We start from the raw sequence: 140,887 nt of genomic DNA on the forward strand, positions 1-140,887 counted from the left end.
GCGAGACGAATCTAATGAGGCTTTTGACCGCACGATTAGAGGTTGGTTGCTATAGCATCCTTATGGCCAATCATCGATTAATTACCATTATTAGATTCGTCGCGAAAAATTACACCCATCCGTAAAAAGATTTTACAAATAAACTTCGTTTAGTACTTCATGCACATAAAATTTCTTTTTGCGCTACTCATGCTAGTGTCATCCAAACGGGCCAGGTGGCAGAGGAGAGGTAGTAACAATTGGTGGCTACAATTTTCATTTAAAAAAAATCGGTGCTTCCTATTGTGGATGTGCATGCATGTTGCATGCATGCCCTTTGATTGGAGCCTCGATCAAATCATCTGTAATGAGTTAATGACAGAGCAATCATGGGCATTAACAGCTAGCTCAGGCCTCAGCAGGGAACAAACAGCACGGCTACAAAAGAAATCTTGCATGTATGCAGTAATAAATGAAGTCTATTTGTAAAAAATTTTCACAGATGAGTGCAATTTTACATGACGAATCTAATGATGGTAACTAATCTGTGATTGACTACAGTAATGCTTCAGTAACCATCTGGCCAAGACCTCATTAAATTCGTCTCACAAAATAGTGCAAGGGTTGCGAAGTTAGTTTTGCAAACTGTCTTCATTTAATAGAACTAATTATTAGTCAAAGTTTGCTACAGTAGTTTTCGCTACAAACCCAAACAGGCCCACAGGCAGCTGGTCGGATAATGCCTGGGCAAGAACGGGCACGGATGGATGGATGTTAGTTAGGAGTGGCGGCCGCTAGCGTTTGTTGGCAGTTACCCGCCGGTTTAGAGAGAGAGATCCCCAACCAGGCAACCACCGCTGGTCGTACGGGTAAAGCAGGCCCAGCTAGCCGTATGCATCTCCTTCGGTTGCCACCTGCTACTGGTTGGTGTAGTGATACTACGTGATGATGATGATTCCATTTCCAAGCACTGCATGCACGGTGAGGCATTTTTTTAGCCGTTCCAATGACCTTCTTCTTCAGTGGCGCCTATGAGCTTCAATTCTTTGATCATTCATTAATTTAATAATGGCAGTTGGCAGGTATTAAGTGTACTCCTGGTCCTGGAAGATTACAATTAGACACAATTTGGACAGTCCACATGCATGTATATGTATGCTTATTGGTTTGGCTAGTTTTCTATTCAAACAAATACAAAAGTGGTTTCCTAGCTAGCATTCAAATTCGGGAGCTGTGTGCACAGTATGGTTTCCTAGCTAATCGCGGCGGGGGTGGGGGTGCAATCACTTGCTCACCTTTTGTTAAATTCAAGGGGAAAGCTCAGTTTGCTTTTGACTTGGAATGGATAATACTCTGAGAAAACTAATTAACTTGCTCATCAGTCCAGGTTTCATGATACATATGGCATGCATGATGCATTAATATAATTTGAAATAATGTTAGCGTCCAGCAAGACATGTTCCTTCCTTTGTTTCTAATGTGTTTAATTCATATTCAGTAAATTAGCTGAAAATTTCTGATCTTTTCAAGCCGAACTGGATATAACTCAAACTGCAGTGGTAATGCATGATCTGTCAGATGGAAAATGTAATGGTCCAAGAAACTGAAATCTTACCCGCCCCAGGTTTTCAGGGTATCTAGCTGAAACAAACGGCGGCACGTTGATTTTATCCTTTGCTTCCCTCCCCCCTTCAATTTACTCGATGAATTGACAAAGTCAATCTCAAACCTAGCTGGTATCACTGCTACCCGTGACCTCCTAATTAATTTACGAGAGCTAGCTTATCAGTAATCCAAGGCATAGTGTTAATTAGCTAGTAGTATTGAGTATTGACAGACACTGTGTGTGTAGCTGTAGCTAGCTAGTGACTGTGAGTGTTAGAGAGAGAGAGAGAGAGAGAGAGAGAGAGAGAGAGAGAGAGAGAGAGAGAGAGAGAGAGAGAGAGAGAGAGAGAGAGATTGATTTTCTGACTCGTGAGTGATCCCCAACCACCGCTGGTAAAGCAGGCCCAGCTAGCCGCCACATCTCCTTCGATTGCTAAATGCTACCTGCCTGCCTACTGGTTGGTATAGACGTATAGTGATAGATGGTGATGATTTCCATGCACTGCACGGTGATGCATTCTTAGCCGTTCCAGTGATCTTCTTCTTCATCAGTGGCTCCTATATACACGCATAGATTTGAACATGCATGCCACATGACAGGCATAAATAAAGTGTACCACTCCTGGTAGATTAATGACTACACAATGATATCCATTCAAGGCAACACCGTCCGATCCAGAATGTCACTGTCCCATGATTGGACGGAGTACATGATGCTAATCAGGGGGTCTGATGCATGGCATTGCCATAGTGCCCTTTGTTAAATTCAAGGGGAAAGCTCGAGTTTGCTTTTGACTTGGAATATATGGATAATATGATATGACAAAACTAAAAACCTGCTGTGTTTAGTTCACCTTCGTGATACACATATGGCACGCATAATGCACTAAGGCTGTGTTTAGTTCGCGAAATTTTTTGGATTTTGATACTATAGCACTTTCGTTGTTATTTGGCAATTAATATATAATCTTAAATTAATTAGGCTTAAAAGATTCATCTTGTCATTTACAGTTAAACTATATAATTAGTTATTTTTCAATTACATTTAATGCCCCATGCATGTGTCCAAAGATTCGATGTGATTGACACTATGGAAAATTTTTGGAAACTAAACAGAGCCTTATATTTGAAATAGTTCTAGTGATAGAGCCAGCAGGACACAGGCCAGGGGAACTTGCATTATTGAAACCCCATTCTTTTTAAAAAGATCTACATACATGCATGAGCTCTCCCCCTCGATCTGTTTCTCCCTTGCTTTCAAATGTGTTTATTTCATATATTCAGTAAATTAGCTGAAAATTTCTTACCATCTTTTGACAAATAAAGCTGAACTAGATACTATATAAATCATCTGGAACCCCCCCCCCCCGGTTTTCACGATATCCAGTTGAAAAACAAAGAGCAGTACCTAGCTCGATTTTTTATGTTTTACTACATCCTTTCTTACTGTCAATATCTCCCTTACTCCAGTCATTAACTCGAACCCGTGATCGACCTCCTAATTACGAGAGCTAGATTATCAGTAATCCATGGCAAGAGTGCACTGTAGCTGTAGCTAGTGACTGTGTGAGAGGCAGCTAGCTAGCTAGCTTATCAGCAACGGACGGCCACGCATGCACGCGCCGGTGCACCGACACCGTCCGCTGCGTTGGGTGCGCGCGGTGGTTGCCCCGTCCCTGTCGCGCTAACACTTGGCCTCCCATGCCATCCACCTGCAGATGATCGAAGGCGCGTAGCTATCACCAGTAGTCACCCGTCATGCGTTCGTACGTGCGCGGCGCGGCCGGTCGTCGTCGCGTCGTCCGGCCACCGTCGCCGTCGCGGCGCATGTGTCGTGCTCGCGCGGCGGCGACCGGCCGGGCCATCCTCTCTCCCTAGGTCACGCATCATCATCAAGTGTGTGCACTGTGCTCATGATCCTTTAGTTTTTTTTTCCAACATTTTAATGTTTAATCAGTTCGTTCTGTGCGTGAGTGCGTGACGCGTGCGGCAAGCTAAGCGACTGCAGAGTTTGACGTCTTGTGCCGTTGTGCGTCGAACTCCGAGCCGCCGCCGGTGGTGGATCGGCTGGTGTGCACACGTACGTACGCAAGCCAGATCATCATACACTACAGCGCTCACCGGAGAGGATGACGAGGTCCTTGACATCGAGGCCCTTGGCGGCGAAGTTGGCCTCGAGGGCGGTGAAGTTGCCCGACGGCGAGGGGATGCTCGCCCTCGCCTCCGACGCCCGCGACACCACGCCGTCGCGCCGCCCCAGCTGCACGTCCCACAGGTCCCGCCCGAACTGCACGCCACGCCACGAGGGTGAGCTCCATCGCGCTCGCGCGCGGTCATCGATCACACATGGCGGCCGGCCGGCGGCGACAGCCGACAGGGGCGCCAGCGAGCGGGCGAGATGATGTATATATGGTTTACTTGGAAGGAGACGGCGTCCCGGGCGGCGAGCGCGACGATGTCGGCGCAGGAGACGGTGCCGGGGCACACGGCCTCCAGCACGGCCTTGGCGGTGTCGATCACGTCGAACCCGCCCAGCGACGCGTTCGGCGCCGCGTCCTTCTCCGCCGCCGCGCTGCCGCTGCCCGGCGTCGAGTCGATCAGCACCGACGCGTCGCACCCCTGCGGCGGCCCGGATTGGATTTTAGATGGATGCTCTGCATGCAATGCATCATGATTCAGATGGCCGGCGAACGCAGCTCGTCCGCCGGAGACCTCTTACTCTGACGAAGCAGTCGTGGAAGAAGAGGCGGAGCAGCTTGGCGGGCAGCGCGGCGGGGTCGGCGGCGACGCTGGCCAGCACGATGTCGCGCACCACCGCCTCCGCCGCCGGGCAGCTGCGCCGGTAGAAGTGCGCCTTCAGCGGCGCGCCGTGCACGTGGCAGCCGCCCGCCAGCAGCAGCAGCAGCGTCGCCGCCACGAGCAGCGCCGGCGGCACCGACGACGACGTCGGACTCGTCATGCCGCTGCAGCACCGAGCCATATCGATCGACGGCGACCCGTGAGCCGTGACGTGAGTGAGAGAGCGATCGAGTGGATGTGTCGATCGAGTGATGGAATGGAATGGAAGCCTAGTAGGTTATATAATTGCGTGGAGGGCGATTTGTGTTAGCGCCAAATCAGCCAGTCCACGTAGGACATATTATAATCAACATGTTGAACCATCAAACTGTTTTCATAAGAAACTATGGCTTATTTTTTCAGTGAAGCTATACATATGAATTGAAGCCATCAAACCAATTTCAGCGCCGAATGATAATTCGCAGAATGTTGAACCATCAAACCAATTTTAAAAGAGAAGTTTGTTTTTTCACTCAATAAAGCTACAATGTGCTCCTATTCAACGCAAGCATTAAGAGCCATCCACATTATTAAGAAACAAGAAGCATAAAAATGAATTATACCATCCCTTTCGGCCAAAAAGATGTATCTGACAGAGCCTGTTTAGTTAGCAAAAAAATTTGGACAAATTTTTTTGGCAACGTTTGCAACACTAATTAGAAGTATTAAACATAGATTAATTATAAAACTAATTACACGAATGGACAGGAAATTGCGAGACGATTCTATTAAGCCTAATTAATCCATCATTAGAGATTGTTTACTATAGCACAATATTATCTAATCATTGCATAATTAGGTTTATTAGATTCGTCTCGCGATTTTCACCCAGGGATTATGGAATGCATTTTATCAGTTATCCACATTTAATACTCCTAATTAGTGACCAAACGTTCGAAGTTACTGTAGCACATGAAAAATTGAGAAGGGCCAGGAACAACGAAGAGGGGACAAAAGAAAAAAAGAAATCAGGATCAACATTACTTATCATGCTGCTATTTCGTCACTGTGCTTACGTGTTGAGGTTAGTTATAACTAGTATATGAATTTTTTAACGTGAAATGCTTAACAGCAAATCGATCTATATATAAATGTATGGTTTGTTTTAAAAGTAGTAATAAAATAAAAGCTTATATATCCATGCGTTTAATTTATTTTCAAGGGGTTTTCCACGCTCCACCAAAATTGGTGCCTTCTACCAGACTCATACAAGACCATTAACCTAGGTAGGTGCGTACTGTTTGGTGCACACAAATGTGCAGCCAAATTAGCCATCCTGGCTCTGGCTCTGGCTCCTTCCAATATAATGGACAACATGGCAAGCGAACAAGAGAGGGTACGGTTGGCACAACAGCTTCGACACACAAAAATTTGTCAAGTGCATGCCAAATTAAAAGACGCCGAGGAGCCGTAGCTTTCCCCCTTTCCTGAATGCGAGCTGAAAAGATTGGCCACCAGCTAAGGGGGTGTTTTGGAATAGAGACTTAAAAAAGTCCCAGGGACTTTTTAGTATTTAGAAGTATTAAATAAATATTAATTATAAAACTAACTGTAGAACCCTGGGGCTAAACTGCGAGATGAATCTAATGAGGTATCTTAATCCATGATTAGCGAATGGTTATTGTAGCATCACTGTAGCAAATTATGAATTAATTAGGCTCATTAGATTCGTCTCGCGAAAAAGCACTCAGCTGTCAAAAAACATTTATAAACAGATTTTATTTAATACTATAAAATAGTAAGATTCTTTTTGATGTGATAGGGACTTCTGAAAAAAGTTGGGATCCAAACAGGGCCTAATTAAGGTCATCTAAGTTTGGTACTATATGTAAATTTACATTGACTGTTGTGTACCTGTTGATGATATATCAATATACCATCAAAGCCAAGATGCTTAAAGTTGTATAGTTCTGCTGCCTTTTTCTACCACAAAGTAATAGAAGTAATGAAAACTACCAACTTAGAAAATACTTTTATGGAAAGAATTTAGTATAAGCGTAACTAATTGCGTAAGACCAGCACAATAGTCCAATAGTTATTACTCCTGAAAGGCTGAAACCATTTTAATGTAACACCACCAGGAATCTACGGAAGGAGAGGAATCAGAGGATTTTCGAGCAGCAAAGGGTGCAGCCACATCAGGTTGATCAAGGAGGAACTTAACCTGAGGGTGGTGGCTTGCGGCACGCCTATCGTCTGCTAGTTTCTATTTTTTATGTAATCTAATCTGGATTAATTGTTAAACTCTGCTTGCTTCCCTTCTTAATCGGCAGAGCTCCTGCCTAGTTTTTTTTTGTTCTAGTACTGCTAGAGTGCTGGAGCTGAAGCTGGCAGAGCCCGGCCAAACATGAAGCTGAAGCCGTCCCCGGTGAAGCCACGCCAAAGAGAGCTTTGACTGCACAGCGCACACTACCTTCTAGACCGATGGCGCGGGTCTGTCCAGGAACGGAGGCATCAAGCATCGGTTGATCCATCATCCATCCATGCATCAATGATTAAGGTGATTCCTCGACCTCGAGATCGATCGGCGTCGTAGAGGGACAACAGGCCCAAAACATCCATCAGTGATCAGTGCTGCTTCCTGTTACATCAGTATACATGCAGCGAATGGAATGGTGGTTTCGTGCTTTGTCCCGGAGTACAGTACAGGTACCGTGATCGAGAGCAAACTTCAGTCCTTATGGCAGAACATACGCCTAGTACAAACTAAACCCTGCTACTATGTACGTTGCAACAAAATTACAACACTAGTTTAGGGACTAATTAAGGAGAAAAGATCAAAGGAGCAGAGTGGGGATTGGGGAAGAGGAGGATCTGTGATGGAGCGAGCGAGCTCGGTCCATGGCTGCGGCGGCAAGCACCGTACCCGCTCCGCTCATCACAGCCGCTCCAGCTGCTCGTTGTACACGTCGCGCGGCTGCGGCAGCGGCTTGCTGGCGCCGCCCTCCGCCGCCGCCTGCTCGGCCTCCCGCTTCGCCGTGCTCCGGCTGGCGCCGTCCCCTCCGCCCTCCACGCGCTCGCTCGCCTCCGCTGCCCCCGGCGGGTCCTTGCCGCTCGCGGTCGCCGGTGCCTTGGCCTGCGCCTCCATGGCTACTAGTTTGCGTGATGGACGCCGTGCCAAAGCCAAACTTCTGCCGGCTTTTGTATCCCCTGGCACGCCACGTCTGCGTCCACGTGGCAGCGAGGGTCGAGAGGCAATTGCATGAGTGCCACGTGACGTGCCTGCGTGTACCAAGTTGAGGGTACACGTGTCACCGAAGACTCGGTCCATCCGTCCGCTCCGGCCGATAGAGCAAGAGACCGGTCGTAAAAAACAGCAGCTCTTATACGGGAATAATAATCCATGAACTAAATAAAAAGGTTCTTTAAAAATAGAGTAAACGTTGGGAAAGAGCAGCTCAATGATTTTTCAATCTAATCTTCAATTAGGAGTCGTCTAAGACTAAGGACCTTCGGTCTGGATTAGTTTAAAATCATGTTCACAACTCACAGGTGCATGATCATGTTCCTGTAATCCTGTTACGATTGTAGCACTGAGGGTACGCGTCTGGTAGTGCAATGGATGAACATATACATAGTGGTTACAACTTACAACAGATTTGTAACTTTCCTTTATTTTTAATATATTCTTTCCTGTAGGGGCTTGCCCCTACAGTTCCCTCAAAAAAAAAAAAGAACTTACAACAGATGTGCATGAGTTGGATAAATTTGTGGTATAATAAAAAAACATATTATACAGTCTGAATAATATTTAATAATTAATAATTAATGGCATGCATCAGGTTCCCAACACCAGTACCCAAGACTTTAGTTTGGAACCTCTTTTTTTTTGCGGGTAGTTTGGAAGGAAACATTCCAATATTACTGAAATCCAAACTCAGTAAGGTTCCAGCTTGCCATCAACAAAATTTTAACTGGCAGCTTTATTCCTATTCATGGTCATACAACACCATTACACGCCTCACGTACATTGCATTGCCTGACACTACACAGAGGCAAATCTGGGACAATGCTGATCTGCCTAGCACAAGAAATCACATCAAACACGCATCGCTACGAATGCGCAGCAGAACAGATCTCAAGAGGCTAAAAGCCAAGTATAATGTTACAACACCATCCCGCTGTCACTTCTTTTGCTTCTTCCCTGGCTTCAGCTTGATGACCTCGTCGATGTACAGTACGCCCTTCCCCTTGTACACCTCTGGGGGTTTGCAGCTCCGGACGGCACCAGCAAACTGGTGAACCCTGTGCTTGTCAATGCCGGTGCAGCAGATTATGTTGGGCTTGAAGCAGAAGACACGGACGGCGGGCGGGGCAGTGAACTGCACCTCGTGGCTGTAGCCCAGTTTCAGGAACAGCTCACGGCCTTGGCTCTCTGACCTCGCTTTGAAACCGACCCCCACGTGCTTCAGAAACCGGAAGAACTTGGCTTCCATTGTTCGACAGTAGAGTGTTTAGTGCTGAGTCACCTTTAACAAAGAAAAAAAGGGAGAGTAGAGGGTTCTCATCAGAACAGTAAAAAATTGAAGAACACATAAAGATGATGGAATTGGAGGGTTCTCATCAGAACAGTAAAAAATTGAAGAACACTTAAAGATGATGGAATGTGAATGGTATAATGATTTGTATTTGAATGAAATGCCTACAGAACACTGCAACATACTGAGCGTTAAATAACCTGGAACATCACATAGTATTTTTCTTGTTTGTGGAGAGCAGAAAAAGATCCTCAATTGTCACTCAAACACTGAAGAGGTTGCAATGTTTCACAAGGCCTGTGAGTGTGTGCCGATGAATGATAGCTGTAAAACACTACAGATTACACAACCTTCTCTAACTATCCAAAGCACAAATTGAAGGCAAGTTGTAAACCAGACGAAGTTGTAACTACAGCAAATAGGGGTAACAATACCAACAAACTGTAAGCTAGCTAGCCAAGTAACAATCTAGCAACAGTATAGTAGCTTTGTAAAGGTTCTAGTTGGAACTAAGGATGTGTTTGGTTGGGAGTCAACGTGGGATGGGATAGGATCATCCTTCTTTTCAAGGATCAAATGATCCTATCTCATGTTTGGTTGGAGGGTTGGGTTCATCGCTGTTTTTTGTTTGGTTGGAGGGATAAGAAGGGATAGGATGATCCCATCTCATGTTTGGTTGCAAGGATTAGGATGGATAGCTATATATGGTTAAACCTGGTAAGCTTACCCGTGCTAAATTCTATAGCAACGTTCTTAATCCATCCAAACCACAACCGAATTCTGTGACAGATATTTTAATCATGCTAAATTATTTATGTTGCTTGGGACATTTTCTCTACCACAAATCCAGATAAAAAAAGTAACACAACCATTTGATCGGATCAAGCTGCACTCAATAATATGCTTCAAAAAAAGAACTACGAAAGGTCACACAGAACTATAGATAAGAGATCGGCAACCAAAAAAAAAACTGAATGCTAACATAGGCAGGCAACAAATCTTTGATCAGATCATAAACATCAATGGCACTACTGTAGACATCATTTTTATATAACAAACTGAATACACTGAAACTGTAAACAGCAATGGCACTCAAACTGAAGGTCAACTAGGAATGTCATAATATCTCCATTTTATATATGTAGGACTGAAACCTGTGAACAGCAGCAATGGTAGCACCTCCAGAAAAGTAGCATACGTCTAAGTTTCAGTAATACTGTTCTTCAACAATCCATAATGCCATATTAATATTTTTAAATGCAGCTATGCATAGACAAAATGGCTAGCTGCTCACTAGTTGAATGCTTATAAAGGCAGGCAACAGATAATGGCTAGCTGCTGAAGAAAACTTGTGCTTTAATTAGATCAAAATGCACCGTTATGTGCCTGCAAATATAGCATCATCTGTTCATCAATCAAAGAACACACAGGAACTACTATAACTTAACATGTCATAGCAATATAGAAACTATTCATCAATCAAAGAACACACAGGAACTATTATAACTTACCATGTCATAGCAATATAGAAACTATTCATCAATCAAAGCACACGCAGTTTTATGTTACACAGATACAGATACACGTATCAGTATCGAGGCCGATACGGCAGTTTCCCAAAAAAAACTCCGATACGTGGATACGTTTCAGAATTTTTAAAAAATAAATAAAAATAAATAATGAACAATGCATATCAAAGTTCACAGCAATAAGAAATCAAAGTTCAACATAGGCAAATAGCAATCAGTACATAACAAATATAGTTAAATCTAGGAAACTACTAGTGCCCCTTTCCTGACTTGTGCAGCAAGTGAGCCTCAACTCTAGTGTAGCTAGTAAACTTCTCCAATGAGCAAAACTTGCATTTGCAGAGAACATTTCCGCCTCCTGTTTTAGGCTTATCTATAATCTTAACATGAGTCCACAGTGGAGCCTTTTATACCAATCGTGGATGCAGTCATGCAGATCCTACACTACCACTAGCACATGCGCTAGCTAGCACCTCCAGCAGTAGCACTAGCATTGCTAGATGTAGCCATCTACAGAAGAAAGCAAGAGCCAAGGACAGGTCTGAGATCTCCAGATCGGGCCATGGGGGATGGGGAGGAGGAAATAAGAGAGGACGGCGAGAACGGGAAAGGGGAAACTCACCAGAGATTGCAGACGGCGCCCCTCCTTGCCGGCGGGCTGCAGCTCGTCGCCGGCGACGGCGAACGGCGGCGCCTGCGTGCGGCCGTGGAGTGCGAGAGAGCTGTGCGTGGCCGTGGGGGGCTGGGACAAGGAGGCTGAGCTGCTTCGTGGGCTGGGCCGTGTCCCAAAATCGTGCAGATGCGTGTCCGGCCCATGTAGCGATTTTTTCGTGATTTTCTTTTTCCCCGATACTCCACGGGTGCGTATGCGTATCCACGCCGTATCGCCGCCGTATCCGTGTCTGATACGTACGTGATACGTGGGGTCCCAGCCGTGTCCGGGTAACAGAGGGCGTAAAATAAGAGACTCTACTGACTAAACTGTAATGATCTTTGCAAATACAATTGCGCCAGGGGAGAAGAGGGAAATGGTTAGGGCTGCTAAGGCCTCTCCCTCCGTCATGGGCTCGGTGGGGGTCCAAATGTGCGGCCCGACACTGGCTCGGCCCGTGGTGCAAAATGTGCGTCGCGCGATTGGGGTTGGCGGCCTGTCGAGGCCCAACCCACGTGCCTTCCGAAGCCACAGTCCATTCGGTACCATTTCGTGCCGGGCTGGGCCGAGCCGAGCCAGAATCGGTCCGATGGCAGTGTACTTGGAGCCCTTCATCCCGGTCCAAATGTTGAAGAGAAAAGCAAACAAGTTTTGTGGACAAAAAAATTGCACTTTCCTGCCTCGATTTGTTTTCTTACTTTCCCAACGTTTGTGCTTCGCCAAAAAACAAAGTGCCGCTGAACATGGTGAATGACATCACTGAAGTGTGATGCCGTTTTCTTTTTCGAATCGGTTAAACATATCTCGGGGTGGGCAAAATAAACCAAGAACAAGGACCAAATCGAATTTACCGAGAACCGGAACCGAAGAAGTTCTGTTCTTATTCCGTTCCATGATCGGTCTCTCCGGTTCTTAGTCTCGGTTCCCCCGAAGAACCGAAATTTGGCCCACTTAGACAATGAGGCCCAATGTCACAGGCCAAGTAGGAACCCTAGGTTTAACTCCAATCCCCATCCCGATTTAGCGCTCTGCACTCCACCCAATCCCGACGCTCGCCAGTCTCGCCGAACCCCGACGCCGGGCGCACCGCACGGCCGCGCCCACCCTTGCTGCGACACCTGAGCCGTCGCGCCGCCGCCCTCCCCACGTCGCTGCTCGCCAGACGCCGGCTCGCCACTCGGGCGTCAGTCCCAGCCATTGGCCGCGCCCAGCGTCCGGCGTCCCAGGTCTCAGATCCCGCCAGCCGCCGCATCCCTCGGCACCAACCTCCTGCGAGCCTCTGGCCGCCGCCCCGACCTCGTCCGCCTCCATCCCCGTCACCCGCCCCCGCAACCAGCATCGCTCGTGCGCTCGCCGACCCTGCCAGGCGAGGAGGCGAGCCGTGGCGGCGGCGCATCCACGGGCGACAACAAGTGGCCCTAAATCGACGGCGCGGTGGCGCATCCACGGGCTACGCGTGCCTGCAAGTGCGGATCGACGGCGCCGCGGCGCATCCATGGACGGGGCGACAGCGGATGGTCCTTTCTCCACGGCAGTTCGGTTAGTACCGGTATCGAACCGAACTAATCGAAACCGAACTTTCTCGGTTCTTGCTGGTAAAAAGAACCAATCTGTTTCTAGAAAATGAACCGAAATTTAGTAGGAACCGAGGTCCCGAATGGCCAGCCCGAACCATATCTATACTATATTCATCGAAAATAATTGAAAACGTTTCAGATCTAAATCGGGCCCACTGTACCCCTCAAACCGGACCCGCCTATCAGCGCCCACCCTGTCAAGATCGAGTCCAGGTCAACCACGCGTCCTCTTTTTCCTCCCTTCGCCGCCGCACTCCTCCCCTCCCCTTATTTGTCCGCGCCGCCCTACCCTACCCCGCTCCCATCCCCTCCACTGAAGCAAACGCGAGGCAGCCCCTTCCCGGTTGGAGGAGAAGCGGTGGCGGCGATGTGTATTGGCGGCGCTGGTAGCGGCAAATCGCGGAATCCCCGCATCTGGCTGTAGTAGGACGGATCGAGTTCTGCATCTCGGCAGCGAGCAGCGATGTGCAGCCTTCTGGTGGCCTGTTGCGGTGTTCGTCGGAGTTGGTTTTGGTTGTGTTCGTGCTAGAGGAATTTGGCATAGCTACAGCTGCCAGTTAGATGATGTGCGGCAAAGCCATGAGCAACAAGGAGACTGCGGTGTGACTATATCTTGTCTATCAGTTCAATAGACGAGCAAACGATTCTGGTCAATTTCCTAAATCAAACATGTATGTTCTACATTATATCATTTTTTTTCATGTAGCCACTTTTCTTCCCTTGCTTTGGAAGTTCAACAATTATTCAACCATCGCATGGAAATAAGAACAGCAGCTCGCGATTAGTATAGCAAAATCTGGAATAGAAAAACTAAAATAAGAGTAGCAACGAGCTATTCAGATTAGTAATCTACTTATCTTATGTACTGTATTCATTTTATTGCTGCTACCTGTTTGGCTTTGAGCATTTCAGGTTTGGTGCACATACTTGGCTTTGAGTATATGATTACTGTGAAATCGACACGATATACTTTGAAAATAATGATGTATTTATTCTTTAAGGAATTTTAATTACTATGTTAATATGTATGAGCGTGTCGTACATGACCCACCTGTCAGGTGGAGAGGAGGTAGGAGGGGATGTAGACCCATAAAAATCACGAGTGTTTCTACCAAAATGTAATTGTTTTTTAACTAAAAAAATGTAATTGTTTTTTCTCACCACCCGCCGGGAATGCCACCGTCATACCCACCTCCACCCGGAGAGGTCTATGCTGCACGTGAATCTTTGCTAGTCTTTTAAATATGAATAACGGTACAGCACTGTCGTCGTCGCTTTTATTCTGCTGGGTCTCTGCGGCGTAAAAGGCCTCCGTTAGTTGCATTTTGCGCCTCGCCCCCTCCCTGTTCGAAAGTATTTGCACTTCAGCCTGCTCGTCCTCTCTTACCCCCCCCCCTCATTAATGCTCCTCCTCGCTGACGGCGCTCAGGCTCAGCAGCTGCTGCTGCCTTCAAGGAGCAGAGTAGAGAGAGAGAGAGAGGAGCCATTGCTTTTGCTTGGGTTCTCTCGGAAAACTCCTCCCGCGACGCACACAACTAGTACACAAGGAAAGAGGCAGCTCCGATCTGTGTGTCGGCGGCGAGATTTTGGGGGCGTCCGGGGAGAGGGAGGGAACGTGGGGGCGAGGTCCATGCCCGCCGCCTCTGTTGCGGCGTGAGGCGGCCGGAGGAGGGGGGGAAGTGAGGGGGGGGGGGGGGGGGGGGGATGACGGGTGTGGTGGTGGTCTCCAGCGCGGGGTGCAAGGGCGGCGTGGGGAAGCGGAGCTCCGGCGGCGGGGGTGGGGAGGAGAAGCGGCGGCGGCGGGCTGCGGTGCTGGAGCTGCTGCTCGCGGCCGTGCGGCGCTCCGTGGTGGCGTGCCGGGTGGAGCGCGTGGCCGCCGGGGGCGGAGCAGGGTGGGCGGCGGAGGAGGGCGTACTGGAGGACGCGGCGGCGGCGGCGGAGCTGCGGGAGATGGAGATCGGCTGGCCCACGGACGTCCGCCACGTCGCGCACGTCACCTTCGACCGCTTCCACGGCTTCCTCGGCCTACCCGTCGAGTTCGAGGACGAGATGCCGTGCCGCGTGCCCAGCGCCAGGTGAGCAACCGCCGCCGCCGCTGCCACCTCCTCTTCCCCATTCCTCCACCCGTCGCTAAGGGATTTCAAAATCAAAGCTTCCGGGTAGGGTACCTTGGTGAAAGTTTTGAAATTTCTTTTCAAAGGGTGGTTACTGAGTCCAAGTGTTCCCCCCAATCTGAAGCGGCTCTTGTCCGAGGGTGCAGTTTCTTCAGATTTCAGATAACTGAAGCGGCTCTTGTCTGAGGGTGCAGTTTCTTCAGAGTTCAGATAACTAGAGCAACTTCAGTCGCTGCACCTAGGTGCCCTGGATCCACACAGTTTTTGAACTTTCATAAGCTTAATGTGAACGTTTCACCGAGCTCCGTTGATTTATGTCATTCCTGTTTCGCGTGCGCTGGTTTGTAGAATTATAAGATTGTGGTTAGCTATATGATAACTCGTACAAGTACTTTTTGTGCAATTACATCAGCATAAACTCACACCCAATGGAATTCTAGTTCCTGAACCATTCATCCCAATCAGCTACACACTGTAACAAGTTTGAATTTTGTTTTGCTATATGATTTTCCCCAAGATTCAACATTTGGACTGATCAACTCGTGACTTATGATCTAGAAAACTTGTTTACATTTGTTTTCTGCAGCGCCAGTGTTTTCGGTGTCTCAGCTGAATCAATGCAATGCACCTATGATGCCAAGGGCAATTCGGTTCCCACTATATTGCTGCTCATGCAAGAGAGGCTGTATGCCCGGGGGGGCCTGAAGGTGATCATCCATGATAAATATGCATTCTGACTGTTTGTTATGTGTCATGAATGGATGAACCTCGACTTGCTCGTACTAACATTCCATTTTCAGGCCGAGGGGATATTTCGCATTAATCCAGAGAATGACCAAGAGGAGCACGTGAGGGACCAGCTAAACAAAGGAGTTGTGCCACAGGACATTGATGTTCACTGTTTGGCCAGCCTGATTAAGGTATGACATCTGTCAGCCTGAAACAACTACCAAACTTTGTTTCAGCTACAATGTAAATCACCTACTGTGGTTGATGGATGAAGGGGAAGAGGACTGAAACTTGTGTACATGTAAATTGTACAGGCATGGTTCAGGGAACTTCTGGAAGGTGTGCTCGACGGCCTCTCCCCTGAGCAAGTGCTGCAGTGCAATTCTGAAGGGGAGTTCCTTGACCTTGTGACGCTATTGCGCCCCACTCCGGCAGCACTCCTCAATTGGGCTATTGAGCTCATGTCTGATGTTGTCGAAGAGGAAGAGCTCAACAAGATGAATGCTAGGAACATAGCCATGGTATTTGCGCCCAACATGACACAGGTAATTTCCGCACTATTCTTGCAGGATAGGAGGTGATCTTTATGCACATTTACTTCCCATACAACAAAAACGCGAGCAATCTGTAAATTGTCATGACTTCAGCAGCTAAATTGCCTTTCTGTTCTATTGCTAGATGTCAGATCCATTGACGGCCCTGATGCATGCTGTCCAAGTCATGAACTTTCTCAAGACATTGATCCTGAGGACACTCCGGGAGCGCGATGATGCAGCCACCGGAGGGGAGTGCTCTCCATACTCCTCTCCAGGGTCATCCAGCCGGCATGACGTAGCTGAATGCTCCTACAACAGTGAGCAGGACATGCATAGGAGCTGTGAGCTGAGTGACATGCATAGCCAGATCAGCAAGTCCGGGAGACATGCCGATTACCTCATGAGGTACAACACCTGTTTTGACATTGAGCAAGAAATCGATGATCATCTGAGCGAGGTTGAAGAAGGGTCCCCTCGTAGGCTGGAGCACGATATTGAAGTGGACAGACCAGAGGAAAGTGCAAGACAACAACGTGAAATGAACTCGCAGGTGATGGCCATGGAGGATGTTGAGCTGAAAGCTGAGGACCAAGCAGTGGACAAGGGCCTACAGAAGGAAGAAGGAATGGAATCCATGGCATGATGGGAATTGTGTATTTGCAGCTGGTTAATCTTGTGAATTGCTGACCAATGGATCCATTTTTCAACACCTGGTTGAATGTGTAACTGTTGTAATTCTAAACGTTTAATTCATGATGGAAACTTGCCTGACCCTGAATATGGGTAGATATGTACCATCATGTGATCTTGGGACAATATTTCGAAATGACCATCATGTGCAGGTTAATGATACCACGAGCCTGTGACTATATCTAATCCTCATGCGATCTTGGCGTGTTTTTCCTTTTTGTTTAACATGCCACTGAATAATATAAAGCTGTCAAGTAACTGTAGAACAAACACTGTTCACAGGTTCAGGTTTCATATGGACTCTGCAGGAATTTGATACGATAACATTATTTCTAGCAAGAACAAGGAAAAATTCCCACATTCCGAACAGGGATCCAAACATACTGCAAAATACTGAACACTGTAAGCCTGATAATAGCTCTCGTTTTGCTCGCCACATTCATCGATAATTCATGTAATCATGGCAAATATCCAAGCACAATAACATCAAACTAACTGCATACAAATGCATCAGAAGGTAAAAATAGCATTACACTATGATCCCAGTTATTCTCTGTATTGTAAGAGTATTAGAGTATTAGGCAAGACTTTTTGAGTACAGAAACCAGCTCTTGGCTTCTTACGAGCAACAATTTCCTGGAATGAATCCAGGAGCTGGCCGACCAAACTGCTGGGATCATCAAGGAGGGTGTGGATGGAGGGGATTACAACTATACGCCCATGCTGTTGATCTCAAGCTGAACCAGGTTAGGAATTTCATCCTGAAACCCTTTTCTATGTGTCCAGAACATTCCAACCACGGTATAACCTTCAGTGTGGGCCTGACGTGACTGAATGGTCAAAATTAAACGCTGAATTACCTGTCGGAACTCACTAAATTAACTAAGTACTCCAAGAGTAGTACTGTCAATAGAGCTAGAGCAGATCCCGGTGTTGTTTGCAGCAAGCTTAACCCCTTACCAAATATTAGATTCCAAGTATTCCAAGTTGTCAAACGTCCTGCTAGCATAGCCAAAGTTTTGGTAGCAATCTACAAATCCTTGGCCTAAATAAAATTGGTTTGGGCATTCCGAATAAGCCCATGGAGCGAAACATGGGCTTAAATTGGTGCTAAGGCCGTCGAACTTCAAGGCTTCATTAGGCCCGAATACATTTTTATGCATCAGTCTGTGCCCCAAGATCATTGATGGAAAGCTATACAGCTGAAAATCATCTGACAGATACGTTAGCAGTTCTGATTAGATTATGCTAACTTGGCCAACAAATTTGACGCGTCGAATACCTCTGTGAGTCTGTGACACCACACGGAGAATGGTAGTTGCAGCACTTCAAGTTGACTATTTTATTTCCATGTCGATGTGCTTTCCTTCGTGGCTAAGTACGAAGATTTCCAACGTTGGAAATTTCCATTTACCCAGCTGCTTTTAACTGCATGTGCTAAAATGGACTGTTTGATTAGGAGAGGGAAGTTCTGCAATTATTCATCGCCCACCTCTTGTTTGAGCAATGATGTTATTGGGCCCGTATAATGTTAATTTCTTCCACGTCTCGTCTTGGAAATTGGAATGCTACTCCCCCCGTTCAAATTACAAGGCTAGTTAGGTGTGGCACAATAACTAAAAAGAATATTAAACCAAGAGAGGAAAAATGGCAAGCTAACAAAACATGAGAGAGAGTAGAGGCCTGTTTGGCAGGGCTCTGGCTACACCAAAAACAGTTTCGGCTCCGGCTCCTTTGGTGGAGCGGCTTCTCTGGTGGAGCTGAAGCCGTTTTGAAAAACGTTTGTCAAAACAGCTTCACCTGTTTGATTGAGGTTGTAAAATATCTAAATTACCCTTTTTCTTTTTTTTTTCTTTTTTTCTTCTCTTATTTTATTTTTCTTTCCCTTTTATTTTTTTCTCCTCTCCTCTTATCCTTTCGCCCCCATCCCCTTCACTGCCAGACCCGCCGCCGCCTCCTCCTGTCCATCGCCAGGCCCCCCCGCCTCCTCCTCCAATGGGCCATGGCCGCCGCCGCCTCCTCCTTTCCGTGCGGCCCGGGCCTCCTCTCCTCCTCCAAGTGGCCCGCGCCTCCTCCTCTTCCTCCCTGCGCAGCCTGGGCGCCGCCACGTCCTCCGCCTCCTTGTCCCGCTCCGGCGGCGGCGGGGATCTCCGCGGCCGCACCCGCGCTTCGGCTCGGGCTGCCGGGGCCGGCCACCTCCTCCCCGCAGACCGCGCCGCCGCCGACCACCGCCGACCCGCGACCACCACCGGCATGCGTCAAGGGGCGGAGCTCGGCCACCACGAGGTGCTGCGTGCAAGGGGCAAAAGGGGCAGCGGCTCCACGGAGCCGGACGAAGCCACGGTTTTGGGGCTTCTCGTCTCCAGTGTAAGCCGCGAGGGGCTCCAACCGCGGCTCAAGACTTGGAGCCAGTGCCAAAACCACCGTTTGGCAGGGCTCCGGCCGGAGCCGCTCGTGGAGCTGCCCGTGGAGCCCTGCCAAACAGGGCCTAGTTATAGTCCATGTAGTTGAGAGATGAGCTAATGAATTTATACTATTCTATCTATACTATAAAACTGAAACAATTAAAACCCTTTCTAACCAAGATTAGAACCACTGTACTCCTCATAGGGGCGGTGACCCATTTTTTTGATAAAAGAAAAATGATTCCACCGAAACGCTAATACTTTTTACACCAGCAATTTCCTATACCCACCTCTTGTACCCGTGTATTACTTTTCTTTGCCACACACTTTACTTTTCTTTGCACATGCATTCATCCATAAGTCGCGTGAATATTTGTTTTGGAAAGATAATAATTGACATGATAATTTTATGGAAGCAAAAGAAAGACATATTATTTTTAGAAGGAAAATATTTGTTTGATGGAAGGAAAATTAAGTATGTGCTTGTGGCACGGACATCTCCATTAGTTATTAGAACACAAAGGACGAAACATCAATACTTAACATTTTAAAAAAAAGTTGGACAAAACTAATGTGGTTTCATTTTGATGAAGAAGCCGGTCTTGTCCTAAGCTCACGAGATCGAATATATGGCTTGCACCCTTGAAAAAGTGGCTTACAATATGAGTTATATTGGATTGGAAACTATAAAACTAGCAATTTTTTTTCAGTTATATTAAGAATTCCACTTAGAATGAGATCTATGGATAGAGTCATCACAAAATGTTAGTACTCATCAGCAACCCCCTCTACCAACTAAGTGAGTGTAAAACCTCTGGAAAGGGACCAATCCCACTGGCGCGTGCGCATCTGCGGATAAATTCCTATCGTAAATAAAATTTATCCAAAAACAGGTGGTAATGTGCAGGAAAATCCATCTATAGGTTGTTAGACCCATCACTCTCAACATATACCCACACACAAAAAAAAGAGCCTCTAGAAAGTCTTCCACGCGACCGCGGCCAAATTCTTGCTTCGCAGTCAATAAACATCCTCTCACGCGCCTCTCCTGTTCCTCGCCTCCCTCCCTTCCCAGGAGCCTTCCTGCCTTCCTTCCTTCTCCACCCATGAATCCACGGCCGAACCCTCTGTTCCCTGCCCCGTCCCGCCCGCCCGCAGGGAGCATGCGCCTGCAAAGAGTTTCACGGTTTCCCGACGCTCCTGGGATAATCATTAGTTACCAGAATACGAAAGTAAGGATTTTCTGTGATAATCAATCTTCTATCCGTTTGGCGGAAAAACCAGTATTCCACGCAAGGACCAAGCACATAGAAGTTCAATATCACTACATAAGAGTAAAAGTACTTGTGGGAGATATTAAGATGGTGCCTATAAAGACAGAAGAACAAATTGCTGATATCCTCACCAAGAGCCTTCACGGTTTCCCGACATGGTCTGCAAGCAATCCTAGAGAGAAGTTTGCCTTGAGCAGGAGTGCTGAAAAGAACAAGACAATCTTCTAGACTATTCTTCACCATGCAAGAAAGAGATAGTTTTCATGGAGCACTCTAGAATTAGTAATAAGTAAAATTAGAAGATGTTAAAATACTCCCGCCATTCTCTTTTGATAGTCCTATTTCCAAAACTCAAATATTCACAAATGATAGTCCTATTTGCTATTAATAAGGACCATAACAATAAATAGCACCAATAACGAGGAGTTTCTAGCAAATACATTGGAGGACTAGCAAAATGCCTTGTGTTACATTAATTTGATGATAATCAAGGTTGCTTTTCCTTGGCCATTGTGTCAAGGTGAAATAGGACTATCAATAGCGATGGAGGGAGTATTTAGGAATTTTCTAGAAAGGAGACACTTGTCTTAATATCATGGTCCCCCTTGGGCTATAAATAGAGACCCCTCCCTTGCTATGGCATCCATCCATCCATGAGAATGCTAGATGAGAGAAGGTAGTGCTAGATAGGAATGAGAGCAAGAGGGAAGGGTGAGTGCTGAGCTAGCCGCTAAAGAAAAGAGTGTTGTATGCTCTTGTGTAGTATTGTAGTGTTGCAATAAAATCTTGATCTTTCAAGTGTTAGACTCCCAATTACGCAATATAGTTACTTAGTGTATAAGTTGTGATCCATCGAATGTTGGATCTATCACCCGGGATAAAAAAGGATCTAGTCTTTATCAAAGGTTAGCTCTGTCACCCGGAAGCTAACTTCTTCTATTGGTAGGTTCTGCCACCCGGAAGTAAAAAGATGGTTCTGTCGTAAAAAAAGACCCAATACACTAAGTAAATAGAAATTAAAGAGGCTGATCGATTAGAGTGAGTCGATATGTCATAAGTGTAGGTACTCACAAAACACATTCTTCTCATCAAGTTGGAACTCACAAAATAATTGTGGATTATTGGTTTTGCACTCTCTAAAGAAGGCCAACAGCTTTGGTATATCATCCATTCGTTCTTCTCTAACATTCAAAGCTTGCCTACAACAATTTGTGTTATTTTAGTGCCAATAACACTTATTTTTGTACAATATTTAGCGTGTCAAAGAAATAAACCTAGCAACCAATTTTTTTTTGCGATCACCTGTTATGGATGTCCCTCTTAGTCAAATGCAGATTTTTAGCTCCACCCGCAATGCTTCATAGGACACGCATAGCGTTGGGGTGGGGGACATGACTAGCGTGCATTGTGTCAACCAAGTTCATCACTGCTGGATCTTCAACCTTGTGTGCTCTTATACGCTTTGTATCTTCAACCTTTTGTGCTCTTATACGCTTTGTCATGCTCGGTGAATGAACAAATTTGTGGTTATGCTAAAAAACAATGCGTGTAAAAAAGGTACGCCCTCCATCTCCCGCTGTTCTTGCATACACCATCCCTTTGCAGCCATCACGTTTCGAAGTCTTTGCTGTCTTATGGTCATCCCCGACCTTTGTTTTATGCTTTCCCTCAAACGAGCAGCAGAACTCTTGACCTGTTATACACCCCGCTGCATTCTTCCTAACCCTATTCTTCTTGACTGGAAATCCGGCTTTCTCAACATACGACCTGTAGAACTCATATGCACAATACAATGATTCAAAGCTCATCTCTAAATTAGGAACAAACTTGCGATCCAGACTTTTGTCCTTCCATGACAATAATTAAGTAATTCAGTAAATGCAGCAGCGGGATTTACACAGATGTTTTTTTAAAACACTCACATGACAATAATTCAGTAATTCAGTAAAATGCAGCAAGGGGGATTACACATATTATTTAAAAACACTCACATGCGTGTAAGTTTTGTTGACACCAGGTGTTGTCATTTCTGTAGGTGCAACACATGGCGGTGGCGTCATAACAGCCAGATACCTTATTTCATGCCTCAGCCAAGGTGGGCTACAACTCAACGGTTGTGCATTTATCACAACTGGTGTCCTTACCAAATTGCCATTGAGAGCGCCTCCCGCAGTTACTAAATCCGGTGAAGGCTGCGGAGCTGTTCCTGTTAGAGGTGCAGAAACTGGGGTTGCATCACGCGCCTACTGACAAAGCTGATGGCTGGGCTCGAGTGATTCATTGCAATATCAACCCCCTCCATATCAAAAGCAAAGTGCTACAAACAAAAGGAAAATACAATTCAGTCGTTTTGGTCAACAACTATAATACTAACATGAATACTGAAACTACTAGGAATACTGAACATGAATAATTCAGCATTTGTATCACGAAATAGAAGCATATTACTTGAATACTGAACTAAGTCCAGTAATATAAGAGGCTAATCAGCAATGTTCTTTTTTGGTTTAGTAACAAAAAGAAATCAGAACAATATAAAAAACCACTAGCTTTGGTACATCAATAATTTTAGTATCCAATAATTCAAGAAATTAAGTATTCAATGGGATCATATTTCAGCGGTTCCAGTAGTAAAGTGCACACCCATTGAATATGCTGAATCTCAAATACTAGGGTCTATTGAATACTGAATTATTTTGAATCAAATACTAGCAATACTAGTTTCTTGATGGGAAAGCCGGTAATCTCAGCAATACTATGTTAGTAATTTTTCTTATCATCATATCAACTAATTCAAAAATTCACACCCATCTACCATACATGCTCAGCAATTACTTGGATCCAGTATTTTTTTCAGCAAAGCAAGCACCAAACAACCATATGTACATCAACTATGCGCAGATCTCAAGTAATTTAGTAATTCAAACACATATAGCCATACATGCCAATTCAAACATAGCAACTCTGATAGCAATGAATCAAGTTGCTGGATCTTAGAGAATAGTTCATTTTACTGAACCATTTTAGACCAAAGCTAATTACTGACCTTGATAGCTAAGAATAAAACTAAAAACCATGCTGTCAATTACTGAATTTAATCACAACCAAACATATGGAGAGGAGATAGAATCATAGAACAGGAGTAGTAGCTCAATTACTAAGTGAAGAAGCCCTAAAAAAAATTACTAAGTGAAGAAGCCCTAAAAAAATTACTAAGTGAAGAAGTAATTTCCACGTCGGAGATGGTAGTTGTAGTATGAAGATTTCCGACGTTGGAAATTTCCATCTACCCAGCTGCTTTAATTGCATGTGCTAATAAATGGACTCTTTGGTTAAGACGGGAAAGTTCTGCAATTATTCATCGCCCTCCTCTTGTCTGAGCAATGATGTTATTGAGCTCTTATAATTATCTTCCACGACACCTCATCTTTGAAATGCTACTCCCCCTGCAAAGGCTTGTAAATTTTGTGTGGCACAATAACTAAAAAAGCATGAAACCACTAACAAAACATTAGAGAGAGAGAGACTAGTTGAGAGATGAGCTAATTGTTGGGTACCATGATTAGGGGCACCTTAACCAGGGGACTAAAATCGCCCTAAAAACACAAACACATGTTAGGCAATCGGGCCCACGAAGGCCTACAGCCTACTTCCAATCCGGAAGAAAGGAAATGACTCAAAGAAGCCCAATGCGCGGCCCACGTACACAGTGCGGCCCATCCAAGCTCCCTCGAACCCGCGGGACGATCTCCGCCTCGCTCGAGGGCCTCCCGCCGAGACCCTCGACCGCGCCCCGCGTCTCCGCCTCGCTCGAAGGTAGCGAGCCTACCCTCGAGAGAGTGGATCGACTCCGCCTCGCTCGAGACCCCCCCTCGACGGAAAGGGCAAACCACCATCCGCCCGCTCTCCTGCCATACGGAGGCATTAAATGCCAACCACTCCTCCGCAGCATCCGGGTCAGACGGCGTCAGGCAGCCACTCCGCGCAGTGGCTGTGACCAGAGTCCCATCCGCCAACTCCGGTCACTGCTCTGCTATTCCGGACGCTGTGGCGACACTGTGGGAACCTGCGACAAAGTGCAAGACATGCTCGACACTGCTCCAGCCACTGTGTTGCCAACTCCTCATACCTCCTTCGTATTTTCCCCTCCACGGAGCCCTCGAACAGCATGGGCACGACCCTCGAAGGTGGCTCCGACCTTGACCAGGACAAGACCCTGGCCTGCAGGACCCTCAGAACGTCGCCACGCCACGCCTGGAGAACGATACCCCCTACAGCAACCACCACGCCGCCCGCTGGAGCTACAAGGATGCCAGCGCGATCTCCGCAAGGCCAAGGACGACTGCCATGCCAGGCGCCATACCCCGCAGTATTCTTTTTACAGTGCTCGACCACTGCACCCCCGTGATTCGGGGAAAAGACGACGACTTTCGTGATCTCCCCGTACATGTACACCGCCCCTCCTTGTGTCTATAAAAGGGGGGATGGGCTCTATCTTCTGGGGGGATCTGGCAGAACACAACACTCAGCACCGCTCACAGAGCACATACGCTCTTCTGAGCCCCGATATTGGCACTCGCCTCAATCAGCTCCTCCTCTAGCAGAGACCTGGGAGCTTTCCTCCCTCTCTCGCCTCGCTTGTACCCCCTACAGGCACCCCCGGTGCAAGACAGTACAGTGCTCTCGCACATCCCTTTGCTGGACATACGACCCTACGGCCGGAACCAGGATAAACCCGTGTGTTACTATATTGCCTCTTGCATCAACCATTTGAGACGAGGAACACGCAGCATCATCACTAGTTGGTGCCAGACCACCGGGTCAGGACACCGACAGTTGGCGCGCTAGGTAGGGGACGCTGCGTGACATTTCTCTTTTGTTCCCTTTTGATCTCCAGGGATGGCAAGCAGATCCAACCCATTTCCCATGAGGCGCCTCGGATCCGCTCCCAGCGGGATACGAGATTCGGTTCGGGAGTCTTGAGTTCAGGGTAACCGGCAACGGTTACCTCATGGAGCTCCTCTCGCCCAGATGCAACCCCGACGCTCCGACGTCACCAGCCCGGCGCAACAGGCGCTCGGGCCAGCGCTCGCGACAAGCACGCATGGAGCGGCGTAGGGCAGCACGGCTCAGCTCCCCCGCGTGGGTTGAGGTTGGCATGTCACAGCTCAGCGTTGCGGCCGACAGAGCCACCACTTCGTCATCAAGTGCTCCGGCGCTATCTGTGCTGGCACCACCATCGACTGCAGCCCCAGTGCCACCAAGGGAGAGCGCGACTGCGCCGTCGCCCTTTCCCTTCGGGATGCGCAACGCTGCCACCTATGCCTCTTCATCTAGCACCAACTTTGCCGAGTACGAGAATCTGCCGGGTCATCACCTCCTCTCGATCCGCAACCTCATCGCGTCATCTCCTGACGACTCCTATCCCGAGACGGCGGGCTCGATCACCGACGACATCAACTTCTTCATGAACAACTTCATGGCCGAAGCGGCCGAGGACTACTCCGGGGTCCGAGACCTCGATGCTTTCCGATCGTTCCAGCTCATGGCGGCATACTGCCTCACCTGCTTCGACGACTCCAGCGAGGGGGATTACGATCCCACTCGGGAGTGCTTCATGGTCGAGCTTGCAGGCGGACTTATTGACGACGCTCCGGGCAATAATGGGAACGGGAGAGCAGACCCGCAGGCAAACCAAGCGGTGGTGCCTGTCGCGAACCCTTCTTCTTCATCAAGCTCGGCGGCACGGCAGGCACAGCTGGCGCAACTCAAGGAGCTTCAAGCTAGGCTTGACGAGCAGCGCTGGCAAACGCAGGAGCTGCGCACTGCACTCGAGTAGCAGCGCACCGCACGTGGCGCGCAGGCTCGGGCGGCGGGGCGCGTCGCCCGGGAACGGATCCTAGCCGACAACGTCGACAGACCACTGGAACTGAAGAAGGTCAGCGAGAAGCTCGTCGCTGCGGCTTACCTACTCCAAGCAATGCCCGAGCCATCTACAGCTTCGGGTCGCAACCTGCGCCACGAGGCACAGGTGCTCATTGAGCAGGCTGCTGTGCAGCAGGCCGAGAGCTATGCGTCTCGCATGCGCTCGACAATACCGAAGGCCGGAGGTACAGCACACTAGGGCCGCGAGGCCTCGCTGCACTCTCCCCCGGAAGGAAAGGGCAAGGCAGCCGCAGCAGACGGGGTAGAAGCACCCTCAGCGCACGACCGCATCGGAAGGACTCCCACAAGGGAGCGACTCCACGACACGCGCGGACATGCCGGCGACGGCGACGCCCGCAACATCATCAATGGCAGGAAGTACACCCCTCGACGGGGTGGTCGCATCGACCCCGAGCACGACAGGGGCGAGTCACCGGAGCCTCCAGGCACCCGTGTGTTCATCCTGGAGATTCGTACCGCTCCCTTTCCCCTGCGCTTTCGACAGCCCACCACCCTCGTCAAGTACTCGGGTGAGACCGATCCCGCGGTTTGGCTCAACGACTACCGCCTAGCATGCCATCTGGGCGGTGCGATGGACGATGCGGTCATCATCCGCAACCTCCCCCTTCACCTCGCTGACGCCACACGAATATGGCTCGAGCACTTGCCCGCGGACCAGATCCACGACTAGGCCGACCTAGTCAAGATCTTCGTGGGCAACTTCCAGGGCACTTACGTGCGCCCTGGGAACTCCTGGGACCTCAAAGGGTGTCGGCAGAAAGCTAATGAGTCCCTGCATGACTACGTGCGGCGCTTCTCCAAGCAATGCACCGAGCTCTCCAGCGTCACCCACGTCGAGGTCATCAACGCCTTCCTCGAAGGCACGACGTGCAGGAACTTGGTGCACGAGCTTGCGTAAAGCCGTCCCGCCAGTACCAACGAGTTGTTCGATGCCGCCACCAACTTCGCCGCCGGCGAGGAGGCAGTTGGTGCCATCTTTGACGACAAGGAGAACAAGCGCAAGGAAGATGTGCCCGCAGAGGGCAGCAGCGCCAGGACCAACGCCCCCGCCAAGAAGCAAAAGCGGGGGAAGAAAGGAAAGAAGCCGGCCCCACCGAACCAGCGTGGACCGGGACAGGCGGAGGACTCCGATGAGGCCTTCGTCGCTGCCCTGGACCGCAAAGGACCTCGAGGTCCCCCTCGAGGCGGTGGTGACCTGTTCGATGATATGCTCAAGAAGCCGTGCCCTTACCACAAGGGCTCGGTCAACCACACCCTCGAGCAGTCCGAGATGCTCTGGAAGTACTACAACCATGTCGCGTATCACGACGAGGACAAGAAGAAGGATACTGGTGACAAAGGTGGAGACGACGAGTTCCCCCCGGTGGAGAACGCCTTCTTCATCTTCGGAGGGCCGACGACGAACATGACCTCTCGGCAGCGCAAGCGTGAGCACCGAGAAGTCTTCTCCGTCACCAAGGCCACGCCATCCTATCTCGACTGGTCAGAGGACACCATCTCCTTCAGCCGCGAGGATCACCCCGACTACATCCCACACCCGGGACGATACCCGCTTGTTGTCGACCCCATCATCGGCAACACTCGCTTCTCCAAGGTGCTCATGGATGGAGGCAGCAGCCTCAACATCATGTACGCCCACACCTTGGAGCTCATGGGGATCGGATTGGACAAGCTCCGCCCCAGCAAGTCGCCATTCCATGGCGTTGCGTCGGGGAAGCGAGTCCAACCCCTCTGCCAGATTGACCTACCCGTCTGCTTCGGCACGGTAGCCAACTTCCTCAAGGAAGTGCTCACCTTCGAGGTGGTGGGGTTTCGGGGAGCCTACCACGCCATCCTTGGCCGTCCCTGCTACGCCAAGTTTATGGCCATCCCTAACTACACCTATCTCAAGCTGAAGATGCCGGGTCCAAAGGGTGTCATCACCGTCGGCTCCTTGTTCGAGCACGCCTATGAGTGCGATGTCGAGTGCGTCGAGCACGCGGAGGCTCAAGTGGAGGACGAGGCCCTCGCAGCCACCCCCGATAAGATGGCAAGCGAGGCCTTGGACTCCACGCACCGGCACGCGGGCAGCTTCGAACCCGCTGAGGGTATCAAGAAGGTGCCCCTCAACCCGAATCACACCGACGACAAGGCGTTGTAGGTCAGCGCCACCCTCAACAGCAAATAGGAAGTAGTGCTCATCGACTTTCTCCGCGCCAACGCAGACATCTTTGCGTGGAGCCCCTCGGACATGCCTGGCATACCGAGGGAGGTCGCCGAGCACTCGCTTGATATCCGACCCAACTCCAAGCCGGTGAAGTAGCGCTTGCGACGCTTCGACGAGCTCAAGCGCCGGGCGATCGGCGAGGAGCTGCAGAAACTTCTGGCGGCCGGATTCATCAAGGAGGTATTCCATCCCGAGTGGCTAGCTAATCCTGTATTAGTGAAGAAAAAGAATGGAAGTTGGAGGATGTGCGTAGACTACACTAGTTTAAATAAAGCATGTCCGAAGGTTCCCTTTCCTTTGCCGCGTATTGATCAAATCGTTGATTCAACTGTGGGATGTGAACTTTTATCCTTTCTTGATGCTTATTCTGGTTACCACCAAATCAAGATGAAAGAGTCCGACCAGCTCGCGACCTTTTTGATCACACCATTCGGCATGTATTGCTATGTCACGATGCCTTTTGGCCTCAGAATCGCCGGAGCTGCATACCATCGGTGTATGCTTCACGTATTCGGAGATCATATCGGGTGGAACGTAGAGGCATATGTCGATGACATCGTTGTAAAATCCAGGAAGGTGGACGACCTTGTCGCTGATCTCAGGATCGCGTTCGATTGCCTAAGGGCCAAAGGGGTCAAACTCAACCCGGAAAAATGCGTTTTCGGGGTCCCTCGAGGCATGCTCTTGGGCTTCATTGTCTCCCAGCGGGGAATTGAACCCAACCCTGAGAAAGTCTTGGCCATCACTCGGATGTGACCGATCCGGGACCTAAAGGGGGTACAGAGGGTCATGGGATGCCTGTGACACCCTAGGTGTCTACACAGTAGTTGTGTATCTATTTTATGCATCATGTGTTTGATTGCTTGAAAAAGGATCTTTTTGTAAATATAAAAGGTTATATGTGTAATTATGATTTTATGCAAGGTCCTTTTTATAGTTTTATTTGAATAGGATGGGTGATTATAGTTTTTGTGGAGGGTGTTCTTGCAAAATTTAGTGCAATCATTGCATGGCAGGAAATCTTTCAATTCAGCCTAAGTTTAAAGTGAATTTACCTTGAAAAAGACAAAAGTCCTTTGAATTCAAAATCCCTTCTATATTTTCAAAATTAGCTCTTTATATTTTGATCAAATCAATTTTTGTACAACATCAAAGTTGTAGATCTTGAAAAATTGAACAACTTTCATTTTGGGCACTTTTTCATTTGAGCCATAGATTAAAAGTTATCCTTGTTTTATAGTTAGGTCCTTGAAATTTTAGAAATTACAAACCGGTCCTTTTCCCCTTCCTCCAGCCTGCTTGCCTACTCTGCTCCTCGCCGCCGCTGTGCAGCGCCGACGCCGCCGTGGAGGCCCCCCCGAGCCACCTCCTGCTTCGCGCTGGCGTCCACGCGTCGCTCCCGACCTCCTCCACCGCCCGTTGCCGTCGCGCTGGAGCCTCCCCTGCCGTGCCACGCGCTCAGACTCACCCGCCGGCCGCCACCTCGCCGCCGCCAAGGACAGCACGGGGTAGAGCCCGCCACTCTCTCCTCGCGCGCGCATGAGCACTACAAGTACCCCAACAAGCCGTTCCCTTCGCTCTTTTGCCATCTCCTAGTCCCCAGACCTCAGAACGCCGCCGCCGCTCCACCCCGAATGCCGGCGAGCCCAAGCCGCCGTCGACCCGCCATTCCAGAGCAGCTCCACCCGTGCCAACCCCACCAACAGCTCCGCCTCATCATCGCGCACTGGAACCACCCCGCCGCCGTAGCCGAGCTCCGCCATCTGCTGCTCGCCGTCGACGCCATAGCTCCGGTCCTCCTCTCGAGCTCCCAAGCCACCCAAGGGTTCGCCTCGGCCTCCTCTCCATTTTGCCCACCCTAAACCTCGCCGCCGGTAACCCCTCTCGCCGGATTTGGCGGTCAAACCACCGCCCCCCTCTCTGACCACCAGCCAGGGACCTCGGGTTGAAAGAAACAAAAACCCGGGGGGTTATTTGAATAGCCGTAGACTCAAGTGAATAGTAGCAGCAAGGGCCTCTTTGTTATTTCTAGCTGTAAACTTTGAAATTCAATAGAAATTCGTAGAAAATCCGTAAAATAGCAATTCCAGTTGTTCTGGAATCCTTGTGTACAGATCTATGCAGTAGAATCAAAATATGATGGATGTTTGTTGAAAGTTTTTGCTGTACAAATTGATTTGTGTCACTAGGTATATAAAGACTAGTTGTTTTATCTTTTTCTTAACTATTGCCTGAAGCCATGTCTTGCAGTGAAATTTTTATGGTGAATTACTCATGTGAATATAGTATTGCTATAAAAATTCCGTAGTCAGTTCTCTTGTGTAGCTATTTCTTTGATTTAATGCTTGTTTAGTAGACTTTAATTATGATAAATAGTTTATATTGATGATAAATCCTGAAAATATTTATGAGTGTTCTTTTTGAATAGTTTAGCTTGTCCAAACGTGTGTGTTAGGTCTGCCTGGCCAGGTTAACAAATTCGATTCGAATCGTCTGCTTCTCACAGTTTGGGACTGCTTGATCCCTTTGCCACACAGAGTAATAAGAGCAACATTATTCTGATCAATTTTGATGTTTGCCTAAAGTTCTACCATGGTTGAATTGTACTTGCTTACATAGAATGGTTAATCAACTAGAATCTTGGAAGCTAAAATTTGAAAGTAAGGACCTACTCTTTATTGCTTTTCAGCAAAAGGAAAACCGAGCCTCACAGAACCTTGCATAGTCTAGTTAGGTGGGCTACGTATACCCGTTGACGGTTAAGTCTTGCTGAGTATTAGAATACTCAGCATTGCTGTTGAAACCCTTTTTCAGGTATGAGTTTTGAGGACCAGGTCGCTAGTTTGTCTTGGCCCTGCTCTTTGCCTCCTGGCTGGTCCGTAGAGTGGGATACGTCTTCGGCCGGCAATGATCCTGACGAGTGATACCATGCTTGGGCTAGCCTGGTATACTTTTGCGACGTGTTGTAGCCGTCGTTTGTTATCTTCCGCTGTTTAAACTCTGAAGCTTTACACTTATGGCTTGTATAACTATTTTACAAGGTTTGGTTATGTAATAACGGTTTGAACTGGTTTGTAATCACTACAGATCTTGTGTTGTAAAATATGTGGTTGTAATATCTCTGGACTCGCCTTTGTGCGGGGTATGCTTGTTCGATCCGAGAACCGGTGGTTGTATCGGGACGTTACCCGACAGACCAAGAATTGTTCCGTTTGAAGTGCGTTTGAGCCGGTGTTGCCTTTATGGTGATGCCCTGCGCTCTTGAGCCGGGATAATTCAGGTGGTTCTGCCACAGCTGGTATCAGAGCTGCAAGCGTACACCAGAGGTGTTGGAACCTTAAAAATTGCTTTCCGTATAAAATTTGACCAACAAGGTATTTCTAAAAACTACGTTGGATTCATTAAGGGTTGTGCATAGAATGTAAAGTCCTAGGGAATTTACGGGAATTACTAGGTGGCTATCTATGTATGGTTTATGTTATCTGACTTCTAGCACTTTACGTTTTTGTCAAACCATACTCACAAGCAACCCTTGATTTTTGTAACGACGCATCTACGTTAAGGTAAGAAGGTAAAGATCCTCAGTCAGCTGAGGGAGTCTGACCTTCCCGTCGGTGATGCGAGCCAAACGCTGCCCTCAAGCAGTGGCTTACTTGAGGTGCTCCCAATATACCAACTATTAGTTGACTATATTGGAAGTAAAGTGTACTCAGTCAGCTGAGGGAGTCTGACCTTCCCGTCGGCGATGCGAACCGAACGCTGCGCTCAAGCAGTGGCCTACTTGAGCTGCTGCCAATATACCGACCTCGGTCGCCTATATTGGGAGTAAAGGAACTTGTGAATACGCCACTGAGTAGCGTATGTTAACGTTGGCCATACGGCGGAAATTGTATGGCTGCCGCTTCTATAGTGAGTGGTAATGTGTGGGAACGCTTTCATGAGTGCTGGCATGAAAGGTTCAATGGATATATATATATGTTCTATCAATTTTCTGCAGGTACACTATCCGCAATTCGATAAGTTAAGAATGGTTAGATTTTACCGACTAGCTATATAGGGAGAGCCGTACCTATGTTATGCCACCGTGCTAACCACGTAAGCCCAACGATAGTTGGCAATTGTTTATCTTGTGAGGATGGTCAGGACGTGCATGCATATCTGGTTGATGTTTGAATTGGTTCCTAGTATTTGAAGTTGTTACATGAGCTTTTTAAGGAATTTGTAGTATGAATCCTCATAGATAAGTGTTAGTGTGCTTAAACCATAAGTGAGTTAAATTTTGACTTTAGGAGCATGCTTGTTAAAATGCTTAGACTTTCTTGGATGAAAAAGATGGTTTTGAGTCGTACCTTCATCCTAAGCCCCATCTTGTTGTTATAAGGATCTTTTCATTCCTTAGAATCTCAAATGATGAACCAGTACCAATTGTGGTTTATTATTTTCTGAGTTTGGAACCATATCATCTTTTGAATTAGAATCACATTTGCTTTACCACAGTCTTCTTAAAGCTTTATTTGAGAAGTCTTGAGATAATCACATAACTCACATTTGAATCTTTTTGATTCAGATGGCGGCTTGTCACCATATCTTTTGGGATGAGGAGGGAAATGATCATACCGACTGTCTGTACTGGGAGGGTTTTCCGAGGATTCTGTGGGATACACTTCGTACCTTCCACTACCCAGATCCACCCCAGTACATGGGACGCCAGTTTTCGGTGGATGGAGTTCAGAAGAATAGAGTTACCATGACCATTCCTCAGCACCCTACCTTGGAGTGGCCACCTATTGAGATTGAGGTGATTGGGTACCGTCTTCTGGACGCTTTTGAGACAACAGCTCTCAAAGCTATCACTACTTTTTGTGAGCACCATCCCGAGGAGGTAGCTGCGTATCCTATTGGTTTGTTTCCAGCAGTCAATGCTGGCAATGCAGAGTGGCTTTTCAGGATCACACACTTCGAGCACTTAGTTGGAGATGTAGCGGATGAGACTATTCAGGCTATGACCAGATATATGAATGCTCAGTCCCACTATCAGATTCTTCAGCAGCGACATATGGACCAGGTGATAGACTTTGCTCAGACCTTCCAGCGAGGCCTTCGTTTGAGAGATACTCAGATCCAGGGACTTCAGGATGCTATTGCGGGAAGGGATCATGTCATTGCACAGTTTGAGCATCAGGTTATGGAGCATGGTGCTGTGCTAGAGTAGCACAACACAGTGATTGGTTTTCTTCAGGAGCAGGTGCATGAGCTCCAAGCAGATCTAGATGATGCTATGGCTCATATTGGTATGCTCCAGGAGGAGCCAGTTGTTCCAGCCGCACCTGCAGCAGCAGAAGAGGATCCAGAGCAGGTGGAGGGAGTTTCAGAGATTGCTTCAGAGCACGCGTTTGCTGAGCCCAACCCACAGCTGGACGACTCTTCATTCGGCAGTGCTTCTTCCGTTGGCAACCTTGATGACTTCTAGGCATCTTAGTATTTTCCTAGATAGTCGATGATCTTTCTTGTTGTAGCATATGTACATAGGAAAGGAGATGTTGTAAAATAGCCTTAGGAAGGAATACCACTTGTTGTAACATATGTGGTAAGGGTGTGTGATGCTAGATTGTAAGAAAAAGCTACTTTGGATGTAATATAAGTAGCGACTACCAGTTTGGAAATCATGATCTTCCTACTTGCCAAATCTCTTCATTTGTGCATTTCTAGGCCGTTTGATGAATACTAAAGATGTTGCAAATTTTGTGGCATGTGTGCTCATCAAATTTTAGCCTATTAAATCTGTGAGACTATATTTTTAGTCCAATCACTACTATGATCTCTGTTGATTAGCAGCGTAGCATAGAACGATGATGAGTGAATTGCTAGATTATCTTCTTTACCCTTTTGCTCTCAGCATCGAGTATCAATACGATGGAGCATGAAGTTATCTAACAGTTGACCAATTCTGTATTATGTGGTTGAACAAATATGTGTTATGCGTATTGTGTTACACCGCATCTAGCTAAATTCTGCTGATTTTGTTTTGATATCCAATGTATGATCATTGCACGTACCATTGATTTTGGGAGCAAGAAAAATGTATCTAATGGATGTCTTCCATAATTACAGATGGTTGGTCATACTCGTGGAACGCCTGATGGCTTCGGTCGTGAAGCTGGCAGTGGATCTCAGCAGCCACTGCCACCCCCTGTCAAATCTGGCCGAGTTAATGGCCATGCAAACAGAATTGCTTCGCCAGCTGGTCCAAGGGCAGCAAAATCAGCCACGCCAGTAGCATGGAGGACGGGATGCACAGCCAGCGGGTTACCAGGAATTCTTTGGTACCCAACCTCCACTTTTCAACAAGGCTGATGACCCACTGGACACCGATGCTTGGCTCCGTACGATCAATTCTAAGTTTGCTTTGCTAGCGGTACCTTGTGCTGATGCAAATAAGGCCCACTTTGCCGCCCAACAACTTTGTGGTCCTGCACGTATATGGTGGGATCATTATTGTGCGATGCAGCCTGCTGGACATGTCATTTCTTGGGAGGAATTCCGAAATGCCTTCAGATCACATCATATTCCTGAGGGACTGATTGAAAGAAAGTTGAATGAGTTCTTGGCCCTGAATCAAGGAACCCGCACTGTTCTACAATTTGCACAGGTCTTCAATCACTTGTGCCAGTATGCGGGCCATCATGCTGATACTGATGCCAAGAAGCGTGATCATTTTCAACGTGGCCTCAATACCAAGCTCAAGGAATGCCTGAACCTTATTCAGCCAAATACATACAATGAGCTGGTCAACCTGGGCATTACTCAAGAGGACTGTATTGCTGCACATCGTGCTGAGAAGAAGCGAAAGGCACCAACGGGACCCTCGAGTGCTCAGCCATCGAGATATCGTCTGGTGCAGAATACTCCACCAAGACCTCCATAGAGAAATGCCCAAATGGGCAGGCTTGTTTTTAGGACGCCTCAGCAGCAAGGAGGATTCAGACCTCCAGTGCCTCAGCAGCAGCAGCCACAGCAGTTTGGCCCAAGGCCAAATGGCCCACAGTTCAATCGTGGGAATGGTAACAATCGGTGTTATAACTGCGGCAGTGCTTCCCACTTTGCCAAGAATTGTCCGCAGCCCAGAAAGAATTATCCAGGGCAGAACTCCAACCAGAACAACAACAAGGGCAAAAGGCAAATGGTGCAAGTTCGGCAAGGGCGAGTTAACTTCACTACTCTTGCAGAGCTTCCCGAAGGAGCACCAGTCATGACGGGTACTTTCTCTATTCACAATAAACCCGCAGTCATATTATTTAATTCTGGTGCAACTCATAGTTTTATAAGTGCCAAATTTGGAGCAAGAATAGGATTGGACTTTTGTCATACTATAGGATCTTTTATGATAGCAACCCCTGGTGGGAAGATAGCTTCCAATCAAATCACTAGACATGTGCCAATTAAGCCGGGTAGCAATTTGATCAAAACAGATTTGATCTTACTAAACTTAGAAGGCATGGATGTTATTTTGGGCATGGATTGGATGACTAAACATAAAGTACTGTTAGATATTTCTTCCCGAGCTATCGAGATAGATTCACCACATCAAGGAGCCACCATACTCTATCTACCACAACGAGAGTGCTTCAACTCTTGTGCCTATGCTATACAAGAAGTTAAGATTGAAGATATTCCTGTTGTGTGTGAGTATGTGGACGTATTTCCAGATGATTTACCTGGAATGCCCCCTGATAGAGATATCGAGTTCGTTATTGAACTTCAACCCGGTACCGCCCCTATTTCTAAGAGGTCGTACCGAATGCCTCCAAATGAGTTAGCGGAATTGAAAATCCAACTTCAAGACCTTCTTGACAAGGGCTTTATACGTCCAAGTTCTTCACCATGGGGATGTCCAGCCCTGTTTGTGAAGAAGAAGGACAACAGTTTGAGGCTATGTGTTGATTATCGACCACTCAATGCGGTTACTATTAAAAATAAGTATCCTCTTCCCCGCATTGATATCATGTTTGACCAGTTAGCTGGAGCCAAGGTATTCTCTAAAATTGACCTTCGTTCTGGCTACCATCAAATAAAGATTAAGCCTTGTGATATTCCAAAGACGGCTTTCTCGACCAGATATGGACTATATGAATATCTGGTTATGTCTTTTGGTCTTACCAATGCCTCGGCGTATTTTATGTACTTGATGAATTCAGTCTTCATGCCGCAGCTGGATAAATTCGTCGTGGTATTCATTGACGATATTTTGATCTAATCCAAGAATGAAGAAGAGCACGAACAGCATTTACGCATTGTTCTTCAGCGATTACGAGATCATCATCTTTATGCCAAATTCTCCAAGTGTGAATTTTGGCTGGATAGTGTGAAATTCTTAAGCCATACTATCTCCAGTGATGGTATATCAGTTGATCCAACTAAAGTACAAGAAGTGATGGATTGGGAATCTCCTACTTCAGTTCATCAAATTCGTAGTTTTCTTGGTTTAGCTGGATACTATCGGCGATTCATTCATGATTTCTCCAGAATAGCCAAGCCTATGATGGAGTTATTAAAGAAGGGAGTGAAGTTTGTTTGGAATGATAAATGTGAAGAAGCTTTTCAAACTCTCAAAGCACGATTGACTACTGCTCCAGTATTGTCTACACCTGACAGTACCAAACCTTTTGATGTCTATTGTAATGCTTCTGGTACGGGACTTGGTTGTGTGCTTATGCAAGACAACCGAGTTATTGCGTATGCATCAAGAGCTCTCTGGAATCATGAGAAGAATTATCCAACACATGATCTGGAGTTAGCAGTTGTTATACACGCTCTCAAGCTTTGGAGACATCATCTTATGGGAACTCATTGTAATATTTACACTGACCATAAGAGCCTCAAATATATCTTCACTCAAGCTGATCTCAACATGAGACAGAGACGCTGGCTAGAGTTGATAAAGGATTATGATCTAGAAGTGCACTATCATCCAGGAAAAGCTAATGTGGTTGCGGATGCACTCAGCCGTAAGTCACAATGCCATTGTCTATCTGTAGAGCCATTCAATGAAACTCTATGCCAGGAAATGATGAAATTGAATCTAGAAATGATACCTCAAGGAAGTTTGAATCATATATCTATTGAGCCTACACTTCATGTTAGCATCATCATGGCACAATTACATGATGAAGGTATCAAAATCATCAAACAAAAGTTATCCCAAGGAGAAGCAAAGTACAAATGTTTCCGAGTGGATCATAGAGGAGTTTTATGGTTTGAATCTCGACTTGTTGTACCCAAGAATCATCAACTTAGAAAGCAAATCCTTGATGAAGCACATCTATCGAAGTTTTCGATTCATCCCGGTAGTACAAAGATGTACCAAGATCTTAAACAAAATTTCTGGTGGACTCGAATGAAAAGAGAGATCGCCAGATATATTTCTGAGTGTGATGTCTGTCAAAGAGTTAAGGCTAGTCACTTGAAAGTAGCTGGTACTCTCCAACCTTTACCCATTCCATCTTGGAAATGGGAGGACATCAGTATGGATTTTATTGTTGGTTTACCCAACACTTCGCAGAGGCATGATTCTGTTTGGGTAATCGTTGATGGACTCACCAAGACCGCTTATTTTATCCCAGTGCATACAACTTATTCTGCCAAGAGGTATGCAGAGATTTATCTCGATCAGATTGTCCATTTGCATGGAGTTCCAAAGACGATCATTTCTGATCGTGGGGCTAAGTTTATTGCACATTTCTGGGAGCAATTGCAAGAATCCCTTGGAACCAAATTGATTCATAGTTCAGCTTATCATCCACAAATAGATGGGCAAACTGAACAAATCAATCAAATCCTTGAAGACATGTTGACGGCGTGTGCTATTCAATATGGCAAGAACTGGGATAAGTGCCTAGCACTGGTAGAGTTTTCATATAATAACAGTTATCAATCCAGCTTGCAAATGGCACCATTTGAAGCGTTATACGGTCGAAGGTGTCGAACTCCTTTGAGTTGGTCACAAGCTGGAGAACGCAAAATTTTTGGGCCAGATTTAGTCTCTGAGGCAGAGGAGAAGGTCAAAGTTATCCAGACTAATCTTAAAGTAGCCCAATCAAGACAGAAAAGTTATGCAGACAAAAGAAGAGATCCTTTACAATTCAAGGTAGGGGATTTCGTATATTTGCGAGTATCTCCTACTAGAGGTGTTCAACGCTTTGGCGTGAAAGGGAAATTAGCACCCCGATACATCGGACCATTTGAAATCATCGAAACTTGTGGACCAGTTGCCTACCGAGTTCGTCTTCCTTCTCAGTTGGCCGCCATTCATGATGTCTTCCATGTATCACAACTCCAGAAGTGCATCAAGGTACCTACTGAGATCTTTGAACCACAAGATATCGAGATTGAATCCGATCTATCCTATGTGGAGTATCCAATCAAAGTTCTTGACACCAAGGAAAGAAGTACGAGAAGAGAGAAAGTTAAAATGTACAAGATCCATTGGAATCATCATACCGAAGAAGAAGTCACTTGGGAGACTGAAAATTTTCTCCAAAGAAACTTTCCTGACTTTCTTAGAGCAAATTTAGGTATCCAACCTTTCCATTCCTTTTCTTCCTGTAATCTCGGGGCGAGATTCCTTTTAGGGGGGAAGGCTGTGTCACCCTAGGTGTCTGCACAGTAGTTGTGTATCTATTTTATGCATCATGTGCTTGATTGCTTGAAAAAGGATCTTTTTGTAAATATAATAGGTTATATGTGTAATTATGATTTTATGCAATGTCCTTTTTATAGTTTTATTTGAATAGGATGGGTGATTATAGTTTTTGTGGAGGGTGTTTTTGCAAAATTTAGTGCAATCATTGCATGGCAGGAAATCTTTCAATTCAGCCTAAGTTTAAAGTGAATTTACCTTGAAAAAGACAAAAGTCCTTTGAATTCAAAATCCCTTCTATGTTTTCAAAATTAGCTCTTTATACTTTGATCAAATCAATTTTTGTACAACATTAAAGTTGTAGATCTTGAAAAATTGAACAACTTACATGTTGGGCACTTTTTCATTTGAGCCCTAGATTAAAAGTTATCCTTGTTTTACAGTTAGGTCCCTAAAATTTTAGAATGTGCAAACCGGTCCTTTTCCCCTTCCTCCAGCCTGCTTGCCTGCTCTGCTCCTCGCCGCCGCTGTGCAGCGCCAATGCTGCCGTGGAGGGCCGCCCCGAGCCACCTCCTGCTTCGCGCTGGCGTCCACGCGTCGCTCCCGACCTCCTCCACCGCCCGTTGCCCTCGCGCTGGAGCCTCCCCTGCCGTGCCACGCGCTCAGACTCACCCGCCGGCCGCCACCTCGCCGCCGCCGTGGACAGCACGGGGTAGAGCCCGCCGCTCTCTCCTCGCGCGCATGAGCACTACAAGTACCCCAGCAAGCCGTTCCCTTCGCTCTTTTGCCATCTCCTAGTCCCCAGACCTCAGAACGCCGCCACCGCTCCACCCCGAACGCCGACGAGCTCAAGCCGCCGTCGACCCGCCATTCCAGAGCAGCTCCGCCCACGCCAACCCCACCAACAGCTCTGCCTCACCCTCGCGCACCTTCCCGACCACTTCTCCTCGCCCAATCCCCACTGGAACCACCCCGCCGCCGTAGCCGAGCTCCGCCATCTGCTGCTCGCCATCGACGCCATAGCTCCGGTCCTCCTCTCGAGCTCCCAAGCCACCCAAGGGTTCGCCTCGGCCTCCTCTCCATTTTGCCCACCCTAAACCTCGCCGCCGGTGACCCCTCTCGCCGGATTTGGCGGTCAAACCACCGCCCCCCTCTCTGACCACCGGCCAGGGACCTCGGGTTGAAAGAAACAAAAACCCGGGGGGTTATTTGAATAGCCGTAGACTCAAGTGAATAGTAGCAGCAAGGGCCTCTTTGTTATTTCTAGCTGTAAACTTTGAAATTCAATAGAAATTCGTAGAAAAATCGTAAAATAGCAAATCTAGTTGTTCTGGAATCCTTGTGTACAGATATATGCAGTAGAATGAAAATATGATGGATGTTTGTTGAAAGTTTTTGCTGTACAAATTGATTTGTATCACTAGGTATATAAAGACTAGTTGTTTTATCTTTTTCTTAACTATTGCTTGAAGCCATGTCTTGTAGTGAAATTTTTATGGTGAATTACTCATGTGAATATAGTATTGCTATAAAAATTCCGTAGTCAGTTCTCATTGTGTAGCTATTTCTTTGATTTAATGCTTGTTTAGTAGACTTTAATTATGATAAATAGTTTATATTGATGATAAATCCTGAAAATATTTATGAGTGTTCTTTTCGAATAGTTTAGCTTGTCCAAACGTGTGTGTTAGGTCTGCCTGGCCAGGTTAACAAATTCGATTCGAATCGTCTGCTTCTCACAGTTTGGGACTGCTTGATCCCTTTGCCACACAGAGTAATAAGAGCAACATTATTCTGATCAATTTTGATGTTTGCCTAAAGTTCTACCATGGTTGAATTGTAGTTGCTTACATAGAATGGTTAATCAACTAGAATCTTGGAAGCTAAAATTTGAAAGTAAGGACCTACTCTTTATTGCTTTTCAGCAAAAGGAAAACCAGAGCCTCACAGAACCTTGCATAGTCTAGTTAGGTGGGCTACGTATACCCGTTGACGGTTAAGTCTTGCTGAGTATTAGAATACTCAGCCTTGCTGTTGAAACCCTTTTTCAGGTATGAGTTTTGAGGACCAGGTCGCTAGTTTGTCTTGGCCCATGCTCTTTGCCTCCTGGCTGGTCCGTAGAGTGGGATACGTCTTCGGCCGGCAATGACCCTGACGAGTGATACCATGCTTGGACTAGCCTGGTATACTTTTGCGACGTGTTGTAGCCGTCGTGTGTTATCTTCCGCTGTTTAAACTCTGAAGCTTTACACTTATGGCTTGTATAACTATTTTACTAGGTTTGGTTATGTAATAACGGTTTGAACTGGTTTGTAATCACTACTGATCTTGTGTTATAAAATATGTGGTTGTAATATCTCTGGACTCGCCTTCGTGCGGGGCTATGCTTGTTCGATCCGAGAACCGGTGGTTGTATCGGGACGTTACCCGACAGACCAAGAATTGTTCCGTTTGAAGTGCGTTTGAGCCGGTGTTGTCTTTATGGTGATGGCCTGCGCACTTGAGCCGGGATAATTCAGGTGGTTCTTCCACAATGCCTGGCGTCCCTTAGCCGATTCATCTCACGCCTCGGCGAGAAAGGCTTGCCTCTGTATCGACTCCTGAGGAAAACTGAGCGCTTCACGTGGACCCCCGAGGCTCAAGAAGCCCTCAATAGGCTGAAGGCATCGCTCACTCATGCCCCCATTCTCACACCACCCATAGACGGCGAGCCCCTCTACCTGTACGTAGCTGCGACGACCCAAGTGGTCAGCCCGGTGATCGTTGTCGAAAGACAAGAGGAGGGCCATGCTCTGCCTGTTCACATGCCGGTGTACTACATCAGCGAAGTATTGTCCGAAATCAAGACACGCTATCCGCAGATCCAGAAGCTGCTATACACGGTGGTCTTGGCTCGGTGCAAGCTGCGCCACTACTTCGAGGCTCATACCGTCACCGTGGCCTCGTCTTCCCCTCTGGGAGAGATAGTCCGCAACAGAGAAGCCGAGGGTAGAATTGCCAAGTGGTCCGTGGAGCTGATGGGAGAAACTCTCACCTACGCACCTCGCAAGGCGATCAGGTCTCAAATCTTGGCCGACTTTGTTACTGAGTGGACGGACACTCAGCTGCCCCCACCGCAAATCCAAGCTGAATGCTGGACCATGTACTTCGATGGGTCGGTGATGAAAACCGGCGCCGGCGCCGGCCTCCTCTTCATCTCACCCCTCGGAGAGCACATGCGCTACGTAATTCGCCTACACTTCCCTGCGTCCAACAACATAGCAGAGTACGAAGCCCTCCTCAGTGGCCTCTGCATTGTCATCGAGCTCGGCGTCAAGCACCTCGACGTACGCAGTGACTCTTAGCTCGTCATTGACCAAGTAATGAAGGAGTCTAGCTATCACGACCCAAAGATGGAGGCATACGGCAACGCAGTGCACCGCCTCGAAGACAAGTTCGACGGCCTAGAACTCAACCACGTCCCGCGCAAGTACAACGAGGATGCCGACGAATTAGCCAAGATTGTGTCAGGGCAGACCACCGTCCCCCCGAACATCTTTGCTCATGACATCGCCAAGCCCTCCGTCGATTTCTAGGATCCGGCGGAATCGGGCCCCTCGAACGCCGAGCCCCCCGGCGGGAACCCCTCGGCGGATAAGGCCGAACCCATGGAGACCGAAAATGAGGCACCCTCGGAGGACGAGGGTGAGGCAATGCAGATCGACGAGGCTCCACTTTCGCAAGACTGGCGCGACCAGTACCTCGACTGGATCAACCGAGGGGTGCTACCCTCGGACCGCGCACAGGCGCGACGCGTCGCTAGGCGAGCCAAGTCTTTCATCGTGATCGACAGAGAGCTGTACAAGCACAGTCCCTCAGGCGTCTTGCAATGCTGCATCCCGATTCCCGAGGGCAAGGAGCTGATCCGTGACATCCACGCTGGCATCTGCGGTCACCACGCCGCACCACACACCCTCGTGGGTAACGCATTTCGGCAAGGCTTTTACTGGCCTACCGTGGTCGCCGACGCCACTGACGTCTTTCGGACCTGCGAGGGTTGCCAGTTCTATGCTCGAAAGATGCACCTCCCGGCCCATGCTCTGCAGACCATCCCCATCACGTGGCCATTTGCAGTGTGGGGATTGGACCTCGTTGGCCCGCTGCAGAAGGCGCTCGGGGGCTACACCCACTTGTTGGTGGCAATCGACAAATTCTCCAAGTGGATCGAGGCTCAACCCATCGGCAAGATTAGATCCGAGCAAGCTATTCTGTTCTTTATTGACATTGTCTTCAGGTTCGGGGTCCCGAATTAAATCATCACCGACAACGGCACCCAGTTCACGGGCAAGAAGTTCTTGGCGTTCTCTGACAGCTACCACATACGCGTGGACTGGTCGGCTGTGGCGCACCCACAGATGAATTGGCAAGTGGAGCATGCCAATGGCATGATCCTCCAAGGCCTCAAGCCAAGGATCTTCAACAAGCTGAACAAGTTTGGCCGGAGGTGGCTCACAGAACTGCCCTCCGTTATCTGGAGCCTGAGGACGACCCCAAGCAGAGCCACGGGCTTTACCCCGTTCTTCCTCATCTATGGCGCCGAGGCCATGCTCCCCACAGACATGGAGTACGGGTCACCGAGGCTCAAGGCCTATCGAGTGCAGCAGAACCAGCAAGCCCGCGAGGACTCACTGGATCAAGTGGACGAGGCTCGAGACGTGGCGCTCCTGCACTCCTCGCGTTATCAGCAATCCTTGCGAAGATATCAGGCGCAGAGAATTCGGTGCCGAGACCTCAACAAGGGGGACTTGGTGCTGAGGCTTCGGCAAGACAACAGGGGACGCCACAAGCTTTCACCGCCATGGGAAGGCCCATATATCATCGAGGAGGTGATCAGCCCGGCACGTACAAGCTGGCGAACGAAAATGGCGAAGTCTTCACCAATGCCTGGAACATACAGCAGCTACGTCGCTTTTATCCTTATAATTCCAAGCTATTTGTACATCGCTTGTACTCGTATTTAAAATTTCCCGAAGCAATAAAGGAGTATGCTTTACTAATTTATTTTTTGGGAACTTTCCGGACCCTCGAGGGCTCGGATACGCACGAACACTGAGGTACGCCTGGCTTTACCCTCGGCAAAGCCAAACCTCCCTCAGGGGCTACTACGGGGGGAACCCCCGAACGTCCCCGAAAATCGCCAATGTTTTTTTAGAAACATTTCCGTATCTAAGTTTCTCGTATACTTAGAAAGTGCCAATGCAAGGCGCAAACGACTAGGAAACGGGATCGGCTGAGCCGCGGGACCGCCTACGCCTCCGGGATATGGCATCCCTACTCACCTCCCTACATCCAGGTCGCTTGTGAACACAATCATCCTCGCCGAGGCCTATCTAAAACGCATACGAGAACACAAAAATGAAGTAGAGAAACAAAGGCTCGAACGCACAGAGGCTCGATGGGCCACACCGTCAATATACGATAACAAATTACTTAATCTAGAAGTACAATTATGACAAAGTACTAACTTATTACACGGGCTCCGAGGCCCAGACTTCCTACAGGTTATCATCCCCCCCTTGCGGGTCTTCAACGGCATCAAATTCAGCTATGGGGGGGATGTCAGCTTCAAGCTTCCTGGCCAGGACGGTGGCAAACTCCTCGGCGGCGGCGGCGGCGTCATCCACGATGGCTGACGCAGCATCCGCATCGGCGTCGGTTGTGACGACGTACCCCGATGACACCCTCTGAAGGTCCATAATATAGTGCGTCGAGGCCACGGCGAGGGCTCGCAGGACACCGAGGCGGAAAGTGCTCTTGGCGTGCTCGGTGATCCGGCCGCCTAGCGCTTGCACAAGCGGCTGGCCATTGAGCTACTAGACACGGCACCGTCCCCCTCGAGCTCCTAGCACACGCTCACAGCGGTCCGCTCCAGTTCAGCGTATTCAACATGCGCTGCCATGAGCGCAGTGTTGACAGCCTCCTTCGCCGCAGTCTCATCCGCCACTTTCTACCTCAGCTCTGATCAGAGGAACCCAGATAAGTGGTGATAAACTCAGATCAAATGACAATAAAATTTCGAACACTCACCCGCGATATTTTTCTGCGCCCCTTCCTGTTGGACCCGGGCGACCTCCTCGAGCGAGGACAAGGAGTCCTCCTTCTTCTTGAGGGCGGCCTCCGCATTCCGGATGGCCACCTCCTTTTCCTCGAGGGCTCTGCCCTTCTCCTCGATGGTCCCGGTCAGCGTAGCGACGGTCGCCTTCTCGCGCTGGAGCTCGGCCTCCTTGCCTTGGAGCTCGGCCTCCTTCTGCTGGAGCTCGGCCTCCTTCTGCTCGAGAAGCCGTCCTAACACGCTGCAGCTCGACAGTCTGTGCCTCGGCTTCCTGAGTCCTCTGCTCCGCCGCAACCCTATGGACGTCGCGCTCGCCGGCGGTCCGCGCTAGCTCCTCCTCTAGCGCCTACTGGCGCGCCCCCAGGTCTGTCATCTTGGTGTTGGCATCGATGTTCCGAAGCACCAGGTCAGCGTTGTGCTACCCGAGCCAGCACATCTGAGACTACAGCCGGGTCAGCTCGGCACTCTTTTTGCGTGAAATATCCTTCAGCCGCTGCAAATAGAAGAGCGTGAGTGAAACGCACAAAATCAAGACCAAATGCGAACGATTCCCGGGAGAGAGCCACCTACCTGACTTATCTGGAGGTCTGTCGTCCGGTGAAGCCCTAGGGCGCGGTCGAGGTGGTCCTAAATCTGGGAGCCGACCTCGAACTGCGATTTCCAGACCGCTTCCTCCTCTTGCTCGCTGCGGAGAAATTCCAAGGGGACCTCGGACTGGATGATCGCCCCATGTCGGGGCTCCTCGGACGTTCCCGTCGCCGAGTACCTCCTCGGAGGCCGACACGAACTCGTCAATCTTGTCGGCGGCGCTGGTCGCCGTAACGGGGTCGACCTCTCCTGAGCCCTCATACTCCCCGCTGCTCTGCGGCAGCTCCACAAATGGCACCACGTTCTCCGACGCCGTTTGCGCCGTCGCCGCTGCAACAACACCCTCATCCCCGGCCCCTGCAGGCTCTGGGACGTAGGTTTCCTCCACTGCCGGCGCTCTTGGCACCGACTCCTCCTCTGTGACACCCTGGACCCCAGTCCTCGGGGGCTCGGGGGCAGGGATTTCCTCCTCTCTTCGGCCAGCAGGGCACTCCGGTGCGTCCCCACCAGCTCCTCCTCATACGACCGGCTGGGCGGCGCTATCCGCGTCACCCCGACCGGCCTCAATTTCGACGTCCAGCCGGGCGGCGTCATCCGCACCGCCCCGGCCGGCCCCCTCCCCGGCGTCATCCCGAGCGACTGTTACAACGCCGCTCTGTCCGGCATCGCCCCCACTCTCCGGCGCTCGAGCCAGTTGGGCCTTCTGGGCCTCTCGAGCCATCGCCTCTTGGAGCTTCGCGGCCTCCGCCACTATGTCCACTACGGGCAGGGGCTGCGGCACCGTGTGCGGCATTGCGCGCGCCCCGGTCTTGAGGGCCTTGGTCGGCGCAAGCTGGACCGCATCCCTGGCGATGGCCCCGGAGCTAGGTAATCGGGGAAGAAGCATTGAAGTCAACAGGACTGGAGGGTCGATTAAACGAATATGAAGGATGAAATCAAGATCACTTACCCTGATCGGGCGCTCATGCTGCGCTTTGCCCTGTGCCGCTCCTCCGGGCTCGCGGCACGGAGACACCTCCCGAAGATTGACCTGAGGGCGTCGCCCTCGGATCGGCCTGGAGCCCCGAGGCTGTATGCGCGGGCGTCTCCGTACTCGCCGCGGACCCTCTGCCGCCCGTCGACACCGTGGGCGTGGGTGTCCTCCTACCCTATCGCCGGCGGGGGCGACCTCTGCCCCGTCACGGGCGTGGACGATCTCCCACCCGCTGCAGCCGTGGGCGACCTTCGTCCTGCCGCCGGTGTGGGCGCCCCCCGCTCTATCCTCACGGGGGGCGGCTCCACCAGTGATCCCGATGTGAGCCTCGCCTCACCCAGCGTCACCGTCATATCCTCGCCGCCAGCCCCTCGATAGACCGGCGGGGAGCCCGCGCCTATCGCCGCCTCGTCGTCGTCCGAGAAGTTGAGCTCGACGTCCAAGGAGTCCTCCTCCTCGGTGGACTCGGGCGTGGTGGGCCGCGGCTTTCCCTCTGCGTGTGCAATCTTGCACGCCTTGGCGTGCTCTTCCTTCCTCTTCCTCTTCCTGGCGGCGGCCTCCTCCGCCGCATCCTTCTTCTTCTTCTTCACCGCCTCTCCGTGCAGGCGGTTGGCCTCGTGTTCCTCCGGGACAGGGGTTTTGAGACGTAGCCCTTGTGGCTCACTCCCTGCAAACGCGGCCAAGTCAGGAACAAGAAGTGGGGAGGAAACAGTGCAAAATCGACAACGAATTGAAACTTAGACTCACCACAGAAAGGTACCCCACCTCGGGGCGCATCTTGATCTTCCAAAGATCCTCGGGGTTGTCGGGGAACTCCGCCACCGCACTCTTCGCCCTCCGGGTAGCGACATCATGGGGGAGCAGCACATTCGACGTCCTCGAGCCCGCGTACGGGGCCTCAGGGGTGAGGTCGAAAATTGGCAGGTTCCTCTCTGTGAGAGAAATCACCCTCTGCCGATGAAAGTTTGCGATGACGGCCGCTGCCGTCAACCCCTTCCTCGCCAGACGCTGCAATGCGTTGGTAAGCACCTCGAGCCTGGCCTGATGTGGTGGGGGTGATACCCCCCAGTTCCACTTCTCCGGCCTCTCCCGGAGCACCTTGTTGGTAAAGGCCGGGAGCCGGTTGCTGAAGTTGCGTAGATAGAACCACCCTCGGGTCCACCCGGCGTTGTACGTCCGGGTTGAGCACAAGTGGAGCATCAGACCGCCGGCGTGGGCGAACCTCTTCGGCGGGCCCCGCACGTTCTCGATGTAGAGCTCGCCGCGGAACAAATGGATCCATAGATCCCTGTGCGCCTTGATCCCCAGGTAACCCTCGCAGAGGGCGACGAAGACCGCCTCCTACAAGATGGAGTTGGGGCCGAAGTTGTGCAACTCCATTCTGTAGTAGTTGCACAGCGCCCGCATGAATCTGCCGACGGGGACGCCGAATCCCCACTCGTGGAGCTGCACGAGGCTCACGATGTAGCCGTTGGGGGGATTCGGCTCGGTCTCCTCCGGCCGCGGGGGAATCCACGCCGGCCGCTCCGAGTTGATGTTCACCGGCAGGAGCTTGTCGGCGACCAACTGCTCCAAGACCGCCACGGTGGCGGTGGACTTCCCCCACGGCAACGGCTCCTCGGTCCTCGCCATCACTTCAAGTCGGACGGAGAACATGAAAGGCTAGCTCAAGCAAAGGCTAGGGTGCGCCTTCTTCCCTCTCTCGCTCTTGGCTCTAGGTTGGATGCAGGGGAGACGAAGAAGGCGGGGGGAGGCGAGGGAAAAAGGCCAGGTAAGCCCAAACGATCCCCCCTTCTCTGCTTTTATTCATCGAGACGGGTAGATTCGCCGCCGCGGCCCGAATCCACCGCATTGAATGCGGTAGATTTTGCTGCCGCCGACAGCTGGGCCCCACGACCGCGGAGTCCCCCACGCGCGCACTTGGCAATAATTACGGCGCGGTAACCGACGGGTGCGGCGCGATTGTAGCACTATTCCATCTGTCAGCCGCCGCCCACACCTCTCCGCCTACCCGAGGCAGCCGCCTGAAAAGGCACGCCCCGCACCGCGCTACGCGTACTGGGCCACGTAGCCCACGACTAGAGGGAGACTCGCGCGCACAACCGGCGACTCCGCGCCATTTTAGCGAACCGTTACGGAATATTCCCCCCCGGGGATTACTTACCATTAAAGGAAATCAATTTCGAGGCCTCACTGATCAGGGGTTCGAAGCCTGGCCCATCGAGGGTTCGACAGGCGCCCCAGATCGCCAGAGTCAGGGACTGCATGGATATGCCATATAAGCTACCCTCGAACACGGAGTTTGAGACATCCTACGCAGTCTTCAAGGCCAGTCGAGGGTGCCTAGCAAAGGGATCCCATCGAGGGAGAGCATCGAGCCCTCGGACCCTATTGAATGGGTCCGAGTCCCGCCTAGCAAACTTTTGCGAGCGCTTTATGTGACGTGTCCACGGACCACGAGCCGACCCTTATCGAATGGGGCATGGACGTCCACTTGAACCACCCGATAACAGCTCACTGAAGCAGCCATAGCTCGCGGCCCGGGCATGGGTAGCATGGTGCGCTTCACCCCTCATCCCTGCGGAAGGGCGACGAGGGTCGTAATAAAAGTCGAGGGTCCCCTGAACGCCTTCACGCAGGCCAGGGCTTGGGGGCTCCTCGCATGCTGCGGTTCAGCCCGCACCCTCGAATGGATCGACAACCGACGATTGTGATGTTTCAGTGTTTAACCAAAACCCCACTCTTAACGCGCGTCCGCCAGATGGTTCAACAAGACCCCGAGTCGCTGCGCCAGCATGAAAAACGCTGAGGCCGGCTGAAAGGAACGCCGATGCCGGCTGAAAAGGAAGCTGAGCAGTCTCCCCAGTAAAGCAACCAAGCAGGGCGACGTTTATAGCCCTTGGACGAGTGCAAACACTCCTCCAAGGCCTCGGGGCCTACACCCGCGGGTGCGCTGACGCGCCCCCATGGAGGAAACTTCACACATTCAAGAATAAAATCCCCCCGCAGACCAGCTCGAACGCCCTCATCAGCACGACGGCGACATCCCCAGCGGCTGCGCCATGGTGCTCGAAGTGGCTATGATCTGCATAGACAACTCGGAGTGATCATCTCACTGCTTCTCCAGCGACGAACCCCGATCCCGGATCAGACTCCTCCAACAATGCTCCCCGGAGCACCGTTACACCCCCGCTGGGCAAAACCAAGACCACCGCGGTAAGCACCCAAGTCACGCCCTCAAAGGGTTAAGCTTCTGCAGGGCAGATGCTCACCCCTATAAAGGCTCGGGGGCTACTGTCGGGTACCATGATTAGGGGCACCCTAACCAGGGGACTAAAATCATCCTCAAAACACAAACACATGTTAGGCAACCGGGCCCACGAAGGCCTACAGCCTCCTTCCAATCCAGAAGAAAGGAAAGGACTCAAAGAAGCCCAATGCGCGGCCCACGTACACAGTGCGGCCCATCCAAGCCCCTTCGAACCTACGGGACGATCCCCGCCTCGCTCGAGGGCCTCCCGCCGAGACCCTCGACCGCGCCCCGCGTGTCCGCCTCGCTCGAGACCCCCCCTCGACAAAAAGGGCAAACCACCATCCGCCCGATCTCCCGCCGTACGGAGGCATTAAATGCCAACCACTCCACCGCAGCATTCGGGTCAGACGGCGTCAGGCAGCCACTCCGCGCAGTAGCTGTGACCGGAGTCCCATCCGCCAACTCCGATCACTGCTCCGCTATTCCGGACGCTGTGGCGACACTGTGAGAACCTGCGACACAGTGCAAAACGTGCTCGGCACTGCTCCAGCCACTGTGCTGCCAACTCCCCATACCTCCTTCGTATTTTCCCCTCCGCGGAGCTCTCGAACGGCATGGGCACGACCCTCGGAGGCGGCTCCGACCTTGACTAGGACAAGACCCTGGCCTGCAGGACCCTCGGAATGTCGCCACGCCACGCCTGGAGGACGATACCCCCTATAGCAACCACCACGCCGCCCGCTGGAGCTACAAGGACGCCGGCGCGATCTCCGCAAGGCTAAGGACGACGCCCAGGACGACTGCCACGCCAGGCGCCATACCCCGCAGTATTCTTTTTACAGTGCTCGACCACTGCACCCCCACGATTCGGGGAAAAGACGACGACTTCCGTGATCTCCCCGTACATGTACACCGCCCCTCCTTGTGTCTATAAAAGGGGGGACATGCTCTATCTTCTGGGGGGGATCTGGCAGAACACAATACTCAGCACCGCTCACAGAGCACATACGCTCTTCTGAGCCCCGATATTGGCACTCGCCTCAATCAGCTCCTCCTCTAGCAGAGACCTGGGAGCTTTCCTCCCTCTCTCGCCTCGCTTGTACCCCGTACTACAGACACCCCCGGTGCAAGACAGTATAGTGCTTTCGCACATCCCTTTGCTGAACGTACGGCCCCACGGCCGGAACCAGGATAAACTCGTGTGTTACTGTGTTGCCTCTTGCATCAACTATTTGGGATGAGAAATACACAGCATCATCACTAGTTGGTGCCGGACCACCGGGTCAGGACACCGACACTAATGAATGAGAACAAAACATCAATACTCCTAGAACTGCGTGCAAGGCCTTAATTTTTTTAAAAAGATGGAACACGCACGAGATCAAAGATATGGCTTGCACCCTTGAAAAAGGAAACAATGCCTTATACGCTACAAATTTGTGTTAGAGTGGATTGGAAACTATAGAACTAGCAAATTTTCTTCCAATTATATAAAAATTCCACTTAGAATGATATCTGTAGATGCAGATAGAATCGTCACAAGGTGTTAGTACTCGTCAGCAACCCCCCCTACCAACTTAAGCAAGCATAAAACCTCTGGAAAGGGACTAATCCCACTGGCGCGTGCTCATCAGCAGATAAATTCATATCGTAAACAAAATTTATCCAAAAACAGGTGGTAATGTGCATAAAAATCCCTCCATAGGTTGGACCCATCACTCTGAAGTCTCAACACCCACACAAAAATAAACAAAAAAAAATAGAGCCTCTAGAAAGTCTTCCGCGCGACCGCGGCCAAATTCTTTGCTCCCAGTCAATAAACCTCCTCTGACGCGCCTCTCCCGTTCCTCGCCTGCCTGCCTTCTCCACCCACGAATCCGCGGCCGAACCCTCTGTTCCCCGCCCCGTTCCGCCCGCCGGGAGCGCGCGCCTGCGAAGAGTTTCGCGGTTTCCCGGCGCCGCCGATCCCGCGCGCTCTCGCACCGCTGGCCGGCCGGCGCGCGGCGCCAGGATGCGGAACCTTCTCACGGTGCGAATTCCCCCGACGCGCCTTGCGCCTTCCCTGCTCTCGCGCCGCCTGGCTGGGCTGCGCTCGCGGTGTTCTTGCCGGGTTGGATGGGGTTTTTTTCACGGGTTGCTTTTCCTCGGACGGTCGAGGTCGCCAGGGAGGGTTTTCGGTTTCCGGAGGTTCTTGCTCCGGTTGTGGTTTTCATGAATTATGACTGGAATCGGCCTTGATCAGCTCTTGCATTTGTTTCTTCATGAGCTTTCGAGCGAGTATCAGATGATCTTGCTCGTGCCGCTGTTTATGGAAATTTTGGGGTTTCGCCATTTAATTTTCTTGACTTGATGAACTTCGGCGTACTTATTTATGGAACATCTGATATGCTGGGAACGTGCTCTGTTGGGATGATAAAGTACTTATTTTTTTCTCGATAAACTTGGCGCCAGTTGAGTTGATGGTATTGACAGTATTGTTTCCTGGTGTAGCTGCCCGTGGAAATTTCGAGTTGTTCAGAGCTTGCTCTGCTCGTGCGGTAGTACTATAGTTGAAAATAAATTTGATGCCCGAAATACTTTAGGCGATAGTATTATGATTATTTGGATGTTTCGTTTTTCTTTTCTTTTCAGCTTCCAGAGAAAGAGGTAGTTTCCAGTTTTGCCATGATCACTCTGTTTCTCTTTGCAGAACATCATGGCTTGAAAATTTCAATCTTGATATATGAAAATGGCATCGCCCTACTTTTCTAGTCAAGCTTGTGCAAATTCAAAGTCCATGTTTGACTTCGTGTCTAGGAGGCTTCTGCCACCGTGATTTTGTGGAAACTAGATGTGTATTCTGCAGCCTTATTTTTTGTTTCGACTTGACAGGACTCGTTTGAGCTCGGCAAGAGGGAGCAGGTCCCTGGAAATGTCGACATCGAGCTCGGGTTGCAGGCTGACTTGACAAGTTCTGCGCAGCCTGGTTTCGAGGGCTTCTTTGAACAGGTCACTGTGTTTCTTTATTTGGCAGAGTTGATATGTCTCCCACTAACAACATCTGAAGTGGTCAATAACAGAATAATTTGTGCTATCACCAAATTCAGGTCAAGGATATCGAAAACCTGCTCAATACCTTGACAAAGCTAATGAAGGACCTTCAGGTGACCAAATTGGAATTACTTTTTTTGTTGAATTATTTAAATTCAAGATATTGTGGTCAACTGTTAGGATCTGGGAATACCATATCACAGCAGTACTTCAGAGTCTGTCTGATGTATGCATTTCTAGATGCTGTTTCATCTAAGACTCTCAATTTATGCAGAACTCAAATGAGGAGTCCAAAGTTGTCACGAAGGCATCTGCGATGAAAGGTACCATATCGGATATTGGTTCTTTTCTGCATGTAGAACAGCATAGGTATTTTCTTCGCCCAGTGTTGCATCACTAGTGTGTTTTTTGTTTCTTTGCATTTTGTAGAGGTTAAAAAGCGCATGGAGAAGGATGTCAATGAGGTGACGAAGGTTGCACGTTTGGCAAAATCAAAAGTAGAGCAACTGAACAAAGATGTTAGTTCCCAGCCGTCCTGACACTTTTTTATACTAATACATTATACATGTGATGTACTTACATGGATAGTCAGTTATGGCTGCTAATAGATTTCACCATCTATACTATTGTGTGCTGATTTCCTTTCTCCAGAACGATGCAAACAGACAAAAGCCAGGATTTGGCAAGGGATCAGGTGTGGACCGATCCCGGACAGCAACAACTGTGTAAGGCCCCTGTGATTATTCCTTTGCTACACATTGCCCTCTTGAGCTATTCTTGATTGGTTGGTAATCTTGTTGCAGTGCTTTGACAAAGAGGTTGAGAGAACGTATATTGGAGTTTCAGGTACCTCCTTTTAACTTTGCATTTCACTTTTGTTCAGATTGTACATGCTAAACTTGTTTTCTGAACACACGTTTGCCAGTTATTTTGTGTCTGTACAACATTTAATCTGATGAAGCTTGAAAAGGAGCTAAAATGACAGTTTATGCAACTTAAAGATTATAAATGTCTGTTTGTAAATTGGAATGTGAATTTAATATGAGATGTATGTACAGACATTAAGAGAAGAAATTCAGAAGGAATACCGCGATGTAGTGGAGCGCCGTGTTTTCACTGGTCTGTTTTCTCAAACTCTGTAACACTGTTTAACTCGGTGCAGTTCAGTTTCATCTTAATCTCAATTACTGCATTCATTCGTTGTGCAAAACATCCAAATGAACAGTTACTGGCGAGCGTGCTGACAAAGAGGTAAGAATTTTCATATAACCTTTTACTTCAAGTCGTCACCGTTAGGAAATCCACACACGCCTTGTTTCTAACACGGAGTCAAAATTTCAGACTATCGATAAGCTGATAGAAACAGGCGACGGCGAGCAGATCTTTCAGAGAGCAATTCAGGAGCAAGGGCGAGGAAGGGTACTAGCTCTTTTGGCCCGTGCAACTGCAAGAATTGCAGCCTGGATGCTGACAAAGCTGGATTGTCTTACCTAAATTTCACACTTTTGCAGGTGCTGGACACACTGCAGGAGATCCAGGAGCGACACGATGCAGTGAAAGAGATTGAGAAGAAGCTTCATGATCTGCATCAGGTAATGAATGGCCAATCCTCCACATTCAGGTTTCAAGGACTCGCTGCTTTTACCAGGTATAAAATGCTCCTGAATGCAGATTTTCGTCGACTTGTCTGTCTTGGTCGAAGCTCATGGAGAGATGCTGGACAACATTGAGACACAGGTATGGTGATTAGTGCTTGTCACTGATATATTGTTATTTTGGGGAACGTACAGCACGGAATTATTGGTACCATACTCATTGCAAGATTCAGGCTGTTCTGACTTCTGATGTTCTCTGCTCAGGTCACAAGTGCAGATGAGCATATTAAGACCGGAACAAACTTTCTCCAGAAAGCGAAGAAGCTGCAGAAGAACACACGAAAATGGACCTGCATAGCGATAATCATCCTCCTGATAATCGTACTTGTCATCATCCTCTCCCTAAAGCCGTGGAATTGGGGGAAGTAGATAGATAAGCAGCATCCAAGAAGCATAATTATCATTTTGGTTTTTGTTGGTGATGCATTCGTGTTCTAGCTGTGCATATGTGAGAAGGTGCAAAAGCGTCCTGTACATCGTCTTCAAAACTCTGGGTCTGAACTCGTTCAGATTTTGTTTGATTCAAATTGGATATATTGGGTGTGCAACTATTTCAATTATGCTTGCTTCAAATACAGATGACACCCACAGCTTGATATGCTGTGAGTATACAAAAAAAGCACCACGACACCAAAAAAAAACAGCTTCGTTTTATAGGAAAACCCACACCCAGCTTAAAGTCAAGAGGCTAGAATTGAAAATCAGTTTTTTTTTGTGAAAAACATGAAAACATCAGATTTGCCGTAAAAAATTGGTTCATTGGATGAGATCAGTGACAAGTTGGTAGATAAAGTGATCTATTACAAATGCAATCCTCATTTGTTTTACATCATCACACTTCTCCCAGTAAGCAACCGGGGAAGCAGGTTGCCACGTTCTGAACAGGCTAAAGCACCATTTCTTGAACTGGAGATGCATCTTCTCCCTAGTAAGCATCAAAAGACAGCAGAACCATTGAAGCCAAACATTACTTCCACGTAAGCAGAACCATTGAAGCCAAACATTACTTCCACGTACAAGCCCACTTGGCCTTCATTGTCCTCTGCCAAAACCATCCAGCAAACATTCTTGCATTCAAACAAAATTCTTCACAACCTCAATGAATTATCGGTTCTCAATGCTCCTCTTTCGGGACTTGTGTGTCCGTTCAGATTTCACCATGCTATCTTCATTCTTGAGTATTCTGTGTTCTTGTTCATTCTGCTCAATTTTGATGCTGCCATCCCTTGATCTCCTGTTACCATTGAAGATTTGAACAGAACACTTATTATCAGAAAGCTTGAATAGGTTGAATGTGTAAAAATAAAATTTCTAATAGTATCATGAAAACATGTGTGTGCATATCCAGACCCGTTGATTTCTGCTGCATATTCAGCATCGTGTACTGACAACCAACGCATGGATCCAGTGTGAGGTGGGATTAAAGATCCAGTAATATGACAATTCATTTCTGTATCCACCCTGTGATTGAACATCAGAAGAAAAATAATTAATCAATTTAGTCTCAGAATGTGGATCATCCACAAACCATTTCCCATCATTTCAACTATGATATAATTCACTTCTCAAGTACACATTACAAGGATGAGTTCAAGCTCATTTCAAAGTATATGATGCAATGAGCAGAAGATGTTGCTACATTGCTGAACCATGATAGATAAATTCAAAAGATACAATCTTGTATCTAACATGTTATTATGTGCTGTTGTAACACAATCGCATGTTTTAGGGCATCACTCACAATCACACCAGAGGGAGAGGGGGGGGGGGGGCACTAGCAATCATGCTACCATAGTACACAGGCACATAGATGCGTGAGCAACATATAGATGGTGCAACTAACATGGGAAAAAAATACAGATGGAGAAAACTGCAGGTATCTGACACCTGAAACGATATCTGAAAAACAAAAGGTTGAGAGAAACAATGTTAGACTAACAAAAAAGGGGAACAAGATCAGCCCATACCCTTTGACAAGAAACCTTATCATTGTTCCTCTTTTAATCACATGCTGTCTATCCGAGCGGCTCACAAATCTCCCCCCATCACTTTTCTGTCCAAAAGTCGAAATATAACATAGAAAATGTTATGGCTACATTTTTTATGAGACTGATCAGTTACGTAGAATATAACAAGATCTGCGCAATGATCTAAATTCTGAAGATCACAAACATGTAAAAACTACAAAGGACTAGTGTGCACACAAGTGTAGGAAAGTTTAAAAAAAAACATTCATGCTTCACTGGAATTGCCCATCCAGATGAATCTTTTGACAATTGTAAAACACCATCTATTAGCTTTAGATTCTTTCGAGAATAGTCCAATTTATTATAACAGAGTAAAGATGATCCTAATACTGCCATCAAAACCTTCGAAGATCTACTGTATAAAAAAACACTCAAAAGTCACAAGCGTGTAACTACAAGAAACAAGCAAACTTTAACCATCATAGACACATAATCATATACATATTTACAAGATATATCAACGAGTGAAAGCAAACAAATGCTAACATTCATAAACAGAAAACAAATTAAGAATAAACACAGTTTCTGCTGTCATATGATAACAAACAATTCCATGTGCTCTTCCTACTTCTATGGAGATATATTTCATTCAATGAAATTTATAAGGCATAGAAAAAAGACACTGGAACTAAAGGAGCTGATAAAGTTGGAACAGAACAGAGTGGAGTTTGAAACCATCATGGCAAAATAGTGTTTTTTTTCATCAAATCAAGCGAACAATTGTTCTTACCCTTTTGAATTTGAACTTTTCAGAAATATCATCAGACATAATGGCCACTGAGAAAATTCCCAATATAACAGCATGAATCGACCCCTTCCTGAGCATTTCTACCTTCCCTTCTGAAGTTAGCAAACAACTAAACATCAGAGCTACGCATTTCAAACTCGTTGCCAGGCTAATATATATATTTTCATCACACAAGATATGAAAGCAGATAAGCCGTTAACAAAAGCGCTGATAGGCTTTGTTTTTACAGTGGTGTGCCAAAAAATAAAGCAACTTACCCAGGATCATGTCCGGCTTGGGAGAGAAGACCAGCAGGCTCGAATGCACGCGGACGCCAAAGTACGGTACCAAGCCATTCAGGATTTTAGCTCTTAGGATTTTAGGTCTTAGGATTTTGACCTTCTTAACCTTCTTCTTACCCTCGACTTCTCCTTTATTGTCCTTGTTATCCTCGTCCTTGTTATCCTCGTCGACTAATTTAGTGTTATGAGCCAGCAACACGCCATCAAAGCGCTCTTCGTACCTGTGTCGTAAAAGAGGATGATCCAAAATTGACCGCAGAATTCTGAAACTTGCCACGCCCCAAAAGGGAAAATAAAAAAAAATGCAAGAAAGCACGGAGCAGGATGGCCCGTGGATGGCAGGCCCTACAGTTCATGGTAATCCCCCTCGAAACTTGTCATCGTGCAGATTGGATATGCGGACACTAAGTCAAATAGCATAATCTAGTATCTAGTATCCCGCCTATCGATTTGCTCTGGAGCTCGAGCTCGTAAGCAACCAGAGCGGCGGAATCTACCGCGCCCCAAATCGGCGCGTACCGGCGTTGCTACGCTACGAGGGGGCGGGGTCCTGGTTCAGGCGAGTGCGCCGGTGCTGGCTCAGGGAGAGGGGGAGGGAAAGGGAAAGGGGGGGGCACGCACGAGAAGAGGAGCGCGCTGAGCTGGCGGGCGACGGCGCGGCGGACGTCGGCGGCGTTGGAGGGGTGCAAGTAGACCGTGAGCTCCGCCTCCGCCTCCCGGAGCGCCTCCATCGCGGGCGGCGGGGAGAACCCTAAACCCTAGTGGGCGGCGGCGGCGGCGCGAGGGCAGTGGAGGGAGGGAAGGGGACTCGGGGAGAGGCGCGGCGAGAGCGAGACTGACCTGTGGGGTCGTCGGGGTGCGCGAGCCTGTTTCTTGCAATTTTGTTAGAAAAACAAGGGTAAAAGTCTACGTAACCCCCTCAACTATTGGAACTGGACTACTTAACCTCCCAAACAATAAAACCGGTTATTTTACCCTCTGAACTTTCCAAAACCGGCCAAATAACCCCCAAGACGGTTTTGGAGGGTGGTTTTGTCTTTTTCTTTTTTATTTATTTCAGCTGAATCTTTGAAAAATCATAACAAATCACAAAAAAATTAAAAAATTGAAAATCAAATTTTGTTGGACTCTACATGAGTAGATCCACACAGTAAACATATAATATTGTTTGCTTTCATATAAAATTTTTGTTGTAGATTTAGATATATGTTTTTTCTGTAATTAAATAGAATAATTCTTAGATGCATTTTTCATGGTCCAATTGTGGTGAAATTTTTATGGTGGCTAACTATTGTATGCTTGAACTCTAGTAAAAACTTCATACTCATTGGATCATGTATACCTTTGTTATAAATTTATTTATATTCATGCTGGTTAAATTTAAATAAATCTATAACTAAATTATACATAATCCAATGAGTATGAAATTTTTACTAAAGTTCAAACATACAATAATTATTCCACCATAAAAATTTCACTACAATTGGACAATGAAAATTGCATATATGAATTATTTACATTAATTGCAAAAAGTATAGATCTAAATCTACAACAAAAAATTTGTACTAAATCATACCATATTATATGTTCACTATGTAGATGTACTCATGTAGAGTCCAACAAAATTGGATTTACAATTTTTTAGATTTTTCTGTGATTTATTATGATTTTTCAAAGATTCAGCTGAAATAAATAAAAAAGAAAAAGACAAAACCACCCTCCAAAACCGCCTTGGGGTAATTTGGCCGGTTTTGGAAAGTTCAGGGGGTAGAATAACCGGTTTTGCAGTTTGGGGGGTTAAGTAGTCCAGGTCCAATAGTTGAGGGGGTTATGTAGATTTTTTCCAAAAACAAGGCTGTTTCTTGCAAGACTGGGCCCACTGGCAGTGGGGCACCGTCGTCCGTGTATCCTGCCTGGCGTGTGAATGATGCTCGATTGCGCTGGGTTGAGCAGAAAAGCATTTGCCTTATTCAAAACGCATACTGTCATGAACATACAAGACTCAAAACAACAAATTATATACACCCCTCTCTCAAACATACAAGAGTGAAATCAACGATGCAGCTTAAGACCTCGTTCGTTTGCGTAGGATTCAAACCGCAGCCGGAACAGTTTTCCGATGAGGAACCACGGATGCGTTGGACGTTGCGGACCATTACAGTGGAAAGGAAGGAGATCTAACAATCATTTAACTGCAGGATCAAAGTAGGATAGCCACATTTTATCTACAAATATATTATTAACTTTTGATTGGCCTGTGTTTGGACTAAAAAACTAATGACATGGCTTCTAATGATAAGCAAAATAAGGGAAACTATTTAATAAGTAATTGCATTTTTTTAACAAATGGTTAGTTACATAGGTAAATTTAATACTAGTTTATGAGGTGCAACTAAAGATTTCTATGCCAGAACATCAATTCAACATGGCACAACACTCCAAAAACAGGTTGAGCAGTTATCATCATCCAAGGATATGTTTGGTTCGGCCCAACCGGCTATGGCTTTCAAAGAAACCCAAAAGCCAACCAAAGACTTTGGGTGTGACCAAAGCAACCCCCAAAGCAGCTTTCTCTCTATTCAAAACTGAAACATGTGTTGAGGTGCTTTCCCTAGTTGTGGCTGTAAGAAGTTTGAAGAAATCACCTATTGCCACTCTGTTGTCTTGACATCAACTCCTCTCCTTTCTATAAAGGTGTTCTCTGGGATGTTAAAGCAACACACATGGGTTATTCTTAGAAGATTGGGAATGGACAGCATGTCGCTTAGATGGTTTGGCTCTTCTAGTCTTGCCATCCAATACCAGCCTCTTTATACCATAGTTAATGAGAAAGAGAGCACAATTGTGGATTGCTGGGATGGAGTGAACCTTAAATTCACTTGTAGAAGAATTTTGTCGGCTTATGTGATGAGAGTGTGGGAAGAAATCCTAGGTATTACAGGTGCTATTAATCTATCCAAGAAACCAGATTCAGTTGTGTGGCCTAAAACTCTAACGGGTTTACTCAGTACATTCCCTTTATGCTGTTATCAGCTTTTGAGGGGTCCAACCAATCCACACTCCTGTGGTTTGGAAGCTGACTATCCCTCCTAGAATTCAGGTTTTTCTCTGGTTACTATGCAACAACACAGCTTCTCAATAGGGATAACCTTAGTAAAATATCAAGCATCTCTTCTTTGATTGCTATGTTGTTGTGAATACCTAGAGTGCTTGTTCCGAAATCTTAGAGATTTAGCTGTCGGATTTTGATTCCATTGCCAAAGAGTGGCTTTGCCGTAAAAAGCATTACATTACTAATATGTGCACCTATGCTATGGAAACTTTGGAAAATAAGGAACGTTCTTTTTTTTCATCGGCTAGTTTTGGTGGATGTGAAGATGAGGCAACCGGGATGTTAAGGGCGCGTTTGGTTTACTTCCCAACTCAACCTGGCTCGCTGCAGCGATGCAGGCTCCCTTCGGCCAGGCTTGCCAGGTGCAGCAGCCTCTTGATTGGTTTCCGTAGTTATGCAGCCATGCTCAGCACAGACATCGTTTGGTTGCTTGCACGACTAGCGCTCAACAATCTTTTCTCCTCTGCACGTTTCCCCAAGCAGCTCATTTCTGCACCTCAGGAGCCTAGCCCGGTGGAAACGCCCAAATCCACCATTTCCCGGGAACCTGGCTCGAGTGGTACGGTCGCATGAGCGTAGCCTGGCTCCGCCGTCCGCACAGACAAGCAAACACGGTGCAGCTGCACGCCGTCAGCCTGGTCACGGGGCAAACAGGCATCCAAACACGCCCTAAGAAGATGGAGGGTGCTGTGCAACGACTCGAAAGGTGCTCGCTTGGAGGAGGTCGTGGACGCTATGGACAGAATGACAAGAGAACTTGCACATCTCATCTAACAACAGGCGGATGTCCTTCATTCGACAACAAATGAGGAGATGCAGGAGGAGAAGCCAGTGGACTCTTTGATGCATGGCGCTCGTCGTTCTAGTGTTGATACTCCTATTCTATGATGCCTTGTTCCTTTTTGCTGACTACTAGCGGGCGCGCTTAGAATACGCAGATGGTTGCATTTTGTGAACGTTTTATTCTCTTGAGTAAAATAGGGGGAACCTTTGCCCTGTACGAGCCACCGTTGCCCCGTGACTGTCTCGTCTCCCCTCAACCATCTCATCTCCCCGCCTCATCAATGCATCCTCTCCAAGGTCGTCTCCCCATGGCGGCCCTGTTGTTGAGCTATGGATGACATATAGGGTCTGCTTAACAGTTTTCTCAAAAGCCATATCTACCCAACCGATTTTCTCACAGCCCACGCCTCAAAGCAACTTTTCTATAGCCCACAACTATTTTTTCGAAAGCCACAACTTAACTAAGCACACTTCAACCCTTTCCAAAGCCTATCGATACTAGTTATTAGATTCATGAAATACTAGTCACTAGTGATATTTTTCCATAACAAGATCCCCAGCTTTTATAGAAAGCATATAAGGTTTGGGTACAACGCGACGCAGAGCCATTTATTTTTCAAGCCTTCTTCTCAATGCCTCATGAATCTGCTACCTCATGAATATCACAGCTACAAATGTAGCTATGGTAAGGTGGTATGGGAGATCTCCATGCCAGGACATGAAATTCCCCACGACGCACAACACTCCCTGACAGAACCTCTTGAAGAGTTATCATCGGAGCCTCAACCTGGGAGGAATTTGTTTGGTAGCCGTTAAAAATGGAGCAATATTCATCAGAACCATTTAGCCTTCGAATCAATATTTTTCTGTTTTGTGAAGGATTTATTGGTTGCGCATCAAAAATGAAGAAGCTATATCGTCTCTGACTGACTTCTCTGAAACTTGTCAAAGCCCTGCGCCAGAACTTTGCACTGAGATTATCTCTAAGCATCCTGGCTATGGTGTTTCCTGCTATGAAGAAGCAGTTCAGCCATGGGGCAATCTCCATAGCCATTGACACGAGCCTGGGTTCCTCCCGGGGATCAGCACTCCCAAACGCAAGAGCTTTGAAGAAGTACCAGAACGCTTCCTGAGTGAGATTCTCTACCTTGAGAGCTCGCGTCGTCCCAAATCTCACAATCTTGTCTGACCGGCTGCAAATTATGAACCTGACGACACCATTTGTAGCACACCTTTTGGATGCTGACCATAAGCTACTCCATGCAGCATCACTGATGTCCCCGTCCACTTCCACAACAACCAAAACACTTTAATCTCTGCATTCAGCTGAGGCATGACTTTGATGCTTCACCGTGCCACCATCCCTGACACAAGCAATCCTTCCTCCTTCAAGGTCGCCTTCTGCGAAGAACACGATCCGGGAGAAGGCGCTACGCACCCTTTCATCATTGCATACATGTTCAACAAGCGTGCTCTTACCGGCTTTCGCCGGACCGACAACCGGTAGGACACCGAAATCTCCGGTAGAGCCAGGAGCACACTTCTGCATCAGGAAGTTGATGATGTGCTCCATCTCGGCATGGCGGCCAAACATACACTTCTCCAAGACCATGTAGGTGCTGTACAACCGGTGGTACAATGGGGGGGACAGTCTTTCAGGAACATGAGGAACTCCCTTGCATCAGTGATGGTTACATCTAGGGAGCCAAGCACCTGATGTAGCTCCCTCTCCCCACCTTGACTGCTTCTGGCACGCAACTGAATGCGCTTGGCAGGGTTGAACTTAGAGATGGCAAAAGAATAGTAGTGGCTCACCTCATCATCTTCCTCGCCCTCATCTTCTTTGTAGGATTGGTACCTGAAGGTGTCCAACGCGTAGTAGCCTCTGTACATCCCTGCTCGGAGAACCTTGAGTTGCTCTAGCATGGCTTGGCTCCTAATTTGCCGGCCCTCGGCTTCCTCGACGATGATGCGAATCTGCAGCAGCTTGCGGTGCAGGTTCTCGTCAGAGGGTAAGGAGATTATCACCTCCTTGTTGGAGAGTTTGCTGATGAAGAAAGATAGTGATCTTTGGGCAATCTCACCCAGAAATGTGGCTAAAACGGTCTCCATTTGATCAGACCTGACTCGGAAGCAGGGAGAAGAGAAATATACTGTAGTATATCTGAAGGAGTACTTGTTCTGAATTTCTGATCATTGTCATGTAGGTACTCCTTGATTTAGATCCTTGGAGCGAGTGGTTGAGAAAGTTTGACGCCTTGGTCAAAGTAAGCGCTTAATATTCCTCTAGCCTTCTTTGCACGGCGGCCATCCTAGTCTTGAAATTTGGAAGGATGCGATCGGTTAATGTGAATGCAAGACACACACACACACACACACACACACACACACACACACACACACACACACACACACACACACACACACACACACACACACACACACACACTCCCTCTCTCTCTCTCTCTCTCTCAATCATTAACCTATGTTAATCAGGATTCAGGAGATTCTATTCGGTTTAGGCTAACAAACTCGTTGTGATACAGGCTTTTTCCTTTCAGGACAAGACACGTAAGCAACACCCAAAAAGTTGCTTGGGCAACGGCAGTTTATGTACACCAGACTAAGATGTCCATGAGTCCATCTCCTCTGAATGATCAGGTTCGTAAGCCTAAAATGTTGACATTATAACGCCTTGCTAAAAGCTACAAAGAAAAAGAACTGCAAAATATCCTATATATGTATCCTTCCATGGAAAACCGAAGCCCTCAGACATGTGCAGTGTCTGAAAACATGAACCGGTGCATGACCTGCCAGCAAGGAGTTGAAAAGAAATTTCAACAGATTTGAAATGTATCTTTGGAAGTTTTCCAGAAACATCTGACCACACAAGAGTTCAACGGCAATTATAGCAAAATTTAGTAGTACCTCTGGTATGTGTTTTCTCGATCATATACCCTCTTTGTACTCATGAACATGCATCCACTTTGTCGCTGACCATTTGTTGCCTTTTACCACCGGATTCGCACCTGAATAAAAGGAGATTAAGTTCAATACAGGTGAGTGTACTATGGCATGACACTTGTTGAATGAAGAACATGTCATGGGCTGGCATCAAAGATTGAGTAATCTCACCGTGCAGGCTTTTGGGATCAAGGGATCCATCAGGCTTGATGTTCCAGAAGAGCAATGCATCTCCCATCTTTGGTTTAACAGATATACCCTTCTTCGCAAACAGTTTTAAAGGAAAAAGCAATGATCTCCTCTTTGCTTTCGCCGAAGGGAACACGGTCTCGCCACCATCTCCGACATCAGAACTAGGAAAATAACAATTGCCATTCATGCATGAAAACAAAAACTGATTCCAAATTAATTACCAGTGACCCATATTCATATATATCAATACTAAACAATTTTATAATTAATACATACAGATACATAAGAAAAGTTGCTTGGCGCGGGCCTCCATTTTTGGCGATGTAACCATCTTCAGAGGTATCAAAGTGAGGGTCGAATTTCTGTCCAACTTGATAGTGGAGAACTTGAAGGCCCTCTCCATTCTCTGCAAAATTACCGGGAAACAATAATAAAGAGATCAGCGGTGCTGGTGGCACTTGAATTAATGGGTTACTATTTTTGCTGTAATGGGTTATTACTATTTTCTATTTTCTGAAACATAGTTGATACTTGTTGCTTTAGTACTCCCCTTGTTTACCTCGTCATAATGGGTACATAAGCCTCCATGTATTAACATGTGGAATGTACAATTACATGTCAAATCATGTCTGCATGTAGTGAAACTGCACATGTTTCCTGTTCCAAAAATCTAGCTCTTGGAGACGCAGTTATAAGTGCACAACCAGTACACTCCAAAAGAAAAAAAAATCAACATCATACAATTTTCACATGTGCTCCAACATATTGAACCTGCTTCAAGGTTATAGTAAAATACACAGTATCCTAGCCTAACTACCAAACCAGTGACACATGTTTTACAGATTGTTTTAAAAGTCTTTGAAAGTACAGTAACAAGTCATGTACCATCTGGTGATTCAGTGATACATACAGTTAATAAAGAAGAATTCAGGACTTCCGAGTAGGCATTTAAACCCATGCATACCAAATAAAATACCACGTACCTACAGGTATGGAGGTGCAATCCGCTATCCTTTTCTCGATCCTACGAATAACCTTGTCCCCGCCTCTGTGAAAGAACGCCCCTGAACTTGTCCGTGCGCTGCAACACAATTACAACCACCATCAAGCAAAATTACTAGCATCGATAGCAGGCGATGCACATGCAGAATATCCCTGCAACTAGCTAGAAGCTGGGGCAATGTTCGTCAGACCTGCTCTCCATGGTCTCTCCGGTCACAGAATCTGCTACTACCGACTTGGTCATGTGAGGCTTCGCCTGCGAGATCAGATGGTCGCATTCTTCCTTGGACTGAGAACAACATCGGTGGAAAAAGTGTGAGCAAATTGACGGCCTGGCGTTGCGTCCGTTGCTACTTGACTAAGATAAGATTCGGAGAGAAGCGAAACGGGAGAAAACAAAGCACGACGACTCACGAGGAAGTTGTGGAACAAGGAAGCGCGGGGCTCCGACGAGAGCTCCTCCGTCCAGGGCTCTCCTCTGCCCCCGCCGGGCATCTCCGCCGCCGGTGATCACCGTCGTGGGCGAGAGTACAATGGGCTTAACGACGTCGATGAATATGAATCATATCCCTTGGCGTCATGAGTCATGACCTAGTTGCTTATATATATATATATATATATATATATATATATATATATATATATATATATATATATATATATATATATATATATATATATATATATATATATATATATATATATAAGAGCTAGTACATGCAAGGTTTTGAGATTCAAATTGGCAAAAAAAATTCAGTCCCAACCGAATTTCGGTCGGTTTTCGGATAGATTTCTGGAAGAATAAATTGCACCCACCATACAACAACTTGTCAAGTGGGTGTAAATTAGTCCAACAACTTATAAAATGCTCAATTTAGTGCAATAACTTGACAGGTGGATGCAGATCGGTCCAATAACTTGTAAAATGCCCAACTTAATGCAATAACTTAGCAAATAGGTGCATTCACAGTCTAAACATTACACGGTAATGCAACTAACGCAAAGTCTCAATAAAGAGTATATTCATGTTAGGATAAAATATTAAGTATTATTTGATCATTGATTTTTGTGTTGCGCCTGCGTGGCAATTTTTTTGGCCAGGATAAAAACCCTCACTATTTAGAAAATTAATGTTATATCTTTACATTAATTATTTCTGTATAGTGATTTAATTTTAATTAAAACTATTTAATTTGATATTCAATATTGAAAAATTCACCCTCATTGTTTACGATATGTTTGATTATATGCACTGTTAAAATAAAAAAGCCAATACGTGGATACAAACTATTATAACTTTTAGGAGCTTGGTACATATATTTTTAAAACCTCATATATTCGTTAGAACGGAAAAATGAGCTAAATAAACAGAAACAAACGTGAGTATTGTTGAATACATGAGCAGAAGCGCAGAAAAAACCTAAGGTTTCAAGGTCCCTCTTATCGACTTTAGTGTTTGAGTGATGCTAATGGTGTAATTCTAAAATTTGTTTTCATTTGAACTAATAAAAAATTGTACAAAGTTGAAAAGCAACAACCGGATCACCATCAATAATTTCCATTTATAAAATTTAAGAATTATTGACGTTCATTTACTTTGCTTAATATGTTGCTATTGTAATGGTGGTTAAATAATATATTATTTTTAATAAAATCATAATTAATTTATTCTGAGAATTAAATTATTGGTGTCCAATGCGACATAAAAATCTACGGTCAAATAATACATTTCGACGTGAATTGTGACTTGACGTTAGCAAATATATTGTCGTGTAATATTTGGACTGCGAATGCACCAATTTACCAAGTTGTTGTACTAAATTAAGCATTTTTAAGTTGTTGGATCAATCTGCACCCAGCTATCAAGTTATTATACTAAATTGAGCACTTTACAAGTTGTTGGACCAATTTGCACCCACCTGTCAAGTTGTTGTATGATGGATGTAATTTACTTTTTCTGGAAATTACTGTACATGTACATGGCTTGGCTTTGGAGTTTGGAGAACAAAATTAATTTATTAATTAAGAGTCTGTTGTGAAGAGGGATAAAAGCATCTCCAACAGGACCCCTAAACAAAATTCCTACACCATTTAGAAGCCAAAGAGTAAAAACACAATCAGTGTCAAGGGCGTCAAGGCTTAGGGTAGGCGACCCCCGGCTACGGAGATCATAGCCGTGACCCGTGGTTGGATGCGAGGTTTTGCCCCTCAGCGCCCGATAGAAAGAGATAAGGGTTTGGAGTAATTTGATATTGCTTAACCTCTCAAGTGTTTGAGTACAAGAATATATAGGCTCGTAGGCCCAAAACTAGGAAACAAACTAACTGACTCCAACTGTAACCGGTCCTCTTTGTTGCCGCCGGCTGCTGAGGATGTGGGTGCCGCCTATAGTGCTGGCCCCACATGACAATCAGACCATCTTGAGGCCCTTTTGGGTGGGCACCCAAATCTCCCCCAATAGCCCCAAGCCCTAGGGCCTCCTCCAAGCCCCAAAACACTATTTATGTGGGGCCCGCACTCCAACTACCTCCCGCACCCCCTCTCCTGCAAGCACGACTCGCCCTACTGCTGTGTTGTCCTCCTCGCCTCCGGTGCCCTTCTACTCCGCTGGCAGCCTTCTGCCCCATCGTGGCCGCGAGCGCCATTGGACTGCGCATGTCCCCCCTGCCCCACTTCCCTCCACCCATCCACCGCCAGAGCTTCCCTTGACCCGACTACCGCAGCTCCCCTCCCTGCCTCCGCCAATCGGCTCCGCCCAGCGGCGCCCTCCCTCGCCCTCTTGCGTCGGTGGAGCCCTCGCCTCTGCACCACGAGACGCCATGCTGCCACTGGCCACACTACGAGCCACTGCGACGCTTCTTGCCGAGCACTGCCCTCGCTGATGCTCCTTCCCACGCGGCCAGATCTGCCGCCGCCGCGGCTGGAGCCCAGCGAAGATGTTGGGGCTGCTCCTCCGCCCGGCAGTTGCGGTCCCACGCGTGAGGAGGCGACGGTGCCTGTGGGTGAGGAGGCAGCAGCGGTGGAGAGAGGAGGTAGCGGTGCGCGAGGAGGTAGCGAATGTGGCAGTTGTGGAGGAAGGACTAAGGAGGAGGTGGTGGAGGGAGGAAGGGTGGAGATTTTTATTTTGGTATTTTTTTCTTGAAGAAAATAGTAGGTAAAAGGAAGTAGGGATTCTCAAATAGAGGCCGTTTGCTGGAGTTGAAGGCCAAATTTAGGTGCTCTGTGATGAAGGCCGGACCCTAAAGAATATATAAAGATTCTGATTTGGGACTGTTTCTAGAGATGCTCTTAGGCCACACACCACAGCAGTACTCTAGTAAATTCTTTATCTACTTGTACTGAGGTTGGATCTGACTGACTACTCGATTACAATTTGCAAGGCACAACTGCACAAGGAGCGAAAACAAGGATGAACGAACCATGAGTCTGCGGATGGGCTCCGATCCTCTATGGATGGTTAGGTTCGGCCCTCCCATGGCCGATTCCAGCAACGGCAACACGGAGTACGTCCATGCTGCGCGCCGCCGCTAGCCAGCCTTTAGAAATGTGGGCTCCCTAATTGTTAATTAGCTTAGTGTGTATCCCTTCCCATCTTAACATATAGAATATTTTAACTTTTCTAGATTTATAGTTTTTCTATAAATCTAGACATATATAATATTTAGAAGCATAGCAAACACTGTAAATATAAAAAATAAAATAACCTACATTTTAGAACGGAAGGAATATGTACTTCATCAGCGGGGAGATTTGGCCCTGCGATCGCAGTTGGCAACACGTGATTTATGAAATATGGAGACAAGTTATGTTCTCATGTGATCCAGTGATCCTGTTTTGCATTGATTCAGACTAGCTAACCCGTCGTTGTAGAAGCTTTTATCTTTAGGACGAGACACAACATAATGTGTCTAGCAACATTAAAAAAACTCTTTAAATTCACCATCTATCAGACATCTTATCTTAATTTGAATAACAGCACGGTAAATTGGCGGTTTACACTCCCGACACGTCCATCTCCTCTGAAAGATCAGGTTCATGATCCTAATAACATGTCAGTGCCTATCACGACCAAGCATGCCTTGCTGGAAGTACAAAAAAAAACTGCAAAATACTCTATCCTGTTATGGAAAATTGAAGCCACGCAAAGAAGCTCTCCAGGAGTTGAGTGGAAACCCCAGTACAGATTTGAATTGTATCTTTCAGAGTTGACAAGATCAGAGACACTTGAAGTCTTGAACATATTTGGAGGACATGGAGTTAAATATCATTTTAAGTTTCGCGGCAAACTGAAGTTGAGTAGTACTAGTACACCTCAGGCATATCTTGCTCGTGTCAAGACTTTGTACTCATGGACGTGCATCCACTTCGTCGCTGACCATTTGTCGCCTCTTATCACTGGGCTTGCCCCTGATGATGAAGGAAATTTGTGGTTGAATACACGTCGCATTGTACATTAGTACCACACAACACTTCACTATTGAAAAAAAAAACATGCCATGTCATTGACTGAATTGAGTGATCTCTGAAAGACCGGATCGGGTGCTCTATCCTAAGAGGGGGAGGGAGTGAATTAGGCAACTTAGAACCTAGATCTATTGCTCCAACTAATTTACACAATATTAAACTAAAACATGCTATTTATATGTGCAACTAAGGTTGTTCTAGTGTGAAACGCCTATCCCAAAAGAGTTTAGCAACCTATAGTTTTTCCTATCAAGAAACTATTCTATGAAACTAAAGGCAAACAAGAATTGCTAATATGAAATACGGAAGCTTAAAGAGCGGGATAGAAGGAAGCAAACTCTCGACGCGGGTGTTTATCCCGTGGTTCGGTTAGCCACAAAGGCACACCTACATCCACGTTGTTGAAGCACTCACTAAGAGTATCGCTTCTCGGAAATCAAGTCTATTCCATGGACTCAACCACAGCCACATTGATCCCGGCTTCCACTAAGGAGCTTCTCCACAAAGGATAGGGGTCTCCACATCCCCCACACAAGGTTGTTGTTGCCGCTCCACACCAAGTCGGAGGGTCGATTACGTGCCGGCGAGCCTCCAATGCTCCAAGGTGCCGGCACACCGAAATCTTCTTTGGTTCACTAAAGAACCACAGCACAAAGGCACTAGGCATTGCTTTCTCACTCACTAAGAGCTAACCTAGCACTAAACACTCTCAAGAATGTGCTAAGGACTAAAGATATGATCACTAAGCTTTTGGATGGCTTGGAGATGTTCTTGGGTGTGGGTGTGATGTTCTTGAACTCCAGCAATCTTGAAATGCCCGAGGGGTGGCATATATATAGCCCACCAAGTCCATGGAGCCGTTAAGAGCCGTTGGGGCTTTCCTGCGTAAAGCACCGGATAGACCGGTTGTAGTGCACCGGTGCATTCGGTCACTCACGGCTCTGCGCTATCCGTTGGCCTTCTGACAGCTGACGTGTATGTCACCGGTTAGACCGGTGCCTTGTCACCGGTTCATCCGGTGTAGCTTCTCTTCCTTGCAACTATCGCAGAGTTGCACCGGTGCCTTGCCTGGTGAACCACCGGTTCAACCGGTGCTGAAGAAATTCCTTCTCGGCCACTTGACAGGCTCTCTGAGTGATGGCATGGTGATTGCACCGATGCCCCAAATAGCACCACCGGTTCATCCGGTGCTTCTTCAACTTCTCCCCTTTGGCTGGGCATTGCTCGGCCCTTTACACCGGTGATAGAGAACCGGTGTATCCGATGCCAAACAGTTAGACCGGTGCAGCATCACTGGTGCATCCGGTGCCACTTTTTCTGCAGAATTCGTCCAATTCAACGTTTCTTTGAGGTCTTTCTTCGTGTTTTCCATTGCTTGGCCTTTTTGCTTTATCCCTGGAATCTATTGATGTTCACTTGACAAACACATTAGTTCCATTGATTGCGTTGTTACTCAATCACCAAAATCACAAAACAATGGCCCAATGGGGCCATGTTCCTTACAATCTCTCTCTTTTTGGTGATTGATGACAACACAATCAAAGGAAGCATAAATTTTGCAAGAATTGAAAAATTGATACTAATTGAAGCCACTTACACTTACTTGGATGCTTACCATCATCCAATGTTGACTTGGCCTCCCCCTAAATCCATCATCCATTTTTGTTTCTCTCCATTTTTGCTACTTCTTCTTCTTCTTTTTCTCCCCCTTTGGAATCAAAGTTGCTCCCCTTTGGAAAATATTCATTTCTACCTTGCTTTGATCCAAAATTCTCCCCCTTTGGAATCAAATCACCTAAAAAGGCTTGGCAAATAAAAATAGCTCAAAGAAAAAAGTTAGTAGACTAGGGAGTTAGTTCCATGAATCATGATCCAAGTGTATGATATCAATGAAGATATCAAATGAGTGATTACTAAGGTGGATCACAGAATCACGAAACTAGCATGACATGAGCTAAGCTTCTCACAAAGTGTGTGCACAATAATGATAATGTGAAAATTAAATGCACAACTAGACATTGAAGAGAAAGCTTAGATCATATCATGCACAGAGGTAGCCCTAAAATAACAAAGAATTGACAAGAATACCAATTGAAGGGGTTATAGACCATGCATACCTCCAGGGGTAAGTAGTTACCTTGCATGTACCAATTTGAAAGTGACTTGTTTCAAATGATACCAATTGAAGTTGAATATCAATTGAAAGTCTTTGAGGTCAAACACACTTGGTACACTAAGGTGAGCACATGCATGAGCACATAGTCTATGAACTTAGATATAGAAATTTTGTTCAATAGATCATGGCTCAATATGAGACTACAAAAGATAAGTTTGAAAACACATTAGTCTCCAAAATCACAAACCATATGATGAACTCCCCCTAAATGTGTGCATTTAGTGTTTGAATTACCAACCAAATATATGCACATTGTTTTTGACAACAATGGGAAGTTTACCCTATAGTTTGTGCTCATGGTACACAAATAAAATACATACCTCATGAAGTCCATGTACCATGAAGGGTAACATTGTGTAGCTTTCTACACACTTATCAAACCATGTAGGTTGTTCATGGGTTAGAATCATGACACAAGTAACCCACCGTATATAACACTGGTGATGCAATGCAAATAACCTAGCAAGGACAATGGAGCTACATGATGCTTGAATTGAAATTTAGCTACCATTATCTTATGGGGGACTTAGGCAATAAATATCCAAGATGTGAGCTTGACTTCTTTAGCTTGAACCCTTCATCTTCTAGGTAGCCAAGCCTCCAAATCCCCCTAAACCATACTTGGGCTTCAAGTCTCCTTTGGAACCCACAATATTTGAGACCCCTTCATATTGGTGATGACATCCTTGGGCACCCAAATGGAGTGATTCCAACTCCTTTCTTGCTTCACAACCTTGTGAGCAACCACCTTACCATTGGTTTTTTTCTTTATCATATAGGAGATGCTATTGCTTTTGTTCCTCCGGTTGGGCTTGGTGTAGATGAGAGAACTCTTGATTGTGAGTTTCTTCTTGTTCTTCTCATTTGAAAGTTTCTTCCTTGGTTGAGGGCAGTTGTTGGACTTGTGGCCTCTTTGGTGGCACTTTGAGCAAGTCACGGTGGACCCCTTCTCAAGCTTCTTCACCATGTCTTCACGGTTATCTTGAGAAGGTTGGATATTGCTCTCTAAGCTTTTGCCTTTTAATCTAACCAAGTCCTTCATGAGCCTTTGTACTTTTTGCTTGAGTTCATCATTCTCCTTGGCAATGAGATCATCACATGATTCTACAACAACATTCTCACAGCATTTCTCATTGCAAGGGTTAGACTTATCGTTTGAATCAAAACAAGAAGTTGAAGCATTATTAGTATCATTAATGCTCTCAATTTTCAACTTGAGTTCTTCATGCTCTTCGCTAAGCAATTTGAATTTGGCATAACAAATTTTCATAGTTTGTATCAAAGATAGCATTAAGATTATTAAGAACATTAAGGTTTTCAATTGCATTTAATTGTTTCTTAATTATTTTTTGGTGCTCATGAACTAGTTCAAGAAGTTCTTCATATAAAGGAGAATCGGAATCATCACCACTTACATCGCTTTCTATACTTTGGGCCATAAGGCAACTGTTTGATAATAATCCCATGTTGGTGCGGGTGGTGAATTTCTTGCTTGATTCATCGCTTGAGCTAGCACTTTATTCTTCACCACCGCTTACCCATTCACCAAATATGGCAAATGATTCATGTTTGGGCTTCTTCTCCTTATTTTCTTTCTTCTTCTTGAATCTCTTCTCAACCTTCATAAGTTGGTGATGAGGCCCATCTTTGAGGAAGACCATATACCCTATTGAGTTGATTTCTTGCAAGTATTTGTTCATCTTTTTGACTTGCATGTAGAGGTTGGGGTCCATTGGCTCTTTTTCATCATTTGAGGAGCTTTGGCATTCCTCCTCTTCTTCTTCACTTGAGCTACCTTTGATGGCCATCTTCTTCAACTTCTTGACTTGCTTGCATGCAAGTGCGCTATGTGTTGGTGAAAAAGGTGGCGCTCTTGGCTTGATGTCATGGCGTAGCTCGTGGGCAATCACCTTGTTGAGAACTTAATTTGGTGTCAATGTGTTGATTTCTTTCTCATATAGAGTTGTGATCCCCAAATCATATTCCGCCCTTCGGAGAGAGTGAAGGATCTTGTGAATGAGCTCCAAATCATCAATTTTTTTCACATCTAAAGAGTTAATCTCATTCGCAAGAATGTTCAACCGTGAGTACATAGTTTCGGCATTTTCATCATCAAGTTGCTCGAAGCTATTAAGTTTATCAATTAGAATATGATATTTTTTATTTGCAACATCTTTTATGCCTTCATTGTTCTCACTAATAGTTTTCCAAAGATCCTTAGCATTTTTACAAGCAAACACACGGTTGAACACATTGTCACCAAGAGAGCATAAAATAGCATATTTGGCTATAGCATCATGTTACTTCTCTTGTTGACTATTGGCCTTCATTCCCTCACTAGTTACCCTCCAAACATTTAGGCCCTTTGTTTGGAAGTGAGCTTCCATTAAAACCTTCCAACGTTGGAAGCCCGTGCCGTCGAACCGTGGAGGAGGTCCTAATGAATCCATCCCTACCCCAAAGAGATAACTCACTAGACGGTGAAGCCTAACCGATCAAGTAAGCCGGTAAACACAAATTGCCAATGGAATTTGCTTTCTTTGTGAGAGAGGTGAGTCCCGGCTCTGATACAAATTGAAAGACCGGATCGGGTGCTCTAGTCTAAAAGGGAGAGGGGGTGAATTAGGCAACTTAAAACCTAGACCTATTGCTCCAACTAGTTTGCACAATATTAAACTAAAACATGCTATCTACATGTGCAACTAAGGTTGTTCTAGTGTGAAACCTTTATCCGAAAAGAGTTTAGCAACCTATAGCATTTTCTATCAAGAAAATATTTTATGAAAGTAAAGGCAAACAAGAATGGCTAGTATAAAATGCGGAAGCTTAAAGAGCGGGATAGAAGGAAGCAAACTCTCAATGTAGGTGTTTATCCCGTGGTTCGGTTAGCCACAAAGGCACACCTACATCCACGTTGTTGAAGCACTCACTAAGAGTATCGCTTCTCGGAAATCAAGTCTCTTTCGTGGACTCAACCATGATCACCTTGATCCCGGGTTCCACTAAGGAGCTTCTCCACAAAGGATGGGGGTTTCCACGTCCCCCGCACAAGGTTGTCGTTGCCGCTTCACACCAAGTCGGAGAGTCGATGACGTGCCGGCGAGCCTCCAATGCTCCAAGGTGCCGGCACACCGAAATCTTCTTTGGTTCACTAAAGAACTACAGCACAAAGGCACTAGGCCTTACTTTCTCACTCACTAAGAGCTAACCTAGCACTAAACACTCTCAAGAATGTGCTAAGGACTAAAGATATGATCACTAAGCTCTTGGATGGCTTGAAGATGTTCTTGGGTGTGGGTGTGATGTTCTTGAACTCCTGCAACCTTGAAATGCCCCGGGGGATGGCATATATATAGCCCACCAAGTCCATGGAGCCGTTAAGAGCCGTTGGGGCTTTCCTGCGTAAAGCACCGGATAGATCGGTGGTAGTGCACCGGTGTATCCGGTCACTCATGGCTCTGCGCTATCTGTTGGCCTTCTGACAGCTGACGTGTATGTCACCGGTTAGACCGGTGCCTTGTCACTGGTTCATCCGGTGCAGCTTCTCTTCCTTACAACTGTCACAGAGTTGCACCGGTGCCTTGCCTGGTGAACCACCGGTTCAACTGGTGCTGAAGAAATTCCTTCTCGGCCACTTGACAGGCTCTTTGAGTGATGGCATGGTCATTGCACCGATGCCCCAAATAGTACCACCGGTTCATTCGGTGCTACTTGAACTTCTCCCCCTTGGCTGGGCATTGCTCGTCCCATTACACCGGTGATAGGGAACCGGTGTATCCGATGCCAACCGGTTAGACCGGCGCAGTGTCACCGATGCATCCGGTGCCACTGTTTCTGCAGAACTCGTCCAATTCAACGTTTCTTTGAGTTCTTTCTTCGTGTTTTGCTTTGCTTGCCCTTTTTGCTTTATCCCTGGAATCTATTGATGTTCACTTGATAAACATATTAGTCCCATTGATTACGTTGTTACTCAATAACCAAAATCACAAAACAATGGCCTAATGGGGTCATGTTCCTTACAATCCCACCATTCAGGCTTTTGGGATCATGGGATCCATCAGGCCTCATGCTCCAGAAGAGCAGTGCGTCTCCCATCTCGGGCTTGACAGATACACCCCTCTTTGCGCGTCCTCCAAGCAAAGAGCCGCCCTTTGGTGTAGCTTTAGGGAATACTGTTTCGCCACCATCTTCGACGTCCGACCTAGACCATGACATTTGCCACATGGAAAAGAAAAAATGTTAGTGCCAAACCCGATCATGTTCATAGAATTAATACCAATAATGTTAACAAGGGCATCTCCAGCCCAATAACTAGTATTGTGAGATGTCCTAATAGCAACTTTAGGATTATTGGGGGAGTTTCTTTTGCAGTCTTCCAATAATCTCATCCCAATCCAACTATTTTATTGGGAAAGTCACAACTCCTCATTTATTTAGGGAGAGTTGGGGGTGAATTATTGGGTTGTTCTAATAACTATTGAAAAAAAAAGATTTAGGAGACTGCTGAAGTACTATTTTCTTATCAACTCTCTCAATATGGTAGTTGAATTGTGGATTGAAGGACTGCTGGAGATTGCTCTGATACATACAGATACATGAGAAGAGTTGCTTGACGCGGGCCTCCATTTTTTGTCACGTGACCATTCTCAGTGTAATCAAAGTGAGGGTCGAACTTCTGCCCAACTTGATAGTGGAGAACTTGGAGGCCCTCTCCATTCTCTGCAAAAAAAAACATACTAGTAAATAATAGGGGTATTTGTTTTCTTACCTCTACTTTGAAGTGTGATTATAATTTTGCTTTTTTAACTTTATGATTTTACCTTTAACTTGTATTTACCTCTATTTTGATCATTGACTAGAGGTAAAATTGCATTGACTTGTGAATAGCTAAGGGCAAAATCACAAAGTAAAAAGAGTAAGGGCAAAATTACAATTGCACTCCAATGCAAAGCAGTGGCAAGAACACCAAAAAAATCTAAACAATAAAAACAAGATCAGCGGCATTTGAAGTAAATGGCACCAATGGCCGAAGAAAGACTAGTTGCACTTGCTGATGGTTGTTTACAGCCTTACAGGTTGTGTTAACGACAATAGCTCTTTTATTTAGTACACTACGTCATGTACGACTTGTTGATTTGAGACTTTGAGTGACATACCTAAGGGTATGGAGGTGTGATCTGCAATCCTTTTCTCGATCCGACAAACAACCTGGTCCTGCCCTCTTTTCAGGAACATCCCTGAACTTGTCCGGCCGCTGCGCGTAACCACCAGTCAAGCAACATAATCAGCATGGGTCAATAATGAGTTGTGACCCTAATGTTCTCTTTATAATCCTATTTAACCCTTAATATTTTTAGCTCAAAATTATATAAAATTAGAACCTGACTTTTTTAGGATCCGACCCTTTGATTATGTAGTTAAAAATTAAGACCCTTTACAACCTCTCACAAGTGATGTAAAACATCATCGTATCCCTGAAATTAGAAGCAATCGTGGTTGCTTGGGCAATGTTCATGTGAGTAACCTGAACTCCTTGGTCCCTCCGGTCTCTTCATCGACAACTCTAGACTTCTTCAGGCAAGGCTTCGCCAGCGAGATCAGATGCTCGCATTCTTCCTTGGACTGAGAACGACAAGACCACAAAATTCAGTCAGAATCATAAGCTAGCGCGTGAGCAGAATTGCATCTAAATTCTGGAACATGTATGTGGAGTATGCTCACGAGGAAGTTGTGGAACAAAGAAGCGCGGGGCTCCGACGAGAGCTCCTCCATCCACAGCTCGCCTTCGCCGCCGCCGCCGGGCATCTCCGGTGATCACCGGCGTAGTTCAGCGTGTGGTCGTCGACGGATCGGATTCCTTGGCGTCACGATCTGTTTCTACTGTTTCTATATATATAAAGAGCGCATACATACATGGCGTCGGGACTCATGATTACAAGGAAAGTAGGAACGGGAACGAGCAATAAGTTTTTTTTTTTTTGAGATGGAAAACGAAAAATAAGTTGACTCAGTCAGCGGCCGCATCCAGGCAGGGGCAAAAAAGGCCCAGCAAAGCCCATTGGCCGCACCTCCTAGCTGCCAAGAGCCCATTGGCCTCAAGGCTCCAACTTCCATATTCCTTTCTTCTCTTGCCTCGCTAATACGAAAATTCATGTGGATTTTACTGACTCATTAGCTCTGTTTGAGTGGTCAAGAAAACAAAAGCAGCGGAGGGTCGCTCTTGACACAGTTCGTGCAGGAGCTCTCGGTTAGTGCGGTTACTTCTAAATTCGTTTTATAGTTTTTTTAAATGGAATCATACAAAGTAGAGAAAGATATAAAAATCGACCTAATATACTGAAACCTAATACAAGTGTCAAGATTTGATGCGCACACACCCACATCACACAAGTATGTGGTATGCACCACAAATCCTAGCTTTTTCACCGCTCAAAGCATGTGGGTATGACCACTCGAGCTCTAATCCAGTCGGCAAGATCTCTCAAAAAATTATTACCGGCCATAGATTAAAAGCCTACATATTGTCCAATTGCTAATAAAAACTGTGCAAATGGTGTATCAAATTCTTTCGCAAAAAAAAGGTGTATCAAATTAAGGCCCATTTTCAATATTTTTCTTATAAATACTCCATTTTGCGCCACCATTATCTCATTAACCAGATCTTTCAAAAAAAAATCTCTTTAACCACGCTTTCTTCTACCCTTAACCCCTCTGGGCGTCGTCTCACCACCCCCCCCCCCCCCCCCCCCCCCCCTCGCTTTCACTCTCCTCTCCAGCCCACAAGACTCCGCCGCAGCCGCAGCCATGCGCCCGCTTATCCGAACCGCGCGCTGCTGTCTCCTCCGCGCGCGTGTTCGCGCCATGGCCACGCTTCCCATGGCGCCCCAGGCCGCCGCCGCCATCTCCTCCTCCTCTTCCACCCGCCCCATCTCCTCGTCACGGCCCAATCGCATCCTCCTCGCCCGCTTCTTCCCCGCCGCGCCGGCTCCGTCCGGGGCGAGGGGGCTCCGGACGTCCGCGGCCGCGGAGGCTGCGGCCGTCGAGGTGGGCGGCGTCAAGATCGCGCGCGGCGGTGAGTGGGGGGACTGGGGTCTCAAGATGTGATGCAAAGGCGGGATCTTGGGACGCAGGGTTCTTTCTGGGTTTGGGGCTTGATTACACTTTCCAAAAAGTTAGCATTTTTGTAAAGATTATAGGAAGTTTAAACTTGGGTAGCTGTGTTGTCGTTTTGGGAGGTTTCATTCATAGGTGGTGCGCCGGTGACATTGAAATGTTTTAGTATTCTTGCTGTAGCCTATGGATTCAAGTTCCTGAATGGTTGCTTGCATTCACGCTGCTACCCAATGTAACAAAAAGAATCGCCGGCGCACAGAGCTAGGAGTAAACACCGAACATTGCAGGTGACACAATATAACAAAAAGAATCGTGACGACAATCATTGCATAGCATTGAATTGTTCGGTGTGTTGCATTCTGAGACCCTCAATGTTGTTACATTGCGTCTGTATTTATACTACAATTGAATTTTTTTTTATACTGCAATTGAATTTGTGACAATGGAATCTCGCAATGCACAACTTCTTTTTGTGAAATTAGTATAGCTTATGATTTCTCTGTCATGAATTGATTCATTTTCGATGGCCTTTTCAGATGTTGTTAAGGAGGATGACCCGACAAACAACGTGCCAGACACTATCTTTTCGAAGATTGGACTGCAGCTGCACAGGAGGGACAACCACCCTCTAGGGATTCTGAAGAACACTATTTATGATTACTTTGACAAGAACTTTGCTGGGCAGTTTGACAAGTTTGATGATCTTTGCCCTCTTGTCTCTGTCAAGCAGGTATGAGCTAGAACCTCATTTGTTTATACTGCACTGAATGGATGTCTGCTATTCTGGAATTTTAGGTAAAGACCAACTATAAATCATGATATAGCGTTAACCTACTAGCAATAATAAGTAAGCACACAAGATTTTGCCAGAAACTAAAAGAACATTAAATATTTAAAAAGAAAAAGGCACTTGAAGTGGAAAACAATAAAAAAACTCGGCCGGGTGGGGAAAGACCGCCCCACCGGTATTAAGTTAAGAAGAAGCCTCGGCTTCCCCGACCGAGAAAATCCCCGAACCCCAGCCCCGCCCTGACACTGGGAACCGTAACCCCTGGGAATTGCCTGGGCCATACACGGTCCTCAGGCCGACCTGGGCTGGCTCTTAACCAGTGCTTTGGCACACGGGACCGGCGAGAGGATTTTTTTAACCACAACCTGAAATTCGCTCCCACGGGGATTCGAACTCAGGACCTGTGGAGTGCCGCTCGAGTGTCTTAACCGCTAGGCTAAGCACCCTTTGGCAAGTGGAAAACAATGAAAACAGTAATGCTGCAGTTTGAAGTGCTATAGAGTCAATTGCTTATTTCTTACCTCTCAGGACATCTTCCCTTATAATAGCGAACTGAGTACTAGAAGGTGCTGTGTGTCTTTTTCCAGACTCATACATCTTTAGTGAAAATAGAATTTGGTGGTTGTTCGCTTGTTTCTGACCTCGAAGTGTTGCTTCCTGCAGAACTTTGATGACGTGTTGGTCCCTGCTGACCATGTAAGCCGGAGTTACAATGACACATACTATGTTGATAGTCAAACTGTCTTGAGATGTCATACCAGTGCTCATCAAGCAGAGCTTCTAAGGGATGGTCATACACATTTTCTTGTAACTGGGGATGTTTATCGTAGAGATTCTATTGATTCAACTCACTATCCTGTCTTCCACCAGGTAACTTTGTTTTGCTATATTCACACATATTTGTCAAGAATATTGTTTCTGATTATCTTTAGCACATGCAGATGGAAGGCTTCCGTGTCTTTTCTCCAGATGACTGGTCAGGTTCTGGCATGGATGGGACAGCATATGCAGCTGCAGACCTCAAGAAAACGCTGGAAGGCCTGGCAAGACATCTTTTTGGTAAATTGCTTGCATCCTGTTCCTTGTTATTGAAAGATATGATCAACTAAATCCACATGCCAGCTAAATAATATAAACAAACACATATGCAGGTGCTGTCGAGATGCGATGGGTTGACACATACTTTCCGTTCACCAATCCATCCTTTGAGCTTGAAATATATTTTCAGGTATTACATTGGGTGTGTTCAGGTATTTTGAGGGTCAGGTATAAGTAAAACGTGTCGAACAACATATGTTGATATGGTGGGTTTCTGATTAACTTTCTCATCTTATAAGGATGATTGGTTGGAAGTTTTGGGATGTGGAGTCACCGAGCAGGAAATTTTGAAAAGAAATGGCAGGACAGACCATGTGGCATGGGCCTTTGGACTGGGCTTAGAACGCCTCGCAATGGTCCTTTTTGACATTCCAGATATACGACTCTTCTGGTCAAATGATAAACGGTTCACATCCCAGGTATTGCTACTATAGTTGCTATTGGTTACTATCTAACTACTTTTGTAGTTATATTTTGTGTTGCCTTACAGTGACCCATTTACCCTTTACGTGAAGCTTCAACATCTGCTCAATCTAAATTACTTTTCTGCAAAACTTGCTCTTTCTAGCACACTTCTTTTTCTATCTCAATTTTCGAGGGTTATAAATTACTCCCTCAACTTTACTTGGCGTTTTGTACAAGGGAAGCAGCTTGTTTCCTTGTTGTTTGAACATAAGTTAAATGAACTGGAGGTAGTATGATTTAAGGATTGAAAGCTTCGATTCTCAGTTAAATGAAAACTACCTTACGTTGATTTTAAGTGCTGGTAACAATTATTGACTTGTCGTGATCGAGAAAAACAATTATTCACTTGTTATGAAATCTTTTGTTTCCTAATGTTGTTTACAAATGCTGACTGATAAACTTGGTTTTGGCGATGCTCAAAAAATGTGCAACAGGATCCAATCTGTGTGACTGCACCAAAAAGTTATGTAATATGATTTTTGTATATAATTAAGTTATCTAATGCATTGACTTAACAATAGATTAATAAGAGGTGTTGTGTCCATCTTGGTTTGTATTTACCCTAGTATACTTTAGTTTCTAAGACATTCTTGCTACCCAGTTCGCAGAAGGCAAGCTTGGTGTCAAGTTCAAGCCATTTTCAAAGGTAAAATCTCTTTGTTTCTGTTTTGTGTTTACTTTACATGTCATTTGTTGAGAAAATAACTTTCATCTTGTTGGCTAATTTGTGTTGGCTTATTGTTTATTCTTTCTATAGTTTCCACCATGTTACAAGGATATGAGTTTCTGGATCAATGATGCATTCACAGAGAACAACTTATGTGAAGTTGTCAGAGGAATTGCTGGAGATCTTGTAGAGGAGGTATGAGATCTTGTCAGAGGAATTGCTTTTGATGCATCTATTAAGATTCAAGCACTTGCCTTAGCTTAGTCATTTCAAGTTTGTAGGACCCTTCACCTTTCATGTTGTAATTTCGTGTAATAAATGAGATGAAACAATAGCATAAGTGTTAAGGATTAAATGAATTCAGTTCTACGATTACTAATAAAACCTCAAATTAGGTGAAGTGTACCTTCTGATATTTGAAGCTTATTGCCCTAGTCATTTACTCCTGCTGGCAATGACTGTAGCTCTGTTTACTAGTTATGTTACAGTTTCAATACACTTCGATGAACTGACTTCTTTCATACATGCATGCATAGTGGAAAACTCTTTTTGAGGCATGATAAGATCTTTTGTTCTTTATATTTTGAAACACTAGTATCCATGTGGTGAATTTTAGGAGCCTAATTTGTGCATCTAATCCACAATTAGTAGTTTGGTCATATAATGGAATTTAGAGGTTCTTCAGAATGTTGTGAGATGAAAAAAAAATGATTGCAGGTAAAGCTCATTGATAATTTCACCAACAAGAAAGGCATGACAAGTCATTGCTACAGAATAGCCTATAGGTCCATGGAACGTTCACTCACAGATGAGGAGATTAACAGCCTGCAGGTAACATTCGACGACTCCCATGTAATGATTTTAGATGCTATCTTTGATTTTGATTCTGATCATTTTTGCATTTCGACTGCAGTTGAATGTCAGGGAAACCGTGAAAAATAAATTGAATGTTGAGTTGAGATAGAAGGGCGCTAGTTCAGATGTTATACCAAGAACTAATTTTTGCCTGTCTTTATTTGTAAATCCATTGAAAATGTAATTTTCTTTTTGTATATGGAGAAAATGGACCATTTGGTTCTGTATTGATCACGTTTTCAACTCTGTCAAGGGTAGAGAAAAAAGCCCCTGCTCAAATTGTAGCTTGCAGCCACAATGATTAAGAAGCATTGTGCAATGCTCAGTTTCTTTTTTCGCAGGTAGTTTACAATAAGATGCTTATTATGTTTGGAGTAGTCAAAATTACATGACATTGTTGGCATTGTCCATGTACATATTTCATTGATGACCTGAACGCCATATAGAAGCTTTCTGATATTTCTGTGTTTTGGTACAATTAGATAATCCCATGCTACAAGGCTAGGCTGATGTCTTAATATTGTTCAGCACAAACCTGAAAGAAAAACAGAAAGCTGCATCTCAGAATTTGAGGTAGTTTCCGGAGTCTGTATTTGTTCATGACAATTGAGATTCTGAATCCATTGGATATTATGGAAAGCAAAAGGAAATGTTTATATATCAGCCTATCCACAATAACTTACCTGCACGTGTTTGCCTGGTTGTTCATTTTGAAATTGTGCAGCCTGCAGTCGGTGCTGCTAGTGATTTCAAAAAATTGCTCCTTTTTGTGTTTGTGCGATGAGATCAGTTTCAGGTTATTCATCATTCCATGCGTGGCAAAATGGACTCTAAATGCTGACAGATTACAGCCAAAAGAATGTCCCGGTATGAATCCAGTGGACTTCTATGTACTATCAGTGACATGTCACCGTACACAAGGATCTCATGATCTGACTTCACACTGTTGGTTAATGAAGAATAACCGCCGCAAGATTCGTGAAGGTCAGATGTGTAGATAACTGTTTTCAGATGCTTGAGCTTCAATTTCGCTAGAACACCAGAAACAGAGAAGAACGTTCTCCGTCCATATGCTGTGTGACAATTTCTAGGTATGTCAGGTATATAAAATATACCCATATACGTACAATTCACACCATTTCAAAATTTAGAATAAAGTAATATAAATCTGGAAGGAGTTTGGACTTCCCAAGCCTGAAATGCCCTATGTGTGCTTATCTTCTCCCTCAAAAAAACTCACAGTTGGTGGATGTCCTCCAACTGTTGGACCAACGAATATGCAATTTTAGGTGGTATTAGATAGCAGTCATCCCTGCTAGTTCGCGCAGTTTCTCACACACGATGAAGGTGATCGTTGTCTGAGGGCCTAATCTTGCAAAGGTGGCAAATCCACTGAAAAATATAGAAGAGCTTGTCAGGACGTCACGACTGAAGGAGAGGAAGTTGTAAGACTAATGCAAGTGGATTAAGCATAGCTTAAAACTAGCAAGTGGCCAGCTAAATCATACAATAAAGCACTTTCAATATAAAGATTAATAACCAGCATGAAAACCACCTTCAATACTTGATGAAGGTTGAAATAGATCAAGATGCATACAGCTTGATAAACAATAAAACCTTTGAACAATTCTGAATAAAAACAAAACTATTGCTGATAATCTGCAAAGAATTATACTGAACTATTGATCTTTCAGTTTTCTAAATATAGTGGTAAAGCTAGCAAGATTCTTTTTTGGATGTTAAAAGCTACAAAGTTACAGATGAAGACAGCATGTTCCAAGTAAACATGAATTGTCATATATGATTGAAACATATATATAGATGCGACCATGCAGGTCTCACCCTTTATAAAGTGATTTTACACCCTCTGTCACCACAACCTGCAAACCAAGAAAAGGGAGTTAAATATCAGAAGAAAACCTTAATGTTGTTGACATGTTGGTGCTCAACTTATTGCACTTCCACTCTCCTATGTTGTGACATTCCTTTTCTGATCTTATGGAAATAGCTCACAAATTCCTTTTCTGATCTTAATTAGTAGCTTAACAATTTGGCAGTGCCTCCAGGCACTTTTAGCAAGTAACTTTTGCAGTGTTTACCCAGGAGTAATTCCTAATATCACACACATCAAAATGAAAGGTTGAAATCAACACCTGGTAAGCACAATGGAATCCATTCCTGTATACTCTGGCACCTTTGGTCTCCTGTTGCAGCATTAGCCGTGTTTTGACCATGTCTACAGGTGCGGTCACAAGAGTACCAGCTGTTCCAGCTATGCAACTCGAGCTTCCAAGCAGATAAAGATTAACAGTCCATTCATTTCATGTTTTCATTGAAGAATAGACATCAAAATGTAGAACAGAGACTTCACTGTACATGAGATGTAGTTGAAAACCTTCTTCAAGAGGTGTCCACTTCATTAATGCCTATATGAATACAGATGAAAAAAGATCTTACAAAACTAATATATTGAAGTACAAATTTATTCCTTTATAACAAATATATGATACAAATAATAGAAACCTGCTTGGACTCGTCGTAGGTTGCCATTTGTGATGCAGTGAGACAGCCTGCTCTTGCCATTGCTGGACCAACTCCTTTCCAAAGTGCTTTGAGCCCTTCCTGTGCTAAAACTTTCCTCATCTCTCCTATTGTACTGGTACTACTTGTACTCATCTGCAGCCTCACCTACAGAATGTACTCAGTTCAGATCCAGCACACAAAACAAGTCACACTTCTGAAATGAGTTCAAATCCAAACTGTATACCTTTAAAACCTCCATGGGATTTGTTAAAGCAGTTGCAAGGGCCCCAGCAATGATTCCAGATGCAAACTTAAAAGCAAAGTTTGTTGAACCAAAGGCATAACTGCATACATGTTTGCAGGGTTCATACAGTCCTAATCGAAGGCCACCATAGACGACAGATCTCGTCAATGCTGGTGCAAGTCCCAGGTAGAGTGACCGAGGCCCTTCCCTAGTGACCAGTTGTGTAAATATTGTTCCCTAACATAATTCATAATACAGATATAACTAAGAATCGAATTTACATCTGAACAAGCAACGAATAGGAAACCTATAGGTGCTGTGAGTACCATTCCAACTAAGTTTCCTCTTTGCCTAGCATGCTGCATTTGAAGCCTAACTTTAATAACATCTGCAGGACGAAAGTGGTGGTGGATGTGGACCTATAAAAAGAGTAACTTATTTTCTGGACAAACAAAGTATATGTTCCTGTTACCAAATTGGCAACAGTGCAATGAACAGTTGTTTCTACACAAGTCAATTAGAATATTCTATGTCCTCAAGTCTTGAACAGGTGCCAGTTGTCAAATTTCTCTGAAAATTCATTGGATGGACAGGTCAAAATTTTAAAACGGACTCTTTCAGGATGGATAGCATCAAAATTTCCTGAGCGACATCTTTAAAGTTAGTCAAACGTACTATTTAGTTTGACAATGTTTTCCTCCATATGTGGCTGTTTGTTTTATTGACATGACCGTTATTTACTACAGTCAGATAAAGTGACCATTTGTCGCATTCTTGGATTTGGGGATCAACCCATAAGAAATGACTGAATCTGTCAGGGACCAATAGAATGCGAATGCTCCTGTTTTCCCCCCTACTTAAGCATTAGCGTTCCATGAAAAAGCACTATCATACTCATACCTCACCATACAGCAATCCACAAAGGCATTTGTCCAAAACAAATGAGTTTAATCTCTTTCACCTTATCCATGATTATGCTGTGGAAAAAATTAGTTAAATCTTATTTCCCAATTACTGGATGCTGCAATATTACCTCACCGGTCTCATCTCAACTAGCAGCAACTCCCTAATCAGATAAGATTCAGAGTGGCGGCCGGTGGAGCTAAACATGAATTCTGAATTACTATAATTTCCCACCGGAATTTCTTCAAAAAAAAAATAATTTCCCACTGAATCTCTGTTCTTATTCATACTAATACCCAAGGCAATTCAAGAAGAGCAAATTACTCGATATGAGAGGAATAGCAGGTAGCTGACCGAGCGGGTGGGTGGCGGCGGTGGCAGCGGCGACGGCGGAGCCGCTGGTGCCTAAGTGGTACAGCGCGTAAGACCCCCGCGCCAGCTCGTCTCCGGCGCCCGGCCGCATCGCGGCCCCTCCTCAGATTCCCTGAAAGAAAGAAACGCCGGCGAGAAGCGGGATTGGAGACGGCGGCGAAGCGGATCCACCGGAGAAAGGTTCGAGCTCTGGGATTGTTAACCTGAATGGAAGGTAGGGGCAGAACAGAAGCAGGGAAAGAAGAGTTCTTCAGGAAACAGGAGCAAGAAGAACTGGGAAGCAAACAACCGAATCGAACCAGGACCCGATTGCGAGAATAATATGGAGAGAGACCGAAGTGGAAGCTTTTTAAAAAAGCATAAACAAAAAAAAGTAAAGACCGATAGGGAAGACAGCGATTGGATGGATCTTTACATCCTTGTGCCCTGCAATTTCTGCTCCGGTCTAATCCTCCACAAGAACTGGAGCGGGAAGGGAACGGATTGCGTCATTGACAACATGCTTAATTGCTGATGAAAATGACACCGTTAAATTATTTGCAGTCTTTTTTTTTTACAAAACATACTTAGAAAAGCATGTGATCCAAGGTTAAATTTTAGCTCATATCACGTTAAAAGAATATTATTATTTAAGAGTATTAAATAAAATTTAATTATAAAACTAATTACAGAACCCTAAGCTAAATTGCGAGACGGATCTAATAAAATAGAATAATTTATAATTAGTGGATGTTTATTATGGTATCACCGTAGCAAATTAAAAATTAATTAGGCTCTTTAATTTCATCTAGCAAATTAGCATCCATCTATAAAAAAAATTATATAATTAGACTTTGTTTTATATTTCTAATAAATAGTGAGATTCTTTTTAGCGTGATAGGACTAAACTTTTGCCCGCATTCAGTCGTACTAGCGCGAAATTTGTGTTGACCTATGGTTGCCGTGTAATTTGTTTGGGAATAAATCTACGTGCCGCTAAGTATTTGAGATCGAACTCAATATATATGACATCGAAGTCCAGCATGAAGGCAATTGACGCACTGTTGGCTAGTCCTTGTGATGATCCGAGACTCAACTTCTGACCGTGTTCGGATGTCAAAAAAAATTAGGAAAAAAATATCATATCACGCGTTTGGACACATGTATAGAGACATAGAGTACTAAATGATGTTTATTTATAAAATTTTTTGCCATGTTTGATGATATACCATCGACCAACCAACAGTCCCGCCATGTTGAGGACGCGTTTAGTTCTCCATCCAAAAATTTTTGGATGTCAAATCAGCACTTTGACCGGATGTCGGGAGGACTTTTCGGACACTAATTAAAAAACTAATTTCAGAACTCACTTGGAAACCACGAGACGAATCTTTTGAGGCCTTTGACCTCGTCATTAGCACATGTGGGTTACTGTAGCACTTATGGCTAATCATGCACTAATTAGGCTTAAAAGATTCGTCTCGTCATGTACATCCAAACTGTGTAATTAATTTTGTTATTTAATTACATTTAGTGCTTCATACATGTGTTTAAAGGGGAGGTGAAAATTTTTGGGTGAAAATTTTTGGGAACTAAACGGGCCCTGAGAATCCGACAATACGATGCCTATAGGCTATAGATTAGGGCTATCTAGCTGCTCAACTCTGATTTCGGCTTTTGCAACGGTGCTGTTGTCACTGAACTCTGTTTGGAACTGAATCCAATGTGCCATCATCACTCGTCTCTCCGTTCTGCATGCGTGAAACCGAATCCGATGGACCATTTTTTTAGGGAAAATTTGATTCATGCCACCACAACTCCGTGAAATTGGGTTTCATATTCAAAATCATGCCACTCAATGGCATGGATTTCAACATGAAATCCAATTTCAAGAAGTTGGAGTGGCATGGATCCAACTGACCCTTTTTTTTATCATTTCCTCTTGAAGACTGTCTCGATTTGTTCAGATATAAACATGACAACTCAAAGCATCGAAGTGCATTTGGTCTAGTGGTATGATTCTGGCTTAGGGTGCGAGAGGTCCCAAGTTCAATTCTCGGAATGCCCCTAAACCTTGCGGTTGGTGTTTTTTTTTCTCTTCCGATCTGAAATATCTGCATAACAAAAAAAAAACCGCGGCCGAAAGGGTGAACGGACCCCACCGTTTTTTTTCTCTTCCGATCTGAAATATCTGCATAACAAAAAAAACCGCGGCCGAAGGGGTGAACGGACCCCACCGTTTTTCATTAAAAGGAAGCAACTACGGCTTCACCCGGCCGCGGAAAAACACCCAAACCCTGGCCCATGCCCGAGAGGGCCAAGCCTTGCAGCGAGGGGATTTTTTTACCCACGAACGAAAATTCGTTCCAGCTGGGATTCGAACTCACGACCTCGTGGAAGTGACGCTTCCGGGCTAGGCTAGCCAACTCGGCTGCATAACAAAAGCCTATACTTGCATTGCAAGTTCTGACAGTAAACATTCCGATCTGAAATATCTGCATAACAAAAGCCGATACTTGCATTGCAAGTTCTGACAGTAAACATTATAACTGTTGCAATGGTCTTTTTCCAACATCGGCATCCAGTCTGAAATCTCCAAAACATAAGCCAATACTTGCATTGCAAGTTCTGACAGTAAACACTAATAACTGTTGCAATCGTCTGAAATCCCTGCAAAAATATAAGCCGATACTTGCATTGCAAGCTCTGACAACACTGTAACAGTCGCAAATGGCATCTATGGATTGCAGTTGCTCCAGCTAAAGAAAACTGCGATTTTCGGTCACCTGACGTCCATGGATTTACTTTCATCACGGCAACATTTCGCTATGTTTATTAAATGAGAACGCAACATATCTGCTACATAACAGCAACAGCAGCAAAGCATGAATGAAAGGGAAGAATCAAATCTGCCGCTATTCTGATGGGTGCAATGGATGAGGCTTGTCTTCCATGACTGCATCTAGTGTTTTAAAAGCGACAAGGCGACCCAAGGCAAGCTGGGTATGCCTAGGTGGCGCCTAGGCATGACTGTTGCCCAAGGCGAGCTAGGTCGCCCAGACGCCTAGGCGGCACCTTTAAACAATGACTGCATCATACATTTTTCTACACACACACACACCACACACACACACACACACACACACACACACACGCACCCACACACGCACGCGCACCCACACACACGCACACGCGCACACACACGCGCGCGCGCGCACACACACAAATGTTTCAGTCGGAACACCTGATCTATACCGGCTGAACGGAAAACTGCCTGCTGAATCCAAATATAGAAATGAACCCAAAAACATTGAAGGGCCACCGAAGCATGGATGAATCGCTCAGACAAGGCATCATGGTGTTAGGCTGTCCAGCGAACTTGTAATTGCTCTGAAGTTTTCGTTGTCAACTGGAAATACAGAAAAGGGATATTCAGTGATTGCCAATTGGGACCAGAAGAACTCTATGAAACTGTAGATACTGTGGCCTAGCAAAGTTCATAACAGCAGCAAAGCATGAATGAAAGGGAAGAATCAAATCTGCCGCTATTCTGATGGGTGCAATGGATGAGGCTTGTCTTCCATGACTGCATCTAGTGTTTTAAAAGCGACAGGGCGACCCAAGGCAAGCTGGGTACGCCTGAATGCCTAGGTGGCGCCTAGGCATGACTGTTGCCCAAGGCGAGCTAGGTCCCAGACGCCTAGGCGGTGCCTTTAAACAATGACTGCATCATATATTTTTCTACACACACACACACACAAATGTTTCAGTCGGAACACCTGATCTATACCGGCTGAACGGAAAACTGCCTGCTGAATCCAAATATAGAAATGAACCCAAAAACATTGAAGGGCCACCGAAGCATGGATGAATCGCTCACAGACGAGGCATCATGGTGTTAGGGCTGTCCAGCGAACTTGTAATTGCTCTGAAGTTTTCGTTGTCAACTGGAAATACAGAAAAGGGATATTCAGTGATTGCCAATTGGGACCAGAAGAACTCTATGAACTGTAGATACTGTGGCCTAGCAAAGTTCATATAAACATGTATAGAGCTGAAGCACAAAAGGTAGCACCGCTTGCACCCACCCAAAGATTAAACAGGTTCTTCAACCTTGATAACAGGAAGCACGCATGGCAATTCTGGGTATAATGTATTGTATGTACTCTATTATTCTTCCCTGAACAACAGGCAAATTGGGAATATCGGCAAAATGCACTAACTACACTGAACTTGGAAAGCAATGGGGGAAACATAGGGTGTGTTTGGTTGTTCTACCCCTTGATAACCCATCCGACATCGAAAATGGAGACAATGTCGCCGGTGGCGAACCAGCACACCATTGTACGCCCCTTTGCAAATGAACTGGACAAGAAAAACTTGCCAGCTCCGTTCGCACCAAGTAAAAGTAAAGAAAAAATGGAAGGAAAAGAAAAGGAAGGAAGATCGATTCCCCATCCCTGCCCCCCTTTTGCCCTTCGATTCGATCTGCTTGTTTGATTTAGATGATGTAGGGGAGTATGGTGGTGGCAGCAGCTGCTTGTGGGGCGCGTGCCAGAGCCACTAGTGCCCTACTCCCATCCTCTGGCCTGCTCTCATGTTTGATATGCGCTCACTTTGGGATTTTGGGCAGCTCCTAGCTTCAATCCGCTATGGCACGATTTGGGCAAGAAAGAGTTTGATTTGATGGCACGTGGGTTCAATTTGTCTAGTAAGATGCAAGAATTCGTGGAGGAAGAAATTGATGCTAAGAAGGCAGCTAAGGAAAACTACGGAGAAAGATGAAACTGAGCTCGGCCATATCGCTCCCAAACCAAAGAAGCGCAGCATCTCAATCGCATGGCATGCTCAATACGCAATACCGCCAGTGCCGCCTCGCTGAGAAGTTCCTGCTAGCATGGCCGTCGCCGTCACCAAGCACCTCCAGGAGGTTCTTTTCCCGTTTTCCGTGCCGGTTGTTTCCGCCTCATTCCTGACGTCACTTTACCAGCTTGTCTCCTTTGGAAACCCGTATGCTGGCAACTGCTCAGGATGCAGAGGTGAGGTGGGAAGGAGGTGAGGGAACCATCGACTTTGGCTATTGCAGGCTGGACAAAACCTGGCTAAGTTAGTACGCTCATTTTTCGTGTACTAGTAGAGCCTGGCTAGCAGCAGTGTCGTGCATTAGGTTTGCCTGGCTAAGGTCCTTGTACATGCAACCAAATGTGCAAAAGCTGTATTAGACCAGCCTGGCTTGGAGTTAGCCAGTCAACCAAACACTAAGATCAAACCTAAATCTGCACCCCTATTCAAGAGAGTGGTTCCTAAAAGTTGAGGAAGAGGCAGGAAGGATGACATACAGCTGGACCCAATCTTGCAGAAATTTAGATGGAAGAGAAGGTTGCTCCTTGGACAAACCTTACCCAATCTTTGTCAGAACAATATCACGCATCAACCTATCTGGAGCTGTAACGGCAAGTTATACAAGAAATAATGTAAGATGTACAAATGACTATCAAACATAAGAAAAAAGGACCCCAAAATAGTACCTGGCATGCCCGTGAAATGCTCAAATTGACCCATTGCTTGTCTTATAAACATTTCCAGACCGCTAACAACTGTGGCTCCACATTCTGCAGCTTCACGGAGAAGTCTGGTCTCTTTTGGCGTGTAGACAGCATCAAAGACAACGGCATAGGATTTCAGTGCTTGCTGCAAGGTTATGATTTATCAATTTATGAAGCCACAAAGGAGGAATATAATTATCACAGTTGGCACTAAATTAAGGGGGAGGTTTGAAGACCTTAGATAAAGGAGTTTCATTGACATTTGGATGCATTCCAATGGCTGTTGTGTTTGCAAGAATCATCCCTTCCTCCGGATGGTAATTTTCCAGATCCGCCAGAGTCAAAGCAGGTCCGCCAATTAAGTTGGCAAGTTCTTGAGCACGTGCTGGAAAATTGAATAAACTTTTGATTTAATGTTACACATATTTCTCATACACGATTTTACAATAACAGCAAACCAGTGGCCAGGAAAAGTTTTAGAAAAAAGAAAGATATTCTGTTACTAGAACACAATTCTATATTCCTAGATGTAATACGAGACATGCTAAATAAGCATGCAGTAATCATGAAAACCGGGAGAAATTGCTAAGTTTGGAACCAGAAACACTCATGGCAACATGATTTGAACTACAATCTCTATTATCTGTAACAAAATGTTGTCAGTGAAGGCTGATTTTTGGAGATAGTGGACAACATATTTGGAATGATTCGGATGTTTTCAAGCAGTATATTTGCTAAGGATCAAACAATGTAAAAATTCAATCTGATATTCAATCTGATAAGTTAAGTGTTTTCATTTAAGGAAAAAAACATAACATGTGATCTATGCAGGTCTGTGATAAATCTGTGCAGCAGAAGGCCAGAAGAAGTGCATACCAAAAGTACGGTTTGCAATTACAACTCTTGCTCCCTTCTCTTTTGCACCATATGCTAGGGCTTTGCCCGCACCACCAGCCCCAATAACAATGAAAAGTCTTCCAGCCAGTGGGGAAGTGGTTGGATCTGTTTGTTGAGATGCTGCAAATTGTCCCAACAGACAATTAGATTCGAACATTGATTAGCAATAATACAAGACTACATCACAGGGGAGTGCAGAAACCTCTTATTCCATCCTCAATAGCAGAAATAGCACCAACATAGTCAGTATTATAGCCAACAAGTTTTCCATCAGGTCTTCTCACCATTGTGTTAACAGCTCCAATGTCCTGAAGAAAATGTTATGCTTCCAAATGTTACACTGGGTAATCTACAGGGTTCAGCAAACCAATATACTATGAGCAAAAGAAATAGAAATTAAATTACCCTGGCAATAGGATCAACTTCATCACAGCACCTAACTGCAGCTTCTTTATGGGGAATTGTGCAACTGCAGTCCAATCAATTGGATGGAAAGAATAATGGTCTGGTCACATATGGAGAAATAGACTATATACAACACAAAAACTATTGCAATAGACTATTTGGCTCAATACACTAATTACCTGAAGCCAGCAAAGTCTGGTGAAGAGTATGTATTAAGAAATTTAGCCAGGTCATCCACCAAAAAGGGCACATACACAGCATTGAAACCCACAGATCTGAAAGCTTCGTTATGCAAAATTGGGCTCTTACTGTGACCAACTGGATTCCCAATAATACCAAAGACCTTAGTGTCTGGGCCTATTTGCCTGATATTGTACAAATTAATCAAGTCTGCTGCTGTTGGTTGTGCAGGTGAGGATTCTTTTCCTTTTTCAAGAGACCCAAAAGTAAGGTATGCACCATATTTTGGGCAAAGAACTCGGGAAATAAAACCTCTCTCATTCATTACCAGCCCAATGATTGGCACCTGCTTTTCCTAATTACAATACAAAGGGAAAAAAATCATGTGAAATTGGAATCATATTAAAGCAGCTGATAAATGAAGTATGGCCATGAACACATTGCACAAAGTATTTCTCAAATGAAATGCTCCAACGGATTCCTTTGCCGTAGAAGTGCTGTTGTGTTAAGGGCTATGAGATCACAATATACTATCACTTATGAAAGCTGTACTCAAATCTATTTGTACCAGAAAGAAAGCACCATGAAAATGGTCTCAAACTTGGGGACAAGTCTAGCTCTCCACTTATAAATCATTTTAGTTGCCAGAAGTAGCAGAAATTCTATCCAAGATTCCTAGTATAACTTACTTGATAGATACTGAGTTTGCCAGCAGGCTTTAAAATTAGCAGAATCCTAAAAGAGCAATATATATATATATATCTTTTTTTACAACTAATGTTGGAATATGCCGAGAAAAGGTTATATCTGACTAGAGCAGAAATACACATTGATTGCATCATCATTGTAACCCTAAGCTAAGATTCAATTAAAAAAGCAAGGTGGACTGAACTGTAAAAACAAAAGGAAATTTCACAAACTAACACTTGCATATATAAAACTTGAAAAGATTCAGATGGTAAACTTACTTGGCAATGTACAAGTATTTGAAACATTCTTGCCACATCAACAATTTCAGTAGCAGTGGTTGCGATTTTCACAATATCAGCCCCTGTTGCTTGTATCTGAGCCACCAAATCTGCAAGCTCCTCTGCTGATGGAGTATTCTCATAGTTATGGGATGAAACAATGAGCTTACAGTTTTCAGGTTTCTTCCCAGCCAAAAGTCTCATAAATTTCTCAGCAGCCTGCGCAATTACACGATTATAGTGTCTGACTGCTGAAAGATCCACGGGTTAAGAAGACAGACCTAATTAGCATACATATTGACACATGATCATCAAATAACGATTGATCAACTCTAGACTCAGAAAGAGTTTATCTTTCTTTTTTTAAACTTAAGGTAGGAATTTCATTGCATCAGAGTAATTGCACATAAATGTTATAGAAGTCTCTGGTATCTAATTAATTATTATTGTCCTTTGTAGCAGAATAGCAGTAGCTTACAATGACATAAGCACACTAGGTTGTATTAGTCATTTCTCTAATCTTACACAAATATCAAACAAAGATAATTCCTTTACAAATTATTTTCTGCAGAAGTGCAGAGTAGCCTAGCCTCTAGTTACTCGGTGCCTCAACAAGTGAAAAGGATGGGGAGCAAAGCAAACCTTGAGCTCAATATCAACGTATTCAGCTCCCAGCTCCATTGCCAGCATTAGCGCCTCGAACCGCGGCTCCTCGTCGCCTTCATATTCGCCACCTTCCCACTTGGGCCTGCGCGACCAAAATCAAGAGACATACTTGGCTTGGTAACGCAGCAGCAGAATCCAAACGTCTGTACAGGACAACCGAATCGCCCGTTGAAGGCAGCAGCCAGATGGATACTCCCCCACATTTTTTTGATGGGAGCGGGACCCACCTGTAGGTGACGAGCGCGGGGAGCGGGCGCGGTTCGGCGAGGATGACAGGCAGGTCCCTGCGCGGCGCGAACCCGGCGAGGCAGTCGAGGCGGAGCTCCGCGACGTCGGCGCCGAGCGCGGCGGCGGCGGCCAGCTCCGCCGCCATCTCACGGGGCGCCCGCGCCGTCGCCGGCACGCAGACGAGCGTCCGCGGGCGCGCGACGGCGGCGGCGGCCGGGGACACCGCCGACACCGACATCGCCGTGGCCATCGCGGTTGGTGAGGGGAGCGGAAGGGGAAGGACTCGTGGCTGGTGGAGAATGGAGATGCGCCGGCGTGGCGCTGGGCCCACTGGGAAGCCGTGGGGAATCCCACGTGGCGCGTCCCCCAATGGTCTGGGCCGGCGGGGAGCACATGAGGAAGCGACGAACAACGTTGTAAAAAATGCTGAAATCCAGCGTCTCTTTGGTTGGATAAAAAAAATATTAGCATGTCAAAATATAGCTATACAAAAACGTGCATGTTACTTTTTTAATTAAATCTTGACAAGTTTAGTATAGCACTTAGTTAGATTGGCTATTTTTTGACTTTCAACCAAACAAGCGATAAAATTAATGTGCTCCACGCTCGCAGCTGTCTGTGGCTCTGTGCTCCACGCACAGGCCTGCCGGCCCACCCGCAGGAGGACGCGCGGCCCACAGCGGGCAAGCAGGCCCAGGAGAGGCAGCTGCGCACGCGGCCCAAGGAGGCTGCCCACGCATGGGCGGTTATTTCTTTTTTATATTTAAAAAAATTAAAATTTCAAAAATATATGTCTGTTATGGAAAATTTCAAAAATATACCCCGGTCGCCCCATGGGGGCGACAGGGCTCAAATATAATTTTTTTTCTTTTTCAAATTTGCAACAAAGTCTCTGGAGGGAAAAAAAAGAGGGGGCCTGTCGCCCCCCCAACGGGCGACAGGCCCCTGTCGCCCACCCCAGGGGCGACCGACCAGTGGGCCCAGCCTACAGGCACCAGGGGGGCGGTCGCCCCTCCCGCGGGCGACAGGGGGCCTGTCGCCCCCCGGGTCAGCCCTCCCTGTATAAGGCCTCCCCCTCATTCCCTCCTCATTTGACCTAAAAAAATCCACCAAAAATCCAGAAAAAAGATAGGGGTGAGGAGAAGGGAAGCGGCGAAGATCTGCCGAATTCCGCACTTGTGATCTACCGGTAACTTCCGTATAAATTCGTTGATATTGTATAACAATTTAATTTAATTAGCAGATTAGTTGAATTAGATTTGGTGCTTTAGAACACTGGTTTAGTATTACAATTTGAGTACTATTACAGACTTTTTCAAATAAAATAATTATACATTAGAATAGAATTATGACAGTACCTTATTGATATTGTAGTATAAGACAATAGAATTATGACAGTACCTATATTTTCACGCATCGATTTGGTATACGATATGTGCATTGCTTAAATCATTGTTTGTTATTTGGCGCACCACACTATAGCGCCAATGTCTTCGTCAGGATCAACCTACATTCCGTGGAGCAAGTGTAAAGGCCACCGTACCCGAAGAAATTGATGTGCCAATGTGCTTCTACGGTTCGTTATGCAAGTTCATGCAATCTGAGGTTTTAGGAGATGACTACGGCATGAGGTTCTTTATGTGTGAGAACTACGAATATGATCCACCTAAGCGATACAGCAAAAACCGAGCCAAGATAGTAGGAGAACATACGCTATTTTTCTCTGTGACCTAACATTGATTTATGATTCTAACTTGTGTTGGACAAAGTCTCCTCCGCCTCTTTGTGATTTTATGCAGTGGTTCGAGACCGTGCAGTCGCAGCAGGCAAAGGACATTGTGGAACAAAAAGCAAGGTGAGCTGCAGAACGTTGGCGCCGAATGAAGCACGAGGAACAGCAAGAGGAGAAGCGCAAGAAAGAGCAAGAAGAGATCTGCAAGAGGATGGAGGAGGTGGATCGTAAGGCGGCGGCCGAACGTGAAGCTGACAGGGAGAGAAAGCGAGAGAGGGCACGCCGTGCGAAGGAAGCCGGGGCCAAAGCAATTAGGAAGGGCAAATATCCTAGGTGCACTCAGTAGAGTAGTACCATGTAATCCCGACATTTTACATTCCATAAGGCATGGTAGGTTTAGATGCAACAAGAAATTATCTTGTCGCGTGCACATGCCACTGCAATTAGTTATTTATGTTTTAAGTTGAGAGCTTAACTCTGTGTGCTATAGCCTTTACCATTAATTTGCAGTTGTAGCCGGGAGTCTATGAAATCTTTGAACTTGTCCTTAATATTTTCGGAGCTTTTCATGTCACTAGAATACTAAAAAACACACATTTTATTAATATAATGATAAGAATTAAGAACTAAGAAATACATCGGGGTCTGCTGCTAAAAAGCACACATTTTCATGTCACTAGAATACTAAAAAGCATCCGGAGACCTCACCCGCCGACGATGATGATGACTACACGCTTGAATACCTCAAAATAGGAACCATAATGTATCTAGCTGCGAGTACGAGATCACAGATTGCCACTGCTCAGCACGACGATCACGGGTTTCCCAAATATCGCATTCTTTGCCCAGACATACGTGACAAAAGACGACAACCCAATAGCAGTGCTCTTCCACCATTTCAAATAGATGTGACAAGACGGCAACCACACCAGCTCACCTTCAAAGCAGTCTCTCTGGCGAGGACGACGGACCTGTCATTCTACAGCGAAGGTCTGTGGCGTGTAGTGGGGAAGGCGGCATCTAGGCGCGATCGACCGAGCGGCAGCAATGCAGTGCTGTGAGTCTGCATGCACAGAGATGCATCGAGTAGTCATTTCGAGCATCGAATCTAGCCTTTTCAGTGTTAGGCCAGCTAGCCTCTTCACTGTATTGTCATGTAGGTTTTTTAGGTGCATTTACACTCCACACTCCGGGTATCAGACCTTTGTGCGCCTATAAATACTCCCAAGTTTGTTAACTCACAACACAACTCAAACACCAAACCTCATTGTATACCCAATGTCTGGAGGTGGGTCTAGCGGGAAGAATTACTATGGTTTTGGGAAAGAAAAAGGGGAAAAAAGGGAGACCCCATAATATGGGAGGGGCCTCTTGGACCTGATTCCTTTCCGGAACCAGTGTTTGAGTTTCCGCCACAGCACAAGAGTGAATTTACCAATGAAACTCCTCTTCGACAATACGATAACCGTAGAGAACCGTGGTCAAAATGCAGACATGGTGCGGACTGCTTAGTGCAGATGTGCACCGACGGGATGGATGGCGGTCGGCGTTTGTTTAAATGTCCACACGCATGGGTAATACTCGGTTGTTTCATTTCTTTATCTTCAATGAGACACCTTACATGAAATTTGTTTTGCAGTCTTCCGATGCTCCAGAAAACTGTGGTTTTACTAGGTGGGTAGATCCTGCACCAATTGATTCTGTTCATGAGTTCATCGAGTACCTCCAGATAAAGATCTTTGATCTGGAATGCAAGGTGAACCATTATGAGGAAGTGAGCGAGGATAACAAAGACGACCAAGTTGATGATACCAGCAATGCAGCCGGTTCACAGGATGAACCATGCACTATTCCTTACTGCAACTGCCCTTGTCACAAGAAGAAGGGCCCTGCGCCTCCGGCACCACCGCCTGCACCACCTGCAATGGGTGGATACTGCGGAGAAGGCTCAACGCAGTTTGCTACGTGGGGGTACGGCTACTAGGACTACCCTAGTACTAGTGACATGCTGCATTGTTGTGTTTGTTCTGTTTTTTTTAAAATTACTTAAGGCATGTTAGGTTAGTCCGGAATCTGTTTACCCTAGTTTGTAACGGGTTCTGACATGCCACTGCATGTGTGATGTGTTTTTCATTATCGTTGTATTATGATGTAAAATTTGGTGGTTCACATTACGTAATGCATTTCTTAGTTCTTATTTCTTATCGTTATATTTATTACATGTCTGCTTTTTAGTATTCTAGTGACATGAAAAGCTCCGATGCCATAGGGGTGGTTAGATATATCTGATGTGTGTATCTCTGATGTTTATTTGTAATGAGATAGCTGTGGACCGCTTATTTATACACTTCAACGTTCGTCACTGATCACTCTCGTATTTTCCATTACATACAATAGATGGTATGTTTATACTTCGATGCTCCATTACGACTAAGTACGATTCAAACTCGACATTATGTACATGTCCAGTGAATGCAAGTTAGGTACGAGACATACATACAAGCATAATACAACATTAACAATATTAAATGCGAATACATCTTAAATCGATGAACATCATATGTTATAGATCATGACATGAAATCATCTAGGTCGTCATCCCAGTTGACAGATGGTGGTGCTGCAGGTGGTGTAGTATGGCTCGACGAACCTCTTGGCTTTCCCTTTCTCTCTTTTCTGGATCTACGTTCATGTACAGGGGGAGGAACATCATATGTTGGAGGCCATGGTTTGGGGGGCATGAAGTCATCCATGTCGTCATCCCAGTTAACACAAGTTTGTGCTGCAGGTGGTGCAACATGACTTGACGAACCTCTTGCCTTTCCCTTTGTCTCCTTTCTGATTCTAGGTTCATGTACAGGGGGAGCAACATCATGTGTTGGAGGCCATGGTTTGGGGGGCATGAAGTCATCCATGTCGTCATCCCAGTTAACACAAGTTGGTGGTTGAGGTGCTGAAGCATGACTCGACGAACCTCCGGGCATCTGTTCTTGCGCAGGCCAAGTACTATCACCCGAAGATCTTATCCGCCTCCTTCGTCTAGTTTGCGGCATAAGTCCACCGAAGATACATACCAATTTACGGAAATTTGGTATCGTTTTGTTAATCAACTCCGTGTCCTCGGGGTAATCCTAGCATATAATTAAAAAACAATGTTACTGTTTCGTAAATATGGATTCGAAATGACGGACGGGATTAGAACTGAATGAGAGTTACCTTAATGTGCACCTCATACACCTCTAGCCGCATCCATATCTTTGTAGCAGCACCGTCCAAATTAAACCGGCTTAAATGTACTAACCATCATCTTAATACTTAATCAAGTTACTGTGCATTTAAAACGGTGTAACCTGACAGGCTGCAAACCAACTAACATTAGAGAAGGGTTCACAAATGACCCGAGAACACACCACTACTAAAAGAAGGGTTTCGCACAACCCGGCTACACACCACACTAGCAAGGGTTATCCTACATGACTCGAACTACCAAGCCACAAAAGAATTCTCAACCCAAGGTTAGCCTAGAGCACTATGTTGGTCATCCTACCCAACTATCCTACAGTTAGGCTACACTGCAAGGGGAGAATCGATGCGATCCAGCTACGTCCTCACGGAGTCCCAGGTCCCGACTCGACTCCAGACACTCCCTCAATCTCCTCAGGGTCCTCTTCTTCTTCCTCCTCTTCTTCTGGCTCCTCCTCGGCTGCCTCAGCCTCCATCTCTGCTGCTGCCTGCACCTGAGCCTGAGCGTCCTCAATCCACTCCTGGGCCTGCTGAAGCTGCCCCTCCAGGTGCTGCACCATCTGAGTCCTGTTCTCCAACTCCTCCTGCAACTCCTGAATCCTGATCTTCCTCGCTCTGGACTTGGCCTTCAGGGTCTTGATCTTGTCCTGGGTACCAATCATGTGCTGCTCATGGAGGTGAGCCTCTCGAGCCTTGCTCCTGCATATCGCATTTTCCTCGCGCAGCTGCTCATACATGTTGCTCAAAGCTGATGAGTAGCTGAACGAGAGGGATGTCCTGACGTTGTAGTCGGGCATCATGTAGTTCATGTTGCGGTTCACCCGATCTGCATAGGCCTGAGTAGTCTCATCCTTCAGAGGAAATACACTGTAAGGAGTATCTATCACCTCTGCATTATGCTTCTCTGAGAACTCCTCAATAGCCTTCCTAGCTGCAATCTCCCAGGAGTCTGCCAGCTTCCTACCATAGACAGTGAGCTGCCACGAGTCACATTCCAAGCGAGCGGGGCAAGCAGGAATCTTCATGATCATCTGACAGCGCTCGGTGCCCAGCAAGCTAGACTCGTGTCCTGAGTACTGTGGGGGCTTAGTGTAGTCAAACGCCCTGAGCATCTGCCACAGCAGACGAGGAAAGTGGCCGGTGTGGAGGGCATTGGAGTGCGCCCAACCCTCAGCGTCCACGATCACGTGTGTGAAGCTATCCATCTGTAAGAACACATAGCGCTAACGTAAGTGACAGATTTTCAAAAGAACAGATTTAACTTGACAACGCAACACAAATAAATTTTTAAGAACACATAGTAAAACATGGTGATCCAATAAATTTTTGTGAAGCGCAACCGAAGTAACAAGACAAACAACAACTCAGGAATGCAAGATGCAAGATGCATGCCACGTTCTAGCGTTTCTCACCCAAACAAGTACCAAAATATGGTATACAAGGACAATCGGTGGCACAATTATGTACTCTCCCTAAATATAGACTAGTCGTTCCTACGATCAAGGATTTTATAACGTGCTTACGTGGTTAGTTTCCTGCAAACAAACCAAGACAACAAGAGAGATATAAATATCTATTTCTGGACCCTTCGTGCCAGCACACACGAACGGCCCCCATGTGTCCTACGCCACACGGGTAACACATATGCAGTTTCCCACATATTCACACATACATTACCATCCACTATAGAGATGGCACCCAGACGTTCGATGTTGAATGGGCAGCGCTGCATACGTCATAACAACGTATTCACTTCCCGTACACTCGCCTTACGGGACATCCAAGGGTAGACGTGTCCCAAGGGTCATGGTCATGGCCAACCGCATGACAGGTTTACATCTCGTAACATTGCCTTACGAAATGGCCGTGATCACAATCACACGACATGAAATCCGCACTCCATATCAGGCGGCAGATAGTGACATGCTCGTTTGAATTGAGCCTTATCACCTCCTCGTATGCTCAACATACGGGACCCGCGCACGTATGAAACACGTGGGCTATTCAAAAGGACTACCAAGAATGCTTACCTTGCTTACCTTAGCGGAGGTGCGTCGTTACCGAAATAAGGTTTAACAAAAAGTAAAAGCTGGAAGTGCTGGAATAAAATAGATACTTAGTTGCCACCTAACTTATGTAACATATTTAGGGCATACGAACTATATATTCTATTCTTTAGCGCATTTAGCGTCAACTTTTTCGAAAAACCCAAAATCGTTGCAAGGTAATCACCCCCAGTGCAATTTAGAGCTCTGATGCCAGCTGTAGCAGCACCGTCCAAATTAAACCGGCTTAAATGCACTAACCATCATCTTAATACTTAATCAAGTTACTGTGCACTTAAAACGGTGTAACCTGACAGGCTGTCGGGTAGAATCCTGATTAAACTACTGTACTCCAGGATCACAATTGCACTTAGACCCGTACGAAGACGAGCACATATGATACCAGCACACAGAAGTCTTCAAATTAATTTACAACACCAGTTTTACATAAAAGTCTTAAATACAAACAACAGAGTTCCAAAGCACAGCGGAAGTTTAAAACTGAGTTCGAAATACAATACGATAGCTACGATGACGATATAAGGTGAGCTCCACATCCTGCCCACCGATGTGATGCCAACCTACCCAACCTTCACGGGGAAGACGGGGCCCACTCGACGGTAAACCCAGGAGGAAGCGGCTGTCCAATCCAGGACGCACAGATCTCCTCGAAGTCAGCGGGGACACAACCTGCTTAAAAGGATTCAACAACAACCCTGAGTATACTAATACTCAGCAAGGTTTACCCGACTTTGGGTATACTTAGCCCATTATCTAGACATGCAGAGCTTTTTGGCTCGGAAGTTCTTTTGCTGAAAAGCTGCTAGAAGTGAATCCTTACTTTCAATATTTTAGCTCCACTTAGTATACCAAGTATTAACTAAATTTGCCTAATCATCTAGAGCACACATGGTGGAGCAGATTATTCTGCAGTAACTCACAAATCAAACTTTTTCATTCCTTTTTCATTCCACTTTCTTACTACGATGTGACAAAGTGACCAAGGTTCTCTTAACCGAGAGAGACGGCGAATCGATCCGATTTAACCTTGCAAGGTGGACCTAACTCACACGACACGCGTAAACCCCGTCGGGCCACACACGTCAACTGTTCCCATCATCACCCCAACGTCTGAATCACGCCTGCCAAAACCCGGGTGAAGGGTCCCTCACGGCGAACTCTCTGAGAACCCCGAGGCGACATACTATCCAACACCCGCCATCATTCCACTCCCAGAGTAGCAGGTCGCGATTCAAAGTATCGTTGCAAATCAGGTAATTAGCTTACCGGTTTCGACTACCTCCTACTTCCGGCATGTGGTTAATACTGTTCAAACTCAGTCAACACTGCCAACAATGGAACGGTCCTCAATCAACACAGGCGGAGCTTACTTTCCATCCATTCCATACCAAAACCATCTCATTTCCGCCCGGTCTCCATTTCTCTTTACTCAACAATTCATTTCAAAGCCAAAGCTAAGGGATCAAGATCCTAAACTCGCGAGTGACAGTAATCACTCGACTTCTACCGAAATCCTATTAGCAGAGCATTTCTATCGACACCTGCATACTAGTATAGGCCCACGGTACCTAGGGAAAACATGCATACTATGATCCCATTCAACTCCTAGAACATAAATGCACAATACTTAAATAAACATTGAATAATTTAAATTATGGTTATGCTCCGGGGCTTGCCTTGCATGTCAGCGGGGTTAACGAGATCTTTTGCAGCGGGCTCAACGGCGACCTTCTGCGGCTCTTCTGCTCGTGGCTCCTGGACCGGCTCAGCGATCAACTCGTGGGCGACTTCGTTCGCGGCGTCTACACGAATAAAAATATGCCATGCACAATTAGAACACAGTGCAATGCATGAGCACCTAATGCGATGAAAAGATTAACTCAAAATTAGCCTGAAGTGTTTGCTTCCAAAAACAACTAACAACACTTAAATAACGGAAAGAGCATGGCTAGGGCAAACTATAAGAAAAACCCTAACTTGCATACATGATCTATCAACAAAATTAATCAGCGTAACGTGAAGACAGTAAAGCATGCCATAGAATTTTTCCAACAATTAACGACGATCAAGAGTACTCAATTTAACCTAGAAAAGAATTTAAACAACAAAAGGTTCACACACTTGCACATAGAACAAGCACCTGAAACTTTTTTAGTGAACTACACATGCAAGAACTAAGCCACTATAAATTTTTCATAATTTTTAGAGCAACAGAAAAAGCGGTAATAATTAAACTAGCTCAAGCACAAAATAAAATATTAACAGGGGTAACAGTGACAAAATGCATGCTCAAGCATTTTTCCTCTGAAGATCATGATTTTAGAAACCTAATAAAATTTGTTTGACATTTTTCGCATTTTTCTGTGATTTAATACACAATTATGAACTTTCAGCTGAAAAAGAATAACAGGAAAACATAAAAGAGGGGGGCTGACAGCCGGGCCCCACATGGCAGTGGGCGCCGGCCCAGCTCGCCCCCTTTCCTCTGCTTCGCGCCGCCCGCGCTCCGCCCGGCCATGGCCGGCGCGGCACTGACGGGCCCGCGGCGGCGCTCCCGCTGGCGGGGGCCGGCCGGCGGCGCTGCTGCGGGGCCCCACGGCCAGGACGGCAGGCGGGGCGGGGGCGCGGGACAAGGCGCGGGGCACAGGGGCGTCGGCGGCGGCGGCGTTCCGGCCACTGCGGCGCAAGGCGGCGGCGGGAGCGGGCGGCGTGAGCCTCAGGGAGGCCAAGAGGCCTAGGGGCGCGCGGTAGGGGCCGCGGGCTGGAGCAGGGAGCCCCGGCGGCGCGCGCGGGCGGCGCTCAGGGCGTCCGCGGCGGCGCGGCGGTGATTCAGCGGTGGTGGCCGCGGATTTGGGTGGGGAGAAAGCCGGGGAGTGAGATAGGGTTGCAGCCGAGCTCACCGTGGATCGATTTTGAGCGGAGGAGGTCCGGAAGAGGGTCGTCGACGTGAGGGGCTAAGCTCGAGACAGAGGTTGACGGAGGTCGGCAATGGCGGCCGCGTTCTGGAGCTCGGTGCTAGGCCGATTCGGCCGGGAAACAACTCAATCAGGCACAGGATGAGGCGGAGGAGGTGGAGGGCAAGGTGAATCGGGGTTCGGGAGGATCGGGGCGCGAGGAACGACGGCCGGCGCCGAGGATGACGAACTAGGGTTTGCTCGGTGCTGCTCGCTCGAGCTCGGCTCGTCGTGCACTGAGGAGGAGAAAGGAGGATTGGGACGGCACGGGAAGCTTCGAGGCATCCGCGAGAGGAGAAGAGCGGCGTCGGGCGTGATTGCCGACGCGTGGACGCGCTCGCCGGCGACCACAGCGGCGGTATGGGCGTCGGGGCATAGTATTGAGCACAGGAAGGGCACTGTTTACTCTTTTAAATGATTTTAGCCCGAGTTAGACTAGTTGAAACTCCAATTTTCATGTAGGAACTTGAAATTTGGCTAAAATAAAAGTTGTAGAGAAAGGAAAGATCTACAACTTTCATTTTGGGCGAAAATTGATTTGAAGCTCGAATCGGTGACAAAAACGAGATCGAAAACAGCTAAGTAGATGTTTACTAAGCGAGCGCGATTAGCGCTAACGACGAACTTGAGTCCCCGATTAGCGAAATAAATCGTGATTAGCGAGCAAGATTAACACAGGGGTGTTACAATCTTACAAGAACTTTGTAAGAATCCAATGATATTAGGATGATTTGCTAGTTCACATACTCTCATGTATATCTTCCGACGTTCTAGCAGGTGTCCCTTTACATCTTGCGTCGTAATACCTCGAAATAATGTGAAATCTTTAAACTCTACTACTTTGGACAACACCATCTCTATCGTACCATCCCTAACGGATCCAACTTCTTACTGATAACAAGATGGGTCATGATATCAAGTATTATACTAGATTTTTCTTCGGTCCATGAAAATCCTCCACAATTTGAGGCAGTCATTGCCTTATGTTGCAATATCAATAGGGTACTGTCATAATTCTATTCTAATGTATAATTATTTTATTTGAAAAAGTCTGTAATAGTACTCAAATTGTAATACTAAACTAGTGTTCTAAAGCACCAAATCTAATTCAGCTAATCCACTAATTAAATTAAATTGTTATACAATATCAATGGATTCATACGGAAGTTACCTGTAGATCAGGAGTACGCAATTCGACAGAGCTTCGCCGCTTTTCTTCTCCTCACCCCTCTCTTTTTTCCTGAATTTTTAGGCTCAAATGACAAAGGGAATGGCGGCCAGGACTTAAATAGAGGGGAAGGCCCCTGTCCCCCCAACGGGCGACAGGCCCCCTCTTTTTTTTTCTCCAAGGACTTTGTTGCAAATTTGAAGAAGAAAAAAATTACATTTGAGCCCTGTCGCCCCCATATGGCGACTGGGGTATATTTTTGAAATTTTCCAAAACAGAGATATATTTTTGAAATTTTAATTTTTTTTAAATATAAAAAAATAACCGCCACGCATGGAGCAGCGCACCCACAGGCCTGCACAGCACAGGCAAGCTGCAAGAAGGCCCAAGCGTGAGCAGCCTTTGCTCAGCTCGTTTGGAGCAGACCGGCGGAGTGCTCTTGGGCCTTGGTCGTTGGCCCACGAGGAAGGATCAAGCACTGGCAGATCAGTGAGCTCTTTTTGGCTTGTTTCTTATTTCGTGCACCCATTAATTAATTTATGGCCACTCATTAAAAACTCATTAAAACTAGTTAATTAGCACTTACTCTTGCTAACTAGTTTTAGTTGATTGCGTGCTTACTTGAATTGTGTTGATTAGTTCTTGTTGCTAGTCTTTGCATGCTAACTAATTTTTACTGTTATTTCTAATACACTTCTGGCTGTGAAAGCCGGGAAAAAAGAGGAAGTTTTTTTTTTGAGCATATAGGAATATACAACAAAATGTTTCAACGAAGGTCATCTCATAATCAAAGCGTTTTGTTACAAAGGAGGAAACGCCTGAATGGTGAACCTATCCTGAATCCAAGGATTTAAAGGACACAACAGCCGCAGACATGTAAGTATTGTTGCCCTCGTGCGCGCCATGCGCGCCCCGCGACGCGCGCCCCGCGACGCGCGCGCCACGCAGACCGCGTCCACCGCGCCCACAACGCACCGTGACCGCGCTCGCCTGCGCCTTCCGCGCTTGTAATGACTCCATGAGCCGTTGTTGTACACCTATATAAGCTATTCAACGTGATCAATACAAACCGTGGTTGATCCTACAATCTCTCTACATGGTATCAGTTACCCTAGATCCTATTCTCTAGCTTCCGCATCCGCTTCTGCCTGCGTGCCGCGACGCGCCGCCATGTCGTCGCTGGCACACTCCTCCTCAAGCTCCTCCGTCTCCTCTGAGCCCCTTCCCGACGCTCCTCAGCCTGCTCCGGCCGCCGTCGTGCAGCAGGTGAACATCCGCTCGCATGTTCCCGTCCTCCTCGACTTCCCCTCTGCGAACTATGGGCAGTGGCGCGTTCTCTTCGAGTCCGTCCTCGGCAAGTTCGGGCTCGATGACTTCGTCCGTTCCGCGCCGCCCATCGCCCAACGCACCGCCGAGTGGCGACAGATCGACCACATCGTCGTCAACTGGATCTACACCACCATCAACAAGACTGTCTTCGACATCGTCTACAGGCCGCGCGTCTCCGCGTTCACCCTCTGGGGCGACGTCGAGGGTCTCTTCCTCAACAACGAGCTGCACCGTGCCATCTACCTCGAGGCCGAACTGCGCTCCATCGTGCAAGACGACGCCACCATTGACGAGTACTGCTCCACCCTCAAGCGCCTCGCCGACAAGCTCCGTGACATTGGGCAGCCCGTCTCGGAGCCGAGCCAAGTGCTCAACCTTCTCCGCGGGCTGAATCCCAAGTATCGCCACATCAAGCCGGTGATCACCTCCAAGCGCTCGCCTCACACCTTCCTGAGCGCGCGCTCCTTCTTGGCCCTCGAGGAACTCCAGATGCAGCATGATGACAAGATGGAGACCGGTAAGGAGCTGCTCGCCTCCCATGACCGCCAGACTCCGACCGCGCCTCTCTCTACAAGTATGTCTCACAAATGAGGCTTCATCATGTCCAGTTTGTCCAACGAATTTGTAAATGCTCAGAATTTACCATCATCCAAGCAAGTTTCTGTCTCCAAGCTATAGAATTGAAGCTCAAAACGTAGCCTCATCTGCATCCATTCAAACATTTAACAGGTTTTGCTCCATGGATGAAGTTTATTCGATCTTTATTGAACATACCCATCCAGATATTTCACAGGTCGGTTTTGCTTTTGCAGTCTGGAACAAAGATAAAAACTATTTACAATGTTGAGCCAGAGCTTATTCTTTACTGAACAGGTGATAAGGCAGCAGGAGAACACATGATAAGCGAGATGAAACCGGCTTCTCCACCACCTGTGTTCAAGGCAGTGATTTCTGTATCGTTCAGGACCAAGCAGGTAGTGGACCCTTGCCTTTCGTAGAAGCATTACTGTGTGCTTGTCAGAATAGCATCACGCATCAACCTTCGTGGAGCTGTAAGGTGGAGTCATAGGACTATAAGGTTTTTTGAGCGACAATAAGACAAACTAATGACTTTTGCCCAAATCAGGGAATTAGAAAAAGGCTGCAAAAAAGTACCTGGCATTCCCCCTGTGAAAAGCCCAAATTGAACCATCACTAGTCTTAATAACATATCCAGACCATCAACAACTGTTGCTCCACATTCTGCAGCTTCTCGGAGAAGTCTGGTCTCTTTTGGAATGTAGACCGCGTCAAAGACAATGGAGTAGTTTCTAAGAGCTTTCTGCAAGATTATAATGTATTTCTTATTATGTGAAATTAAAAAAAGGATGTATCAATTACAGTTGTCGCTAGAGTAGCTAAGCAAGTTTCAGACCTTCGATAAAGGAGTTTCATTGACATTTGGATACATTCCGACTGATGTTGCATTTGCAAGAATCATGCCTTCCTCCGGGTGGTAGTTTTCCAACTCAGACAAGGTTAAAGCAGTACCCCCAATCAAGGTGGCAAGCTCTTGAGCACGGGCTGGCATGTTGCAGAAAGTTTTGACTTATAAACTTAATCAATCATATTTTTATCACATATATCAGGATAATCAGGGAGCAAAGGAAAGTTTCAGAACAAAGTCATGCTACAGAACATGACTGCCACAATAAAAACTTCAAAGTTAAATTTGCATGTTGTCTATAAAAGAAAGGCTTTAGGGACTTAGCCCCTGCCTTAGGAATAATCGCTGTGTTTGGATCTATAATAGGTTAAAGCCTTCTGCCAGACCTAACTTACCACGACATAATCTCATTTAAGAAACAAACAAAAGTTGTCATAAAGGAACTCTAATGAAAATGCTTACATTTCAGATACCAGACAATGCACTTAAGACAGCACATGCTTAAAGGATCAAGCAATATCATCCGTATTCACTGCATTCAGTGCGGTAATTTAAGTGCTTTGTGTGCATGTCTAGCATGTAAATCTAAAATTTTTGGAGAAGAACAGTTCAATAGAAGAAAAATACCAAAGGTACGGTTAGCAATTACAACTTTTGCACCCTTCTCTTTTGCACCATATGCGACTGCTTTTGCAGCACCACCGGCGCCAATAACAACGAAAGGTCTTCCAGCCAGTGGTGAAGTGGTTGGATCCGTTGGTTGTGATGCTGCAGATTATTGGTCCAAGGGACCGTTAGATTGAATACCAATCAGAATACCAGAACTAAGTAGTGAAATGTACAAACCTCTTATTGCATCCTCAATAGCAGCAATAGCACCAACATAATCAGTATTATACCCTACAAGTTTTCCATCAGGCCTTCTAACAATTGTATTAATAGCTCCAATGTCCTGGGGAGAACGATTTTTCCCCTGATGTTACTCTAGCTGCTCTGAGAAATCCAATAAAATGACAAGAAAAATGAATGTGGCATGAAATTACCCTGGCAATAGGATCCAGATAATCACAGCACCTAACTGCAATTTCCTTATGGGGCATTGTGCAACTGCAGTACAATTAGTTGGATGAAAAAAAAATATATATAGGCTATTTGAGACATGGGGAATAGACTACATAATTGAATTCCTGCAAAAAAAAACATATTTGAATCTTTATAATTATAACAAATTACAAACATCATTGCAAGAAAACTACTATTTCACCTGAAGCCAGCATAGTCTGGTGAAGAGAAGGTACTAAGAAACTTAACCAAGTCATCTGACAAAAATGGCAGAAACACAGCATCGAAACCCACTGATCTGAAAGCTTGATTCTGCAAAATTGGACTCTTACTGTGGCCAACTGGATTTCCGATAATACCAAAGACCTTTGTATCTGGGCCTATCTGCTTAATTTTGTACTTATTTATCAACTCTGTTACTGTTGGTTGCCCGGGGGCGGATTCTTTTCCTTTTTCAAGAGATGCAAAAGTAAGGTATCCACCATATTTTGCGCAAAGAATCTGAGAAATGAAACCCCGTTCTTTCATCACCAGCCCAATGATTGGCAACTGCTTTGCCTAGTTCATTATTTAAATAAAAGATGATGAGAACTAGGAATCATGTTAAGGAAACTAGAAAATGAAACATGAAAATAAAGTAATCAATGCATAGGATAATAAATTAATATGTCACTTGTGCTTCCCTGGTGCAGTCCTAACTATGATTCGTAGAAGAAATCTTCCTGCATTTGTTTAGAGTGAAATATTCACTAGAAGAACATATGTGGTTCAATTGCCAGTATCACTGGCATAATTTGTTTTATATTCAAGTACACTTTGGTAGGGACCTCCCTTGTTGTTCCCCTATAAAAGAATGATATTTGAATTCAATGATACTAAGTCAGAGACTTCGTACAACAGTATGGAAATTTGAGCATTTGATCAGAGTAAATCTGAAGGGGTGCAACTGTAGTCTAGGTCTCCAATTATAATCCATGTTCAGTCATCAGCAAACTATTGGTTCTACTTGGATCAATTGATCCTAGTAAAATTTACTTGATCAAAACCGAAAATTAACAGCTTGTCTTAAAGGGCCCTAGGAGTGCTATAGACAGCAAGAACAACATGATCTTTGTAACTCTAGAACAAGGTTCAGAAGTAGATATCATGCTATGAGGCAATAAACAACAGTGAGGTAGAATAAAAACTCCTACTGCAAAAGGAAAAAAAAAACTATCACGAGCTGACACTATCAATTAGCAAAGAAAGAATTTACTCAAACAGTAAACTCACTTTGCAATGGACAAGTACTTGACACATCATCAATTTCAGTAGCAGTGGTTGCAATTTTCACAATATCAGCCCCTGTTGCTTGAATCTGATCCACCAAACTCAGAAGCTCCTCTACCGATGGAGTGTACTCATAGTTATGAAATGAAACAATGAGCTTACAGGTTTCCGGTTTCTTCCCCGACAAAAAATTCAGAAATTTGTCGGCAACCTGCAGACCAAAAACACTGTTACAGCAATCAAGTGCCAACATGAAAACCAATTTAATGTTTGTTGATCTTTATAAAGAATTGATCTTAGTGGCTGATTCAATGAAAGTTAGAGAACTTTAGTTAGGGAATTGAGTTGGACACTTCACAGCCCAAGACTAGATTGCAATCCAACTTCCTCAGATATATTGTATTTATCATTCCAGTGAGATTAAAGCAGCATAAAGATATCAAATGAAAAGAAAATTCACTTCCTTTGTCTATCAATCTAAAGAGCAACCTTGTAACCAATTTGGTTCGTCAGACCAATTAGAGAGGAATGAGGACGGAGCCAACCTTGAACTCAATATCCACATACTCAGCTCCCAGCTCCATTGCCAACAGAAGCGCCTCAAACCGCGGTTGGTCTTCACCTTCATATTGGCCTCCTTCCCATTTCGGCCTGTGCAACCAACATCAACCAACATTCATACTTAGGTTAGGAGCACCGCGAACATTCGAAAATGATTAAGCGAACAGATACGGACTGTTCCTGTGATGGTACCATAAACGCAACCTGAAATTTAACCTTTTCATTTTTTCCCCATTCAATTGTACTGAAAGCAGCCAATCCTCGGAGAATGCGACAAGAAGAAACAAGAACCTGTAGGTGACGATGACGGGGAGCGGGCGGGGCTGGGCGAGGAGGACGGGCAGGTCCCTGCGCGGCTGGAAGCCCTCGAGGCAGCCGACCAGGAGCTCCACCACGTCGGCGCCGAGCGCGGCGGCGGCGGCCCCCTCAGCCGCCACCTCCTGAGGCGACCGCGCCGTGAGAGACGCGCACACCAGCGTCCCCCGCGGCGCCGCCGGCGCGGAAGCCGCTGCGGCCGCCATCGGCGCCCGGTGCGGTGGCTGGCGGGAGGGGAGCACAAGACCGCGGGTAGCTCTGCGGGAAGTAGAGAACACGTGGCGCACTGGGCTGGGTGGTGCACATATATGAATCCCGCCGCCGGCCGGCCGGCCCTGCGTTGTCCCCGAGCGGCGGAGTGGAGTGCGACGTGGGCTTTAGCTGCCGGCCGCCGCCGGCAGTTTCGGCCGGAGACCGGAGGATGATTGGCGTTGAAATAATCCGACGTGGCGGGTCATGACTTATTTTTGCAGATTTGTCACTATTTGAGTTTCTTTTCTTTTCGGGGAAATTTGCAATTGCAGATCGGTGGTAGAATTATTAGAAGAAGTTTATTTAGAATAACTCTTATAGAGAACTACTTTAATCGACTCATCGTAATAAATATTTCAACAAAATTATGTGAATACATTTTTTAACATGTTTGATGTATAATTTTACTTAAAATTTACTAATAACTTGTTTTGGAAAATCATTATTCAGTAAAACATGTGACATTATGTACAAAATCCGCCACCCACTTATCGTGCTGCTCACACAAATCCGCCACTCACCATAATAATAATGTGGGAACCAGTAGGAAATTACCCTCCTGTTTCATCAAAAAAATAATAATAACGTGGGAATTTTAGGCTCAAAATCCATCTCTATCTGGTGTGTGCGTGGCTCAAGATCTGAATCCGTGCCTGCCTTCGATATTGTAGCAGTGATTTGCAGCTTGTTTGGATGGTTGATTGTAGCTGGCTGATTTTGTAGCGGCAAATTTTGTGAGAGAATATATAATGTAGCAGCTGATTATTATAGTAGTTACTTACAGTGTTTAGCCTCAATTACACGTGGAAATCCATATTGTGCGATACCTACAGTGGAGCTATAGTACCACTAGCCTGATATTTGATATCTCCGCGTGGCCGACTTTCCCGGTGGCCCGGTCGCAGGCGCAGCCTCGTTGTAGCCCACATATTTTTTGAAACGAACCAGGCAGGAGAGCTGCCGATTATATTAAAAAAAGAATAATCCCAAACTGGGCAAACAATAAAAAGAAAAAGAACACCGGCCGGTTGAATTGGGACATCAACACGTACCATGCCAACTCAACTCAAACAGTGACTGGCTGGATTGAGAAATCAACACAGCCGCACCACACCACTCTAAAACCCCACTCCACTTGACAACGGCGGCAAGAACAAAGCCTACACACAGCACCCAGAGGCAATTACGCTCTCAAAGTTGTCGCTGAAACCTCCCGCCATGCCCAGCATCAACGGGGACCCTAGAGAAGAACATACCACACCGTACCAATAAGGCCACCGCCATGCAGGACCCAACGCCGAAGTGTCGCTGCAACACCACCCTCCACCTGACAGGGTGAAAACCACCAGATCCGGACCTCTCAGAGGCTGCCTCGCAGTCGCCGCCACGAAAGCACAAACTCGCAGGGGCCTCTCGCCACTCCCGCCATTGGACTTCACTCGTCGCCTCGAAGAACACCGCACGCAGGGGCCTCGCCACATCCGCCACAGCACTCCATGTCACGGATCCGTATCAGAAGTCGCCATCAGGATGGAAAGTAGGGGTGCCCTGCTTCCTAGAGCATCCATCGAAAAGCCGAGCCACCACTGAAGTCGACTTCGCCTCGTTGCTTCACCTACGCATAAGGCTCCCGCCGTCGAGCCAGCAAACCAAGGTAGTCGCTTGCGCCGTCTTCCAACGATGTACCACACCGAAGTAGCCCAGCGGAGCTGAGCCACCCGCCGCAGTCCGCTGCAAGCCAAGTTGTCGCACGATGCCGGTGCCGCAGGAGCCGCCTTCCAACGCTGTCCCACACCGCATTGACGGTTGCCAAGCAACCCCAGCTGCCGCAGTCCGCTGCTCGCGGCCACACCGACGACGTAAGAAAACCCCTTGTCGCCGCCAGAGTTGCGAGCATCACCACGCTAGTTTAGCAACCCCCAGAAGCTTGCCAACCTGCACCATGCCGCCTTGCACCGCATCGAAAAGAGGCCTCCCTTGAGCCGGCATCACCAACAATGCCAAAGCCGAGTTGGGTCTCTAGAGACGACGCCTCCAAGGAGGGGACGACGCCAGTGGCATCGTCGTCGCTCGTCCAGAAACTGGACAGAGTTTTCACCCAGAGAACCCCCGTGCCATAGGGATAGAACTCCAAGATGACGCCCCCAACAGGGAGAGCGACGCCAATGACGCCACCGCCATCGCCACGTGCAGGCAAAGGCTTTCGCCCTGAGCCCATCCACCACAGCACGAACCCAGCCCGGCACTCCCAGGACCCCGGCCGTGGAAAGCCTTCCGGGGCGGCGCCGGCGACCGTGCCTCCATGCACCTCGCGTAGACCGCCTTCCACCGCTGGTGCCGCACGTGCACCTCCAAGCCGCCGTGCGCCACACCAACGCCGGCGGGCTCCTCCTCCTCCTGTGCTGCACCCTCATGTGCGTGCCGCCGCCGCTGGTCTCAGGGGCACCCCGCCCAACAGGACGCCAGCTGATGCCCCAAGCTACCGCCGGCAGACCTGATGGGGTGGGACCGTGGCGCAGCACCCAGCAGAAACGGAGGTCACCACGCGCACACCTGAGGCAGGAAAGCCGCCACCGTTGCCGCCGAGCAGGAACACGGCTCCGCTGTTGCCGCCGTCGTGGACGCCTCTCCCGACCACCAAGCCGAGGTGCGGCGCTGCGACAACGGAAATCTGCCCCCGGAGGCGCCGGATCCGGCCCCCGGGACGCTGGATCCGCCGGCTCGGGGCCCCACCGCAGCCATGGCCGGCGCGGCCCTGCCGCCCAGGTGGGAGCGCCCCGAGCGATGGAAGATGCCCCGCCGCCGCCCTCCTAGCGGGTGCCCGGGCTTCCGAGGCCCTGCTCCGGTGGCGGCGAGGAGGAGGGGGCTCGAAGGGGGGTGGCGGCGGCGGAGGACGTGGGGGCTGCCCGAGTCGCCCCCCGGGGAGATGACACGGGGGGTTGAAGAAAACTCAGCCCACATCATCCGCGAGGGATCCTCTACCCGCCGCCGTCGATTCCCACCGCACCTACTGCACCACCTGCCTCCAACTCCGCCATCTCCTGCATCTTCAGGCGTGCTGTGGCAGAGGTCTTCTGCTCCACGGTTTGCGCCGCCGCCGCGCTCTCCCACGACGACAGCACACCTATCTTCTATTGTTCATCCGTTGCTACATATATATAGAGGGACGAGCATTCGCATGGTTGGCCATCAATGCAGACGCCGCCGATAACGCCGTCGAACCTCTCGACACAGAGCAAAATGCAGGCCCTCTGAATGCACCTCCCACCTGGAGGCAGCATAGTCACCGAGCACTCGCCTTCAGTGTTGGCCACCGTACTACCTGCAATCAATCAGAGAAAAGCTCAGGATCCTGCATTGTGCTCTGTCTTCCTCCTCTCGGCCAAGGAAAACATTCTCGGCAAAATTTCGCCGATTCACCCGATATACCATTTATATAGGTAGCTCGCGATAAAAAACATACCGGCCAAAACATTTCATGCGAATTCGGCTCCCGCCCCAGAACCGTGCCAATCTGGCTCAAATTGCCTTTCCCCGCCGGCCCGCGCGCCGCCCAAACCATAGAATCGCCCCCGAATTTCCTATTCCCCCCAAAATACGCAGGCGCCGGGCGGCGGCGGCGGCCGTGTGCCGGGTGCCCGCGCAGCTGGGTCTCCTACTCCTTCTCGCCTTCGTCCCGTGAGCCGCCTCCCTCCCTCGGCGTTGGCTGCGGAGGCGCCGGGCGGCGGCGGCGGCCGTGTGCCGGATGTAGACGCTCGGCGGCGGAGGCCGCTACCGGGCACCCGCGCCGCAGCTGGGTCTCCTTTTGTCTTGTGCCAGCATCAGCAGGAGCAAGGGCTGCGACTGTGCCAGCAGCAGGAGCAAGGAAGCGACTGTGCCGTCCTTTACCTAGGCAAGTGTATCTCGAAGATTTGATTTGTTCTTGTGTTCGCTAGAAGCTGCATGCCTTCATCTATGAGCTATATTCTAAATTGAGAGATCGATTCTTGTGCCAACTAGTTTTGATTCAGTATAGTGCATCCTTTCCATGTAGTGCCCTGCTAATTTAACCGAGCAACCTTTATCCATAGAAACCTTTATCCATATATTTATCTTTCTTTTTAGGAATATGACAAGAAAATTTACTGCCAAGGCTAATCTTGTTCTTATATGTGGACGGCTGTGCCAGTGAACCATCACTGCCATGGATAGGGAGAGGGTGCAGCGCCAAGACAACGGGACGAGGAGGGAGGTACCTGTCAGCATGGTGATGTCGGCTCAGTCAGTGGAGCTGGTGACATTGTGACCGCTAAAAATGGTAAGCCTCTGTACGTTCTCTAGTGGAAAATAGTTTCATTGCTGTGAAGAATGATTATTATTATGCATGATGATAGTCATATGTAGAATGTAATCAGTTTGTAATGTAATTGACATAAATGATATGTGCTGGACTACAATGGATGGAGCTGTGAACATAAATTTCATTCTTTTGAATTTCAGGAGCTGTAGTTACTGTATAGCTAGAAAGGAAAGTGGAGGTGCAACTCGTCTCAAAAATCATCTAGCTGGTTTACAAGGGGATGTTGTGCCATGCCCTAATGTGCCAAGGTTTGTGAGGAGGATAATGCTGGATAAAGATGCACAAGGGAGAAAAAGAAGGGCTGATACAAAAGAACATCGTCTCTATGTACAAAAAGCAATTCAAGATGAAGCATATGAGGATTATAAAAAGGCCAACATTCCTCGCGGTGAACAGGAGCAGGTTGATTCTTGTACAACCATAATAGGTGACTGTCCTATCTTTTCAAGTGGACTTACATATGTTTTTTTACAAGTGCACTCACCTTTTTCTATCTTTCCAAGCTTCATGCTATGATGAGATAGAAGATTGGAGGGGAGCTGATTCGGTGGAATGCCACTAGATTTGGCACTATTTTCTTGTTACTGCAAAGTTTCATGGATAGGCGAGATAAGTTCGAAGCATGGATGGTATCTAGTGATTGGAAAATAATGATTGGAGAGATGAGGAAGACCATAAATTCACATATGATTGCTTGAAAAGTAGGCTTTGGTGGGATAATGTGGAGTTGGTTTTGAAAGCTGTCACACTGCTTTATTCAGTGCTTCGCTTTGCTGACTAGCAGAAGAATGGGACCATTTCTGGGTTCATCCCAAAGATGTTGAAGGCACAAAAAGAAATATTTGCTACCTTGAAGCATGACGAACGCGTCAAAAGAGGTCTCCTAGATAGGTTAAATGAAGTAATCAATAAGAGGACAAGATATCTTCTCAATGAGACTCTAATGCTTGCAGGTAAAAATTATTCCATTGATTGTACCTGTCACGTGTATCATTTTATGAATTATTGCTGCTGCTATTTACTTTCTTTTTCAATAGCTAAACTAGTGTTACTTTTTTTGATACTTAAGTTCTTTTTTACCCATCCTAGCAGCTGCCCTTGATCCTCAATCACTCTATAACTCAAAGTTTACAAAGCATCACAGTGCTCAATTTGCAGTAACAATGGCACTTAAGAAGGTAGCAAGCTCACCTACGGAGGCATCAATCGCGATTGACCAATTTGCAAATATCTTTTCTGAAAAGAGAATGTTGTTTGGGTCAATTGAGGCTCGGAGTTCGGCATTACATGGTCAAACAAGTGTAGGTAGTGTATTATTCTTGGACAGATCAGATTGCATGTTTTTTATAATGCAATTGCTAATTTTCTTAGTTTGTTGCAGCTCATTGGTGGACTCAATATGGAGGACAATGTAAAGAATTACAAAAACTTGCAAAACTCATTGTTTCACAATGCATGTCATCTAGCGGGTGTGAAAGGAATTGGAGTACATTTTCTTTAGTTCATACTAAATTGAGAAACCGATAAGGTTATGAGAAGCTGCATAAGTTAGTATATGTGCATCATAACTTAAAGTTGTCTATCCAGCAGTTTGAAATAGATTTCCAGAACCTTCAACAACAGAAGGAGGTAGATCCATGTAGCATGATGATGGATGTTGCTTTATTTGATGAAGAGAATCCAATTATGGATTGGCTGTCCAACTCCATGACCGAGTCCACACCAATTTTGGATGAATACGATGACTATGATGATGATTGGACCACACCTGGTGGCTTCCTCATTGATGAGCTACAGATGCAACCAGAAGAAGTGGTTGCATTCAAGAGGAAGCTTTGTTTTGGTAGAAAGGGTGCTGATAAGAAAGGGAAGGTGGGATTGGATGATGAGGAAAAATTCGTAGATGACTATGAGTCAGATTCTCCACATGGTAGCCCTGTGTATGCTGAGACAGGGGACAACAGCTCCGCCTCTAATGAGGATGGTGATGGTGTGTTTCTATTAGCTTGAGTAATTCTGATAGATGGTCAACAATATATAATTGTTTTTCTTATTTGCTGCATAGGTGCTGCTGATGTGGGGGGGGGGGATGGATCTGGTGGTGGCGTATCCTTTGGTGATGTAGCAAAAAAGCATGGTGAGTTCAATCAAATTCAACCACTGATTATTGTTAACTTGCTTGTTTTTTATCTTTGAGAAATATGATCTGTGATAGGTGTCTGAAGTAGTGGTAGTAGAGCCCGTGGTGGTGTAGCCCGCCGTTCAGGAGTTACAATTGGAAGGACAAGCTGCTCTATCCGTCCAAGATCAACTAGGAAGAAGAAGCCAACTCTCAAGAGTCTCGCCGAACTCTAAAAGGTTAGTTTACAATGCTTCTAACACTTGCTCAGATTTCATTTGTTGCGCTCTAAAAGTTTTTTTTTGGTGAACCTCTTACATGTTTTAGATGAGAAATTCCTCTTTCATATGTGCTCTTATCATTTGAAGTAAATAGAAAGTTTGTAGACCTTATACATATCATGGCCTACAAATACAGAGTATTGTTTTAACAAAAGCAAGGGCATGCTTAGGCCTTGGCACATTTTTTTGTTTATCAGATTATGAAATATTTCATGTCTATTTTGTAGGTCTCCATGGTTCCAAATGTGGCAAGAACACTCCTTGTTGCTGCATGTTCTTTGTCCAAGTATATCTTTTGGATTTAATGTGCGCTCCTGTATTTTGCAATGCAAATGATGTTCATTTGGGATCTACATTGGTGCTATCTGCTTCAAGCATGTACTATGGATTGTAATATGGACTGTAATGTGTGGGAACACTTGAACTTGGAGTCTGGGATTGCATTTAGGATTGATGCATGCTTGAAACTCTCTAATTTGCGCTATAACATGTGAAATGCTCTTGCTTGTTTGTTTCTTATATGCAGTTATGATGTAGGGTCTAGACATAGTTTCTAGTGAAATTCTGCAATTTTTTTTTAAAATTGAATTTGTTTGAATTCAATCCGATATTCCCAACATTTCTGATATTTCATATTTTTTGCCGGGTATCGTTTTTTTTTTCCATACAGGAATTAAAAACCTTGCTCTCGGCCACTTGATGGAAGGGCCAATTGCTCTCTCTCTCTCTCTCTCTCTCTCTCTCTCTCTCCGTATGTATGTTGTTGTGTATATTTTTTTATCATATTTGTTAACATCACCCTTTGATGCGCTTTCTGTTACCAGCTCAGATTTTGTGGGCTATGTGAGCAATGCAATATTATAATTTCCTGCTTCATGTCCTTAGGTTGTTTGTTTCTAGGCACTGAAAGGAATTGGATATGTTTGATTTGAAAGGTGAACTAGAGAAAAACGATGCAGCCAGCATACATCAGCTATATAGCTGCAGTACAACATTGACAAACAAAACTCTGAGTTTGCCTATTGGGTAATAAATATGCACTGAACAATGTATCTATGTTCACCTTTCAAAGCTTTCAAATTCACTGATTTGAACTCTAATCTGCGAGTCCAGAGAATGGAAATAATAATGCTAATTACAACAAACCAAGAAGCACTGCAAGAACAAGTACTCCTATGCTGATGCCAATTTTTGACTCTCGTCAGTTTCTTTTGGACGACAAGACCTCTTTCCTGTCGGTTTTACTCTGACCTTCATGAATCAAAACTGACGGTTTTTATGTTTCCTGACGGTTTATGTTACCCGACGGGAGTGGGTTGAGCCTTGCCTGACGGTTTTTTCTTGCCGATGGGAGCGCCATTTGGTTCCTGACGGTTTAATGTATGCCCATTGGTTTTATTAAAACTATCAGGAATTAACCGGATTCTGGTAGTGTAAAGACATTTTTATCACGCTATTGATGAAATCATCTTAAAGATCTAATCGGTCAATGAATATGAATACCTTCCATTTAAATTATCTATGACTGTTTAAACTTAAATGTTTATGTACGTACTTCATACAACACTACTACATAAACGGTTTGTAGGGGCGGGTAAAAAGATATTTTAAGGGGCGGATGTCTCACCCGCCCTACTTTTCGCAGCTAAAATAGCTGTTTGCAGGAGCGGGTATGTTACCCGCCCCTGAAAATACATTTGTAGGGCCGGGTGACCCCCTCACCCGCCCCTACAAACCCATTTATAAAGGCAGGTGACGCCCCTGTCCGTCCCTAGAAATGGATTTGTAAGGGCGGGTGAGGGGGTCACCCGCCCCTAGAAATCGATTAAAAAAAATAGAACCGACGTCGTCGCGTTGGCGTCCGGCGTCCGCATCGCCAGTTGTAGGAGGCCGCCGCGAATCCCTACGGACGATCACACTGCCGACGTCGGGGAGGACGACCACCGGCCAGATCTAGGCCGGGAGGAGCGCCCGCGCCGCTGCGGAGGCCAATGCACGCGCAAGAGGATGACGCTCGGTGCGGGGCCGCTGACCGCCACCATCGCAGCAGAGGGAGGGGCGAATGCCGGCGCGCCGCCGCCTAGGCGGCCGGCTTCGCGGCCAGCGCCGCCCCTGGCCACCCCTGTCGTTCCCAGGTCGCCGCGCCGACGTGGTCCGGCCGCCACGGGCTCCGCTGCCCCCAGATCCGCGGCGCTCCGGCAAGGATGCAGTGGGGAAGGCCCAGATCCGCCATGCCCGCCGTGAGCTCGGCCGGCGCCTAGATCCGCGGGCGCTCCAGCGCCACGGCCGCCTGCTGCTCTGGCCGCCGCGCAGGCCGCTTCCGCTAGATGTCGCCGCTGGGCAGGCCGCATGCTGCCCTCGCCACCATGCCCGATTCGGCCGCCCCCCTCCACGCGATTCGAGGCCTCCACGCCAGTGGCCGCCGGCTGCTGGGAGAGGAGGAGAGGAAAAGGGGGGGGGGGGGGAATTGCTACCTGTAAAAGGGTGGCTGAGATTAGAGGATAAAGATAGAAATAGATATAAAACTGGTGGCCGTCTGCGCCACTACTACTGCTGACAGTGATTTTTAGGTGCTCCCTGTGTTCAAACTTTGTAGGCGCGGGTGAGGGGGTGACCCGCCCCTACAAATGATATTTTTAGGGGCCGGTCATCCCTTCACCCGCCCCTAAAAATGACTCTTTTTAGGGGCGGATGAGGCGGTAACCCGTCCCTAAAAATATATTTTCAGGGGCTGACCGGCTGCTATAGTAGCTTCGCACTATTTGTAGCAGCGGGTCAAATTTTGATCTGCCCCTAGAAAAAATCGAGGCGTTCCTATAAATCATTTTAGTAGTAGTGCAACTTCCAACTGGAACAGCAATGTTGCATGTCCTATATATTCCACACTGATTATTCATATACCACTTTCCTCCAACTTGATCAACAATGAACTCAGTACTTTTAAATTAGCTAAAACTTCTACACTGTGCTTATTGAGTATGTGTAACCATTATTTGACAAACTATTTTGATAATGTATTACACAACACATCAACAATTCGCACGCATGGACGCGCGCCAACACTAGTTTGATACAAGTATGGTGGGACATATTTGAGGGAGTTTCAATAAAAAGGAACAAAACGAAAGAGATGTCGTTTGGGACACATATCATTTAACATAAAAATGTATTACCCTCATAAAGCTTATGCAAGTGACCACTGAAATGGTTAAAAAAATCCTTTATGAATCGCACAGCTTTAATTTCTATCTTTAAAACAACATGAAAACCAAAAAAATACACCTAGTAGTAGGCTTAGGTCTTGTTTGGTTGCGGCAAGCTGTCACATCGATTTTTTGTTGCTAATTAGAAGTATAAAATATAGACTAATGATAAAACTAATTGCATAATCTCTAGGCTAATTCACGAGATGAATCTATTAAATTTAGGCCCTGTTTAGTTCCCAAAAAATTTTCTACAGTACCTATCACATCGAATCTTCAAATACATACATGAAGCATGAAATGTAGTTGAAGAAAATAACTAATTACACAGTTCAACTGCAAATGACGAGACGAATCTTTTAAGTCTAATTAGTCCATGATTGTGCACTAATTGCCAAATAACAACGAAAGTGCTACAATACCCAAATCTAAAAATTTTCACGAACTAAACATGGCCTTATTAAATTCATGATTAGCTCATATGCTGCTACAGTAAATATGTGCTAATTATCGATTAATTAGCGCTCGTTTCTGCAATATTAGTTTTATAATTAGCTCATATCTGGTCCTCCTAATTGGCATCAAAACATGCGATGTCAGATGGCTAAACTTTAGCTCTTGGGATCCAAACACCTCCTTAATAGAGGAACAAACCCATCACCTATGATCCAATTCTTTGTGGGGAAAGAACATCAAAACCATACATGAAACTTCGGCCATGTTTGGCTGGGCTTCTGAGGACCTTGGCTTCTCCTGACAGTGGCACTATGCCATCAGAGGAGCCGGAGCTAGAGCCGGAGCCGGAGCGGGAGCCGGAGCCGGAGCGGGAGCCGGAGGATGGCTCCTCCACCTCTAACGGATAACAGATGATCAGGTCTACCCTACAATCCTCCGTCGGGGCAGGGGACAGGAATCTATTTATCCTATTTATCTATTCGTTCGGTAAATTAATTAAAAGCACAGCACAGATTATTCTCCTAGTGGTTGCCGCCGCAGAAGCAGAACTAGCTGAACCTAGCTACGTAAGCAATCCCTTGTTCCATTCCAGCCATGGTAACTCTTGTTGCGTCTAGCATCGTCGAGAGCAGAGCATCGCCATTAACGGTACGTCACTTGTCACCTGCGCTGCCCATAGCTTTTAGAGTCGCTCAGCATTCTTGGCAGCAAATCCAATGGATCTGCCCGTTGGCTAGTGATAGTTTTTTTTCGTTATGACCATATATATATATATATATATATATATATATATATATATATATATATATATATATATATATATATATATATATATATATGCTCAGTACCCTTAGTCAAGTGATTGTGCAAACTCGATCATCAAAAAATCTGCTCGCTCAGTCTTCTTCAACGTACTAACTTCCACCAGATAAGAAGCAATGGCGCCCTCACAAATGAATCTCTCTGCCGTCCTCCTACTCGTCGTCCTCCTCCTACCCGTCGTCATGGCAGCTGGTGGTAAGTATGGATGATCCAAATGTTCCAAGCTGCGATGTTTTTTTTTTGAGATTACACAGTACAATTTAGATACAACGTGCACACTTTTGGTAAAACTAAGTTGTTTGATGCACCTTAGATCATTTAATTTGTTGCATACATGTTGATGCATGCCTGGATCTAAACCATGCAGAGTCGGTGTCCGCTGGGAAATTTGTTGATTGCCACGAGCACCTGAGCAGCAACTATAAAGGGATATGCGTTGGATGGATACACGACGCCAAGTGCAAGCGTACATGCTTAGAAGAAAGCAGCGACAACTACGACGGCTTCTGTAACTTTTTTCAATGCTGGTGCCAAAGCACATGCACCTCTGAGACTGAGGCTGCTGCTGCTGCTAGCGCTCCGATCCGGCATTGATATATACAATGATTACGTATTTCGTACAACTTCCAACTGTATCAGCAATGTTGCATGTCCTTTATATTCCACACTGATTATTCATATACCAATTTCCTCCAACTTGATCAACAATGAACTCAGTAGTTTTAAATTAGCTAAAACTTTCACACTGTGCTTGTTGAGTATGTGTAACCATTATTTGACAAACTATTTTGATAATGCACTACACAATACATCAACAATTCGCGCGCATGAACGTTAACGCGTGGCAAAACTAGTTTGATACAAGTATGATGGATCATATTTGTGGGAGTTTCAATAAAAAAGAATGAAACAAAAGATATGTCGTTTGGGGACGCATATCATTTGACAGAAAAATGTGCTACCCTCATAAACCTTATGCAAGTGACCACTGAAATGGTAAAGAAAATCCTTTATGAATCGCACAACATTCTAACTTTAAAACAACACCAAAACCAAAAAACACACTTAGTAGTAGGCTTAGGTCTTGTTTGGTTGCGGCAGGCTGCCACGTTGGATTTTTGGTTGCTAAGTAGAGGTATCAAATGTAGACTAATGACAAAACTAATTGCATAATCTCTAGGCGAATTCACGAGATGAATCTATTAAATATAATAAATTCATGATTAGCACTCATATGGTGCTACAGTAAACATGTGCTAATTATAGATTAATTAGCCCTTGTTTCTGTAATATTATTAGCTCATATTGGTCCTCTTAATTGGCATCGAAACATACGATCCGAGATGGCTAAACTTTAGCCCTTGGGATCCAAACACCTTCTTAGTAGAGGAACAAAACCATCACCTATGGTCCTATCTTTTGTGGGGAAAGAACACCAAAAATACATGGAACTTAGACCTTGTTTGGCTGGCACTGTGCCATCAGAGAGCCGGGGAGCCGGAGGATTGCTCCTCCAGCTCCTCTGACGGATGATCTGACGGATGACGAGGTCTAGCCTACGATCCTCCGTCGGGTCAAGGGACAGGAATCTATTTATCATATTTATCTACTCGTCGTCTTCCTCCTACCCTTCGTCATGGCAGCTGGTGGTAAGTATGGATGACCTAAATGTTCCAAGCTGCGATGTCATTTTTTTTTAAATTATACATGACAACTCAGACACTCACAACGCACACACTTTTGTTAAAACTAAGTTGTTTGATGCACCCTAGACATTTAATTTGTTGCATACATGTTGATGCATGCCTGGATCTGAACCATGCAGAGTCGATGTCCGCTGGGAAATATGTTGATTGCCACGAGCACCTGAGCGGCAACTATAAAGGGATATGCGTTGGATTGATACATGACGCCAAGTGCAGGCGTACATGCTTTGACGAAAGCAGCGACAACTACGATGGCTTCTGTAACTTTTTTCAATGCTGGTGCCTAAGCCCATGCACCTCTGAAACTGAGGCTGCTGCTGCTAGCGCTCCAATCCGGCATTGATACATACAATGATATCCCAGCTTCCTGAATAATAATCCCAACCTTCCAAGCCCTCATGTAATAATAATATACATATATAACGTTGTATGCTCGGTGGTTGCTTACTTATGTTGTAACAAATAAATAAAAATTTTCTGGACTTGCGCAACAAAATAAATTTGGATTTTCTCATGCAAGTATTGTTGATGACCAAAATTCGCATGTTAGAGAAAACAAGATCATGCATTCACTACTAGAAACGGTCTGTTTGCCGTGTGCCTGCACGTTTGCCGTGAGCAAAACCATGGGCACACGGCAAATAGTTTTTTTTTACCGTGTGTCGCAAAAATGTAGCACACGGCAAACGTATCTGACTAAATATTAATCACACCGATTATGGGCAGAGGGATCAGAGCCCTAGCTACCAACTTTTTTTCAAGCCTAGGTTTGCAAGACATTGAGAAGAAGCAAGGTTTTGCTATCTAGAGTAGCATATAGGTGACGTTCTTTGGTGCGTGTCACTTACTATATACAAGTGACAGGTGGAGAAAATATAGTGTCGCCACCTACCAAAGGTAATAACATGCTTTGGAATCGTAGTCGAAGGATTATTATACACAAGTAATTGTAGCATAGGTGACGTTCTTGGGTGCGTGTCACTTATCATATGCCCTTGACGGTGGTGGATCTTAGGGAAGGAGAATACCATAATTTTGGGAGTTTCTTTCTCCCAGCATTCTTGATTATTTTTTGTTAAGCGCGCTCGTGTATTTATATGCTCAATAATCCTGGTAATAAAGCGCGATTACCAGGGTTGTCCATAGTCGATCATCAACAAATTAGCTCGCTCAGTCTTCTTCAACATACTAATTTTTTTTTTGAGGGATTCAAGATACAGACTTCCACAAGATAAGAAGCAACGGCGCCTTCACAAATGAATCTCTCTGCCGTCCTCCTCCTCCTCATCGTCATGGCAGCTTGTGGTATGTACGCGAGCTCATACATGAACTGTGTGTTGCAAGGGGCGATGTCGTTTGATCAATATTTCGTGAATTAATAGTTGTTTGATGCGCCTTCGACACTTGTTGCATAAATGTATACTACATGCCTCCATCTCTAATGATCCATGTAGAGTCGGCATCTTTTGGGCAATCTATTTGCGGCGAGCACCTCAGCGGCAGCTTTAAAGGGATATGCATCTCATTGATACAAGGCGACGCCTGCAGTGCTGCATGCATGAACGAAAGCAGCGACAATTTTGACGGTTTTTGCAAGTTTTTTCAATGCTGGTGCGAAAACAAATGCACCTTTGGGACTGAGGCTGTTGCTAGCGCTCCGATCCGGCAATGAGACAATGATACGATCTCCCCGCCTGAACAATGATCTGATCCTTCCTAGCCCTCATGTAATAATAATATATAACATTGTATACTCGGTGTACCAACCGGCAGATTACTTATACTGTGATGAATAAAATTGCCGCCGACTTGCGGATAAAAATGAATTTGTTATTTTCTTGTGCAAATATTGTTGGCGACCAAAATGCATGCCAGAAAAAAAAACAGAGCATCTCTCCAAATGCAAATGGATTTTTACCTGCCCCTCATGTAGTAGTCCTTTCTAGTAATTGGTACATATACATTGTCCGTGCTACAAATCATGAATCCATCGCTTGAAGAATTAAAACAAGCCTGATGGTGTGAATCGGCCGGCCCAACACAGAAATTATGGTGTTGGTCCACACGCTACCCGTGCATGTGCTCCTGTGCTTCTCTCTTTTTCTCTCTGTATGTACATGTTGTGACACCTGCGCTCCTCTCCTTTTCTCTTTCTGTACATGTTATGACACTACACGTGCCCACTTATATGCATGTTTGCAGCTTGTTTCTTTTTCCTCTACATGTGTGCATCCTTCTATCCGCGCATGCGTGCTGGCATGTGCAGTCACTTCTCTTTCCTTTTCTTCTTCCTTTGGTTTCTTCTCTTTTGTTTATCTTCATACTTTTATTGTTAATTTAATATCTAATTATTTTATAGACAATTTCTTCTCCGCTTGAAAGTTCTTCTTTTCATTTGATTATTAATTATTCATTTTAAAAAAAAATTCTACTTTAAATATATATTATTTGTGTTATTTATTTTTAATTTCATAATTCATCTTTATCCTTTTTTTCATTTTTATTTTCAATGTTTTAAGTGTGTGAGTGATATCAATATATTAATAATTTGCATTTCTTTTTACTGATATCTTTTATCTCTATTTCATTTAGTTTTCTTATTCCTATCTATTTTCATATATATTTCAAAAGTCTCATGCCTAATGTATACCAATTTATTTGCATTCTAGACTTATTAGTTCGTGTGTAAAATAATTTAGTTATATACTAAATTTTTTCGGCTCATGTTCACATTCTATTTGCATATAAAAATAATTTATTTATCAGGTGGATACATTGTTCTTGATGTAAAATTATTTATCTAACTAGTTTGTTCGCAATGTTAAATTATTTATTCTTTTTGTAGATTAAATTGTTCGGCCATGTTGACTCATTTGTTCGCAATATTTATTTCCTACTATTTATCCTATACAAACAAATATTTGTGATGTTTGATATTTGTTTGTTTTATATTATTATTTGTTTGTTATGTTTTATTTTTTATTCATAAAAATATTTTTTTATTGGTGTTGTTAAAATATTTGTTCTAGTAGCGAAACTAATTATTTAGTATTAGAAAAAATGTTTCTAAAAAATATCGTGCAACATGGGCAAGTGTGATCTTGTTTTAAAGATTTTGTCGCAAGAAACACAATGATGCAATCAGAATTTAATTTGGATGCTTAGTTTAATACTTGTTGCTTTTTAAAATTTCAAATTTGCAAACATGAGGTAACATCACATCGTTGTGCTCTTTGCACATAGAATCTTTCTCCACATGCAACATTGGTTTGCGGAAACAGTCCATCTCAATAACGGGACTACGGCTGGTTCCAACAGTGGGTCTGCAGCCCAGCCCGCAGCCACAGCCACATCAGCGCCACGTTAGCTCTCGCCAGCCCACTCGACCCCAGCGCTCCATCAGTGAGCCTGCAGCCTCAGCCCACAGCCACGTCAGCGCCACGTCAGCTTTTCCATTCCAGACTTAACCATTTCAGAACGCGTTCTTTTATAATTTAAATGGGCACAATAACCTCATTTTATTAAATTTAAAAATTCGGAAATTACATAAAAATTCGAAATAAAAATTACACGACAATTTAAAATAAAGGAAATTACATAAGAATAAAAAAATTACATAAATCTATAGATGAGTTGGGGACGAAATTTGTGATTTTTTGGAATTTTTTGGAGTTCAAACGGTCAAAAACGGCTAATTGCAACGGCTAGCTGACGTGGCAGCCGTTGGCCAATCACAGAGCGCCATGTGGCAGCCGACCAGACGCCGGGTCGGTACCGACCGGCCGGTACCGACCGCGCGCGGCTCCAACACCGGTCGGTACCGACCGCCCGACCGGTCGGTAGCGCTACCGCCCCGCGCTCTCGGTTTCCGCGCTTACCGACCGGCGCGGGTCGGTAGCCGGGTCGGTACCGACTGGCGGGGATCAGTACCGACCCCATTGGAACCAGCCTAAATACAACCCATAAACATCGGCACCCGCGATCTGTCCGCTTCAAGCGATGATGATTTGTGATGTATAACCACGCCCACAGAGAGCACTTCATTTGTTTCAACTTGATGGCTCATCAGCAGCCCGTGTTCAGTCCAATGATGGCCCAGCAGCCGCGGCGGTCTCTTGATCCAGGAAATTATGAATTTGCACATGTCTTATTGCCGTGACAATCTAAGAAGCTAAAGTCCAGAACAATACATGTGCTTTATAAAAATCTGCATTTCTTATCTATTGTCGTGACCATCAGTGTCCAGGGCAATACATGCATAATTATGAGACCTGCAGCTATACTACTATCAACCAAATGTGAGTGCAAGGCAATACATACATGCACACGTACTATCAGAAGCTAGCAAAAGCACCGTGCCTTTTCCATAAGGCCGGGTGTATGTATGCACCTGGACTTCTCGTCTCAGTATTCGGCTATATGAGAGATCAATATATAATATCAGCTGGGCTGTCGCGATTCGCCATCCGCTCACTGTCTACTGCCCAAGAAGTTGTTGAATGGGGTTGACCAGATATCATACCATCGATCTCCACAGTTTACACCAGGGAAAAATTCCTAAGTATTACATGAGCACATGTCTCACAACTATCGCAATATCATTTCAAGTCTGGTGAACCATATGAAGTCTTCTTTTCTCCCCTGACCGATGAGGCTGGGATTTTCATCCTTTTCCACGACAGATGAGGCCGGAATTGTTTTGTTCGTGAGCGACGAGGCCAAACATTTCTTGATACTTCATTTGGGAATCCGCGCGACAAGGTTGGAGATCCGTTTGCTAGAGACCGGCGAGGCTCTAGCATTCCATTGTTTTCATTCATTTATGCTTATGTATACTCGGGGATAACTCCTCTTGTTTATATGGAGACGACCATACATTACGATCATCAGCGTAGCTTAATTGGAAGGGTTCTGCAGGTCAACATTGCAGATGTACGTAATTAACATTAAGAGGCCACTGGAACCAGAAGCCACACAATCTTTGGACTGTCTGTGCTACTCGGCGCAATACATTAAGTGATGTTTCTGTTAGAACCGAGTGATATGTAAGGCTTAAACAGTATCTACAGTAAAACTAGTGAGGTCTAGTATTAATATTTTAAATATATCTTATATTTTTTATCTAGTTATTATTCATAAGTTTATATTTTTCTCGTCACATGCTACTTGTTTCAGTAATCAAAGAGTGCTTCTCTATTGCTAGTGCAGTGATGTGTCTTTTGCCTATATCTTTCTTTGTTAGTGATGCGGCCGCATGGCAATCACACAACCCCAATTCTATCACGACTGCCTATCTCCTCGATCTTAGCTACTACCATTCGCTGTAGTAGTAGTAATATTATTTCTTGTTTACCAGCCCTTGCAGTAATGCTGCACACTACTCAAATTCAACTGACTTAGTTGTTCTTTTGCTAGCTTCCCTACTTTATGATTCTCTTCATCGTCTGTTGCTACAATGCTTTAATTCTACCGTTTGTTGCATGACGCCATACCTTCATGGCCTAGTTTGTGTTGGGGAACAATTGATTCAAGTTTTTTTGCTTTTTGGACGCCAACAAATCTCCATAGTGCAGAGTACAAAATTCCATTCAGAATTTCAATGTTCATGTTCAAGCCTGATGAGTTTACTGTACCAGTCATAGCCTGATCGATATTGTTCTAATTCTTAATCTGCATGTGGTGTTAATTTTTTTGAGCTTGTGGTATTAATTGTGAGGTGCGGTAGTGTCTTGTAGCAATGTCGGCAACAAACCTTTAGAGGGTGGTAGTCTAATATAGTGCAAAGTCTAGAATTATCTTATTTATTTTAATTAATAATAATATAATCATGAAGGTGCATTTAGAATTTTAGTAATATAATAAAATATATGTGTGGTAAAATATATTAATTGTTTGTGTAGCTAGTATCCTATAAGTATGCATAATATTTAGTTTGATACGCAAAACAATGGATAGATTTATATTTATAAATAAAAATATATTTTAGTTGTACTGGTGGGTAATTTATAAACATGTGTATATGAATATTTTAGGCTATTTTTTTCGTAATTGCAGTGGTGTGTAATTTAAATTTTTTCTCCGATTAACGTGGAAATTTCTAGGAGATTGAATGTGGATGCTCCGTTTATTGATCCAATAATAAAATTATAGATAGATGTGCAACTACATGAGAAATTTAGCACCAAAGGATGCTAGCCCAGTTGGTTAGTCACTCCGGCGGCACCCCTCAGGTCCTGAGTTCGATTCCCCGTGGGAGCGAATTTCAGGTTGAGGGTAAAAAAAAAATCCCCTCGCTGGCCCCGTGTGCCAAAGTACTGGTTGTGAGATGGGCCCAGGTTGGCCTGAGAACCCTTACATGGCCCAGGCGTATTTCCCAGGGTTACGTCTCCCAGTGTCAGGGCGGGGCCAGGATTCGAGAATTTTCTCGATCGGGGAAGCCGAGACTTCTTCTTAAATTAATATCGGTGGGGCGGTTTTTCCCCACCGACCAAGTTTTACATGAGAAATTTAGCTGCTCCATAACCTCACCAAGAAATTAATAATTTGAAGCGAGACAAGTGGATCAACGAGACTAATTAAAAGAATGTCGGGCCGGGGGACATGCATGCAGCTATATTTCTATTTGGGGAATTAATTAAAAGCACACAGCACAGAATATTCTTCTCGGTTTTGCCACCGCAGAAGCAGAACTAGCTGAACCTAGCTAGGTAAGCAATAACTAGCTAGGTAAGCAATAACTGTACTGTATGACGCAGGCATCGCCAGTAACAACGTCACCAGTTACCTGCCGCCCATAATTTTTAGAGTTGCATAGCATTCTTAGCAGCAAATCCGATGCATCTGCCCGTTGTCTAGTGTTAGTTTTTTTTTTGTTATGCGTATATATATGCTCACTCTTAGTCTAGTGGTTGTGCAAACTCGATCGTCAACAAATCTGCTCGCTCAGTCTTCTTCAACGTAAACTATCACCAAATAAGAAGCAATGGCAGCGCCTTCCCAAATGAATCTCTCTGTCGTCCTCCTTCTCCTACCTGTCGTCATGGCAGCTCGTGGTATATACGCAGTGACGAATCTATAGAATTTGAATTTAAGGGAGCTCATCTTCCTCATCTTCCTTCCTGCTCTCTTTTTTTTTCCTCATTTTTTTTCTCCTCCTCTTGATTCATGGTTGAAATTTGTAGGGGAGCTTTAGTGGGGGAGGCTCCATAGGTTGTATAGGAGTAGGGGGGCTGGAGCACCCTAGCACCCCTGGCTCCGCCGCTGTTTGTACATGTATGTTGCAAGCAGCGATGTCGTTAGATTAATCTTTTGCTAATTAAAACTTGTTTAATTGATGCGCCTGACACTTGTTTGATCTGAACCATGCAGAGTCGGCGTCCGCCGGGAAATATGATTGCCCTAACCACCTGAGCGGCAGTTTTCAAGGGACATGCTGGGGATTCTTTAACGACCCCGCCTCCAACGGTCTGTGCCTAGCCGAAAGCAGCGACAACGATGGTGGCTTCTGTCACCTTTTAAAATGGAGTAAATTACTTCTATGCCACTGAGAAATATAACACATCTCTTATGTGCCATTGAAAAATAGATCATCCCCTCTATGCCACTAGTTTTAATTTTTCATCCCTTGTGTGCCATTCCGTTACTAACGGCGTTAGTTGGGTCGTTTGCTGCCGTCTCCATCTCGCCACCGTCTCCTCTTCATGGACTTCCCTCCTCGCGCCGGCGCCGTACAAAGACGAAGGAATGCCGACGCGAACGCGCCATGCGCCCCACGCCGTCCTCCTCGTCGGCGTTGCTGGCGCCGACTGCCCCGCAGTAGGGGCTCCCCAGCGGCGCCGCCGCCTCGCAGCACCAGCTGGCCAACAGCAACGGGGTGCTCTTGGCCGCGGTCATCTTCGTCGCCCCGTCCCAGCTCCCGCAGCACGTCCTGCCCGCCACCGTCCTCCGCTCCCTCCCCGTCACGGTCTACGGCGCCGCCGGCTCCCCCGGCGTTGGGAGCGCACGGCGGACGCGAGCCTCCAAAGGGCAGCGCGGGCGCAGAGCCACGCAGGGAGGAGCGGGCGGAGCATGGCCGCGGCGCCGGCGAGCGCGGTCGAACCCTGCTCCCCTACTCCTTCCTCCCACGGCGAAGTTTTCGTGTTAGCCGCTACCAAGGAGGAATGGCACTTGTTGGTCTCTATATGTGGTTATGCAGAAATAATCCGAATGGGAGGTTTCATTTTGTTGTTTTCAAGAGTGCCACATCACCAAGAATACAAATGAAACTCACTCCACAATGCATTGTTTCATATTTGCTATTTTATAGGCTCTCATCCCATTTAATTCCAAGACTCATCGAGAGTTGGTAACCGTGCATACATGGTTTCATCTAAATGAAACCCATTTCATCTCTCTTCTCATTAAACTAGTAACACATAATCTAAAATGGTGACATGACACCCTATTTAATGTGCATGAAACTCTTATGAAAACCTCATTGGGAGTGGCCTAAGCACATCTTGGAGGGACTAATTTTTTTAGGTGGGCTAGTTTACTTTAGCCCCAAATAACCCACCTGTCTGGATTCTTTGGAGCTAAAAAGAGCTAAAAGGTGGTAGGCTAATTTTTAGATCCTGAATCCAAACAGGACCCACCACCATTCTTGCCTCAAATCCTAATTCTAGGGTCGACCGCAGGTCTTAAAACTCATGGTCGATCACACACAAATCTCCACCACCAGTTTCACCCACGCACTTGTAACCAGGGTTTTTTTTCCCGACCGATCCGGTCAAACCGCCGCCCTCCAGTAGCGGTTTATCGGACCGGTTTGACCGGAAATCGGTGGAAACCGGTGGAATTCAAAAGCGCTTGTTCAACCGGTCCCGATCGGTTTACCGGCCGGTTTGACCGGTTTACCGGTCCGGTTTGACCGGTTACCGGTCGGTTTGAGTGGTAACCGGCCAAATTCAAAAAAAATTTGGTTTAATTCAAATGCCCGCAAAGTATACTAAATGAATGTTTGTATAACATGTTTTAGCCTAAATGAACCATCCAACCCTTTTTGTACTACTTTTACATTGTATTTGTATACTTTTGTATGCACATTTTTTTGTTTAACTTCAAATGCTCGCAAAGTATACTAAATGAACGAATTTTTTAGAAATTTTGACACCATTAGATTCGTCGCAACTTGAAGTATTTTAAGAATTTTTTAGGAATTTTTCATTTTTTGGAATTCAAATTTTAATTTTGAATTTGGGCCGGTTGGGTACCGGCCGGAACCGGAACCGGCCCGGACCGGTTCCCAATGGTTTTTTTTAACCCTGCTTGTAACCCCATCCCCACATGGCGGGCCTCAGCATTTCATTTACCTTTTCAATACCTTTCTCATTCCATCCTCCGTCTGATCCTCTCTTTCTCTCCTACTCACGATCTCCAAGACTCCAACAGCATTTTTTATTTTTATCTTTTCTTTAGTTCTGTCTACAAATTTTGCTCGGCAATTTTTTTACTTTCAAAGTTTCTCTCCAAACTGTTCAAAAAGAGTTTCTCTCCAATATCTTTATTCTTTAGAATTTTGATCATAATTTTCTCTTCCAAAATTTCATTTCCAAATATTATCTCTTTTTTAATATCAACTTTTTTTATTTAAAATGTTTTCTGCAACGAATGTTTCCTTTTTATTTTGAACATTTGTTCATAATGTTGACTTCTTATTTTGTTTTGTTTTCAAATAACATTTCTGAAAATTTTCATTTCAAAAATTATTGTTCAAACTATTATCACAAATTTTGTTTCCAAAATTTTTCATTACAACTATTGCTATGTTCTATTTGTGTTTGAAAAAGTTTTTGTGTTTTTCTGATTTCTGCTCTCGATGTTTTGTCACAAATTTTGATTCTAGTTTTTGTTAACTTTTGTTCTAAAATTATGTTTTCATTTTTTTCTCTCTTCTATTTTTCTTCTTTCCATTTTTGTTGTTCAAAAAGATCGAAGAACTTTTTTGAATTATTTTCTTATATAAGCTTCACCACCAGTATAGTTTTTTGTGTGTTTTAATTAATGCATCAATACTTTGGTGGGTTGCGGGAATGAAGTCTATCAGTAGGTGTGGGTTTGACCATGGAGGGGCAGAGGGGCGCAGCTATACATCACCGACAGTGATAGAAATGAGATCCATCGTCTGATGGCCCATGGTCAGCCCACAAACATCTTCTTCTTCCTCCCCCCGCGCTACCGCCGTCCTCCGCCCCGGCCGGCGGCTCTCGCCGCCGCGCCGTCCCCCCGCACCAACCACAACCAGCGCATCCCCTAACCTCTCGGGCGCCATGCCCTGCCCGGGACCTGGCCCGGCCGCCGGGACCTACCACCCCGACAGGCGGCGCTCCACCTCGCCGCCCGCCCACACACCACTGGCCACCGCCTGTGGATTCCCCCCCCTCCCCCACCTCCCGCCCCCAGCCCCCAAACCCCAATCCCTAACCCCAACCGTCGGCTAGCAGCGGCGGCGCAAGAAGCGTGAGCTCTTAGGCAATGGATCGAGTTTTGTTGTGCGCGTGATAGATAGCCATTGCCGGGCCCAAGGGCCATCATTCACTTTGGTTGCAGATCGAGCGCACGGAGATCAATTTATGGGAGACCGTAAATCAGCATGCCCCATTCTTGACACGCCTTTCGCTAGGTCCTCGTACTCATGTACAGCGTCCAGGACACTGGTGTGTCGAAACAAAGTTTTGGCTGCTCCTGTGCTTTAGTTCCCAAAAAAATGAAAAATTGATGCGTGCCCTTGATGGATGAGATCATAGGACATGTTAGGGAATCATGTACTTTTGCTTATGCGGTGGAAAACACTAAGTGATCCCGCGCTCTACAATTTCCAAGAAGAAACAGATGCCTGCTGCCTCTCTGACGGATGATCTTATACAGGACAGGAGAAACATATATGGATATCCGCCCCGTCGGGTAGTCATAGAATTTTCCCCTTGTTATAAGAGTGTATATATATGGCCAACTTCTTCATTGTATAGTGCCAACTTCGAGCAGAAAACACAAGCAAATCATGGCGCCCTCACGGAAGAACCTCTCTGCCGTCTTTCTCCTGCTCGTGGTCACGGCTGCCTGGATGGATGCGTCTGTTGGGGATTATCCTTGCGCCCATCACCTGAGCGGCAACTATAAAGGGGCGTGCTGGACATTGATCAACGACGACGACTGCAAACGTGTCTGCGAAGAGGAAAGCATCGACAACATTGACGGCTTGTGTGTCTATTTCCAGTGCTGGTGCCAGACCGGATGCACGTCCGAGACTGTTGCTGCTGCTGCTAGCGCTCCGATCCGGCAGTGAAATATACAAAGATCCCCCCGCCTAAAAAATGATCCAATTCTTCCCGGGCCTCGTGTAATAATACTGTATAACTTTGTATGTGTTGTGATAAATAAATAAAATTTGATTTTCTCGCATATATACCAGCAACAGTAAAAACTTATTCCTGCAACCAAACGTTTGGAACCATAAATAAATGAATAAAACAATGGCACCTATATAGTTCGAGCCATGTATGGAGGTGACACAAAATTTGACAACATAACTGTAAAACTGTTTCAGTATCACTGTAATAATGTTAATTTCTGGCTGCAACCCGTGCTTCTGCATGGGCTAGCTAATTTGCAGAATTTCGTTTGAACTTTGTATGTGTTCTAATGCTAGGAGGCTCGGCTTCGTTGGGGGGCGCGTGCAACATAGCCTCGTGGGCAGGCGCGGCGCTACGGCACCGGCGTGGAGCAGGGGGTGGCGGCGAGCCGGTGCGGTGGTCTGTGTTTTCCATTTTTTATTCCTCAAAAAGGTATCACCCAGGGCCGGTCGTGAGAATTTGGGGGTCCGGGGCGAGAGATTAGAGTTGGGACCCTATAAAAAATAGTGATAATATAGTAACTATATACATAAATTTTGCCAATAAGTCATGTGCATAAAACAGATTCATGTAAAAAAGATACATATTAGTATTATATGATATTATCGTAAATATATGTTCTAGCAATTCTATATGCAAAATCATTAACAAAGGTATAAATCAATATCATCACCATATATTTCTTGTAGCTTGAAAATTTAAAAATAAAAGCAATTGAAACTTAAAATGTAGTGCAGGCGAGAGTGTTTGAGAGTTTTCTGCTGTGTTCGAGAGTCGTCGTGACGCTGCCTAGCAAAGCATGACTTGCAGGATGCTAGGAAAGCAAGGAAGAAGGAAACTTAAAATGTAGAAGTAAAGCAAGGAAGATGTCAGCAAAGTTTTTGGCATCCCATGGGGGTGAAAGAGTGACAAGTTTGCGTGTGCCTGATCAAAGACAATTAAATCAATAGCATTAAGGTTCCTATTAGTAGACTCTAAAGCTGGAAGAAGGGTAAAAACAACGCAGGAAATAGTACAGAGGGGACGAAGGTATAAGCGAGGAAGACAAGGATTCCTTTAAGGCAGCTTTCGTGATTTATATAACTAGTCTATCAGCCCGTGCTCCCACACGGGCTAATTAGAATTAATATAAAAATAAAATCAATAATTATAATTATCCATCTCACACCATTTTCATCTATTAAATATTCTAGCACATACTATAAAATATATATTTTTATTGTTTAGTTACAATAGATTTTATTTTGTGCACCTCCATATGTATTCAATATATGTTTAGTTGAACTATTTATTTGTGAATTGGTGTTCTTATCTCTTCCATCATACATGAATATATGGTGACATATATCATGGATAGTATTTTTATATAAATAATAATATAAATACTATATTAATAATGATAGAAATAGTAATTTTAGGATTTCATATTGGTGCACTTTAATATATTATTGTAATTATATAATTTAGATTCAAATTTATGAGTAATTTAATTTATAATAATAACGACATAATTGGATAATTTATATGCAAATTTAGGGGGAGTATCTATATATTTTTTATAATGGCATAGGTGGGTAATTTACACAAAGATTAGGGGTTACTTTAATTTTTTTATAATGGCAGAGGTGAGTAATTTAGATACATGTTTAGGGGGTTACTTTAGTTTATTTTCATAATGGCAGATGGGGTAATTTATTAGGAAAGATCACAAATCCGATGGTTATTATAATTAGAGTTGTTTGATTGATGGCTGGATGTTTCTGATTTTTGTGAGAATTTATATGATTTCTCTATTTTTTCAGAGTGTCCACCTAGGATCCTAGGTGGCTTCACGTGAAAGCTCCTTTGGAGCCTCCAATTAGTAACAGTAAGATGTCAACATTACTAGCACCTGCCGCTAAATTTAACTACATTTCTGTGGGGGTATTGGAATGCCCTTACTCGACCAGATTGAATAAGAAGCTATGATTGAAGTGAATATACACGGACAAGCTGATGGATTCCTCATTCCTGAATATACACGGACAATGATTCAATCCTTCCCGGCTCTCGTGTAATAATGCTATATAACTTTGTATGTGTTGTGATAAATAAATAAAATTTTATTTTTCTCGTATATATACCAGCAACAGTAAAAAAAACCTATTTCTGCAACCAAACGTTTGGAACCATACATAAATGAATAAAACAATGGCACCTATACGGTTCGAGCCATGTATGGAGGTGACACAAAATCTGACAACGTAACTGTAAAACTGTTTTAACTGAAATAATGTTAATTTCTGTCTGCCAACCCGTGCTTTTGCATGGGCTAGTTTGCAGTTTCGTTTGAACTTTGTATGTGCTCCAAGGCTAGGAGGCTCGGCCTCGTTGGGGGCGTGCGCGACATAGCCTCGTGGGTAAGGATGGATCTAGACATCCGAATTCTTAGAATAAATTTGATATTTTAAAATAGATATGCTTAAAATTTTATGCTAATTTTTTTATATTATCAAGCATATTATTACACATAAGAATAAAATTTTGTATAGATTTTTTATGTATTATTTGCTCCCTACAATTAAAAAGGTGGAAAAAGATTTGAATCCGTATCCGATCCGTATTCGAATTTTTATATCTATTATTTGAGAATATATATGATAAATTTGAGGTTTAGTTTTTATGAATCTTTACAAGATCAATGTTAAATACAAGGCTATGAATTTATATAGTAAATTCTATATCTTATTTGTCCATAATCGAAGAAAAATGACCAAAAATCT

General features: G+C 45.8%; 10 protein-coding genes, 1 long non-coding RNA gene and 1 pseudogene across 21 annotated transcripts in view; 5 read left to right on the forward strand and 7 right to left on the reverse strand.

Moving 5' to 3' along the window:
- Positions 1–4,744, reverse strand: part of LOC120666363 (peroxidase 24-like) — a 7,350-nt gene extending 2,606 nt beyond the window's left edge. Inside the window, exons 1-3 of the mRNA XM_039946190.1 lie at positions 4,304–4,744; positions 4,003–4,203; positions 3,706–3,871 (exon numbers count right to left, since the gene is read on the reverse strand). Coding sequence (XP_039802124.1) covers positions 3,706–3,871; positions 4,003–4,203; positions 4,304–4,564 — 628 coding nt within the window. The 5' untranslated portion in view covers positions 4,565–4,744. The remainder of the gene's footprint in view (positions 1–3,705; positions 3,872–4,002; positions 4,204–4,303) is intronic.
- Positions 4,745–8,261: 3,517 nt separating this feature from the next.
- Positions 8,262–11,200, reverse strand: LOC120666364 (60S ribosomal protein L6, mitochondrial-like). 2 transcript variants are annotated; one of them, XM_039946191.1, is made up of 3 exons: positions 11,052–11,180; positions 9,101–10,939; positions 8,262–8,891 (listed from the first exon to the last, which is right to left on the reverse strand). In XM_039946191.1, exon 3 carries the CDS (start codon positions 8,856–8,858, stop codon positions 8,547–8,549), a length of 312 nt encoding a protein of 103 aa, XP_039802125.1. In that variant the 5' UTR covers positions 8,859–8,891; positions 9,101–10,939; positions 11,052–11,180; the 3' UTR covers positions 8,262–8,546. The 2 variants fall into 2 exon arrangements, 1 of the variants encoding a protein (XP_039802125.1); XR_005671679.1 differs by lacking the exon at positions 9,101–10,939 and having other exon boundaries at positions 11,052–11,200.
- A 3,162-nt stretch (positions 11,201–14,362) lies between these two features.
- LOC120666365 (rho GTPase-activating protein 2-like) lies at positions 14,363–16,889 on the forward strand. The gene is made up of 5 exons (XM_039946192.1): positions 14,363–14,733; positions 15,359–15,479; positions 15,573–15,692; positions 15,816–16,046; positions 16,180–16,889. Exons 1-5 carry the CDS (start codon positions 14,363–14,365, stop codon positions 16,678–16,680), a joined length of 1,344 nt encoding a protein of 447 aa, XP_039802126.1. The 3' UTR covers positions 16,681–16,889.
- Positions 16,890–51,894: 35,005 nt separating this feature from the next.
- On the forward strand, positions 51,895–55,344 carry LOC120666366 (syntaxin-132-like). The gene is made up of 13 exons (XM_039946193.1): positions 51,895–52,128; positions 52,971–53,087; positions 53,186–53,242; positions 53,404–53,452; positions 53,559–53,647; positions 53,781–53,854; positions 53,933–53,975; positions 54,188–54,248; positions 54,355–54,380; positions 54,471–54,548; positions 54,641–54,721; positions 54,801–54,866; positions 54,989–55,344. Exons 1-13 carry the CDS (start codon positions 52,111–52,113, stop codon positions 55,151–55,153), a joined length of 924 nt encoding a protein of 307 aa, XP_039802127.1. The 5' UTR covers positions 51,895–52,110; the 3' UTR covers positions 55,154–55,344.
- A 177-nt stretch (positions 55,345–55,521) lies between these two features.
- On the reverse strand, positions 55,522–58,695 carry LOC120666368 (probable DNA-directed RNA polymerase I subunit RPA43). 3 transcript variants are annotated; one of them, XR_005671681.1, is made up of 7 exons: positions 58,462–58,687; positions 57,817–58,061; positions 57,542–57,651; positions 56,752–56,837; positions 56,135–56,245; positions 55,773–56,018; positions 55,522–55,736 (listed from the first exon to the last, which is right to left on the reverse strand). XR_005671681.1 is itself a non-coding variant. In XM_039946194.1 (6 exons), the coding sequence occupies exons 1-6, from the start codon at positions 58,569–58,571 to the stop codon at positions 55,889–55,891; spliced, it is 792 nt and encodes a 263-aa protein (XP_039802128.1). In that variant the 5' UTR covers positions 58,572–58,688; the 3' UTR covers positions 55,522–55,888. The 3 variants fall into 3 exon arrangements, 2 of the variants coding, with proteins under 2 accessions (XP_039802128.1, XP_039802129.1); XM_039946194.1 differs by having other exon boundaries at positions 55,522–56,018; positions 58,462–58,688; XM_039946195.1 differs by lacking the exons at positions 55,522–55,736; positions 55,773–56,018 and having other exon boundaries at positions 56,628–56,837; positions 58,462–58,695.
- Positions 58,696–63,044: 4,349 nt separating this feature from the next.
- Positions 63,045–78,323, reverse strand: LOC120667942. The gene is made up of 15 exons (XM_039947916.1): positions 78,255–78,323; positions 78,058–78,155; positions 77,690–77,787; positions 77,123–77,252; positions 76,562–76,734; positions 70,233–70,300; positions 66,308–66,388; positions 66,085–66,182; positions 65,875–65,972; positions 65,168–65,297; positions 64,871–65,052; positions 64,693–64,764; positions 64,546–64,615; positions 63,399–63,782; positions 63,045–63,174 (listed from the first exon to the last, which is right to left on the reverse strand). The coding sequence occupies exons 1-15, from the start codon at positions 78,303–78,305 to the stop codon at positions 63,045–63,047; spliced, it is 1,863 nt and encodes a 620-aa protein (XP_039803850.1). The 5' UTR covers positions 78,306–78,323.
- A 962-nt stretch (positions 78,324–79,285) lies between these two features.
- LOC120666369 (phenylalanine--tRNA ligase, chloroplastic/mitochondrial-like) lies at positions 79,286–83,980 on the forward strand. The gene is made up of 10 exons (XM_039946196.1): positions 79,286–79,605; positions 80,183–80,376; positions 81,100–81,306; positions 81,378–81,495; positions 81,588–81,664; positions 81,774–81,953; positions 82,601–82,645; positions 82,757–82,861; positions 83,384–83,497; positions 83,580–83,980. The coding sequence occupies exons 1-10, from the start codon at positions 79,338–79,340 to the stop codon at positions 83,628–83,630; spliced, it is 1,359 nt and encodes a 452-aa protein (XP_039802130.1). The 5' UTR covers positions 79,286–79,337; the 3' UTR covers positions 83,631–83,980.
- Positions 83,981–84,451: 471 nt separating this feature from the next.
- Positions 84,452–87,952, reverse strand: LOC120666370 (mitochondrial substrate carrier family protein ucpB-like). 4 transcript variants are annotated; one of them, XM_039946198.1, is made up of 9 exons: positions 87,767–87,952; positions 87,546–87,675; positions 86,615–86,676; positions 86,289–86,525; positions 86,045–86,209; positions 85,898–85,947; positions 85,675–85,807; positions 85,364–85,401; positions 84,452–84,913 (listed from the first exon to the last, which is right to left on the reverse strand). In XM_039946198.1, the coding sequence occupies exons 2-9, from the start codon at positions 87,652–87,654 to the stop codon at positions 84,817–84,819; spliced, it is 891 nt and encodes a 296-aa protein (XP_039802132.1). In that variant the 5' UTR covers positions 87,655–87,675; positions 87,767–87,952; the 3' UTR covers positions 84,452–84,816. The 4 variants fall into 4 exon arrangements, with proteins under 4 accessions (XP_039802132.1, XP_039802133.1, XP_039802131.1 ...); XM_039946199.1 differs by having other exon boundaries at positions 86,615–86,707; positions 87,767–87,944; XM_039946197.1 differs by having other exon boundaries at positions 87,546–87,952.
- Positions 87,953–90,760: 2,808 nt separating this feature from the next.
- Positions 90,761–96,850, reverse strand: LOC120666371 (bifunctional 3-dehydroquinate dehydratase/shikimate dehydrogenase, chloroplastic-like). Of its 5 annotated transcripts, none has more exons than XM_039946204.1 (11): positions 96,432–96,718; positions 96,181–96,286; positions 95,539–95,757; positions 94,570–94,925; positions 94,391–94,454; positions 94,188–94,293; positions 93,965–94,105; positions 93,325–93,473; positions 93,071–93,233; positions 92,945–92,987; positions 90,761–90,951 (listed from the first exon to the last, which is right to left on the reverse strand). In XM_039946204.1, the coding sequence occupies exons 1-11, from the start codon at positions 96,680–96,682 to the stop codon at positions 90,948–90,950; spliced, it is 1,602 nt and encodes a 533-aa protein (XP_039802138.1). In that variant the 5' UTR covers positions 96,683–96,718; the 3' UTR covers positions 90,761–90,947. The 5 variants fall into 5 exon arrangements, 4 of the variants coding, with proteins under 4 accessions (XP_039802138.1, XP_039802136.1, XP_039802137.1 ...); XR_005671684.1 differs by lacking the exon at positions 90,761–90,951 and adding an exon at positions 91,061–91,489 and having other exon boundaries at positions 92,882–92,987; positions 96,432–96,850; XM_039946202.1 differs by lacking the exon at positions 90,761–90,951 and adding an exon at positions 91,061–91,489 and having other exon boundaries at positions 96,432–96,850.
- Positions 96,851–108,765: 11,915 nt separating this feature from the next.
- On the forward strand, positions 108,766–109,515 carry LOC120667943. The gene has a single exon (XM_039947917.1). The coding sequence runs from the start codon at positions 108,766–108,768 to the stop codon at positions 109,513–109,515; it is 750 nt and encodes a 249-aa protein (XP_039803851.1).
- An 89-nt stretch (positions 109,516–109,604) lies between these two features.
- On the reverse strand, positions 109,605–113,976 carry LOC120666372 (annotated as a pseudogene).
- A 6,368-nt stretch (positions 113,977–120,344) lies between these two features.
- Positions 120,345–121,020, forward strand: LOC120663538. The gene is made up of 2 exons (XR_005670530.1): positions 120,345–120,506; positions 120,776–121,020. It is a non-coding gene; the product is annotated as an uncharacterized LOC120663538 (long non-coding RNA).
- Positions 121,021–140,887: the final 19,867 nt, after the last annotated feature.

This window comes from Panicum virgatum, chromosome 3N, assembly GCF_016808335.1.
Source record: "Panicum virgatum strain AP13 chromosome 3N, P.virgatum_v5, whole genome shotgun sequence".
Taxonomy (NCBI): domain Eukaryota; kingdom Viridiplantae; phylum Streptophyta; class Magnoliopsida; order Poales; family Poaceae; genus Panicum; species Panicum virgatum.

Coding starts and splice junctions, on each gene's coding strand:
- LOC120666364 (XM_039946191.1), bottom strand. CDS start 8,858: ATGGAAGCCAAGTTCTTCCGGTTTCTGAAGCACGTGGGGGTCGGTTTC.
- LOC120666365 (XM_039946192.1), top strand. CDS start 14,363: ATGACGGGTGTGGTGGTGGTCTCCAGCGCGGGGTGCAAGGGCGGCGTG. Junction 14,734..15,358: donor TGCCGCGTGCCCAGCGCCAG/GTGAGCAACCGC, acceptor TGTTTTCTGCAG/CGCCAGTGTTTTCGGTGTCT. Junction 15,480..15,572: donor ATGCCCGGGGGGGCCTGAAG/GTGATCATCCAT, acceptor TTCCATTTTCAG/GCCGAGGGGATATTTCGCAT.
- LOC120666366 (XM_039946193.1), top strand. Junction 53,243..53,403: donor AGCTAATGAAGGACCTTCAG/GTGACCAAATTG, acceptor CAATTTATGCAG/AACTCAAATGAGGAGTCCAA. Junction 54,549..54,640: donor AGGAGCAAGGGCGAGGAAGG/GTACTAGCTCTT, acceptor ACACTTTTGCAG/GTGCTGGACACACTGCAGGA.
- LOC120666368 (XM_039946194.1), bottom strand. CDS start 58,571: ATGGAGGCGCTCCGGGAGGCGGAGGCGGAGCTCACGGTCTACTTGCAC. Junction 56,838..57,541: donor AAAAGTTCAAATTCAAAAGG/GTAAGAACAATT, acceptor ACTTTTGGACAG/AAAAGTGATGGGGGGAGATT. Junction 56,019..56,134: donor TATGCAGCAGAAATCAACGG/GTCTGGATATGC, acceptor CAATGGTAACAG/GAGATCAAGGGATGGCAGCA.
- LOC120667942 (XM_039947916.1), bottom strand. CDS start 78,305: ATGGAGGAGCTCTCGTCGGAGCCCCGCGCTTCTTTGTTCCACAACTTC. Junction 63,783..64,545: donor TTTCAACTCCTTGCTGGCAG/GTCATGCACCGG, acceptor TTTCTTCATCAG/CAAACTCTCCAACAAGGAGG. Junction 63,175..63,398: donor GATGCAAGGGAGTTCCTCAT/GTTCCTGAAAGA, acceptor CAATGATGAAAG/GGTGCGTAGCGCCTTCTCCC.
- LOC120666369 (XM_039946196.1), top strand. CDS start 79,338: ATGCGCCCGCTTATCCGAACCGCGCGCTGCTGTCTCCTCCGCGCGCGT. Junction 81,307..81,377: donor ACTATCCTGTCTTCCACCAG/GTAACTTTGTTT, acceptor TAGCACATGCAG/ATGGAAGGCTTCCGTGTCTT. Junction 83,498..83,579: donor AGGAGATTAACAGCCTGCAG/GTAACATTCGAC, acceptor TTTCGACTGCAG/TTGAATGTCAGGGAAACCGT.
- LOC120666370 (XM_039946198.1), bottom strand. CDS start 87,654: ATGCGGCCGGGCGCCGGAGACGAGCTGGCGCGGGGGTCTTACGCGCTG. Junction 85,948..86,044: donor CCTACGACGAGTCCAAGCAG/GTTTCTATTATT, acceptor GTATTCATATAG/GCATTAATGAAGTGGACACC. Junction 84,914..85,363: donor GTAAAATCACTTTATAAAGG/GTGAGACCTGCA, acceptor TATATTTTTCAG/TGGATTTGCCACCTTTGCAA.
- LOC120666371 (XM_039946201.1), bottom strand. CDS start 96,682: ATGGCCACGGCGATGTCGGTGTCGGCGGTGTCCCCGGCCGCCGCCGCC. Junction 96,287..96,431: donor CCCGCGCTCGTCACCTACAG/GTGGGTCCCGCT, acceptor TTGGTCGCGCAG/GCCCAAGTGGGAAGGTGGCG. Junction 93,474..93,964: donor AATTGCAAACCGTACTTTTG/GTATGCACTTCT, acceptor TCAATTTTCCAG/CACGTGCTCAAGAACTTGCC.
- LOC120667943 (XM_039947917.1), top strand. CDS start 108,766: ATGTCGTCGCTGGCACACTCCTCCTCAAGCTCCTCCGTCTCCTCTGAG.